A 137,885-nucleotide genomic window follows, 5' to 3' on the forward strand; every position below is an offset into this window, starting at 1 on the left:
AAACCGATTCAAACTCATAGCAACCAAGCCTCTATCACAGCTGAATAGTGCACCACACCAAAGCACAGAGATACAGATCCTGTATTCCTTTGAGTGAGATATATATGTTACGGCCAAGATCTAGGTTTAATCGACTAGACCTAGGAGCGGTAGTCGGTTGGTTATAAGTAGGTATAGCCTACTTATCTTCAGAGTTTATCCGTAACATATAATTATAGAATAGAATGGTATACAGTACTAGAGGGATATTCTCACAACACATCATAATTTCAAACAATGAAACCACTACTCTAGCAGTGCAGCTATCGTCTATATGGTGCTGTCACACCTTACAAAATATATTTTTGGTTTTGTATTGGTCCTCATTCTTTTATTACTTTGGAGTATTTTATCAATGGATGTTTGCTTACATATGTTTTTATCTATTATGATGAAAAGAAACTATATTTTGAAATAAAAATCTTCCATTTATTTATTATTGCATCAAGAAAACTCAGCATTAAACGTGAAAAAGTGTTTTTCAGTTGACGACCTCAGTGGCGCAGTGGTAAAGTTCTTGCCACTGAACCGAAAAGTCCCGGGTTCGATCCCCGGTCGGGTCATGACAGAAAATGAGCTTTTTCTGATTGGCCCGGGTCTTGGATGTTTATCTATATATGTATATGTTATAAAAATATAGTATCGTTGAGTTAGTATCCCATAACACAAGTCTCGAACTTACTTTGGGGCTAGCTCAATCTATATGATTTGTCCTAATATATTTATTTATTTATTTATATACGGGTTTTGATTTGAGCTATCTCTTAAAGTGCTGATAATTGGCTACTTCACTCTACTTACACGATTTTTCTTTCCCTACATGAATCTATCAAAATATTTAAATAATCCTGGTAATCTCGTTTGAGCCCCGGGCGTAAATCTGGCATTGTTAAAGATCGCAAACAGCTAAAGGTTTGGGTTGCCCGGGAATCGAACTGAAACCGCAAATTACCCGACCTGGAAGATTAATGCCTGTTGCCACATAACTAAGGAGCTTATAACCTAATGCAGATTTAGTTAATTCTTTTCTATAATAATCTGTCTCTAAGATGAGACAAAAGTCTCAAGAGAGACTCTTATCTCATCTGTATTCTTGTTTAAACTTCTATCTATGAAGAAGAAACCAGTAAACAATATTCTTATATTCTAGTGTCGTAATCTAGGGTCCACTTTCATACATTTCTCCTCCACTTTAAAAGGTTTTCGGTATCACGGACACACAGACACGGATACTATCTCTCATTGAATGCAATAAGATCTTTCTGATAACAATTAAAGCTTGAGTCAAAAATGTAATTTTTGTAACAAAACTTATTTAAAGACATGTTCACAATGAAATGGCGTTTTTCGGCTTAAAATTCCCGCATTTTTCGTCATAACATTTACAGGAAACATTTTAAGGATCCAGAAAAATTGTGAATCTATCAACAGGCTAAAATACTTAAATATTATTAATTAAAACATAACACAGCCGCAGGTCACAGTATTAATAAAGTGGAAATACTCTTAATAAATATAAAAAGATACGACTCCATTTGTTTCTATGTTACTAATCTCATTGTGGATGCTAAAAAGATGTTATCACCTACATACATATATCAACGTATTACATGTGTAGCAAAATTAACCTTGCCACTCACTCTCTGATGTGCTCTGAGTGTATTAATGGTCTCTTCTTCAGCCTTTGAGCGTAGCCGCGCGCCCAGGGCCCGCTTTCCTAATTTTTCGTCTCCACTTCGCACAGTTGTCAGGATCAATGGATCATTGGCAAGCATCTCATCATTGACGACATCAAGCCAGCATTTCTTAGATTTGCTACGCAAGACCGGCTGACATTAATCTCGCGACATGACAACAAAAACCCAAACGATAGAAAATTTTAAATCGCCATATATTTATTAAAAACTCCTAGGACAAATGTTAATTTTATTAAAGAAAAAATGTTTCTTCAGTTGGAAGTTTTTAGAATACTTAATTTTCATATCACTACTGTGATTCGAAGATAGAGCCGGTAGAACGATGTTCTAGCATAACGACAGCAAAAAATGTTATCGTGGATAGGGTCGGGAGGTTCCCACTATTGTGGTTGAGCTTTGCGATGTCGCGTCAACTCGTGAACGGGTGGTGCCGGGGAAACTGGTCAGCTTGATCTTTTATTAAAAGTTTTTTTTTATTTGGTTAATTATACATATATTATTATAATAATAATTATACATATATTATTATTATATTGGTTAATTATACATATATTATTATTATATTGATTATTTTCATCAACACTTGATCACAATCATAATATGTTTCAGTATACCTTTTGACCATGTACTTTATTGTGTACTTACATTGTTATATTACTGATAAAAAATTATACATAAATTTATATTTAAAAAATGGTAAGCCCTTCTGGCATAATAGGGACCAACACTGTTTGAATGAGTTTATTTCGGCATTACTTCTCAGCAGTGGTCGTTCCGAAATGATAGTAGTTTGTAGCTTTGGTAAACATCATTTAATTTAGAATATGACGTGAAAAAGTGCCTGTGAAGGCCTAATTTCTGAATAAATGATTTGATTTTAAATAAAAGCACTAAAATGTAACGCGACCTTAGCAATAAAGATAACAAAACATGATGAGGAACAAAAGCAGTATCTATTATGATCTTTAAAATCTCGCAGTAAAATCTTTCCTTTCATAAGTTTAATGGAAACATTGAAATATGAGTAGCATTTCACATTTTTTTTTTCAAAATGGACTTATGTGCGTTTGTTACAAGAATTTTATCCTCCATTACTTAGATCAGAGTCAAATTATTTTCTATAAATAAATCTTAATAGAAAATTTAACATTACCTTGTGTAGTGGCGCTGTGTAATATATTTAGTTTTTCTTCTTGTAAGGGAATCACAAAATAATTGCTTTTATAATAATAGATTTTATGTTGAATGAGAGTTTTTTCATGCTCTTTCACTAATGATAATAATTTAATTTGATATATGTTCGGGTAATCTTTAACCTGAAATGATTACAATATGGAAGACTTTTCGCCCCGTATCAGGATTAAACCAAATAAATATTATGTAAAAGGCACAATGAAGCCATTTTTGTATTAACATGAGGAAAATCTTTCACCACAGTAATGATACAGTAATTCTACACCGCTATCGCAAATCAAATCTGTAAGTTAATTATGCAAACATATTTAAAACACAACCGTAACTCTACGGAAATAAATCTGAAAGTCGTTTGAAGCATTTGAGAAAATTGCGAAAGTGTAAACAATTTCTTAATAAAACCACATATATAAGACCGAAGCGATTAAAAAAAGGGAAGAAAATGTTCTTCTTTGTGTTTTTTATATTGTCTTTATTTGGTATTTGTAAACATTTACTTCCCTTTTTTTTTTTCACATAAATTTTTTATCCTAATTTAATTAGGATAGGCAGAAACGAGTTCCGGCTGGGTCTGGAGGTGGCCCTTCAAAAATCCGAGGCGTTGTGCTTTCACGGCCCTCGAAGGGGGCCCCCGCCAGACTCCAGCTTGACGGTTGGCGGGGTTCAGATCGCCATCAAGCCGACGATGCGGTACCTAGGCCTCGTCCTTGATGGCAGATGGAATTTCGGCGCCCACTTTGCGGCGTTGGTGCCGCGCGTGATGGCGGCGGCTGGTGCGCTGATACGGCTCTTGCCAAATATCGGAGGTCCGGAGGCGTCCTGCAGACGCTTGTACATAGGGGTCGTGCGATCCATGGCCCTCTATGGTGCCCCCATCTGGGCAGAGGCCCTGAGTAACCAAAATATCGCTCTTCTGCGACGTCCGCAGAGGGTGATGGCAATCAGGGCCTCCAGAGGTTATCGCACGATCTCCTGTGAGGCAGCGTGCATGCTGGCCGGTAGTATTCCTTGGGACTTAGAAGCCAGGACCCTCGCGTCTCTGTTCAAATGGCGTGAGGAGGCACTAGCCCGGGGCCACCGGCCAGCACCTAGGGAGATTGCGGGGCGCCGCAACGAGCTGTGTCAGCGCAGCATTCAGGAGTGGAGCCACAGGCTGGAGCGGCCCTCTGCTGGGCGTAGAACCGTCGAGGCTATTCGTCCAGTTTTGGCCCATTGGTTGGCGAAGCAGCACGGTTCGCTTTCGTACCGCTTGACGCAGATGCTTTCAGGGCATGGTTGCTTCGGGGGGTATCTGTGTCGAATAGCGGGGCGTGAGCCGTCTGCCGTTTGCCACCATTGCGACGGATGTGCTGACGAGGACGCCCAGCACACTTTGGAGGACTGCCCAGCCTGGGACGAAGACCGCGCGCAGCTGCGCGCGGTTGTGGGGGACGACCTCTCCCTGCTGTCGGCTGTCGGCTGTCGTAAGACAGATGGCCGACAGCGAGACGTCGTGGACAGCGGTGCAGGCCTTTGCGGAGAGCGTAATGCTCCGCAAAGAGGCGGCGGAAAGGGAGAGGGAGGATACAACCGACCTCCCCATTCGCCGCCGGCGCACAGGACGCAGGAGGCGGGCATACGCCCTGCACCTGCTGCCCCCACAATAGGGCCGGTCGGGTGGCGGAAACGGGATTTCCCGTCGCCCGGCTTAACGGCCCCCGGGTAGAAAGGCGCGCCCATGCCAAGCGCGCCTTAACCCAAACGGGTTGAACTGAAGGCTGACGAGCCGTCCCGCTGGCCGCTCCGAGGAGAGCGGCCGAGCCGAGGCCGCCGTGGTAGCGGCCGCCGCGCCGGGACTGTGGAGCGAGAGTAGCACATGGACCCGGCACAAATGCGGTTGGCGTTGGCATCGTGTGGTTTTAGTGGGTTCAAGTCCCACACACCTGTCCGGCTTCCCGTGGCCGGATGGACGGGACGAGGATCTTTCCACACGTTAAAAAAAAAAAAAAAGGCAGAAACGAGTTAGGCATATATTTTTTGACAAAATAATATTTTGACATACTTGTTTTTGGCATACCTTTTCAATAAGCATAATAAATTATAGTTTAGGCTAATGTATTTTACCATTTTTTTTTTTTTAATTTTATGCAAATGCATAAAGCTATAATAGGGTAGCAGTGGGCCACCCATAAGCCGCCAATATGCTTAAATATTGTTATGCTTATGGTAGGTATGCGTAAAAAAATGTGCCCTAAACATTATGCCAAATTAATATTGTGCGTAACCATATTATTATGATAAGGAAAAGTGTGCCATGTTAAATTATAACATAAAATTGTATGCATGAAAATAGGGAACCGAAAATTTAGTCACGAAATCAAAAATTGAGGAATTCATCCTCATTCGGAGCCGTTCATGGGTACAACCAAGTACGGCTCATTTCATGTCATAGAAACTGAAACGGCGTAAAATACTTAAACTCTGTAGAACAAATGGAAGTAGGTAAGGTACATTACATAGATAGAGTTAGCCCCAAAGTAAGTTCAAGACTTGTGTTTTGGAATACTACAATACTAATCATAAATGCATTAAGTATATAAATATCCAATACCCTGAGTATTCAATCTGAAATATATATTTTTACATCTCGACTTGACCAGGAATCGAACCCGAACTGGTCACAGTTCACACAGGCCACAGACGTCTTTTAAAAAATATTGAAAGATTTGATTTACAGACGGAACAGGTGAAACTAAATAAAAGCTTTGTAAAAATGTCGAAGGTGAAAATCTAATCGTCTCATGTATTTTCCTCATCAACATTCTTTTAATAAGGCTTTTATTCAGTAAATCTGATTTAGTTAAAGTAATTGGCGAGATTCCTTTATTGAATTCCGATATTAATTGTTTCCTTCATTGGTATAAGAAGGCGAAAGGAAACGTATTGGTCCTTGTCAGATTTAATGATCCAAATGAGAATGTCGTTTCTGTTAATGTTGAGTCATAATCAGATATGAATGGTTTTGCGATAAGTTAGTAGTGTTTTTATCTCTCTTTCTTAACGTTTACCCGGTTACATCCTGAGTCGCTGAGCGTCGGAGCTCAGAGTTCACTTTTCTATTCCTTTGTCTTCAATTTGCATGGTCAGACCATTGGTATGCACAACATCCTTGACGATATTGATATCGTCAAGGATGATACACTTCTCGGGTTTTCCAGGTGTCCAAAATGTTTAATGCCTACTAAATACAATTTATGTATAAAATAATACCTATTAATACAAAGAAATACAAAATAGTGACAGACAGTAAATATGCTATTTACTGTCACTTTTACTGTCACTTTTACAGCTATTTAAAATGAAATTTTTCCCAGCATACCTCTGAAAGGAGAATTGAAATGAAACACATTAATAAGCCATTACGACTCGAACCAAAGATTAACTTTTATCTGGAAAGAGGTAAGTCTTGTTTTGTTTTTTGAAAACCGTACAGACCATCCATTTTACTGAAAACAGCGTATATACCTAGAATCTGTTTTTCTGTTTCATAAAAATTCCGTATTATAAAAATATAACTACCAATATATTAGTGTATTGAGTAAAAAAAAAACAAATATCTATGAAACTAAATATATTAAATTGATTTGTCAGAATTACTACCATTTGAAACGCTGAAATGACATACAAAAAAAATTGATAAAAATTTTGTGTCGATTCGGAAATAAACTGGCATAATTTGTCCTACATTTTAATGGGCTTCGCAGGCTGAATATAAATCACTTCCCATTTTACATGCACAAGGAAAAATGTCAAATAAAATTACGTGCTTCCAGACAATTTTTTTTACGGTAAAAACCATAATTAACACAAACATCGCAGATAGAGTTAGCTACATTTATATAATGCAATTTATTTATATTGTTTTGTTAGTCTATCTTGCTCTTTATTCCCGCTGCTGGGCAAAAGCTTTCCATGGTTTCTGAACTGCGTAAATTCCATTAAATAATAAATGCGTAATTTCTAGAATTCAATTCACATTACATTTTTTTATACCAATGAGCGAGCAAACAAGTTTCACTGGACCATTACTGAATCCAGAATTAAACATATGTTTAACCTTTTGATGATGTTTCCCTTTATTTTTAGAATTAAGCATTAATAAAGAAAATCATTTTCGTTGGATCATCACTCTGGGTCGTTTTTTTCACTCACCTAGGACGTCCGGTCTATGTACTACTAAATCGGAGTAAAACACCCACCCACCACAGTACCCACCACCCAGTATATAAATGGCAATATAAAACGAAATAAAACAATACTGCGACCCAAAAAACGGTGACGTAAGTACATTACCCGGTTTGTGTACTCATGAATACGAAATGGGTTTGACCGGGATATGGAAGAGAGTCGGATTTCACGCGCGTTTAACACAAAGAATAGTATTAATGTTACTGTAGACTTTCCATTATCTTCACTTGCATTATTCAGAGAGATATATAACCAACGCCAAACGCCTTAGAATAGGACCGGATGTCGTATGAGGCGATTAAAGGACATATAGCCCAGCCATTTGATCATGAACGTCATGCCGATTGCAAAATCACAGCCGAGTCTTCAAAATTTTAAAGTTATTTTTTTATACTGACTTGGGGGTTCGCGGCGCCACAACCTCTAACGTTATAAATCAGGAAAAATGAGTTAAAATAAATAACTTAAAATAAATAACTTAAAAAGCACGTGTGACATGTATAACAAATCCATTTAAATAGATGCTTGAGTATTTTCAAAAAACATAATTTCTTGCTTGTTGAGTACCTGCTACTCTCTAATGAAAATACTGTACATCGGCGTGAGACGTAAAGAGATGAATCAGGAATATGAGTTGATGAGAGAGAGAGAGAGAGAGAGAGAGAGAGAGAGAGAGAGAGAGAGAGAGAGAGAGAGATAAACAACACATGAAAAGCATAATAACCTTTTAAATGTAGAAATTGCTAACCGTGGTGACACGTGTCGGCTGCATTCGCGCACTGAGAGTTCAGTAACTTTTTCATTTTTTATAAATCATATTATATACAGTATTTAAATTTAATCCTTAATTTGTGCTGCAAGATATTTGACTCTTCATAATTTTAAAATCACACATAAATGGCAAGCATTCTATAGGTTATGTCTTGTCAAGAAATTTAATATGCAACACGATCTCACGAACATTTTTCACAGGTGAACATACCATAATCCGAATATTCTTATATATTGATGTAGGGAAACCCTAAAAATAAAAACTTTAGAACAAAAATAATGAATATTTCAATCCTAGCAACTCGATAAGGAAAACATCATGCGGAACTCCTTGGTACAATATTTTTTTCTTACAAAAGCTATAAGAGAACAATGGATTTTTTTTAACAATTTTCATTTTAACTCCATTATAAATTATGAAGAATAACGCCTTACAAGTTATAATGAACGGAACTTTGGTATTACTTGGGTAACTTTCTTTTTATTCTATTAGCGAGCCGTATATTAAAATGTATGATGAATTCATACATTAAAAAATTATATGTTCACAAATTTCTATCAGGATTGCTCGTGTTTTGGCAACATCTGGTATCGGAAATAAATGTCACGTCGTCGTTGTGATTTTATTAAAGTCAAATTGAAGGAATATGATCACGTCTGAAAGCGAACGTTTTTATTAATAATAACAGGCTGTTCACCGATGTCGGGGGATGGAATAGGTAAATTAATCTATATTTCCTTATTATCCATACTTATACTATACGCCACAACACATTTTTATACATTTCTTAGCGAAAATTTAAGTAAAAATATTTAACAGACACTACATTAATTAAATAATTTTATTAGAGAGTATTATATATAGGCTTTTGGCGGTGCGCCGTATCTGTCTCGAATCGGTAACTTCAAAGGTGAGGCGCGAACTTATTTTATTAATTAATATCATAGCCACCGCTGTTGCTACGATACGTTGTCTTTCATTTTGCATTTTGAAATGATCTAGATCATGGATCACGGATCATAAGAAGAGCCCTGTGTGCGGTTCGTTGTCGTTCGTGGTCATAGGCCGTGCGTAATAGATCCGCGGAATTACGCACCGTGGGAAGCCACCGTAACGCACTACTCGAGACAAGATGACGTTTATTGAAAAGTCAGCTTAAAAGCGTCGACTGTAGATATACTTTACATTGATGAGAGGTCACAGCGAGCATTCCGCTAATTTGTTATCAATGTGAAGTATGTCTACAGAACTTGTGCTTTAAGGTTCACTTTTCAATTAACGTCATCTTGCCGGGTGGTAGACACGTTCTTACTCATTTCGTTTCATTACTTTTCGGTTATTGTCAGTATTGTAACATTAGTTTCTACATCGAGGATAACCCTTGGATAATACTAGCGGTCCGTCTCGAATTATACACCTAAATCTTCTTCGGGAAAAAAGTCCTTGTAGTTTTTGAGTTTATTGCGAACAGACAGAGACAGATGCGGCAGCGAACTTTGTTTTATAATATATAAGGATTAACAATAAACTCAATTTAATGGCTGAACTTTTCAATTATATACTTTACAATATTCTCCTAGCCGGGACATTAAAATGATATCTATATTATACTTCTGTCATTAAATATCCTAATGGATGATGTATTTAGAGGGAAAGTTTTCAGATTTTAATATCAAGGTGTTCAAGGTTTCAAACTTTTGAAATTATTTGAACATACAATAATTGTATTGGAGTGGGTACATACTAGTATAATGCAATATTTGGATATTTTGCTTTTTAAACCGAAACTGCAATTTTAGATAATAATAAATAAATAAATAAATATATTGGGACAAATCACACAGATTGAGCTAGTCCCAAAGTAAGTTCGAGACTTGTGTTATGGGATACTAACTCAACGATACTATATTTTATAATAAATACATATATAAATAAACATCCAAGACCCGGGCCAATCAGAAAAAGATCGTTTTCCATCATGACCCGACCGGGGATCGAACCCGGGACCTCTCGGTTCAGTGGCAAGAACCTTACCACTGCGCCATCGAGGTTGTTAGATTGGATTAGTAATTCAAAATATATATACTTTATTAACTAATCGGACTTAGATACAATCAACTGAAAATAGCGGCCCAAAGCCGCGAGGGTTTCCGTATGCTTACCTCCAAACTTCAATTCGAAGATGGCGCCCTGTATTGATGATGATTAACTAATCCATTTTTCCACACCAATATTGTACAGAGAAAAGATTTGTCTTTGAATAAACTCAAAAACGACTAGACCGATTTTGATCAAATTTGGTACAGAGACAGACGGCAACACCAGATATGTCACACGCCTACTTTGTAACCTAGAGTGAAATACCACAGTACCCTGTAATTATAATACCCTTCAAACTGGAACACAAAAATTCACGTATGGCGGCAGAAATAAATAAAAATAAGGTAGGAAAATACAAACGACCTTTGTGTAAAACAAAGGTCGTTTGGATTTACCTACCTTAATAACTAACCAGAAATAAATTCTTTCTTAGTGGCATAATCTTGTATGTCCCTGATATGGTAACAAATAAGACCCGTGTCAAAAAACGTGTCACTTCGCTCCCAAAACTTTTATAGATAATAAACTGATCCCCACATATAAAGCAGATGAACACAGGGCAATAAATTCGCTATTTTATTTCCTTTTTTATGAATGCGATTAGTGGGACAGAATTAATGAAAATATAACTCACGGATCTCGAAATTTATCCAAAGAGATCTCTTTGAAAGGATTTACGGAAGGATTTGTTCGTAAAATGTATTTTGCGCCGTTCGACCGACCGGTGTAAAGCTAGCGATAATGATACGATTTTCATTTCGTAGAAATGCGACCAAGGTTTCTCAGCATTTAGTTTGTATTCGTTCAATATGATACACTAGCGGACTATCGTACTAGTAGATCGTCCCGGCTTCGCTCGGGTAAAACCATAACAATTATAAAATTAAACCTTCGTCAGGAATCACATCTATCTATTGGTGAAAATAATCAGTCAGGTACTTTTTGAGTTTATCGCGTTCATACAGACAGACGCGATAGGGGAAATCAGAAAAGAATATTATAAATTTTGAAATCAATTACAAATGTAAATATTCTTAGTGACACTCACAACAGTATGGAAATTAACTAAAAATTAATTTAACTGAAATTATAGTATAAATAAATCACATGACATTAACCAAAAAAAATCTAGACATAGAGAACAGTATTTACGCCAATATTCTGATCAATTTAAGCAGAAAACAATTTTAATATACATCTATATAAGTGCCTTTTATGTGTTCTATAAATAAATTACCATTATTTTTAAATTTAAAGTGAGATTTAAGCATTATTAAACTTGAACGCTTGTTATTCGCTACGCTACGTTTTCTAAATAAAATTCGAAATTGTCAACGTAGTTACATTACACGAAACGAACCTGCTATATTAAAATCTATTTTTATATACTTGCAAGTGTAAATTCATGTTAATTCAACTCAAGTACTCATCGGTCATCGAAAAGGTTTCATTCCACTAGACTTTAAACGCTGAATTTGCTATTAAATTTCGCGTTCAAATAACTTACCCCTTTAGTAAGTTTTTTTTATTAGTTTGTCTTAGTTTTTAGGGTTAAATATACGAAATATGAAACTGATTTTTCCACCTAACTTTTCAGTCTCAGCTTGTAAATATTTGCATGTTTACATAAATGCAACTGATATTAGCTAATTATATTTTTGTATATGTAAATACAATTACCATTATATAATTCATATTAAACGACACAACATGCCGAACCACGCATTTGTCGAAATATATTTTTTTATCACAATTTTATTTAGAACATATAATTAATCACTATAACTTCACGCCAAGTTTTTCCGTTAAATTGAAAGTTTCTCCATTAGTTAATATTGTTTCTATAATTAGGTATACTTCAATTAACATTCAGTATTTTTTTACTATTAGCTCATTCGACTCTTTGTTCGATCAAAACAAATACGAAATAAGATTTTAATAAAGATATTTTCAAAATGAATCAATTTAAAAAGAAACATCAAAGGTATGTTTGTGGTTTTTTATACATCAATAGATAATTTTTCGCTCTCTATCGCACTATCCGCGTTTGCCACTAGCGCAGAGGAGCTGGCCTTTTTTTTTTAAATACCTATTTCGCAAAAATCGAATCGCTAAAGCCTAGCGATTCGATTTTTGCGAAATAGATCTTAATTATTCTTCTGCTAATATGATTATCTTCATCTCATTATATACATAATTGCGTAACGTAAGCTTTCCTTTCGTCCTATTCTCAAGCCTAAATAAATATACACGATTTCTCAGAAGGTTGCTTCGATGGTAATTGTTGCTATCGGAATTAATATAATATTAATAGTTTCAATTAATATTAGTGTGATTGTTTGTATTGTACAAGCTAATCAAATCCAATCATATTCAGATAATTTATTAAGAAATTAGACCTTCCCAGGCAGTTTACACGTCAAATTTTATATAATATACAAAATACTGGCTTAAATGTTATTAATATTAGATATAGCTATATATTTTGTTATTATTTTATTTATCTAAATATAAAGTTAACCTTTTGTAGGACACTTTACGTCTACAGACATTAAAACAATTAAACTTCTTTTGTATCTCGTTTAGTGTTCGTGAAAGGGTTAAGAAAATGTAATTAGCTGCTAAGGAATTAGGTTTGTTTTAAATGTTAAAATGTTGTTATGTATGATTGTTATAATGTTAATTCAATTAACTTTAATCTTTTTGTCTTCTAATATGGGGGAGCAAAGGTCTAAACCTTTAATTATACTTTTGAATGTTTAATTAAAAGTGAGTTTCTCTTGTCTTTTCTTATCTCATCATTACGAAATTCTTATCACCCACCTTCTTGTTTTTTCAGACTTTAATTTTATGAAAAAGGAATTTGATATTAAAAAATTGAAATTAATCTCGTGAATAATGCAGCTATCTCGGGAAATTTCGGCATAGCTTGAATTTAGTTTTAAACAACGACTATACGTTTGCTCTCATTCTTTTATGCTAATATCCATGCCCGATTTTCATGTAATCGAAGTTAACTTCATAACTTTTCTCCAATTTTATTCGATGGTTTTAAGCAAATTTTACAAATTAAAAAAATCGATCGATGTGTTCGCTCAAAAGTTCGTAACGGCGATTTTTTGAGGTATTCCTCGAAACGCCACAGTTTTGAAGCGCTCCTAATGAAGCGCTCCTTTTTTATTCCCTCGAAGCGCTACTTTTAGTGGCGCCTCCGAAAACAATTAAAAATATTTCAATTTTATTCCACATTTAAAAACAGTGAAGAGTTTATATTCTTCACTATTTTTAAATGTGGGTGTTTATAAATGTGTTTACTTATATAACGTAATATTTTATATTGATGATTTTTAAAAACTCATTTGTGGATCTTCATCGTTGAAGTTGCTTAACCAAAAGTACGAAATTGACAGATAAGTACGAAAATGTGTATTCAAAAAGTAACATTTATTCAAAGAGGATGTTATTTATAAATAAAACGCTCAGATATAAATAATATGCATATATAATAATCATATTGAAGCAGGACTTACATAACAATTAAAAGATAACTGAATGTGGCGGTGGTGTAAATACTGTTTTATACATATGTATCATTTGAAATGATTAACTTTGTGAAACGTAATACAAATATGTAATACAAATGTAATGCAAATCATAGCAAAAACAGCCGGTAACAAGACGTCTTACGATATAAATCAAAAACGAATAAGTAAGTGAGAAGGCAAATTATATAACATAAGGTGACATCTAGCCTGTTTAGTCAACGGATCGATAAGACCCTAATCATAGGAGTGAATAAAATTTAAATATTTTTAATCGATATTCGAAGCGCTACTAAAAGGAATAAATAAGTTGCGCTTCATTAGGAGCGCTTCAAAACTGTGGCGCTTCGAGGAATTTTTATATTTTTAGGTATAGCACTGTTTTTGCAGAAACAGTGCTATATATACCTTCAGAAATAATTGTAGAAAACTGATGACGTGAACTGGGATTGCGTGGGAATTAGGCCTCAATTAAGTTAAACCATCCGTTACACAACTGTGATAGTCGCATCAAATTCCATCCAGTAGTTTTTGCGTGATGCGCGAGCGAATATACAGACGGACAAGAATTCTTTGAATAAAATGTCTTGGGTTCTATTAGTGCCGTAAAGGTCCCATAATTATTTTCTTAATATATATTCTTAATATATATATACTATGTAAAGTCATGGGCTATTTTTAGTTTTATATGTCTTCGACTTGCTAATTCTTTTGATCACTTATATCCCTCTACAAAGGAGCGTGGAAAATGTAAAATAAAGGAAACAATTTTCCTTTCCCTAGAAAATACAGTTGGTTATTCTTAGAACTGAGTTCCTTTGAGAGTTAATTCGGTTTGATCTACGTACAGATTATCTTGATTTGGCACATAAGCGATTAAATCATCCTGGTAAAGTACGAAATCCACAACTGTTTATGTGGCAACTGAGCTTCTACATGCCAAATCAATAAATCGAGGTGATTATTGGTATCAATTAGTATCTATAGAGCTACCAAAAATGATTCTGTCCAACTATCTATAAAGTTTGGAGAGCTTGAGACTATTTTTTGCCGTAGGTGGCATCGCAGGTAACAGCTAACACAATTACAATAGACCTACTAATATTATACTACCCTACTAATGTGAATATTTGTGAGGATGTATGTTTGCATGTGAGTATGTATATTTGTTACACTTTCACGCAAAATATATACTGGACGGTTTTTTACGAAATTCGCTACACGGGTAGAATATATCCTGGAATAACACGTAGGTTACTTTTTACCTCGAAAATCCCACGGGCGCAGCTAGTATGAGATAATTTTATCAAAGTTAATCAAAAAAACTTTCAGCGCGCCGTCCCAGAGGAGAATATTAACGTCAATATTTAAAGATTATTGCAAAAACTGTAGTCTCCATGGTTTCTACTATTTCTACAAGAGTTCTAACAGTGTGGTACATTTCGTGTGGAGCGTTATCATATTGGGTAGTGTTGTGCTGTGCGGATATCTGGATATGATGATTTTCCACAAATTCGTCAAAGAACCAACACTCACTGTGGTATATATTTTATAAATACGAATATTTTATCGAGTAAATTATCACACACGATTCTAAACAGCATTATTCGTCATATCTTCTTAAATACTTATCAAGCAACATGCTTTGTCGTCACAGAAAATTTGCTCGCTGACCTAGCAGCACTTCTACGCCGTAGAGTCTCTACGACGTCGAGCTTCTACGACGATTGTGCCTCGTCATATGAATGTTCGTCAATAATATTAAAAGTAAAGTAAGTAATAAGTAAAGTAAATAAATGCATCGTAGTTAATCGTCATTATCGATGGTTTCAGGTGGAGTCTACTCACTATCCTATGTCGGAGGTGCCTTTCCCAGCAGTCACAATATGTGACCCCGACGTGGTATACGGGCCCAGTACTGAAAATATTACGAAGATCTTGTGAGTTCCTATTGTTTTCTTTTTCTACCAGATTGGTTAGAATCAGTATTGTCAGCCTATTGATTGCATCTACCATACTGTATGGGTTGCACCGTCAACTTTGACGTTGACTTTAACTTGCGCATAAAAACGCAAGGTATGCGCCGCTGAAGATTTGTCTAAACGTCAGCGTGATATTGAGATGAGATTGTGAGAAACCGGAGAGGAAGACGTAGCAAGAAACGGGACAAAGCACGTACCGTGATCGGGACTGGACTTTTACCAGTCTTACCGAATATGCGATAAAATGATGGTATTTCAATATGTTTAGAAGTTAAAGTTGCGCGGGGGAAGCCGCGGACAAAAGATAGTCATGTCATATAATTCTTCGGAGAAATAAATCACAATTAACACCAAAATATAAAACTATATGATGGTATCCGACAATTTATATGTATACGCAAAAATTGCAGATCGTCTCGAGGGTACAACTCATCACAAATCAGCGACTTCTACCTGAGTTTCACAGCGATCAACGATATCGGATACAGCCCTCCGATGTACTTGAAAAAAATGCACGGAATGCTCGAAGGGCTGAATTTACCTCTTAATGCACTTTTGAATTTGGTAATTTGATATTTGTTAAATAAACTTTAATTTTCCAAGTCTATCTTTATCGATAGTGCTTTTGCAAACACTAGTATCAGATTCTTTCAAGTCATCTAAAGGCAACTAACATGAGTTTTACAACTATCCACCGCAACTATAGTGACAAGTAGGTAGTCCCACATATAGTAACCTAAATGATACGAGTGTACTGATTTCCTCTCGATATTTTCCTTCACCGAAAGCAACTCTCGACAACGAAACGAAACAACTAGAGAGAACTTATCTTTAAATTAATGTTAATAATGATATGATCTTGTATTGAATCAGTTACCTAACCAAATTCTATATAAGCACAAAAATATTTAAAAGGAAAAAGAAAGCTATCAGTAGAATAGTTATGATGTAATACTGCGTACTTGTCTCCGGACTTGTGACTGACTCAAATGAAAGAATTTCTCTGTTAGAGACCAGAACTTCGTTGTATTGCCTACACATTCTGACTAATGGGTTATAAAAAGAAGTTTTGTTTGCGTAAATTTGAAAAATACATGATGATTAAAAATACATGAACAACTACAGATTTATCCCATGCAGAGATCTCACAGTCAATCGGATAAACGTATCGTTAAAAGTTTTTTACGGAAAGTTAGAAAATGTTTTTTCTGCATATTATTACATTCAGAAAATAACTGCTGTTCAGCTTTCCTATAAAAACAACAAAAAGAAATATAAAGATACAGATTAAAATTTGACGACCTCGGTGGCGCAGTGGTAAAGTCTTGCCACTGAACCGCGAGGTCCCGGGTTCGATCCCCGGTCGGGTCATGATGGAAAATGATATTTTTCTGATCGGCCCGGATGCTGGATGTTTATGTATATATATATATATGTATATATAAATATATATATATTTGTTATAAAAATATAGTATCGTTGAGTTAGTATCCCATAACACAAGTCTCGAACTTACTTTGGGGCTATCTCAATCTGTGTTATTTGTCCTAATATATTTAATTATATTTATCATCATCAAATAAATCTGTCCAATTAATTCTCTCCATGCGCCTCCAGCACCACATTTCAAAAGCATTGTAAACGCATTCGATCCTTCTTTAGCAAAGTTCACAGCTCACTGCCATACAACGCAATACTCCAAACATATGTTTTAATGAGACGTTTTTTCAAGCCTGTTTTAATTTTCGAACTAAATAAATGTTTTTTGTCATTATAAGGTCTTTTCGCCATAGATGTTCTAGCTATTATATCTGATGTACACCTGGTGTCATTACTAATAATACCGCCTAGATATGTGAATTTATCAACTTGTTCTATTGTCTTATTGTCTAGTTTTATCTGTTGTATTGAACTACTATTTCTTGTTACATGCATAGTTTTAGTTTTCTTAATATTTGTTTCTAAACCTATTTCTTGAAATGCCTCATTCATTTCTTTAAGCATTCTTTCTAATTGTTCACTATTTTATCGTATCGTGTCCCACGCGACGGCTGCAATATCGTCTGCATATCTAATAAAATATTCTGTTTCCCCATTAAATTTTACTCCACCTTATTTATATTTAGATAAAATTAGTATCGTGTATGCACACTGTAATTAACTGCAACTCAGTGCAACATGGCAACATAAGACGACATCTGATAACATTCTTCAACTCTGTTTTAATTTTTGTTATCGGATGTTGCTGAGTACGTTGATCAACAACAACGTTTACAACAGTTACCAGACTGGCACAAGTCCAATAGAACCTATATCAGGAGCTAGTCTCTTCACAAAGACTACATTCTTTTTGCGATAGTTACGTACATTTAGTTTTAGTATTAGTGCTGAAATTGTGAAGAATATATTTTTAGCAACATTCACGTAACTACCTAACATGTAAGTATGTTTAGTCAAGCGTACCGTTTGCTATTAGGCTAAAGCTGAAAACCAGTGTGCCACATCACTGGCCTTCCACGCTGAGGTTTAGCCTTTATGCACTACTACAGCACATACAGGAGGATTTGACCTCCTGAATTTTAGATATAAGTTCGTGTAAACCTTGTTTAATATGTATGTATTTATTTCTGTTATGATTGTTTTAACTTTGTGTAAACATTTGTCAAATTTGTCGCCTGTATGTATCTATAACATTTGATCTAAGTACGTCTTTCAGCTGAAGAAGCCTTGTGACGTGATGCTGGTGAGCTGCACCTGGCGGTCCAAGGTTCACAACTGCTCCACTATGTTCAGAGAGGTTTTCATCTTGTCTAGCTACTGTTGCCAGTTCGACATGACACATTTCCAGTAAGTCAAGACACGTTTCACTACTTTCTGATAAATTATTATGGTTTAATCTGACATACTAATGGACAGTTGTGTAAAGAAAAGGCAGTATGCCGCTATATTATGCGGCCGACCACATTATTTTTAAATGAGGATTTGGTAAGGAATAAGAAGAAGTATCTGATAAATTAACTGCTAGATAATCTACCAGCTGATAGGCTAGCTAATCCAATCCCTTATACTCGTGAAATATTATTTTTAACGCAATCTGTTCGATATATTAATGTTTCATGTATCAGATACTTTATCAGTAAGCGCTAATACAAGCTCAAATCGCGACATTTTTTTTATATGACCATGCGTGCAAATCTACAATCCCATTGAAGTAATGGTGTGAGGCACAGCTAGTATATGCAAATGCAGTAAAATGTTAAAGAATAACAAAAAATATAATTTTTAAATTTTAACTTTGTGTACATTTAAAATTCGTAGTTAACAAGTCTTAAATAAGCGAATAAATTTAATGTACAATCAAATACAGAAATATGTTTAATTTTATTACTTTTTAAAACCACATTATTTTTATTTTATGCTCAAATGAAACTTTAAATCCTTGGATTTTACTGCATTTTATCTGCAATCACGCAAAGTGCCCGAAACGAATTCTAGTGGCTTCAATAAAGATTTTTAATTTATTTCATTTCTATTGTGACACTATTACATAGGAAAATTTTATTAATACATAGTTTTTTCTCAAGCGATATCGAAAATTTTAACATACAAGTAATTTCCGCATTCTCAGAATTTATCAAAATTAATCTTAATCAAAGAAGTAAGTACCCTATGTGTTAATCCAAGGTATCTTTAATAACGAATACCTCAAATTACGTAAATAATTAATACCTCAAATTACAATCTCAAAAATTGACCCAGCGGTTTAAGCATGAAGAAGTAACAAACATACAAACTTTCGCCTTTATTAGTGGGATAATATTGAAACTTTTTAAAAATTAACATCAACCATGTCCAACTACCCCATTGCAGGAGAAATGCTCAAAGCAATACCAACTTTATTTCTGGGATGTCGCCGAACGAAGCTCTGGAAGTGGTCGTCAACGGAAGAAAGTATTTACCCAATGGCACCACTGAGGAGGGTCATCTTTTGGTAAACATATTTCCATCACTGTCATTCTCGCGAGGTCTGGACTGGTCCTCTTTGTTATTGTTAATGCTTTTATTTTCTATCAGCTGTCAAGTTTTCTTCTCTCTTAGTCGCCTCGTACAATATCTAAAGAAAGTACACATCACATTGAAAATAAATCCCTATTATTTACCTGTAGTAAATTAAAGTAAATCGTATTGGTTGCAAAAAATAATACAATATTCGAACTAGACATAATATTTGAATATATGAGACGTTTAGTAGAAAGAGTTGAAATTATAATAATTGTTATTTAGGAATTATTCATATGTCTGGTTATCCAATGCATATTCTAGGATCTAAACATATATAATATATCTGTTTTGAAAGAACGACCCGCTAGTTTCAAGATAATTCCCAAAACACACAAATTTATAAAAACTAATTTAAATAAACAGTTCCAAACAAAAAATCTGACAAAATATTTACCGATGTATTTTTACGCCAAGCCTAAAACAACATTATAATGTATTTCAGAGCAGAATGTGATCGATCGTGACGCAGTGCAAATACAAATCATCCTTATCAACTGGGGTGTTTTTGTTGACACAGCATTGAATACCCTAACCTACTTTTTGCCCCGGGCTAAACTCTCAACCAGTAATCTTTAAAATCCTTTAACAAAAATTATAGGATAAAATAGTATCATTTCTCTGTTCTCGAATAAGCTATTGTAATCACTAGGGTTTTATTCAAGTCGCCCTAAAACATCTGACATGATATTAATCTAAAAAAATTTTAAAGGATTTTTAAAATCATTAATTTAATTTCGACTTGATAATCGAAAACCGTGTTTTCCTGAATTAATGACGGGTTATATATTATGTTTGAATCTCTAATGTATTAGTATTAGCATAGCATAGCATAGCATTTCTTGATTGTTTTGTTGATTTTACATTCTAAGTAGAAGAAGAAACTGGCACATTATATAGCTTTAGGCAGTAGTTTTATAAAGGGACAATAAGAGAGAAAAACTATAATTTTGTTTCTTTGATATAACTTTATTGTAAGATAAAGCACAACGAAATAAAAAATAAGTTTTCACACAGCCTTCTACACTTTAGTGTGTCATTCTTACTCATAATAATGTAAAATTTTACCGATATCTATTAGGTATCATATATTTCAGGTTTACGTCCTCGACGAGCAAGATACCATAACTTTCCTGGACCACTCCTTGACAATCACTCCGGCTACATTATTCGATATCAATGTTGATGTCTGGATGATCGATTCTTCGGAATACGTTAAAGCGTTGAATGTGAAGAGCAGGGGGTGTATTTTGAAAACGGTGAGAATAACTTTAGATGATTTCCCGTGAATGGTGTATCTTGAAGTCAACGAGGATATGACAATTGTGTAACAATGAAGGATACTGAAGAATGTGCGTAGTTGAGAAGATCAATCATCAAGCATTTAAAAACGTTGTTCTTGTCGGTGGAGCTGCCTCCATTTACCATCATCTGCCATTTTAACCTATACGACTTGACCACTACCCCTTCAACTGATCCATGAACGCTGTACATGGCTTACCTTTCCCTCTTCGAGCTATATAACAGTGTAGAAGAAAAAGTAATAAAATAGTTCCTAGTGTTACGTTGGTTTAGGTCTTGGGAAGCAACAAGGAAATCATTCTGATGAAAGATTTCCATCGGAGAAGTAGGATATATGTTCTTGGATTATTATTGCTCAGTTATCCATTCGAGGCAGTGATAATTCAATAGACGTTAAAAAATATGTACAAAACAAAAGAAATTGTTTTTAATACCACCGTGAATAAAAATAAAAATAATTTGAAATGTTTAATTTAATGATTTTTGTTTATTAATTGAAAACAGTGTACTCATTATAATATTAATTCAATTTTTTTTTTATATTTTAATTTTTGACTTCTTATATAGGTCGATTATTTATATTGGGTTCGTTTGGAACTTGTCCTTTTAGGAAATGACCCTTTTCAGAAGAATTACATAGTTTAAGCGGTTTTTTTTTTACTGCCAGGATCCCACTTACGGCACTGGCTTCTACCACGGCTGTATGGCTGCTACCGTTATGAAACATGTCAGCGAAATTTGTCGATGTATACCTTACAACTTTAAGTGTAAGTACTTCCTTTTTTTCATCACTTATCTCTCACTAGGTTTAAGAACTGGGATTTAAGGAAAAATCAATTTTTATATTAACGTTGCGCATTTTTGACGACTTACGCATTTTTGATCAGTGTGCGTAGTGCGACTTTGCAATTCACATCTCACCATCGAATCGATTCGCAGTGCGACGCAGCTAACCAGTCACAATGCTCCACTGTGACGCAGCGACAACCACACCGTAATGTGATTGGTTCGCTGTGCCTCACTTCGAAACGATTCAATAGTGAGAAGTGAAATGCATACCCGCACTTCGCCCTCAGGTCACGTGTCTTGTGATCTAATCTATCACAAAAAGTGCACAACGCCGCTAAAGAAGTTTTCACTTCAAAAATAAAAAAAATATTTTCTTTCAACACACTGGAAAACATTGGATAACATATACAATAATATTAAATTAATTTAAAAAAGTTATTTAAAAATGCCACCCCGAATCGTACCCAGCTCAAACGTGACTAGTTATTAGTAAATTTTATATTAGTACTATTAGTCGACTGACTATAATGCTTCCTACGTTTCCATGTTAAATAGCTATAAATTAAAATGTAAGTTCCGAACTCAACATGATAAAATGTGACTTGTTGAGGTCGTATTGTTGATATCTGTCCTGATGCGAACAAGTGAAGTTGATAATACCTAAGTAAAATATTAATTTTAAAGTTTTAGGTATTAACTGTATAACAAAGGTAAACCACAGAGTGCCATTATAAAGTTCATTAACTACGAATCTGTACAAATATCACAAAACAAACGTCTCTCAGGTGGAAATTAGTTGTTCGTCGTTTCTCAGAAGTTAATTAAATTGAGCAAATTGTGAAGTTAGTTACTCATTTACAGCAAATACTTAGGTAATAAAGCAAGGACTCTGAAGAGAAGTACTAGGTACATTTAGCTTTCTGACAAATTTGATATTTTTACTGGAAAAGGAAAGAAAAACAAAACAGAAAATCAAAATTAAATAGATAGCGAGCATAATGAAGGAAGGAAGGAAGGAAGGAGGGAAGGAAGGAAGGAAGGAAATAAGAAAGGAAGGAAGGAAGGAAATACGGAAGTAAGGAAGGAAGGAAGGAAGGAAGGAAGGAAGGAAGGAAGGAAGGAAGGAAGGAAGGAAAATCAATTTATTTGGTACACAGCTTCTAATAAAACACGTGTACGCACACGCGAAGATGTATTTGTGAGAGAGAGACATTTACAAACACTTTTTATATGAAATACCTGAAATAATAAGGCTTTAATGGATACAATTATGTATTTCAGGGAGCGACCTCAACGTCGACATCCGCAAACAATGCTCGTGGGAACGCCTCGCGTGTATTTACGAAACTACCGGTAAAAAAAAACTTGTATGACAATTAACTTTTTCTATAATATTTTTCAATCTCTTTTCAAAATCAAAATCAAATCATTTATTCAGAAATTAGGCCTTCACAGGCACTTTTTCACGTCATATTCTAAATTAAATGATGTTTACCAAAGCTACAACTAGCATTTCGGAACGACCACTACTGAGAAGAAATGCTGAATATCTTTTTAAGTACTAATTCTTATTTTAATGAAGTCTTTCAATTGACCTTACATGATATACCTAGAAATTTTTTCACATCTTTCACAATATGATTAAATAATATGTGTATATGGTACCTATATGTTTGTTTGTTTTTTTTTTTATTTTTGATATAACAGTCAATTATTCTTTCAAAGTTTTTATTATTAAAAATAAAATTCGACATCAGTCAAAATTCAAATTCAAACTCAAAATTCTTTATTCAATTTAGGATGATATACATCACTTATTGACGTCAAAAAATTACTTAAACTAAGTCTACTGTCGGCTTCCAAAGCGCAGGTGAAGAAGAAGCGGCGCAACAAACTTCACGGCAGCCTTCAGTGTTGGCAATTAACACACTCTAAAAGAAAGTACCTCGCGTACTCTCTGTGACTTGAAACACCTTTAAAAGAAAATTTCGTAACTTGTTTGGGTAGCTAATTTTGTCCTTGAATAAAATATAAAATTACTTTGCACAATATTGAGAAACTTGGACTCTGTACCAAGTTTTGTTTAACGGCAAAAGTATTTCACTGAAACCTTGTCTGAACTCTTAAGCTTAATGTCACTTCGGAGGAAGTAAAAAGATATGGTGGACTTAGGTAAGACTTGCACTTGAAGAATTTTAGTTTTAACTCGTCCAAAATGTATGAGATTTTGTGTTAAATCCTAGATAAAAGCCACGCCATGCTACTTTGTGCTCCGTCACGATGACGTTCGTGGACGGATCAACGGAGAACAACGTAGAAATTGTATGATGTTTCGACATACGTCTACATCGATATTTACAACCCTTTAGAGAGTTGAAAATATCGATAAGATTACTAGGATTACTAGAATCGATAAAATTACTACTTATTTTTTTTGTTTTAATGAACAATAAATATTTCCCTTTTTCACCCCCGACGTAAAAAGAGGGGTGTTATAATAAGTTTAAGGTGTTTGTCTGTGTATCTGTCTGTGGCATCGTAGCTCCCAAACGGATGAACCGATTTTTGTTTAGTTTTTTTTGTGTCATAATGTTATCTCGAGTGTTCCGAGTCATGTTTCAGTAAAATCGGTTCAGCCGTTCAAAAGTTGTAGCGAAATGAATATTGAAAGTCAGGGTTTTTTTTAATTTGTCTAACGATTTAAACTTGTTATTTACGATAGGATTAGGACAAATAATTGTAACTTTTTTGATTGCTTCATGAGAAATTTACTTATTAATTGTTTGTTAGATTATTCCAATTAGTTCTCAAACGCCTTTCAGATAGGGTGCTTGGCAACATGAAAGGTATAATAGCCGAAAGTGATTGTTACCAGCGCTGTGACTACGTGCAGTATGACACCGACGCTAAGTACATACGGCAGCAGAGAAGATTTCAGTGAGTTCTTCTTCATATTCATTTTCTTATATCCTCATGTGTTCCATCTAGCATTTTGGGTCTGTGCCGCGAAAAGTTAGGGCAGCATAAAAATATACTTTTGAAATCTAAAAATTCTGCTATGATTATATTGTTTTATGTCAACTCTTCTTGGGAATGTTATTGTTGCCAATCAATGATCAAGGTTTAGCAGACTCCGGGCTCTGACGCTCAACGGCTGAGGAAGCAACCAGGAAAAATCTAGGATGAGAAAGATAATGACCAAAATTATATGTTTTTAATTCGCCAATATTGAAGATATAGATTGGTCCTATTTTGGGGCGGGAACCACACATTTTTATTTATAACTGTCGATAAGCTATCCAAGATGCCAAAATCCTCATTCAAGCGAAGATACAAGGCACAGTTAGTATATTTAGGTTGGATATATAAAATAGAGGAAAGCTAGCTTTCTGTTTCTGACATACCTATTATCACCGTAAGAATATTACAATTCCACCTGCCACAATCACGTATCCTTGTCCGACCGTAATATTAACACAGTGTATTGCAGGCCTTAGTGCGAGAATGATTTTCACTTTACATTATCGAATCTTTTCTTAGTGAAACACATTCAACCAGTCACATTACGAAAACTGTCGTTGCGTCAGAATGCCACACTGTGATTGGTTAATTGTGTCTCGCTGCCAATATGGTCGATAGTGATTCTTATTAAATTGCAAGCTCGCACCAAGACCCATGAAATTATATGCCGCAGTGACCTATCAAATGGCTACTCGAAGATAAGCGTCCACTTCAATGACGACATATGTCTCAAGTACCGGCGCGAAGTGCTCTACACTTGGGACCAGGTGTTAGGTATTTATCATAGAACCTTTATTATCTTATACTTATACTGATACTGGATGACAGTGCATTATTATGATAAGAATGACCTGATGGTGCCACCCAAAAACGGCTCCAGACGTTGGAACACCTCAACGGTTAACTGTAACGGTTTCTTCCCACGCATTGAATGCAATAAAAGCTTGTATCAATAATGACATTTTTGAAAAAAATCTTGTTGTTCTATTTTTTTTAAGTTTTAAACTATCTCATTCTAACATTTATTAATACAGAAGTTATACCTAAATGTAAGTTTTTTAAGTTAACGGAACTTTATCATGAAAGATAAAGTTCGCTGCATGTAATTTACAAAATAATGAAGATTGATTAGAGTGAAAGCTATTGTGCCCAGTGACTTTCGCATTTATTATACATTTAGTTTCAATGATAAATGTCTAAAAGATTATAAGAGATACATTATTTTAATTTTACTTAGCCTTCATTTAACTTGCAATGTATGTATGTATGTTCGGGTGGAATATTGTAACTCAATTTTGAAGCAGATATCATCAACCGATTGCGCTGAAATTAAAAGCACATGTTTAGTTTGAATAACAATGCATTATTATGATAACCATGAGCTGGTACACCCAGGAAGTGCTCTGGACAAACTGACTGATGATTTTGTTGAAATTTAACATAATTAGAGATAAACAAAACCTTCAGAACAAGCGTAGCCTATCGCTAAAAAACGTGGACAAATTCGAGGGTAAACACTAGCACAGACGGATGTATAAAAGGTATGCTAGGTAGTACTAATCAAATCTGCATGTGTACTTACACATGCAGATTGATTTTCGCTTACTTAGTGTAAACACTCGAAATAGGTATGAAATTTACCTACTTATGTTAAGAAAAATAATATAAAACATATGGAATACGCTCACAGAACTTGTATCTTATTTTATCTTTTCAGCAAATTTGGGAGGGATTTTCGGTTTATGCCTTGGTGGTTCCGTGATAAGTCTGATAGAACTGGTGTGGTTCATATTCGACATATTGATCAACACAATAAACAACTATTTCAGAGGGAAAGGCGATGCGCGGTCCATAGTCTATCAGAACTCAATGATGATATCTACAATCGACAAATATAATGTTGGCAAACTTAAGTTCAGTAATTAATTAGTCGGGTAAATACCCACTAATTAATTACTTAAAGACAAAAATTACTCATTAAGTAATAACTTACTATTTCGAATTAAAATCGTAATAATATTTATTGTTTGAGATTTTACAACTAATTAAAACTAAGCTACTCCGTGAGCTAGCTAAGTTTACGGTGGACGTATCCCCGGTTCAGGAAAACGATTACGTCCACTGAAAAATAAGCTAAAACTACGTTGGGTCATACGGACCGGTTTGTACAAGTTCGACTTAACTGGGCTATTTTAAGTAGCTTAGCTAACATAGTTCGCATGCATGAAAAACAGGCTTAAATACGTATAGCTAAGCTAAACATAGCTGACGGTGGACGATAGTATATGCCCTATTACTAGAAAGTTGTTATGTAACTTTTATGTAAGAAATTGCTAGCTACAAAAATGTGTATGAAGAAAATATCTTAAACCTAATATTTAACTTGTATAGGTAAAAGCCGACTTATATTAAGCTTGAATTAAATGTTTCTATAAATACTTACAAAATTGTTTTATTGAATATGTCTTATCTATTAGGTAAATAAACCTTTTGTTAAACGAATATAATTTTTTTTTTAATAAAAAATAAATGAGCCAATTTTGATTACATCTGGCACAGAAATATACTAGGACGACAGGAATAAACACTTGCTATATATCGTATCTCGTCATCTATTATCGGAAGAAAATTTAATAAGAAGTTGCAGGCGAACCTAAGTTATCTAATAAAACCAAACCTTATACAAACAAAGGCTATAACAGGATACAATACCAAAGTTCGGCTCTTGACTTAGGTTCTGTGTGTTTTCGGTCATAATTGTCTTGGCTGTTTGAGTTCGTGTATCCCTGACTTTTGTTTCACAAATATCAATTCTGCTGGCGGTAACACGTATACGGACTCGCATCCTGGCGTGTTACCAGTTTTTTGGTTGTTCTTGATAAGACTCCTTCGTTTAAGACCTACATTTGTAAATGGTATCTTTGAAGTAAAGGCTGCGGTGAAGTTTGTTGCGCCTCTTCTACCACGCCTGCGCTTTGGAAGCCGGCGGAGGCTTAAGTAAAATTTTGACGTCAATAAATATAGTATCATACTAATTTGAATATAAAAATCATGAATTTGAATTCTCCCCCGTTTGAAACGATTTTTGTTTATATATATATTAATATTGTAAAAAAAATCATTACAGCTGGTAAAAGGATTCTTATAGGCATTGTGTAACCGTGAAATTTATATCTTACTTAATAGGATTATAAAAAGTAATTATATTAGCTACAGTATTAATTATTTTTAAGATAACAAAACAAACAAAGGTTAACGTAAAATTTATAAGTATTTCCTGTAATTTGATAATTTCTTAATTAATTTGACAACTAACATGTTACAGCCGACGTTGATTAACACTTCGTCCTAATTACCGCGGAAAGCCAAATTTAAACCGAATTTATCAACTGTTTATTCTGAAAATGAGGTAAACAAAATAACAGACGGTCAAACAAATTTTGGATACACATATTTGCACATAAACGACAAGAGCAGACAACTGTACGGTGATAAAATGTAATTTTATTGCGAAATACATCTAATGAATTATAAATTGAAACATTTAAACACAAATTAGAGTTCTACAGTCAGTTTTCACGTCAAGTTAAATTGTATTAGGATATTTATTTCGATGACAGTGCTGAGAAAAAATTACAAAAGACATTTCCATAACGTATTTTTATCTATATAGATGCTTGTATTTACTGTATTTACCTACATATATAGGTGTATGTAATTACCTCATTAGGAAATCCTAGTTTGTTTGCTGTCTAACTAATTAATGCCATACTCAATTACCACTGACACGCGAGGAAAAGCTGTAACCTGTGCTTCGTATCCTGTTTAGAGATTTCACTCGAAAATACTAGTAATTTCGGGTTCATTTCACAATGGATTAAAGCATACATTGAAATTGAACAAAATTGATTACAATATTTCCTGTTCATAATTTATATGCTTCTTTAAATTTTAATTATAAATATAAATCAATGAAAATCCGCAGATTGAGATTCAATCTGCAGATTTAGGCCCTTACGGATTTTCATGCGGTTTTCATAATTAGTAATTATAAGTATTAGTAAGTAAGTATTTCATAAATAGTAATAGTAATTATATTTCGTAAGGAATTATACTTAATTCCAGAAGGAGGCTTAAGTATGTGTAATTTATTATGTTTTTACCTTACAGTACCAATTGTACCAGTAGACAATTTCCAATTTCAATTCTCCCTGTTATCTTACAATGTCGTCTCCATTAAATTAACTCAAAATAGCATCAGAGTTTTCTGTTGACCCCATGACTACGCCTTAATCAAAGACGTGACGGCAAGTGTCAATATTTTATCAAATAAGGTACGAAATATACTATATTTAGGTATATGGCATCTGTGATGTTATTTGTGTTCAAGTTTGAACGAAATGTAAGTACTTTTAACACCGTATTCTTTACTGAAGTAAACCGATGAATTGCAATAAATTGCTCGACGCTGTCTCTCATTTGAGAGTTTTCCCGGTTTCTTCCAGCCATTGAGCGTCGGAGCCCAAAGTCCGCTTTCTTACTTTTCCGTTCCACTTCTCACCGTCGTCGGCAACCCTAGTTGTCAGACACATTATCGTCCTTGACAACAACTTGCGTTAGCCACTTCTGCCCCGCTCTGCCCTACAAGAGTTGGTTAAGTAAGTTTTTGTGATATGAATATATATAGATATTTTTCCTTTCATCAGCACTTAATCAAAATCATAATACGTTTCAGTATACCTTTTGACCATGTACTTTATTGTATACTTACATTGTTATATTACTGATAAAAAATTATACATAAATTTGTATTTAAAAAATGGTAAGTCCTTCTGGCATAACAGGGACCAACACTGTTTGAATAAGTTTCTTTCGGCATTTCTTCTCAGCAGTGGTCGTTCCGAAATGCTAGTAGTTTGTAGCTTAGGTAAACATCATTTAATTTAGAATATGACGTGAAAAAGTGCCTGTGAAGGCCTAATTTCTGAATAAATTATTTGATTTTGATTTTGATATAGCACCGGCGGTAGCCAAATTGTTTTTGTTCCTATCGAGACTGTTATTGCTGACACTAGTAAAAAAAAAACAGATTTATCTAGTCCGGTGTGGGCGTCGCTACCGTTGATTTATTTATTTGTTGACTCGGAATTTTTTATAACCGGTTCATGTATTGTAATGCACAGATTGTTGAATAACAATATTGTTTTTCTAAGAAATTATTGTAAGTTCCTATTTTATCTTACTAAATACTTTAAAAGGATACATGTCCTGTACCGTTGTATTTAGCTAAATAAGTATTAATTAATAATATTAATAGTGTGTATTATTATCTTATTGCCCAAACAAATAATAATTTGCATTGGTTAACAAAACTATTGGTTATTTATCTAATCGTGTTTTCATGCAAATTAATGGAAATTAGGAAAGTATTTCGTATCGTAGGACTAAATTATGATGTTAAACAAAAATGTAGTAATTATTAAGTAAGTAACCGAATGCGACCACAGTTACACTTTGGTGTCAACTTTGACTTGTGCGCCGCCGCCGTGGTTTAGATAAAATGGCCGACTTTGCGTTGTTCTGCACCGGTTAAAGTTAACGTCAAATTTGACTGGCGCAACGCAACCTTAAATATTATAATTCTGAACAAAATATAGAAATAGTATATAGAAGTTATTATTGTTTGTATATAGTGAGTTTCCTAAAAATAAAATGCAAAAAGGTACAAGGCAAGAACCATTTCCAAAGACTTGATGTAAAGGCAGGCTGGTGGTTATAAAATTACCGCCGAATCTTCAAATGTATTTTTAAGTTGACCTCGGGCTTCACAGCCCCGAATACAACCGGTACACGCGAGTGCAAACAACACAACTTACCACGACTTTATAGTCGTATTCCTCACGGCTGTTAGTCGTGGTCATTACGTGGAATGAAACACACACAACAACTTTCTTGGCATTATTAATGGAGTGGTTTGTCATTGCCTTCTGCATTTCACACACAAGTCAATAAGAATCAACCAGTGTGCAAGTTTCCTCACGATATTTTCCTTCACCGGAAGCAAGTGGTGGTCGATGAAAACTACTATACATGAGTATAAACAAACTCATGTGGCACGAGTAAGATTCGAACCTGGGACCTTTCGATCCACACGCGGGCGTCTTAGGCATTACACCACCACCGCTTCCGCACCACGACCTGCTCCGCAATATAACTTTCGAAAATAAAGGAATATATGTTACGGTCAAGTATATCACGTCGCATATAACAAATAGGCCCAAAGTTCACTGACCCGTAAAATACTATTACATTTAGCTATACAACCGGTAAGCGGGACAAACTATTTGCTCTGCTGAACAGGGTGAAATTGCTTAAATTTTTAGTTTCACGACTAACCCCTAACCCCATGCGTGATATTAATCTGTAATTAAAACAAAATGGAAACCCATAGCAAACTTCGAAACTAACTCCACTATTATTATTCAAATAACACTCCGATTGAATTCTAATGACTTAAAGCTCTTTCGTTAATAAAGGTTGTATCTATCCCGGGATATATATATGATGTTATAGGTACTAGGTTAACGACAAACACGACAAGACGCGGTACGATGTGTCAATCATTGTATTTTACAAAACGAAGTATCCATATCACGCCTTATCTGTCTGTGATAAACTTAAAAACTACCAGACGGATTTCATACAGTTTTAACTAATAGTGTGATTCCTGATCGATTCCTGTGTGAGCAAATCTGTGAAGGGCAGCTAGTTGTCTATTCTGTAATATGGCCTATGCTGTAATGACTGATACACGCACAGCGTGGCATTGCGTTGTGTAGCATTTGCCGCCCACCTAGGACGTTGGATAAGACAAGAAATAATCAAAACAATTTCGCTTAATTATTTCTAGTTACTGTGAAATGTTGAATAGAAGTTAAAATACACGCCGTAGATGTGGTTATTACATTTACCAAAAGTAAGTTTATATGTTTTCAATTTAAATAATAATATTGTAGAATATTTTGTAGTTATTTACTTCAAAATTTCTTTTATTAAATTGTATTTAACATAGTTGCAAAATATAGTTAGGTTTTTTAATCATTCATTAATAAAGTAAGCTCTGTTGGAACAGTTGGTTGAAAACAATATATATTCAGTTATTTTTATTGATATCTGATATTCATCTATTAAAATTTGAATCGGTGAAATAAATAACAGAATAAATTATTTCCCGAATAAACGAAATTTCAGACTCTGTATATTTATAAAACATTAACGTGCAATGACCGGGGTCCTAGTTAAGCTACAAATGCGACAAAACAATGCAAAGCGAGGCGTTCGTACGAAACACACAGCACAATGACATCAACACAATCGATTATGATTCGACGAAAAATCATGCCTTGTCACATTTGCTAAACAAGAACAAGCTAACTAAGCTAACGCAACGCAGCGTAATGCGGCAATATTAAATAAGTATAGTAGGTAAATGAGCATACAAAAACATTTTAAATTTAGATAATCCTGATTATCAGGACGCGTCCATAGGTTACTCACTTTTCAACAGGTGGTGAAAAGTACCTGTTTGGAAGCATAAAACTAAGTTTTGCAATACTCCAGGTAGCTATTTTAAGTATTGATATTAATGTAAGTCGTTATTTTAATCAGTTTGTACAAATATTAAAGCTAATCGCAGCTTGTGTTTGTCGCATATTATCACCGTCATATTTCTTACACGCATATCGTCGCACCGCGTTGTGCACTGTTTCGTCGCTTAGCTAGGACACTGAGTTAAAGCGGAGAACGTGACTTGAGCTGATCTAAGTTCCTTACTCTTTTCAGTTGGCTAAGCAGCGTTAACCTTTTAATGCCCAAAATGACAAAAACCAACAGACAGAAAGCGAAGGCGTACTTACGAATAATATTCAGAAATATCTCCACTATCAGTGGCACTGTACATTTCACTGAAATGAAGGAGAGAAAACTTGTAGTTTGGTGTATTCTCATGGCTGTTAATTCGTTTTTTATTGCCTGTTTTGTAGTGTTTGTGGGCCAGAAGTACTATGACGAAAAAATTGTCACCGAGGTAATGATTTTATACTACACTAGAGCTACATTCGCATTTGTATAAATTACATTTATATAATAGCGTACTAGGAAAATACCACAGTAGATTATGGACAGGATAAAGAATATTCTTAGATAGTTGTCTACAGGACAATGTTACCACAATAAAAAAAATAATAATGAAATACTTTTAGATTTGGCTGTGATCGGAATTTAGAACGATGTTTATTTAAAATTCTGGAATTGTAATAACGAACTTAAACCTTAAATTTAATTACTTTTCAAAATTATCGGCTCTATTAGTAATTTGGAATTAAATTAAATATTATTAAATAATATAGTTTTAAATTTATTTTCGTCAATCAGATAAATGCTAATTGCAAAGTCACCCAAGTGCCTTTTCCGTGTATTACGATCTGCAATTTCAACTTGGTTTCTGAGAGGGAAAGTCACAAAGTCCGAAACCTTCTGTAAGTATTTAATTTATTGTACAAATAAATAAATATATTAGGACAAATCACACAGATTGAGCTAGCCCCAAAGTAAGTTCGAGACTTGTGTTATGGGATACTAACTCTACGATACTTTTATAACAAATACATATATAGATAAACATCCAAGACCCGGGCCAATCAGAAAAAGATCATTTTCCATCATGACCCGACCGGGGATCGAACCCGGGACCTCTCGGTTCAGTGGCAAGAACTTTACCACAGCGCCACCGAGGTCGTCACAAAAATCGAATGTTAGCACTTAATAATATATAATTAACTTGTATCCTTTAACTCCCGACGGAAAAAGAAGGGTGTTATAAGTTTGACCGCTAAATGTGTGTATCTGTCGTCTGTCTATGTGTACGTGGAACCGTAGGTCATCAGCGAGTGAACCGATCTGGATGAGGTTTTTTTTATTTGATAGCTAATTTTTGTGCGCTTGTAATTAGATAATTATGTTTGATCAAAATCGGTTGAGGCGTTCAAAAGTTGAAATGCATATTGAAAGTCGGGAGATTTTTAAATTGTTCAAGATATGAACTTGTTTGAAATAAGGGCTTATGCTCATTTGTTCACTTTGGTGCGCGTTCCCATTGCTCAGTCGCGCTCCGTTGCGGCGACGCACCACGTTGTAGCTCCGTTGTGCTCCTTTGTTTTCTATAGGGTTTGACACTGCACGGGTACGTCGAAACTTAATAAAATTTCTACGTTCTTCTCCGTTGATCCGTCCACGGATGTCATCGTCACGGAGGACGACGCAGCGCAACTGAGCAATAGGGACGCCACCTTACGATAAAAAAGCATTCCTTTAATTTAAATTTTCTTACCTACATAACTTGCTTATATTATACTATTAAGAAAGAAGGTTACGTCTATACCTACTAATATTATAAATAGCGTTTATGAGTTTATGACTTTGTTTTTTTCTAATGGTGAAAGGATTTTAAAAATTCTTTCACCATGAGAAAGTTACATTATCCAAAAATGCTATAGGCTCAAGATTCCCACGGGACTGAAGCCCCGGGCAACATCTAGTGTTCATTATTTTTATCTATGATAATGTAAAAAGTAATATCAAATTTCATTTGGCATACTATAAATGGCTTAAAAATGTTTTAAATTATTTTTTTCACTTGTAATTTGTAATACAATCCGTGTATAAATAAATATATATGGACAAATCACACAGATTGAGTTAGCCCCAAAGTATGTTTGAGACTTGTGTTATGGGATACTAACTCAACGATACTATATTTTATATCAAATACATATATAGATAAACATCCAAGAACCGGGCCAATCAGAAAAATATCATTTTTCATCATGACCCGACCGGGGATCGAACCCGGACCTCTCGGTTCAGAGGCAAGCACTTTACCACTTCGCCACCGAGGTCGACATAAATCGTATATGTTTCAGAATGAACCATAGCGTAAGTGAAGCGGAAATAACCGAGTTTCTAACAAATCTACAACGGCTGAAAGTTTCAGGATTTAATGGAAACGTACCCCACTTCAAGAATATCACAGCTATATTGAAAGAACATTACTATGATATGGATATTTTAATGGAAGAGGTAACTATGCCACATGATTTAACTGTTGCAGCTGCTACTACTATACTAATCTTAGCCGTTTTTAAGAGCTTACTTTCTATATACTCATTGATTTATGTTTATATCGCGGTCTAAACTTTTCGTCATGTATACTGTAAATATTACAAGTTTATTTGTTAGACAAATTAAATAATTTACGATTTTCAATTTTTATTTCACTACGACTTTAAAACATAAACATAAGCTAAGAATACTCGGGATAAAATTATCTATGACACAAAAAAAAAAAAACTATACGAAAATCGGTTCATCAGTCTGGAAGCTACTATGCCACAGACAGACACGTTAAACTTATAACACCCCTCTTTTTGCGTCGGGGGTTAAAAAATGCGAACATATGTCTGTTTATTCCTTCATTTTCATTTAAAAATTGTTTGTCCAAGAAGAGTTATGACAGTTTTTGAAGTGAAAATTTCTTTAGCGTTGTGCACTTTTTGTGATGGGTAAAAAATTTTAAACTCACGTGACTGATCGAAAATTCGTAAGACGTCAAAAATGCACAATGTTAATATTCAAGTTTTCACTTCTGCCTGCACTCCCGGAGTGCAACCCGGTTTTTTTAATTCTCAGGTGCACCAAAAATGCGAGAATCTCCTTCTCTACTGCAGTTTCAACAGACGTAAACAGAAATGTGAGGACATCTTCAAAATGATCAAGACGTATGAAGGACATTGCTGCAGTTTCAACTACGTAGGTGTTGAAGAGGAAACTGAACAGTTAGTAAAATTTTGTTAAAAACCCCACGATGCAAAAAACACGACGAATTATTTGTTTGATATAACTTTGTTGCATAGGAAAACACAAAAAAAAAACAGATATGTTGGTGGTTAACAACAACACTGTATGTGTGCGTGTGTGATGTATTAGTAGGATGGTAAGAAATTTTGTGCGTAAGTCAGACCGCACTTGTCTGGTAAATTTTTTTATTTTATTGTAATAATACAGCATTTAACAAGTTAAAACTTATATTTTCAGGAATCAGCATTATTTATTTATTTAGATCCATAAAATATCCAACTTCTAGGCACAACACAATAAGAGATATTATTTTTATTTTGATTTTAAGCCCTCCTGGCATGATAGGGATCAACACTGTTCAAATGAGTTTCTTTCGGCATTTTTTCTCAGCAGTGGTCGTTCCGAAATGCTAGTAGTTTGTAGCTTTGGTAAACATAATTTAATTTAGAATATGATATGAAGAAGTGCCTGTGAAGGCCTAATTTCTGAATAAATTATTTGATTTGATTTTCAGAACTTTGCTCACACCAGACGAAAATATCGAATATTTTGACACGGGTGATGACACCTCGCAAGCTACGAAGCTGATAGCCACGTCGGAGTCTGGAAGGTAATGCGTTGCCCGTCCACGGATGTTAACGTGATGTACCACAACGGAGCGATGGGGCATGACTCTATCCCACGCATATAAATTTCCATCTAAAATCCTGACTAATATTATGAATGCGAAAGTAAGTTTGTTTGTTACCTCTTCACTCATTATCTACTAGATAGATTATTATGAAATTTGATACCCGAATAGAAAATAACCTGAAATAACTCATAGGGTACTTTTTATCCCGAAATTCCACGAGAGCCAAGCCCCGAGGCGCAGCTAGTATAAAATAAATCATCGAGATAACAGGAATGAATATTTTTATCGGCCATTGATTTCGAAATGATAGCTTAATGGACAGAAAATTACCAATACGTTAGAAGTTCAATTTATTACATTTTAAAGAGATAGACAACATTGTGATGTGTGGTTCCGCCCTAGAATAGGACCACTCCATGTCCTCCCGTGGATGAAGGGGTGTACATAGACTAGCCATAAGCGGCTGATAGGCAACAACAGAATTCCTAAGAAAGGGTGAATCTCCAAAACTTTTTGGTAATTCATAACACTGATCCCGTGCATCAGAGACTCCCCACCTCAGAACTTCAGAACCAATGTAATGTAACACTAACGATTAATGTTTTTCAGGACTTCTGGGCTGTATGTACTATTTAATGTTGAGCCTGACGACTATCCAAGTTGGTCATTGATGCCATTTTATGGAGGAAGGGTATTACGATGATAATTTAAAACAACTACTTTCACTCATCATCACCGTCAATCATCAATTAATTTAAGAACTTTGTTCTTGTTGTTGGAGCATTTTCCATCTCAATTTGTCCTCAGCCATCGATTTCACTTTACTTTTACTCATTAGATTCAAAATTATAAAACAGGCGACCTCGCAGTGGCGTGGCGCAGTGGTAAAGTGCTTGCCTCTGAACCGAAAGGTCCCGGGTTCGATCCCGGTCTTGATGGAAAATGACCTTTTTATGATTGACCCGGGTCTTGGATGTTTATCTATATATATATATATATATATATATATATATATATATATACGAGTATATATTTGTTATAAAATATTGTATCATTGAGTTATTATTCCATAACACAAGTTTCGATCTTACTTTGGGGCCCGCTCTACCTGCGTTATTTGTTATAATATATATATTATTTAAGAGAAATTTAGAATAAAAAACCCGCTTTCAAAACGATCCGATTCTTAGGGTCAACAAGGGTACTTGCTTTGAGCCCTTTAATTTCATACGCATAATGTAGTATTCGAAAAACAAATTGTTTTTCATCAAATCCAATGGCGTTGCACAGCCGTCATGTTTGTTTTTTTAATGTCACCTAACGTAACGATACTGCAATTGTGTAAATCTTTTCAGCAATTTTGGAGATCTGTGGTAAAAAAGAGTATTACACACATACTAGATACGCGCGAAAAACAAATATCCTTTTTTGCAGTCGGGCAATAATATCCCTTTACATATAACATTACATATTATACTTCTACATCGTATGTGACGTTCCATAAGAAATTGCACTTTATGTAAGGAAGTCGCTTAATATGTTTCACTACCTAATTTTTATTTTATACTAAGGGCCGGTACTGGCTTCGCTCGGGTAAATTATAATGCCATCAAAATCATGCTGTAAAAAAAAAAAACAAATGTCGCAGCTCAGTTTTTCTACCGTAAAAAATTGTGAGATCCATGTAATACCAAGTCGATTAATTTTTTTAGTCCCTAATTAAGGGACCTCAAATCTTACGTTATATTACGTAAGTTAGTATCATATCAATATTAAAAATCTGTTACGTTTTAAATAAATAGATCGACTTGGCCATAGCATGATTAGATAGTTTAGTATGTATCACACCATACAGCACTACGGGCCATCAATTTAGTTTCTCACCAAAGTCATTCCGATGTGCGATGATTTAGGTAAGTAAATTGAACGAAATTTGAAATATACAGTGTTTATACAATACCTATTTAGTTACTGAAAATTCAGGTTTCCTGTTTTGTCCACGACGAAGTTATTGGGGTTCGAAATTGGCCTGAATTGTTTCGAGAAAAGGACGGTACGGCCGTGCCGCTTTTTTTGCTCGACTTGGCGGGAGCACTGCTGTGCCCCCAGATAAATTATACAGCTAAACCTTTCTCAGGAATCACACTATATATTAAGGAAAACCGTACAAAAATCCGTCCGTTAGATTTTGAGTTTATTGCGTTCATACGACAGACAGCCGCGTCAGGGACTTCATTTTATAACATGAAAGCATGCGCATAACACATCGTAAAAGATTGCCTTTAGTAAAATAGATTTTTTCGTGCAATATCATACATATTTCTTAAATAGCATTCAAAAATTAAATCATTAATCGCGTCAAATTTAAAATTATATAGTATTTCTCAATAAACTACAAACTATTACTGGTATTTTGGCAACTACTTGAAAACTGAAAAGACTGCTAAAAAAGCGTCCACACATGGATTAGTATTGGATTAAAAAAGTGTAATAAATATTTTCCGTTAAACTGCTTATCAGTTTGGCAAAAACATATTTTTGTAATAGTAAGGAATTTTATGAATACATAAACAAAATGTAAATACTTAACATTATTTACGCTTACTGAAAATTGTCCAACCAAAATGTACCTACTACGCCTACACATAATAAAGTTTATAATGTTTGTATAAATTTATTGTGGGAAATATTTTTCTCTATTGTTCGATAGACATGTCTAAAGTTCAAACATATAGATTCTGATAAGGGTTGGTACGAAACTCTGTTACTACGTAATAGGGCCGTTGCTACGGTCGTAATAGGGCCCACCTGAGACGGTTTGGTTAGGTTTCCACCTCATTTAAAATGGATGGTCATTTATATTTTTTCAAACGAATTGAGAAATTCTGTAACGAGATATGATCTTTCTTTCTTTTCCGTTGTTATTATTGCTAAGCTAGTTGACTTTAAAAATAAATGCATAAAGTCATCTGACTAAAATTTAGGTAAGATTTCCTATTTATATCTCAACCACTACATAAAACAAAATCACCGTCCGCGACTATATGTTTCTAAGATTTTTCTTTTTGACCACGCAACGGATTTTAATGTGGGTTTCACTGTTATATTGACAGTTTGATTCCGAAGGTTTAGAGACCTCGTGCAAAGCCAGGCTGGGTCGCTAGTAGCTTATAATAATAACTAGCTGAACCCCGGGGCTTCGCTTCCATGGTAATTCGGGATAAAAATAAAACATGGGGTATATGTTTTCTTTCAGGTTACATTCTACCCGTGTACCAAATGTCAAACCAATCCGTCTAGTAGATTTCGCGTGAAAGAGTAACAAAACGTACATTCTCACAAACTTTCACACTTATAATATGAGTAGAATTAGCACCAACTCGGCCAGTGGTCCAGATTTTTATGGCCAAGTAACCACCTAAGCCACGAATTCTATTCACGCAATTGATGTACGCATCTTTTTAATATGATTTTTTAACTACTGAGTAAGCAAACAGATATGCGTCTCACCTCATGGATATTAGTCACTACCTTGAGGTCAATATATAAATCTGTGAATCATCAGGAGTATCACAGTTGTCGGCCCTGGGTGAATCTTTTCACGCCTTTAGAAGAACTTGTTGAAAATTCTAACGGTCTTCTATTCTTTCTATGCCGTGGTTCCAAAAGTCACATTTAGAATGTACTCTATTCACAATTACAGGTCCTCCTAAGTGACCCGAATGACTATCCTGAGACAACTGTGTTATATCAGTTCTTTTCTCCTGGAGACGCTTTGGATATGAAGGTCGTTCCACTGGTGTATCAAGCTGAAGATAACCTGGAAGGAGTCGACCCCTCCATTAGGTATATGACTTTTATCATCTATTATATATTTGTTTATTCTTTCTAGTCGATAGTGTTAATTTCTAACACTGGTGTCAGATTTTATCACCTCGTCTTTGCCACCACCAACCGCGTTTTGTTGAAGCGTTATTACTGATAAAAAATTATACATAAATTCATATTTAAAAAATGGTAAGCCCTTCTGGCATAATAGGGACCAACACTGTTTGAATGATTTCTTTCGGCATTTCTTCTCAGCAGTGGTCGTTCCGAAATGCTAGTAGTTTGTAGCTTTGATAAACATCATTTAATTTAGAATATGACGTGAAAAAGTGCCTGTGAAGGCCTAATTTCTGAATAAATGATTTGATTTTGATTTGATGGTGATGTAATGGTTAAGACGCCCGCCTGTGGATCGAAAGGTCCCAGGTTCGAATCCTACTCGTGCCACATGAGTTTGTATACCAATCTGACTCATGTATAGTAGTTTTCATCGACCATCACTTGCTTCCAGTGAAGGAAAACATCGTGAGGAAACCTGCGCACTGGTTGATTCTTATTAACTTGTGTGTGAAATGGAGAAGGCAATGGCAAACCACTCCATTAATAATGCCAAGAAAGTTGATGTGTGTGTTTCATTCCACGTAATAACCATGGCCCGCAGCCATGAGGAATACGACTATGATTGAAGAGACCGCGTTTTGTGACAAGTAGACGCATACACACTAGTGTGTAATTTAAACTGTCGACTTCACGATGTTTTCCTTCACCGGTTCATCACTGATGATCTATGAAAACTACTACTCATGACATGAGTCAGGTTGGTATATAAACTCATGTAGAATGAGTAGAGAGAGATTTGAACCTGGGACCTTTCGATCATAGGTGAACGATTTTAACCACTGGACCACCAACGCTTCAATTTATTTAGCTGTGTGCGCTAGTGTGCGTCAACACTAGCGCCTCCTCACATAGCAAAAAAACAAAAAATATTTTAACAGAACTGTTTAGTTAACTGTGACTACATTGCATTAGTCCAGTTATTTACTTTTTAACCCCCGACGCAAAAAGAGGGGTGTTATAAGTTTAACGTGTATGTCTGTGGCATCGTAGCTTCCAAATGGATGAACCGATTTTCGTTTAGTTTTTTGTGTCTTAGATAATATTATCCCGAGTGTTCTTAGCCATGTTTCATGAAAATCGGTTTATTCGTTCAAAAGTTGTAGCGAAATGAATATTGAAAGTCGGGGTTTTTTAATTTGTCTAACATCTAACAAATAAACTTGTTAAGTTTAAATAAAGTTTATATAAATATACAGGAATTGTTGGTACCCAAACGAAGTGGCGTTGGAACATACAGACAGATATAGCTACGAGACTTGCAACACCGAATGTAAAATGTCTACTTATTTACGATACTGTGGGTGTGTGCCTTATAAATATCCTAAAAGTGAGTACACGATCTATCAACCCAAAGTAATTCCTCTCTCTCGTCCTCGCTTGGTTGCATTAAGAGCTGTGACGCCTTAAAGAAAGGTGACATCGGTTTGGAACAAGTTTTTGTGAAATCTTGTATAGATTTAAATAAAGAAAGAATGCCTTTTGCCGTTAAGTCAACCTTTTACTATTATTAAAAAGAGGTAAGCGTTTGTGAGTTTGTATGTTTGAGGCGGGTAATCTCCGAAACTACTGGACCAATTTCAAAAATTCTTTCACCATTAGCAAGGTACATTATCCAAGATTGCTATTGTACTGTACATAGAAGATATTTAAAAAAATAATAGAAGCCAAAACATTTTTTTTAGAATTATGCTCTATCTGTCTGTCTTTCTGTTTATCTGTATGTGTAAAATTTACGAGATATAAGCTAGTAATCATTAAATATATTTTACTTTTAAATTCATTTCAGAAATTTTGACAAATTTCATAACCTAAAAGTTGCGGGGGCCTACTTTTTGTTCTCTTGAGAATTTAATTTTATTCATTAATTTAAATTCCTCCATAATTATGTAAATGTGTGACCCAAAGACGGATCTTTGTATCACAGATTTACATAATTATGTGTAATAATTGAAAATCAATTGTTTCAGTAGTTTCGGGGCCAAGTAATAGCACGAGTGATTTTATAAGGCTTCCGTTCCTTTCCTTTTGAGAAAGGTTTATATTCGTATGGCTTTGTGGAAAAACACTGTTTTCGAACAGTTTGCCAAATTTTCGCGATTTGATACATTGCTGGTTTTTATTACAATAAATAAAAGCACTTATACTAATTACGCAATATTCACGCGTTTGTGTCGGCATTTACACTGTCGCCGAACCCTGTCTGGGTTCGTAGCATTACATAACATATACCTATAGGTATACTTACCTTTGATGAAATACGTTGGGTCTAACATTCTATATTTTATATTACAGAAAAAGGAATGCGAATATGTGAGTTTGTCAACCTGGAGTGCTTGCAAAATGTCACAGGTAAGTATTTCCATAAGAATTTTCTATTTCTCATTGGACATCAAAAGGAAGTGATTAATATTACCTTGGAACAAAAATGAAAACTAACCGAGAAATATTTCTTTTAGTTTTGGCTTGGCAATTAACTTCGGGTTCCAACATTACGAAATGCCAATCTTTCTTTTCGAGTGTGTTATTAAAAATACTTGCGTCAGATTTTATTCAAGTCGCTTAAAGCTATCTGACATTACTTTTACTATACGTCTACTTATATATATACCAATAGATAGTTTTTACAAGAGTCTACGTTACAATAGAAGCCGCGGCTTTCCAGAAACACGTTTCAATACAATGCATAACTGTATTAATTATATATTTATGTTCCTGTGTCACCGCTTGATGATAAAGTATCTGAAGTACATGTAATGATTTGGTAGGCGAGTGAATGTTCGTTCAGATGAGTGTTCGTTCATCATAAACTCTCTTGATCTTATTGTATAACTTCTATCTAATTACATTGGTTAATTACACCGGCAAATATCGCCATGCAGATTTACCTAGCAGTTAGAACATCATTATTGTAATCTGACAGATAAGCCGATTTGTCAGGTTACAATATCATATGAACTTAGTGGTGAGATAAGCCTTATAATCTTTTTATCTACTCGTATACTATTATTATAAAGAGATAAGCGTTTGTGAGTTTGTATGTTTGAGGTGGGTAATCTCCCGAAACTACTGAACCGATTTCAAAAATTCTTTCGCCATTAGAAAGGTACATACCAAGGTTAGGGCAAGCCTATATTTTATCAAGCAAGGTTATATTTTATCTCAAAATTTCTACGGGAGCGAAGCCCCGGACAACATTTAGTACTAAATGTACGTATTATTGCAGTTAATATATCTAAGTTGGACCGCGTGTGCAATCCAGTGTGCAATATCGAATGCAATGATAAAAGATATTCTATAAGCACGAGCAGTGCTCCCTTCCTGCCAACAAAGGATATTGAATTGCCGTGAGTGATATAATAAACTATATTTATAAGCTGATATTGAATGGTTGTAATGGTTAAGACGCCCGCCTGTGAATACAAAGATCCCAGGTTCGAATCCTACTCGTGCCACATGTGTTTAGTTTTCATCTACTATATATATATCGGTTACGGTGAAGGAAAACATCGTGAGGAAATCTGCACACTGGTTGATTATCAACTTGTGTGTACAATGGAGAAGGCAATGCAAAATAGTCTATTAATTGTGCCAAGAAAGTGGTAATAACGATGATTTTTTGCAGGCCTGGTACGAACATGTCTCACGTGACGTCACTGCGCGTGTACTATTCGAAATCCTCATGCAACTGCTTCAAACTGAAACTTCTGATCGACACCAACTTTATTATCGGTAAGAAAAAAAATGTTTTATAAAGATAGTAATTATTCACACAGCCAATAGATAAAAAGCTTTGACATATGAAAGTTAATAACAGTATCCTAAAAGAACGTGAGGCAGTCAGCAGGTCGTAAAACCAGTCAAATCTTAAAGGGTTTGGAGCGTAAGATAAAAAGTACTTCTAGAGGCTTGTATCTCTATCATCTGTCTTGCTCTAATATATCGTCTTGCTTTAATATAGTAAAAACACACAAACAAATGCCGAACCTGATTTACTTTTTGTTCTCTTGTATTGGATTTAATTTTTAAATTACATGCATAATTTTTATTTTCAGCAACTTTTGGCGGAGTTTTTGGTTTGGGTTTCGGGGGATCCATATTGACTATCATAGAGTTGACAATTTTATTTCTATCCACTCTTTGCATTGTGTGTCGAGATTTTCTCTCTACGTATTGTAATAGATTGAGGAAAAGGGTACTCGTTTCGACAGTAAAGCCTTATATGTAGCCCAAGATTGTGTTACAATGCGAACGAAAATTCCTTTACCTTCGTATCTATATTTATTTTACCTTGGATTCTGTTTCTGAAAGGTATATTATATAGATGTATAATGGTAGTCATATGAATATAGTCGGGTTTTATTCCCAAAAGGTAATAGAAAATAATATATTTCATTGAGTTTAAAAAATATTTTCCTATGTTTACCCCTCTTCATACCGGCTCCATACGATCGGCAAATAGTTCGCCAAACTTGGCGGCTTGTCGACGCGATGGAACATTGTGTAGTTTGTATGTGAGCTTTCTTGTATTGCAAGAAAAACCGGCAATGCATCGACAAACATTGCTGGTTTTCATGTAATGTATCGAAATTCAAATTCAAAATTCAAATCATTTATTCAGAAATTAGACCTTCACAGGCACTTTTTCTCATCAATCTTTATATTTATAGTTATTTCTCACAAGCTACAAACTACTGGCATTTCGGAACGACCACTGCTGAGAAGAAATGCCGAAAGAAACTCATTTGAATAGTGTTGGTCCCTATCATGCCAGATCGGCTTACCATTATTGTTTCTTACAATGTTTTTTTTTCTTTCTAATAATATATAAAAGTACATAATGTACATAGTCAAAAGACATATATATAGACCTATTACACGCGTCGACATCTGTCTCAGTAAGTGTAGCCGGCATTAGAATTTCAGAGAAACCTCCCAACATATTACTGAGTTTTATTTAACTTAAACAAGCTTCTATAGATGGCGCCGGCAACTGTAAATGAAAATCCCTTCCGATGACGCAGTATGTTGTAGCTCCGTCGTGCTTCGTTGTTTTCTATAGGATTTGACAGTGACATGCATTGACGTACGTTAAACCATATACAATTTCTAGGTTTTTTCTTGTGTAATGGCTCCATCGTACGCCAAAACGATGATTTTGCCAACGTCAAGGTTGAGATTGACATGGAATATATTATGTTATAATCAATATTGAAACTTACAAAAAATATTTTACAAAAGACTTGGCTGTATGGGCTAGTACCCTTTGCCTCCTCAATGAAACGAGGGAATAAACAAAAAAAATCAATATTGAAACACGGTTCAGTGTGTAACATTCTGCGTTCATGCGTCGATGGATTGTCAACATGACGGAGGACGGCGCAGCGTGACTGAGGAATGGGAACACGCTCGTCATGCCCAATTGTATGAAGTTTCGATGTACGTAAACGTACGTCAATCTCAAAACTTATAGAAACCACGGCTCTTCCACGCGGTGCGTCGCCGCGACAGAGCACAACTGAGCTTCACTGAGCCGATATCCTCAAGAGAGTTTGTTTCTTTCTAGATTAATAATTAAATATTTCCGTTATTTTTTTCCCGTATAAAGTATTTCATCAAGTCAACCAATAAATGAAAGACATCATATAAAACAAATCTTTATTTACATATCACTGCGATTAAAAATAATACAACTTATTTAAAACGAATGCAGGAAATGCAAAGCGTGGAGCAAAAGCTATGCTTTAAAACCTATTTTATTTAATAGTCGTTATATATTACATACAAATAGACTAACTGTTACCCGCGATACTACCACTCTACCCACGGTAGACTATGTCTGACCTCCAAACTTCATCAAAATCGGCCCAGAGGTTTAACCGTAAATCGTTACAGATAGAAAGACAGATTTTCTCATTTACACTTAAGTATAGTACACGTTTCAAAACTTATTTTATAGTCATAGAAACACTTAATCATATTATAAATTATTTGTACTTCTATATTTTTACAAACTTCATAAAACTAATTTACTTAATTAAAATATAATTTTAGCTTTCTCATTAATTTTAATTTAGCTCGTAGCGTTTATATAATTATGACTTAGACATGTCCCTGTATTTGCGTAAATATTGATTTTATTACAACTAAATTGGTTAATTTCATATAAATAAGACATATTTGAAATGAAAACAATCTAATATTGACTTTTATTTATAAGTTTACTTTAACTAAAAAATATTTTGTTCATTTAAACGAACTATACCTATAATTGCAATTTCTTTTCAATAATTAACAATACAAAGTTTTGATAATGTTTTTGACTAGGTATTTAGTATTATATAGAAAGAGAGAAAAAACACTGTGTCTAACTATTTAGTATTATAGAGAAAGAGAGAAAAAACACTGTGTCTAACTGTCGCAAAGTCAATATAAAAAAGTAACACATTCCTAATGTTATAACACTATACGATTTTTGAAAATATTCAAAAAATCGTGCATTAATAATAATAATTTTGTTTTCGAAGAAAAAGGCATGGAATCGTAGATGATTCAGTTTTTTTACTTCTACTTGCCTATTTACTATCATTACAAAAATATTATACGTGTTCTGGTTTTATTTACATACTATGGGGTTTCTGCATTTCCTTCGATTATATTCTCCTTGGCACCTTTCGATTGAATGCTTTAGTTCACACCCTATCAAGGGCCATCCCTAATAGATGTTTCTTGCTCATTATTGAGTAAATTTTAATAACGTTATAATCGAATTTGAATCTCAATAATTCTATTTTTTTTATTGCGAAGTGAACGATAATTAGTAATAGATACATTTGCAAAATGTTGGTGGCATATATTTACTATAATAGAATCGACGTGGACCAAATTCTAGAGTTGACAATATTCTGGCTTCTGCCAATACAGTATAATTCTGCCTTTTCTAGCAGCTATTCGAAAGAAATAAAGCAACAAGAATTTCTGGGCAATTTAAAATCAAAATTCAGTATCAAAATTTCCACATTTCGATGGTTAATAGTAGTTTTTAGAATATAAATTAACAATTTAGACGTGAAAATTTACCTGTAAAAGTCTATTTGCCTATCGATTTACAAATACTGCGGCTTTGGCCTCTCCTTCCAACTGGTCTCCCTGAGCGAGGCCCCTCTCTGGACCCTCCCGTACTGAATGCTGGGGTTCTGGTTCCTGGTCAGATGGTTACTGCTCCGGAAGGTGACCGTGGTGCACGTGCGCATACTAGACGTGTTGGATTTTTGACGTAAACCTTGCATCTGTAAAATATTGATTGTTTAAATGGCTTTGTTTAACATTGGAAATTCCTAGTCTCTGTCTGTACATTTAGTATTTTTGACTGAAACGGATCGAGGGACACTTAAAAATAATAATAGAAAAAAAAATTATCTACCAGTCAAGTGGCAGACACGTTTTATTTTCTACATTCCCTATTGCTCAATCGAGCTCCGTTGCGACGTCGCAGCATATCATGACACCGTTGTTTTGTACAAATATTGACACTGTGTCTGTGTAATTTACGTCGAAACTTCATACAATTTCAGCGCTGTTCTGCGTTTTTCTGCATTGACTGTAGACGGACGTCGAAATGACATTGGCATTGCTCTATGGATTTATTTCTTTTTAAAAGCTTTCGAAAGATCAAACCATTGATATACGTTTAAAATATTTTTCATGGCAGTCCTGTTGACACCAATAAAATTTAAGGAGAAATGAAAAGTGGCTGTTGTATTGTTACACTTTTTTATATCTTATCATAACGGAGAGATAACACGCATCAATCGCCAAATTCACCATTATTACTTGATAGTAATAATTTGGCAATTGATGCGTGTTATCTGTCCGTTTACCTTGAGGTCCATTCAAAGTAACTTTGGCACACGAGTTTATTTATAAAAAAAACAGAACGATATATTTTCAGAGGGTTTCGGAATTTTGACAAATACGTCAACAAAATACTTAGTACTAAGTAATTTTGAATAATGGTAATAATGGTTAATCGATTTATTTTTAGATACATACAGTGTCATACAATCTCCAGGTCAGGATGGATAATGATCTTTTCAGATAAACTTGTGTCTTGGATACTTATCTATGTATACGAGAGCTAGTGTCACATAACACAAGTCTCAAACTTGTTTTAGTTTCAGCTTAATCTTAGCTGGGCTAGACACGTGTGCAGAAGGCAGCTACGTTGTGGAAACCAGAGGGTCGGCGGCTGAGAGGCAGACAGAATGAGGTACACTTCTTGGTAGAACGGCGGAAAACCGATTCAATAAATCGAATGTTATGGAAACAGAAAAGATAGGCTTTTGCCCAGCAGTGAGACACAAAATAGGCTTTATAAAAAACATTTCATTTACCACCGACTTTCGTGAAACCATCGACCCGTCTAAGCTAATGGCCTACGCTTAATTGTCTCTCGTTTAGTGCCCATGAAATAATTAATTCCAACGTTGAAGCAGACTAAAAATAAAAATGTATAACAAAGCGACAGCCCTAGTATATAAACTTACATGGAAATGAGTACTAGAGTGAATGTTACCCGGGTCTTGGCAGATCAGCTTGCGCAGTGAACGACGGAAATTGCGCGTCATCAGGCAGTACACGATCGGGTTTATGGCTGAGTTCGCATGCCCTGGAAGTAGACCAATCACAGCGTAAAGATCCATGTAATATATTTGCTGTTTCTCGCAGCTTTACCCGTAGTTGTCATACAAACTTTCACCACAATTTCTGGTCTCTTAGGGTCGGAATTTAAAAAAACCTACCAATTTTCTGCGAAATCCTACTAATATCTATAATACTAATATCATAAATGCGAATGTTTGTGAGGATATGTGTACGTTTGTTACTCTTTTACGCAAAATCTACTGTACAGATTATTATGAAAAATGTTACACGGATGGAATATAACCTAGAATAACACATACGGTACTTTTTATCCCGAGATTACCACAGGAGCGAAGCCCCGTAGCGCAGCTGGTATATTGTAAATGTTGGGAACTCTAGCAAAAAAATAGCACTTTACTTATTTACTGTTCCACCCAAACCTTCAATGAATTAAGGAAGGCAATTCTAATCAGTTTTTTATTTTCAGAATAAACTAAATGACTGTTAAACTGGATCTTTAAAATTTTTAATAAACTACTCAGCGTGCTGTAACTAAATAAAATTGATATATTTATTCCGATTTCACTGTGAGAAGTCACTTAAAGAATTACTTGACTTGCAAAGGACTTCCTTGTGCGTCTGTCAAGACTATTCTTAACTTGTCATTTAAATTATATTAAGACGTGTTTTGTTCAATTGTGCATAAGCAAACGAGATATCCTTCCATTCGTTCCACCTAAATATTAATCGAATTTAGATAACGATTTTTATAATCGTCGTTTAAAATTAGTTTAGAATGCATGCGTGCCATGCATATATAAATGTAAATGGTAAAATTGAAGCTGTAAAACGCAGCTCTAACGTATTTTTATCACAAAATGTCCAATACATTTATTGTAGAATCATTTCTAGCACTATATTCATTAAGGGTGGGTTGCACCATACAACTTTTACGTTAAATTTCACTTGAAGAACAACGCAAAGTACAAATTTAATCGGCAACGGTGGGGGCAAAGTTGACCGGTGCAACCAACTTCACGATCTTCCTTTATAATTTGTATTCTTTGTCATCGAAGCCTTTTTTTAGTAGCCCCCTCAGCCGCAAAGTATCGGAGCCAATGGTCCGGTTTTTACATTTATTTCTTTACCACGCACGGTCTTCGGCATTTTAATAGTCAAACTATTGGCTCGCAGATTTTCCTTGACTACATCAAACCAGCACTTTTCGGTTGGCCCTTTCTTCCAGAACCCCGTGAAAACAGTATGACGGCATAGCATGAATACACAATCTTCCTTTACATATCCTGAGTATATAATTATGTATGTCGACCACGGTAGCGCAGTGGTAAAGTGCTTGCCTCTGAAGCGAGAGGTCCCGGGTTCGATCCCTGATCGGGTCATGATGGAAAATGATCTTTTTCTGATTGGCCCGGGTTTTTGATGTTTATCTACCTATATATATATGTATATGTTATAGAATATATCTTTGAGTTAGTATCCCATAACACAAGTCTAGAACTGACGTTGGGGCTAGAAACAATCTGTGTGATTTGTCCTAATATATTTATTTATTAATGTACAAAAGTATACCAACCTAATAACAAAGTGTAGGGCAGCACAGAGAACACTGAGTCAGCCTTCACAGCATTCACATCGACCAGCAACTGCAAAATGTTGTATGGTAACCAGCACAGAGCAAACAGAACTGCCAGCAGCAGCAGGATCCAGGCTACTCGCTTCCTCTCGCGGACCAGGCGTAGGCGCTGGAAAGAGAAGATATAAACATTAAAGAGAGACAGAAAACGGTTATGATGTTAGCGGTGGAACACGACACTAGGCTTGATGAGCAAGGTAACTTTCAAAAGTAAATTTTTAACGTCATTTTTAGCTATTTTAAAGGCCCAACTCCTGTACGGCCTTCTTAATGGACGAATAAGAAGACTGAAGAGTTAGAAATATATTTTAGTAACACTATTGCAAATTCAGCGCTCAAACGCTAATAATAACTCAAAAGTAATTCGCGGAAGTGCTAGGTATAGCTATAAAGCGCAGATCCGATGGCTTTTGGAGTGAAGTGCTCTTGAATGTCTACGCAATACACAATATTTTATTGCGTAACATAAAGTTGAAACCATATTAAAAGAATATTAAAGGACCTCTTTGACATAACGACTAGGGTATAAAAATGTAATGCAGTCAAAGCACATTTCATCCCGATCGATATTGGTAAATAAAAGCATAATTAATAAGTTATGGCGGTAGGTAGTCATGTCATATACCTTTGGGCGAATCTGACTCATTGGTGTCGTCTACAATTAGCACACTTGATATGAATGAATGAACGAGTTATTGTTTTTTTATATACTTAAACTAAACTAGAATAATCATTAAAAATTACTCTGAAATTATAAGTAAAAAAGAAGTTCCAGCACGTCGCCGCGAGGAAGGGTTCCAAGAAGGCTGGCAGCTTTACCCCTCTGCACTGCGATGGCAATCCTCTGTGCAAGGAAACGGCACGCACTTGTATCGCAAAACTGTGATATAATACAAAAACTAAAAACTCTTCTAGATTTAATGTCGTTGTTTGATTCATAAACGAAAGTCCTCAAATACGTGTAAAAATTCCTGAATAAATAAATAAAATACTGGAATAAACTAACCCTAACTTAAAAAGGTCGAAGAGTATTAAATTTATTTACCTAAAAATTCTATTCTTAGAGCGAGCCGAATGAGAGAAGCTATGAATAAATGTATAAAATTTTGTTTTTATTATAGTATCGTTGTGGTAAAATAACACAAGCCAATATTGATATTCACTCTGTTGTTTAAATAGATGGTTCAGTGTTTATTTATTTATGTTTATTTAAAACAATTATTTAAATAGAAAAGGTAACATTTTGATCACTTTTTGGTAGAATATTAATAACGTTTCAAAGTTTGTGCATATCGACTGCGTACTTTTTTGGAATAATTTATTTATCGGAATGAATTACATGGATTTTGACGTCCGTCGACAGACAACGGACAACAATGCATTGTATGAAGTTTCGACGTATGTCAACACACGGCATTGTCAAAACTGTTATAGAAAACAACGGATTTACGACTGAGCAATGGGGCATGGATCTACAGTGTAACAAAATTTAAGCATTTAATGCGAAAATTACACTGGGCTAGGGCTGTGTCGGCGTAAAGTACAAAAGGTTTCATTTTACAGTAAAAACATGGCGCGATGATTAAAACTTTGCCTGAACTAAAGTAATTAATGTCAATAAATCATTTTTGTATGGAATATTGGCTGGCTGCGTGCGTCATTATCTATATTTCTATACTATTATTATAAAGAGGTAATCGTTTGTGAGATTGTATGTTTGAGGCGGGTAATCTCGGAAACTACCGAACCGATTTCAAAAATTGTTTCATCATTAGAAAGTTACATTATCCAAGATTGCTATAGGTTATATTTTATCATAAAATAAATTCCCACGAAAACGAAGCCCCGGGCAACATCTAGTTTAAAACAATCTTGCGTTAAAAACGCACAGCGACTAGGAAATACGTCATAATTATTTCTCATCTATTTGAGAGTAGATTAAATACCTATAACAATCGGGTAACAACATAAATATTTGTTAATGCCTTCGGTATACAATATACCTATCAGAATTCAGATTGAACAGAGATACCTTCACATTGAGGAAATAGTAAGGGATGATTCAGGAAAACGGATAAGGACACTCAAACCGATCCCTCCGCCTCCAAGTGGCCTCAATTTATGAATTAGGCAAATATTTACATTTGAATAAACATTTTTTTTACATAATCTACTAAAACCAACACGGGAATGCTAAGAAATGTATACTAATTTATTATACAAAACCACGCACATTTTGCTAACCAACATTTATCATTTGAAAAAGAATAGTTGGCTTCAGAGAAATCCGAAATATGGATGTCATTGTGATTGTTATTCGCGGCAAAACTGACGTTGTGACATCTACAATCGTCAAAAATAATCCATAAAACATAAGTTTACAAACGAATGATCATGTAATATTATCCCGGCTATATCGGAAGTTCGCCGTAACTTAAATAGTTTCAACATACTCGCACACGTACTATGCAATGTCCAGTCAACTGTTACCCTGCCCTATACAAGCCCATGTTCCGTTTGCCACGGCAATAACAGCGAATTTGTTATTAACTAGATTGATGTAATGTCGAATGTATGTTGAATTGCATTGGCGTGGTTGCATGGCGTCTATCTGAGTTCGCCAATAGCCATTGATCAGTTTGCCGAACTTGGCGAATTCGGCATACGTTGCTGGTTTTTCATTGCGGTTAATAAAAGCACTCATACAAACTACGCTATTTTCATGCACTTGCATCGGCATCTGTCCTAATTCGGCGATATTGAGCTGACATTAGAAAGGAACCTTATGAAAAATATTACGAACCTGTTGGCTGTTTGCGCTGCCTTCCGTCTGGTCGAAGGGCGGCAGCACTGAGCATAACCTCCTCCCCATTAGGGAGTAAGATATCACCACAATGCATCCTGGAATTAAACAGAAAACACTATAAATATTTTTACAACTAAACAATTCAAAGTAAATCAGAAGCGAGGAAGTACAGGGCGAAGTACATACGGGTTTGCATTGCACTTCTCACTATCGAGTCGATTCGAAGTGAGACACAGCGTACCAATCACATTGCGGTGTGTTTGTCTTGCGTCACTACGGCGTACTGTGATTAGTGAGAAATGTATTGGAACCCGTACTTTGCCCTTAGAGAAAAATACGCTTTACGATCAAATAAGTATGCCCACTGCTGGCAAAGACCTCCACCTCTTTCTGTGTTCTATATGTATCTGCTTTGACAATTTGCTGCCAACCCGTATTTTTTTCTAGTTTTACCTTGACCCCCTCCGAGAGACCAAGTTCCGAAAATCCTTATCCATAGTCCAACTTAAATTATCGATAATTTTTGATAGTATAAACTTAAACGTTGTTTTTTTGTATATTTATTTATGTTAAGGAAATTTATTTTAATATACGAATTTTTAATGTCTTTTCCATTATTATCCTGTCGCCATAATTACCAAAGATTGAAATATAGAGCACGCTTCTAGCAGTCATTCTTTGGGAATAAAGAAAAAGACTAAATTTTATATCGTCGTCGGCTGAATATTATTATTATTTATTATTTATTAGTATTTGATCTAAATATGTATATATGTGGTATGTGTAATGTACAATATGTATATGATAAAAGCATGTCTTAAAATAATGAGTTTTCTTGACTTGTAGAAATAGTTAATAAGATGCGCACACACAAAAACTTATTTGGAAAACAATATAAATTTATGTGCGCACAGTATATTGCCAATAAATTTTAATAAGTGTAAATCCTACTTCAAGGGAGAATACCGTAATCCAGATTTTCCTAATACTTTTTTCTTTGAAAAGATTCTTGTAAGATCCTGATCCGGCCACAGTTTCAATTTTATGGTCGGATTACGTGACATTTTTACTACGTCGTGTAACACAGCCAATGACGCTGGTAATACGATAAAAAACAGTATATCAATAACTTTTCTATCTGACAGGATTTGTTTTCATCATATTCTTTTCATAGAATGGTCAAACTGAATAAACCTAACATATTATAAAACGAAGTCCTCTCCCGCGTATAATATCCGCGTCTGATCGCGATAAACTAAAAAAAAAAATGCTGCACGGATTTTCACGCGGTTTTCACCAATAGATAGTGTGATTCCTGAGAAAGGCTTAGGTGTGTTCATTATGTTTCCACCCAAGCGAAGCCAGGACGGGCCGCTGGTATTTATTCTGGTACGTATACTTTCAAGATAAAATGTTTCGGTTTCCTCTAAGTAGTCAACTTTTTAGAATTTATTTTTGATTTTATTCTGGCTTGATACTGTTTTAAATTTCAAAATTTCTAAGTTAAATGATTGACGTATATTAATAAGGAAAACAAATATTTATGAATTTATATAAATGCATTTTTAAGATGAAACACATATTTTTATGTATTCAGTCAAGTCAATACTTAATTTATGGTAAAATATTAAAAAAGTACGTACATGGAAAAAAACCGCACGTACAATCACTAGCGCCTACCCAAATTTATTGCAAACTCACCGTTATTATCGAGCCATAGAGGTTCATGCAGGGTAACTTGATGTGCTGTTGACTGTACCTACGTATGTACGTACATAAACAAGTATACTATAACATTTTCTTCGGAGAAGACAGACATTCATCTTATTACATAAGAAAAGAATACAATGTTGAACTTTACCTGAAGACACACAACTTTTTAACGTAGAAGTTTCAACGAGTTCCAAACCCATTCCTTTTCCATTTAGATAGGTACATACGACTGCAAGACAAGTCATCCTAAATAGAATATACATGGCGGTAATTAAGACTAAATCGCAATGTTATATACCTCAAATATATATTGATATTACTGTTCAGTGTACAAGCAAACAATGCTGATTAAATCAAATTTTGTTAGGATGGGTTAAGCACCAGTAATTTTTTTACGTTTAACCTGCGCAGAGAAACGCAAAGTATGCCGTTTTATCTAAACTACGGCCGTGGTTAAAATTAACGTCAAAGTTGACTGGTTATACCGTGGGTAATACCCCGGGATGCAGCTAGTATAAAATAAATCTACCTGTCATAAAGCTGCCTTATTAAAACCATAATTATCAATACGATTCGACTCACACATCAAATTTCAACAGGATTGGAAAATTAAGCCTCCATAGTTAATGCAGTTAAGCCATACAAACTCACAGGTAATTAAATTATACTTGCTTCTGATTGAAGCTTGTATCAAGGGCTCTATGCCTTAATTGGATATAATATATAGGTAACTTGTTTAGTTTAAGAGGTAATTGGCGCTCCTATAGTGAAGTTAGGTTACGTACCTATATAACGTGATTTTCATCTAAGTAGCAGTTAATTAAATTCGTCAACAAAATAGTGTCACAAGTTAATTAATAAGGGTAAAGTTTTGTTGTCCAATTTAAATTGAGTTGACATTAAATAAAATTTAAAAAAAAAATCTTAAATACTCGATTTTACTAAATAAATGAGTCCCATTCTATACATTGTAATGTAATCGCCAATGCCGCCTATTAAATAGTACTATAGGTGATTTAAAAGTGACCTTAACAGACACTGTTTCACGTCTTAATCTAAATTAATTAAGTTCGTATGAAAACTACATAGCGAGCGATCCCGCGGGCAATAGTTAAACAGGTACTTGTGATCAACATTCTGCGATCTCAATAAATCCAATCAGCGTGTACGTGACACTTGTTTAATTGCACGACAAAACGAGGACCTGCGCTTGAGTAGATCTAACATTCCTTTTCATGTGTCATATACACATCAGTGATCTTAAATTGTCAGCGTTATTGGAATAAATGTGAAAGGACCTTTACATTTACATAAGACCACTAGACACACGTCGTCCCGGCTTCGCTCGGGTAAAAACATAATTAATTGTAGAGCTAAAAACCTTCCTCGGGAATCACACTATCTAAAGGTGAAAACCGCATCAATTTCCGCGCAGTATTTTTGAGTTTATCGCAAACAAACAGACAGACGCGGCAGAGGAGACTTTATTTTGGATTTAGTCGATGAAATTGTGAAATGGAATGAAGAAGGCAATGGCAAAGCCACATTGCCAAGAGAATCGTTGTGTGTGTTTTATTCCACTTATCAACCACGATTCTCAGCACATATACGGCTGATAGGAGGTACTTATTAAACACTATTATTCAGTGAATTCACTGATAATATATCAACATGGTCATCCTCATCATCAAATTAGCTTTTTTTATCAGATTATTGTTTATATTGAATAAAGATAGCGGTCTATGAAAGAGCATTGATTGTGTTAACTGTATATAGGTAACGTAACCAATGTACACAATTACGAAAAATTACGAAATGTGTAACGTATGGATAGGAAAATTATTCGTAGGAAAATATATCACAATTATCACTAGTTGGGCTGATAAGATAAATTGTGAGTAGGCTATCACTAGTATCATCTTCACTGATATTGAGGGTGGATTGCACCGTCAATTTTGATGTTAACTATAACGTGTGCAGAAAAACGCAAAGTAGGTACGAGACTTTGTCTAAATATCAGTAAAATCACCACGCGCCGGTTAAAATCACCGTCAAATTTGACGGTGCAACTCACCCGTAATGATTCACGCAAACTCCTGTTACAACATAATCAAAAATTGCAATAGTTCGAACGGTAATCCGATAAGGGTTAACGATTAACCGATTATTTGTATTCCAAAATGCAAAAGTTTGAACGCTTGTGAGGATGAGTGTGTCAGTTTTTCACTAAATCGCGCAAATTCTACTCGAGGAATTTTGATCAAAATTGACTTACCTGGCACAGCATAGACCAAGACGAAACTGAAGGCCCCAAAGAGTTCCTTCTTGATGGAGTCAGGCCAAGTTTCCGTGCAGAACTCAATGCTCCTCTGCATCCATACCACCTGAACACAATTAAAATTCAAAATTCTTTATTCAATATAGGATAATATACATCACTTATTGACGTCAAAAAAATTACTTAAACTAAGTCTACTGCCGACTTCCAAAGCGTAGGTAAAGAAGAAGCTGCGCAACAAACTTCACCGCGGCCCTTTCTCCAAAGATGTCAATTAACAAATGTAGGTCTTATACATATATTAAAAATGAAGAAGACGAATTCACAACATTATTTAAAAAATTCAAAATTTAAATAAAGAAATAAAAAATTTATAGTATTTTCAATAATATTATAGAAAATTGTCAAAAAAAAGTGAAAAAATGTATACTGATATAAAACCAAATGTACAAAACGTAAGTAAACATGTCTTAAATCAATTACATATGTTATGTGGATACTGCACCACGCCTGGGCCAAACATATACAAAGACAAAATAACAATTCGATTTTGATAAAATTATGGTCGCACTATCTAGATGCGATGGACAAAAATGATGAATGGAGTAGTAGAAAGGCCTTTTAACTATGTTTAACTATATAAAGTATTATATATAGTTGTTACTTGCTAATATTACGACCTCCGTGGCCTAATGGTTTTCATGCCCGAATGCTATCCCGGAGGTCACGGGTTTGACGTCTGCTCCGGTTAGGTTAAGGTAAAAAATGGTATTTTTCAGATTGATCTGAGCATACATTATAAATTTAAATTTAATTACATTATAATTATAACTCGATCTGTGTTATTTATCTCTGCATATTCATTTATTTGACGACCTCGGTGGCGCAGTGGTAAAGTTCTTGCCACTGAACCGAGAGGTCCCGGGTTCGATCCCCAGTCGGGTCATGATGGAAAATGATCTTTTTCTGATTGGCCCGGGTCTTGGATGTTTATCTATATATGTATATGTTATAAAATATAGTATCGTTGGGTTAGTATCCCATAACACAAGTCTCGAACTTACTTTGGGGCTAGCTCAATCTGTGTGATTTGTCCCAATATATTTATTTTATTTATTTATTTATTTATTTATTGAAGAAGTACAGATTTTTGAGTAAACATTTTTTTTACTAACTTTAACGAAAGTTTACGCGGCCGAAGCTGCGGGCAATGAACTGGTATTTACATAAATAGTTTTGAACACATAAATATATTTAGATATGGTTCTTTGATCTTTAAACATTCAATTACCAAGCATTTCGGTCGCAGTGGGCTTGATTCGGCTGCCGCCAAATTTCAATATAGGTGTATCTCAACTTCTGCTAATTTTGGTTAAAGTATGTACGTAGTAATTTCTTCTCATATTATAAAATGTCATCTTCCATTTTACAATATGTCACAAGCAAATAGCTAGTTAATCGTTAGATTGATTTTCAGACCTATCTGTTTGTTTGTTACCTCTCCACGCTCTGTCTACTCAACCAATATTCTTGAAATTTTGCATACATGTAGTTTGAAGTATGGAGAAGGACATAGGGTACCTATTATATACCTAGGGCAGAAGTTCACGCATAGCTTTTCATAATAAATGCCTTGTTATTTTTCAGAAGTTTTTAGTTTCGTTATACTAACTGCATCGCTAGGTTTTTGAAATGCAGATTTATGCAAATTTATGACACGAGTGAAGACTGAAATTAGGTTAAGACCATGAAAATAGAGCGTGGAATGACGGTGCTATATGTTACACCCTTTCATGAGCTAAAAGTTAAAATAATTTTTATTTTAACATTCATTCTGTTTTTCAATTTGTATGAGTAGATGAGAAAAATGAGAACGGAAAATTTAAATTAAAAATGTATTGAAACTTTTTGTTGCAGGCGACACGGGTATTAACTTTTTAATTTTATTTAATGTTGTCAAGGTCAACTTCAAACTTCAAAGAGACCAGTGCTTCAAAAATTGTAATTTGACGTTGGCAAATTCATCGTTTTGGCGAACGATGGAGCCATAAAACTTAAAAAAAAAAAACAATTTTAATTTTGGAAAAAACGTGGATTTAATAAGTACTTCGATGGCAAAAATACACTCGTCCCTAACACTACTATTAACAATATTGATTATTATAAAATAACAAAGACTAAACCTCACTACTGTGTTATTAATGTTTTTTTAATAGATAATCAATACTTACATCATATCAAACGCCTATACATTAAACATCCATGAGCAACATAATTACAGCAACTAAATAACGATCATATAAACCAAGTTTTAAAATTTTTTTGAACATTAATCACGTTTTGTGCACAGAATCCTAAACACTATGATCCCATGTTAGTTGCTATCCACTAGGCCCTAAAAAGACATTAATATTTTGATATTAACTCAACAAACTTTTAATAAAAACGAATTAGTAACACAAGATATATTTCTAAACGGCGCCAACCTCAATATCGGCATCGCGTTTGTACAAAACCACAGATTAGATTCAGATTCAGATTAATTTATTGCAATGTCACAAGTGGTAATGTTAGATGTTACACAGATAATAAGTAAGTACAGGTGACGCCCTGCGAGGGCGCAGCAAACATTGGGGCAGCTAGATGCCATTTACTTAAATAATTAACATTGTTTGTTAATTGTCATGCATTAAATAATTAAATTATTAAAAATGATTGAAATGATTAAAATTGAAGTCGATTAAAAATTATTACCAAAATATATATCTATATAGTATTATCTCTTAATGTAATACTGGTTTCTAGCTGTGTCCAGTCACTCTTAATTATAATAAACAGAAATAAACTTTCCAGCAAGATATTACATCCACATTTTGTACGCTGGGAATCGAACCTAAGGACTGCAGGTTCTCGGAGCCCACGGGGGTCCGCCCTCATCTTATACATACATCAATAAACTTTCACAACATACAAACAGTATTTAAGATAATAGATGATCGTACACATAAAATGTACTTTATTATTTAGTTCCCTGGTGTATATAAAGTTACACAGTTATGTAAAAGTAGGGTTTAGGTTGTCTGTGTCCCACTTCACTTGTCTTGTTCTACGTGAAACCTTTCTGGAATCTGATATCTAAATCCTTTAGACAGCTTACATACATCTAGTTAGATGTAGTCCCTATATAATCTAGTTAAACTGAGCTAGCTAGATACTGCAAGATGCTTAGATTGTGCATGTCCATCTCTTACCATCCGGGTTTTCGGGAAAATTCGAAAGGCTGTGAAGCTAGATCACTGAAGCGGTGGTGGTGTAATGGTTAAGCCTGTTTATCGAAAGTTTCGTATCTTACTCGTGCCATATGAGTTTGTATACCAATCTGACTCGTATACAGTGTTACTGGTATCAAACGCAAAACCTCCTAAAGACTATTTAGGTATGTACCCAATCGTAGAATATAAGTTGCTTATATTCTACGACTTTTCGTGATTCGTAGTTTTTTTTTTCATATAAAAAAATACAATCTACGATTGCGATTCTACACATCTTAACTCTATGTAATAGCCAAACAACACGATGCAGTACAGTACCGTTATGTAGCGGAATCGAACATAGATTTAACGTTTTATAGAAACGACATTAAAACTAAAAAAAAAGATTTTTTTTGTATCTATTACGTTTAGACAAATATCGTAGAACAAAACATGTTAGTCTCTATGTATCTTATGCGCCTTTGGAAGGTTATGCGTTAGATACCAGTAACCCTGTATAGAAGTTTTCATAAACTCTACTTGCTTGCGGTGAAGGAAAACATCTTGAGGAAACCTGCGCACTGGTGGACAGTTTTGTTCACTAGTCGTAAAAGTCATGTCAGATGCCTTTAGGCGACTTGAATAAAATCTGACACCAGTGTTAGCAATAACACACTTGATATGATTATGATTGAAAGAATAAATCTTACACCAATCCACTTTGGAAATATTATTGTTACCTATCAGCTACCAAGAATATGTGTTCCTTAGTTCCCTCGTGTGAAATCCACGAGAAAATTATGGAGTGATCCTATTAAGGGTGGAATCATACGCTACAGTCTACATTGCAAACTTTCAGTGAAGGAAAATGGCGTGAAAAAACTTGCACATTTGTAGACAGTTTAATTCACTAAAGTGTACGCGATGACTTGCCACAATATGGCGGTAGGTAGACATAAAAGTAATTTCAGATGCCATTGAGTATAATCCATGGATTTAGTAAGTACTTCTTACAACAGTACCTACTAATTCCATGGTAAAATCAAATACTAGTAGCAATAAAACACTATATTAGATGAATAAAAATGGTAAGCCCTTCTGGCATAATAGGGACCAACACTGTTTGAATGAGTTTCTTTCGGCATTTCTTCTCAGCAGTGGTCGTTCCGAAATGCTAGTAGTTTGTAGCTTTGGTAAACATGCTTGTAGCTTTGGTGAAAAAGTGCCTGTGAAAGCCTAATTTCTGAATAAATGATTTGATTTTGATTTAAGAAGTTTAGATTTAGATAGATAGATAGATAAATCATTTATTCGTACTACTGTTTCACACCAACATACAATAACAATCTTAAGAAAATTTTAAAGATTACAAATCTAACATGCAGTAAGTGTGCACAGGCGCACAAACAGGCTACAGCTCAGCTCAATGTTGCCCGGGGAGAGCAACCGCTGATTTTCAGCTGTCACCTCAGCGAGGATGCAAGCAAACATAATTCAATGATCAAATAGTGTAAATAGAAATCAATAATTAAAATTTAAAGGTGCTAATATTTGTACATAATACAAATGCAACAATTTAAATGATACAAAATATAAATCATGCAACAAACATACATACAAAATTATATAATTCAAATGCAATAATATTTAATGGAAAATATAAATTAATTAAGGAATTAACACAGCAAAAATAAAATAATTATTGTATAAATATTAATCAAGATCTATTATTAAACCAAAAAAATAGGGTTTGGTTATAAGTTTTGGGTAAACTTTTATCTACGCGGCAACAAAATTGTTAGAGAAATTCGTTTTCTGTATTTCAAGCAAATAAGTTTTGAATTTTTCCTTGAATGTGAGTTTAGTATTAAGAGACCTTATTGGTGGGGGAATATTGTTCCAACATTTTGTTGCCGCGTATTTAAAACTACCCTTAAATGCCTTAGTTTTATGTTTTTGTATTGCCAGAACAGGGCGATTCGATCTAGGATGACGTTGTGAGGTGAGCTTTAATTTACTAAATAAGTATTCAGGCTTCTCAAATTTCAAAATGCCAAAGAGTAGACTAGCCAGATGCAGTTGCCTTCGAGATTCCATGTTTAGCAAAGAAGATTTAACTAGAAAGGGTGTAATATGTGCACGCGGAGGGATATCGAAGCAAAAACGTAAACATGCATTTTGAACTCTCTGCACCAGCCTTTTAGTATTAGATAAAAGTCTCGGCCCATATACCAAATCGCCATAATTGAGTCTTGAGAGAATCAGAGACTCGCAAATATTTTGACGCGATGCTACGGACAAATAGTTACGAATCTTGTATACAAGGCTGAGCCGATAAAAGCAGTTTTTTACTAGACCTAAAAGATGAGCCTGGAACCTAAGCTGACCGTCAAAAATCACACCCAAATTTCTAGCCTCTTCAACCCTTTCAAGAACCTGATCATTAATCATGACAACGGGATTACTATCTTTCATTTGAATAATTTGTCTCTTTGTACCAATGAACAAGTACTTTGACTTATCCGGGTTTAAAACCAGACCATTTCGACGAGACCAATCCGCAATACTAGATAAATCTTCATTTAATTTCCGAACGGCAGTAGAAATATCACTGGGTGCTGCAGAAATATAAAGTTGCACATCGTCTGCATAGCAATGGAATTTACTGTTTTCAATAATTGTTGCCAGATCGGCACAGTAAATGATAAAAAGCAAAGGTCCCAGAATGGAGCCCTGCGGTACACCATGCTGAATTGATTTTAGCTCTGACATTGATAAGCTACTATCATATTTTCGAAGTTGTACAAATTGCGAGCGATCAGTAAGGTAACCTTCAAACCAAGCCAATGATTGAGCACATACTCCATAATAGGACAATTTTGCAAGCAAAAGACGTGTTCTCAGGCAGTCAAAAGCACGTGTCCAGTCCAAGAGCGAAAGAATAGAACCCTTACCCTTATCTTGCTCCTCCAGTAAGTTATCAACGACATCAATCAGAGCTGTTATTGTACCACGCCCCTTTCTAAACCCAGATTGCAATGATGGAAGGATGTTATTTTCTTCAACGTAGGATGTCAACTGATCAGATACTACTTTTTCTAAAAGTTTAGAGAGGAACGGCAATTTGCTTATTGCTCGAAGGTCTTTAAGCTCCTTGGGGTTACTAATTTTCGGTAAGGGGGTCACCATAGCCACCTTCCAGCAGCCTGGCACAACACCAGAGGTTATGGATTTATTGATTATCGCAGTAATAACATTTAATGTACAAGGTAGGGTCAATAAGATCATATCCTTTGTAATGCCATCATTACCAGCTGAGTTAGACTGAATTGAAAGAATATAATTTCCTATTTTATCACTACTTACAGTCTTTAAGATGAATGTCATATTAGAAAATTGTTTATTTTGAAAAGATGAGATTTCAGCCGTTGTATCAATACTGGCATTCGGTAGCTTGAGGAAAAAATCATTGATTTTATTGGGATCATCAAAATAGCTTGGAAGAGTGTGATCATTTTTAGCATTAGGAAGAACTTTACTATTAAGATTTCTCCAAAATTGTTTACTATCATGAATTTGATTATTGATCATAGTATTAATATACGCACGTTTTTCTCCAGCTATACACAATTCTACATGCTTTTTTAGGTCTTTATAATATTTTTTATCGGTGTCTGTTTTTGATTGACGATATTTTTCATGTGCCTGGTTACGTTCATTTATCATTCGTCTGCAAGTATCAGTAATCCAAGGTAAGGATCCAGGTTTAATGATTACTTTTTTTAATGGAGCATGCTTGTCAAAAAGTGTTGTAAGTATGCTATTAAAACTTTCAACCATCAGATCAACCGTAGGCAAATCCAAAACATTTGACCAATTCACTGACTCTAAATCTTGATTGAATTCTTTCAAGTCTATATCATTCAGTGGCCTGTAAGTAAAGTGTCTAGGAGAGGGCTTATGTTTCTTTAATGACAAGGTTACAGTTATCATCGAGTGGCCAAAACCCCCAGTAATATTGTTGACTGTAACATCGCGATATGGAGCGTTCGTGCAAACAACATCAATAAGTTTAGAAGAGTGCGAGGTAAAATGAGTAGGATCAGAAACTACCTGAGTCAATCCCATGTATTCTAAAAATGCATTAAATTTAATGGTACTACTGTCAGAAATTGCCAATAGGTCAATGTTGATATCTCCCAAGAAGACCACATAGTCATATCCAGAAAAGTGATTTAAGGAATCCGTAAGGGCATCAATGAATAAATCCTCGCTGACCCACTGTGGCCTATAAGCCGTACCAATCACTAACTTAAATCCGTTTATTCGCGTTGAAAGCCACAACTGTTCAATGTTGTCATTTGGACGCGGTAGATAGCGCACATTGATTTCTTGCTTAATATAGAACCCGAGCCCACCTCCACGTCCACCACGCATATGCTGTGGCCTTTGAGCGGCGTGAAACCTATACCCGGGCGCAACGGGTGCGCGTTCCAACTGATGATCGCTAAGCCACGTCTCATTTATTGCTACAATGTCGGCACTGTAGTGGTCCATCGCGACAAGAAAGTCATCATGGCCAGTATTCAATGAACCCGCATTAAAAAGACCTAACTTAAAGTATTTGAATTTAGGACCCATTATAAATTCCAAAAAAGAAACGGTGTGTACTAAATAAAAAAATCCGAGTTAGCGGGTCACTATATCTATCCAACATAACTAAATATACTAATCTATGTCTACGCTTAGTCTTCACAACAAAAGCAAGATAGCAAAATAAATTATTAAATTCATTAAAAACAGATACTAAAGCAATTTCAGCCAACAACAGAACCACAAAACTGCAGCAAATAAGTTTAAAAAATGAAAACAAAAAATACATGCCTACGTTGAAAATTACATAATAAATTAGCCAGACATTAATTGTGATTGTATTTATTAGAAAAAATAATGAATTATTATTAATGCGATTAAACTGAAAGAAATTATTAAATAATTGACAATACAGGCATTTTAGAATAAAATTATGACAAAAATAGGATAATATTATGTTAAAATAGAATAAAATTAAACTACTTAAATTGTGAGTTACAGTTAAAATAGCATGACGAATAACTTTACAAATTAGATGGACTAACGATTTCAGTAGGAAAAATTTTAACAAGGTCCTTTTCACCACGGATGCGATGTCGTGGAGATTCAAAGTTCGAGTCACGACGCGCGAAGATTTTTCCATCTTTTGTCCACACATACCGCCAACCTCGAGATTTGCCGAGTTCTCTTGCTCGGCTAAATAGAAAACGATTGGTCTTAGTCAGACGCTCATTAATATAGAAGCGGCGATGTGGTGCGGGTAGGCCTATGCCCTCAGTCGTAGCGCCCCGGCGGACGCGGGCTGAGCGTAGCAACTCGTCACGTAATGCGCGCCGCACGACTCGGACAACGATGGGACGGTGGCGTGTATTTTCAACCCCGGCCGCTTCTGCAGATCTGCCTACTCGTGTTGCGCTGACAATATCTTGAACTGTCATATTTACAGAGAGCTTGTCAGCTATAGCGGTAACTATATGTAATAAATTTTCACCCTTATCTTCAGGTATATTGGAGATTTCTAAATCATTCCCCAAAGAATCTTGATCACGGTCATTTAGTTCTGACTTCAGCTGTTCGATCGTTGCCAGCAATGACTTATCACTATTAGAATTTAATTCAGAAATTTGATTCTCCAGGCTATTCACACGTCCCTCCAACTGGTTACATCTGCGATCACTATCCTCCAGTTTTTCTGTGAGTTTAGCGATCATTGTAGTGAAAATCCCAAGCTGAACACGCATCGCTTTCATTTCCTCCCGCCATTGTCGCGCTTCCAGCAAGAATACTTGCATATCTGTCATATCCAATGTATCATTCAACGCGCTACTGTCATCTAGGTTCTGCGACAGGTTGCAGGCCGCCGCGCCTCTATTCAGATTAACTCCATCAGATACGCCGCGCACTGGAGTGTTGGTATTATCCGACTTAGGTTTTTTGCTAACACAGCATACGCATTGCCATGACAGTCGGTGTTCACCTGTGAGTGTGTTGTAAAACCTTTGTTGCGATACATTAGCGCAAATTAAATCATATTGCTTTCTGCATAGGAAACATATTAAAAATTCTTTATCTGTGATTAAATTTTGGCAACCAGCACACGTCCCGCAGTTACTAGCCATTATTAGACGAAGAGAGAGAAGAAGAAAAAAAAATTTGAAGAAAAAAAAATAATAATAATAATAATCGACTGCTCCTCGTCGGATTCGAATTTAATTATTAAGTAGTAGTTGAGACAGTTCCGGAGTAGTTGAGCGGAGTATAACGCACTATAGTCGATGAGTCACAGCATGATCGCGCACTGACACTGGTCGACGACAAATTACGAAGCAAAAATTGAAATTGTTATTTGATGAATATTTGTATATAATTCACTGTCAACACAAATACTAATCGGTAGATTGTGTACTAAGGATTCGTTTAGTAATAATTTTGCAACGAAGTAAGCACTTTAATAGCACCAAATATTTTTAACAACACGGAGATAATCGTTTACATATTGACGGTATCACAACGGATTAAAATGATTTTCCACTCACATGATAATTTCGGTTTATTTTTGATAATAATTGTAATAAATATTTGTAATAAGTATATATATTATGTACCTATATATAGGTATAGTGCGACAAATCTCGTTATCTAGAGAATATTTCGCTCCAATGGTGGTGCCCCCATCGAGTCGCGAACCGACTCACAAGTTACCACAATCAATTTCCTTACTATAGCGTAGTAAATATACGAAAATATTCTCTTGAAAATTCACTCGAGTAACCAGGCGTCATAGGTGAGCGGCAGAACGCTATGTGACGAAATGACGTGCAGTATCAATTCATGCGGCAACAAAATAGTTCTCAAATCATCGTAAATCATGATTACTTATATTAAGATTAACATAAGCAAGTCTTGATTGCAAAAGAGATAATACAGCACGACGTGGCGCGACTCAGCAAAATTCAACTTATGAAGTATGTATTTATTTATGTGTAGCCGCAAACGTAGTCGTCGCAATTTTACATACACGCATAGCGTCGCCCCGCTTTTCGTACAGCATTCTTCACGCTCGGCGAGGTCATGTTTATATTGAACTAAAGTTGGGATTTGAAGATTACGTACCTACAGTGTCTTCTGAAGATTGGACTTTGCAAACTTTATTCTGAAGTAAACCATTTGGGATTTGTGACTAACTTTGAATTATAAAATTTATAAGTTCTTTATATTTTCAATTTGTAAGTTACGATTGTTAATAATTTCTTCATCGACGTTGTATTGTTTTAAGATGGTGACATATATTGTTTTTTTTTATACATTTCAACAATAAAACATTAGATTAGTAGTTTCTTTTTTATTGTTTTTTAACGAATAATATAATGCAATACTCTTTATTGCACCAAAAGCGAAATGAACATAAAAAGAACCATACAAAAATAAAATACGTACGTACGTATAATAGTAACTCATATGTGCAATAACGGATTATTGTATAGATTTTACGTGAATGAATAAAAAAAACATCACACATCTTTACACATTCATGTTTTGATAACTTTTGTATTTAAAATATTTGTACGATCAAACAACAGTGAAACTATAAGATTACGTGCTTATACATATAATACACAGATTTGGAAAAAAATGCTCCAGAAAGCGAATTGGTCGAAGAAAACTTTCGCGCTTTAATCACTCTATATATATTTTATATTAACGGGATATAGCACGAACTCTTTTTATTTAATGTAAACGTCAGCAACACTAAAAAAGGTTAACATTAAAATAAAAAAGCTTCGTGCTGAGTCCCGATAATATAATATATGTAGTTATTGGTCGAAGATTTTTTTATCAATGCATGTGTAAAAGTGCTTATACAGATTCAACCTATACAAAATTTTCACCGTCGTTAATACGCAATTACTTTAGATGGGTTCCATTATGAAGTAATAAATTTTAGATAGACTGCACAGTGAGTATTTTATCAAGTTTCTTCAATGAGTAGATAATTTTGATAAGAAAAAATAGTGTTTTACAGTTATTTGAGTAGTGCTTAGAGTCACTTCAATATCTGAAACTAATATGTCTTTCTAAAAGTCATTTCCGTGCAAATATAACAATGCGAAAGTCTATCTGTTACGCTTTCAGGGTTAAGTCACTGGGCCGATTTTAATGAAATTTGGAATATAAACAGTTAGCGAGGTATATGAGACTGCAACAAATAAAATATATAAATAAAAATAGTTAATAGCAATCGCGGGTCCTAGCTGCGTGCATCAGCCTGTACATAAAAAAAAAAAACTAAACTAAATTATTTAATACTTACTTAGCTAGCAAATACTGGATAAAAAAAAATACTTTATCTATATTTTTTTTGTATTATCCATTATTAGAATATTAAAAAAAAATCCCAAAATCTATACGTAGATATTTTTAAACTATCAAAAGAAAATTGTACCGTAATTTGTTGAATTATTTCTACCTTGGGCCCGGGGCATTGAACTGTACGAAATGGCCCTTTTTATTAAAAGGGCCTTTTTATTACCTTGGTATTTATCCGTCAAATTTACTGTTTTATTTTGCTAATGACTTTATTATACTAAGTACCCGGGTCAGGTTTATCCGTGACGTCGCGTGTGGCCCTTAGAATAGGACCCCTCTATCCAAAGGAGAATCTTACGATGCGTAGAACAGCTGATAGACAACAGTAACATTCCTAAATAGTATTAATTATCGTCAGGATCGCGGCCGGTCGTAAAATCACAGGTGAATCTTTGAAATTCTAAGGTTTACTTTTTATTAAAAAGATATTAAAAAACCCCCGACTTTCAATATTCATTTCGCTACAACTTTTGAACGATTGAACTGATTATTATCAAACATATCCACCGCATAAAAATTAGCTATCGAATAAAAAAAACCGCATCCAAATCGGTTCACTCGTTGATGAGACATACACAGACAGACAGCAGACATACTTAGTGGTCAAAATCATAACACCCCTCTTTTTGTTTCGATTTTAGATATAGATTTCGTGCGATTTTAGATTTCGTGTTCTTAGCCATGTTTCATGAAAATCGGATCAACCGTTCAAAAGTTGTAGCTAAATGAATATTATTGACATTCGGGGTTTTTTAAATATATCTTTGTAACAAATAAACTTGTTAAATTGATTTATCATCTCCCGAGATTGCTATTAATTTGTGAGCCTTATTAATTTTCAAGAAAACATAATTATATTTTCACAAATAAAATAAAAGACTGGCTCGGTGCAATTAAAATAAAAACAAGACTACGAAGTAATTCCAATATATTTAATAAGTACTGTGTAAACATTATTACGTCTTATCTTTTTCTTAGAAAATTACTTTAAGGATTTCAATAGAACGCTGATTTGCATTATTCTATGCTCTTTTAGCTTGTGTATATTCAAATTCAAATTCAAATTCAAATCATTTATTCAGAAATTAGACCTTCACAGGCACTTTTTCTCGTCAATCTTTATATTTATAGTTATTTCTCACAAGCTACAAACTACTGGCATTTCGGAACGACCACTGCTGAGAAGAAATGCCGAATGAAACTCATTTGAACAGTGTTGGTCCTATAAATACAACCACCTAACATAAAGAATTGTCCACAGAAATCGTGATTATGATAAACCAGGTTGTATATATTATTGTATGACACACTGTTAACGAGATTGCATACGCCATTTTTTGTATGGTCGTTTGAACCAGCCTTAATATGAATGGCACGAACGCGCTCACGTATTCGGTCCACTCCGCCCTTTAATTTACATTTTTGAAAGCAGATTATTCAACATATTACAATTGGATTAGGTTCAGAATAAATCTGTTGTTTTAATGCTAATGTTGCATTTCAATAAATATTTATTTCGTCATTCGTTTGTTTCGTGTTCATAACACATAAACGTGAATTCAATCATGTACGTTACTTCGTTGAATCGAATTTATTTAATGTTTTATATTTTGGATATCATAAAGGTCATCGTTAATTTATTTGTAAAGTTGTTGATCGAGAGACTAGATACTGAAAATTAATCAAATATTCGGAATATAGTCCCTTAGAAGCTGTTTCTCATTTTACAAGATGTTATATACTATACACTGAAGCATAAGTTTCTTTTGGTATATCTCAGTTGAAATGAAAATTAATTAGTATTTCCTTTGCAGAAAATTTAACAGGCTTGACTGAATCTATTACATTTCGAATATTTCGATTGTGACTATACTTGGTAAACATTTGGATAAATACGTCAGGTTTCTGATATTTTATTTTAATATGAAAGGTTGCGATGCGAAAATATCCTCCTCCCGTACGCGCTGTTTTATTTCAATGTTCCCGTGATAGTGTAAATTAGCTTTTTGCAACCTTGCAAAGTGTCGTGTAATTTGATAATTAGGAGATTGGTAGAATTGACATTCTTCATTATTCTTTATTACATTGGTATTTGAACAGTCAAATCAGTTATTTTCGGCATTTCTTCTCAGCAGCTGTCGTTCCGAAATACCTTTAGCTTTGTATCTTTACCCTAAAATTTAAAATTTGACGTGAAAAAGTGCCTGCAAGTTCTAAATTCTTCAGAATTTGACGTCAAATTAGTACTTACTGAACCATTCTTACTCCTAGCAAGCACTGGCACCATCTCCCTCTCGACTGCCGCCACAAAAAGAAGAGGCACAAAGATGACCAGAGACAAGAACCACAGGAACGCGAGCAGTATGCACGCCCCTCGCCTCGACGGCATCCAAGGTTGCCGGAGAGACTGCGTGATGGCCAGGTAGCGGTCTACGGACATCGCTGTGATGGTGAACACGCTGGAGGCTACTGCTACTCCTACAAAAAACAATCTTCCTTTAGTTACAAGTTTTTCACAATAACCCCTTCCCCCAGACGATGGGTTTCAAGTGTTTTGAGAGAGTTTGTGTTATTATGATTTTACTCCCCATAGTGCTTAGGAAATTTTGACGATAACTTTAACCTAATGTTTTTTATTTCAACGACGACAGCGTCACGCAAATTTAATTTAATGTCAAAGACTCATGACAGCAACTCACCCTACATACGTTTCTGAAGAAATTTCTATTGATAATGGCAGCGCAATTTACAAAGCCTTTTTTAACCGGACTATATATTGCAAATTTGACGATAACTTTAACCTGCGCAGAAAAACACAAAGTATAAATTGTTGAGTGGATTATCTAATACGGGCTTATGGTCAAAGTTACAAAGCACTTACCCTTTCACCTCAATATAGCAAATTTATGGATGTAATCTCATAAATCAAATACAACAGTACATTGGTAAAGTTTGTCTGTATAAGTGTCTTCTATGGGCATGTGAGGGCTTGATATATTAATGACTAGCTGTTGCCCCCGGCTCGGCCCGGGTGAGATTCCCACGGGGAATATTTTTTCTGGGAAAAAGGACTGTGTCCTTATCCGTATTTCAAATTGCAATTTGCACATTGTGTGCAAAATTTCAAAAATATTGGCTGATTAGATAAAATGTGAAGAGATAACAAACAAAACAAACTTACAAACTTTAGCATTTATAGTATCAGTTAGGTTAATAAATCGTAAAATATTTTTGTGGTTTTTATAACTCAGTTACGGTTCGTATATTTATTTAATTAGCTGTATATATAAAGTCGTTAGGTGTCCCACTCAAAGACAAAACGAAAGCCTCCATTCTTTCATTAGGTCCGGTCCTGTGTTGTAGACATTGAGTTTTTACAGAATTCCAGGTCATCTCGCCATCTGATTTTTTGCTTACTTGGTCTTCGCCTGTTTGTCCATGAGCCATGTTAGTTGGTATGATGATCTCCACAATTCGCTTACTGTCACACATAATTTCACAAATAAGTTCGCTTTGTAACCAAACGTGACCTTTAAGACCCTAGACTCTGTCTACCCCGTGAGCAATAAAGACGTAATACTGATCATATAAAAATGATTATGATTGATACGAGGCATGTGGGCACTATATAAATATTAACTTTTTCCAACGTCTAATAGTCTTTCTACGTGATGTTTGCTTAGGTTACTATTTTGATAAAATGGACGTGGACAGAATAAAACTCTGATATCGCCTGAAGGTCTTCTGAATCTGTAAAGTCATGTAAACCATTTGGGATAAAATCTAAAAAAGGTAGGTAGGCTTCAACGCTTGACAGCTGTTGAGCGTCGGAGCCCAGGGTCCACTTTTCTACTATTTTGTTCGTTTAACGAAAAGTAAATAAAAATAAATAAATATATTAGGATAAATCACACAGATTGAGCTAGCCCCAAAGTAAGTTCGAGTCTTGTGTTATGGGATACTAACTCAACGATACTATATTTTATAACAAATACATATATAGATAAACATCCAAGACCCGGGCCAATCAGAAAAAGATCATTTTTCCATCATGACCCGACCGGGGATCGAACCCGCGGGACCTCTCGGTTCAGTGGCAAGAACCTTACCACTGCGCCACCGAGGTTGTCAATATGCAAGAGTTACGTCACAGTATCTAACAACAATATTACTTAGCTACTTATATCTAATATAATTAACCTGACAAAATATACGTCTTTATACGGACTTGTATTGTCAGTATTAACATTCGGGCAGCGTTATCGTAATCTACTTTGTACTCTAATTATATAATCACTTATGTTCAGCCTCGGTCTATTTCCGAACCAGTTCACCAATTGGCTTGAGCTGATCGACAACATGTCTGACGTCACGAAAGTTTCTGAACTGGCATGTAACGATACACGCTACGCTGCGTGAATGTTACATGCCAGAAATTTCAACTCTGTAGAATATCGATCGGAGATAGATCTAGAAAATGGACTTAATGATAATGAAGGGAACAATCGGAAGGGGGTCAAATTTAACTTCAATGATTTGAGTCATAGTAAGAAATAGCCTGAAACACTAACAGCAAATGAAATAAAGCTTGAAAAATATATGTTGTAGTGATAATAGTAAGTATAAATTTTCACTATAATATATCACGTTTTATTTTTCCTGTTATTGATCGCAACTACAATACTTACTTCGAGCACTGAAAATCCACGAACACAATACTCCAATAAATTTAGATAGGATGAGGTACATCAAAAAACTAGAGAACTTTTGTGTGACCTAATCAACACTAGCTTACCCTGAAGGAAGTTGACAGTCTTGCAAGTGACCTCCCCGAAGTACCACAGCAGCGTCACAGACTTGGCGATCTGCACCGGCATGCAGAACAGAGTCACCAGCAGATCTGCCACTGATAAATTGACCAGGAAGATGTTCGTCACACTGTAACAAAAAACACAGTATCACTAACGGAGTAAACAGAGTAAAGAGTTTTAAGAAGGCATGGTTTAGCTACATAATAGACTTACTGAAATGACATTATAATAGTAACAGATATTGGGAGAGAAACCTTATCTATGCATGTAATAAAACTATAAGTGGAATGTCTGTACATAAGAGATATTAAAGAAACATAATATATGGGAGGTCTTATTACTAATAGAAGCCAAAACAATTTTTGCCTGTCTGTATGTTTTTTCACGCATCACGCAAATACTACTGGAATGTGATACGGTTTTTATAGTTGTATGGGGGAAGGTCTAACTTAAAATCTGGTATAGTTTCATTACTATGCGAATATGTTGCTTAGTTTCCGAGATATCGATAATAATCAGTTATATGTATTAGTTTAGTATATTTCAAATACACCTACTCAAAATTGGACAGAGCAAAATTGGAGTGGATTCAAATTGCGAAGAGCACTTAAATTCTTTCAGCAGGAAGCGGCGCCGCGCCGTCGACATGTCACATGCATTTTCAACCAAATAACAAGCCGACATTTTGCGGTCGCAATGCCTAATATTCTGCATATTATTATATACTAGGTAAAAGCGCTCTTCGTCCATTTCATAACTTATGTATATAGTTACGGCTAAATCTAACAGTGGGATATAAAAGGCTACCAATAATTATGATAGAATATGATCCTTTTTCTGTGTATTTATTAAAATTAAATAAATTCATAAAAACATATTAAATTCAATATGTTTCATTTCATATGTTTTTCCTGAATAAAGGCCAGTGCTGTATATGTGGGTATTTCTTTTATCAACTCGTATGATTGAACCTAATTTCAAATTAACGTTTACTAAGATTGAAAATTCACTTTAACGTAGCCCATAAAAACGTTTAGTCGACATTTGACAGATTCTATTCTGGACATCATAGTTTAGTATCAAAAGATTCTGCATTTACAGATTTTGGAAAAAGTGAGAGAGCCCAAAACTCTCTCACTTTGTGGAAACAAAAATAAACCTGTTTATTGGTGACCACCGTATATTAATTATCGACATAATGAGTATCTAAATAAATATTCTTATGTATATAAACCGTCGCAAATTCGGTCCAAATTAACTTCAAATTAAACAGTTCACACGAACAGATGGTGTTGAATATTCGGCTAAACTCTGAAAGACTGTTCCAGCATTGCGCTTATAAAATTACTTATCTTCCAAAACGCCGGGGGACAATTCCGGATCAAACTTTCGAGTTATTTTTTCACACTTCGTTTTGTAAAGTTACCACAGTCTGTCAGAAGTTTACCACATTATTAAAAGATTTTAAAAGAGATCCCTTTTCAGGCTAAACTTAGTTTTCCTTGATTCCATTTCTTTGATTCAATTAAATTAAAAATGTTTAATATTTGTACATCTAATGAATAAATGGTAAGTTATCATCGCTGTTCAGAAATACCTAACTACCAATACCAAGGTTATAATGGAGCGTTGTTACTAATCTCCGGGGGAATTGGTCAGCTCGATCTTTTATTAAAAGTTTTTATTGTTTGGTTAATTATACATATATATATATATATAAGTATATATATTTTCCTTTCATCAGCACTTGATCACAATCATAATATGTTTCAGTATACCTTTTGACCATGTACTTTATTGTGTACTTACATGTTATATTACTGATAAAAAATTATACATAAATTTATATTTAAAAAATGGTAACCCCTTCTGGCATAATAGGGACCAACACTGTTTGAATGAGTTTCTTTCGGCATTTCTTCTCAGCAGTGGTCGTTCCGAAATGCTAGTAGTTTGTAGCTTTGGTAAACATCACTTAATTTAGATTATGACGTGAAAAAGTGCCTGTGAAGACCTAATTTCTGAATAAATTATTTGATTTTGATTTTGTTTCTCAGGTTAAACTCCATTTATAAAAATAACATTCCCGCGTAGCTTATGATCTAGTTCCCAGTGTATCTCCCAAGTGGCTCACTCCGACAAATGTGTTTTGCAAGGAGGGACGGAATGACGGCGTTTACATACATGCTCGTGTTATTTTGTGATTCATCCGGCTCGTATCGTGGGCAATAACTGTCACTATCACATGTGTGATAGTCGTGTTTGTAATAAACAAATATTGCTTGTAAACAAGGAAATACATCCTGTAATTTCTAATACTCTAATTGTTATTGTTTCAGAGAATCCTATGACAGACAGCATAGGCATATTAATAAGTACTAGTGATTAAAAAATCATCAGTTATTCTAAAATGGAACATAGAATTAAACATTTATAATTTTAATGAAGGGGTTTTGACCTTTGGGTATAAAGAGCTTTGATAATTCGTATAGAGAAATAAATAAGAGATTAAACTCCTGATTTCTCCCTCTCTCTCCATTGTCTCGTATAGCTCAAGTACATACTGATTATTTACGCTCCCTCAAAAACCCTCCTTAAACACGCACTCCAAATAAGAATCTTTGTACAGTCACTTACATTTCTTTCCCGACCCTGTCTCGTATTTGCGCAAGCAAAAGCAACATTTTATGTCGCCTAAAGACATACTGCCACTTGTGTGTTTAGGCCACTTGCAAACGTAGATTCTTCAAAATAAAAAATGATCTGAATACAGTATCGAATATATTATTTTCTGTCTGTTTTTAGGTTGACCTACGTTATATTGTTTACTTATTTACTGTAGTGCTTTACTGGAAGGTAAGTAAAACGAGTATAAAGTCCGTTAAAATATTACCAGGTTAAATGATAAATATTACGACTATTATTTTCTTTTTAAGTATGTTATTGTTGACACCAGTGTCAGATCTTATTCAAATCGCCTAAACGCATACAAACTAGTGAACTAAACTGTCAAGCAGCATACAAATTCCCTCACGATATTTTCCTTCACCGGAAGCAAGTGATGGTCTATTATGAAAATTACTATGCATTTCACACACCTTAGGTTTTTCGGAGCATTCCGTCATGCATGAATAATATGGTTTTAGTTCCCGGAGAAAGGAGCTCTGAGACCTGAAATACAGGTTATGCCCAGTTCTGGAATAGTTGCAAACATTTTAATTTTGTACTACACAAATGAACACCCTAATGTTGTTTTAAGTCTTTTGTTTAGTAAATAAGCAGAGATCGGCTACACAGATACGCAACTATCGTCTTAATTTGTTTATCAAACGCTACATGCGTTTGAAAGTTAACACCAACAAAATTTACATAATAATCTTAACTTTTTTCTCTGCAAGTTAAATGTAAATTTCTTTGAGAAAATAAAGTTATTTAACCACAACTTGGGTGGCAAATAAAGTTAAAATCAAATGAAATCGAATCATTTATTCAGAAATTAGGCCTTCACAGGCACTTTTTCACGTCATATTCTAAATTAAATGATGTTTACCAAAGCTACAAACTACTAACATTTCGGAACGACCAAATTTCGGAACGATCAAATTGGTAAACAAACTTATGTGGAACGAGTAGGATTCGAACCTGGGACCATTGTGACCATGTGAATTTGGGTCTTTTTGGTACAAATAAATGCATTTATCTATCTACCATTCAATCACGGATGGACGGTGTTAACCTCGACACGGCGTGAAGCGGTGGTTGCTTCACTGTACCACAATATTACAAGAGTGCGGTGCGCCTACATATGATTCTGGAGAAATACTTGTGATTTATGGACCCTCTCGAGCGGGTTAGTTTATTGGGGTTCAGCTATGTTACGCAGTTGATACGTCTATGTGATAAATTAGGTATATGCAACAGTTGTGCCTCCGATTTGGTCACATTCTATCTCATCTTATTGTTTATTAGTATTAAGAATCCTTTTTTGTGAAGAGAAAATAGAAAGTTATTTATCTTCGCATTTTTCCGGCTACATAAAAAAAATCCATGTAATATTGAACATTTAGCTATGACTTTAAGACCCGCCTGACATCAATCCCCTTTTATTTTTATTTACCACCTGTGGGGAAACCCATCATGATCACCTGGGAAAGGAGGCTCAGGTAGTGTCAGACTCCTACCGGCTAAAACCCCATCTAGCACAGACGGCGAGTGCGTGTACCCTCTAACATTATTAGAGCCTTTGTTTACATCTTGTGTTTGCTTGTATAAGTAATTTAACTTTAATTAGTCAAGATAATATGTGCTGAAACATGTATAAAATGTTATGTTTACATTTCCCTATATTGGGTTTATCTAGTGTATATTAATTATAATGCTTATATTATTACAGTGATATTCGGTACTGCAGCTCATCACAATCCCCATTAGGAATGTTATTATGCTTATCAGCTGTCAAGACTTTGTAGAAGTAGGAACGCGGAATTTGGACTCCGATGCTCGACAGCGAGACCACTCGTGACTCGAGAGATCTGCCAAGACTTATTGTCCCTTAGTCGCCAGTTACGACATGTGTTAATATGGAGTGGTCCTATTCTGGGGTGGACCACACGCCGTCACAGTATAACACAAATAAAGCCAACACAGGTACCCGCATCATATATTTTTAACGTTAACAGTCTACCAGTGTGCGAGATTTGTCCTCCCTCACTGGAAGCAAGTGGTGGTCTAGAAAAACAAACCCAATTTGCACGCGTAAAATTCGAACCTGGGACCTTTCGATCACAGGCTTTACAACTGGACCTCTCAACGATCTTTCATATTCAAACGCTCGCGGTAATAACCGGGAGCATTTGCGAGCAAAGTATTCTTAGCAATTAAGACGCTTAGAATCCACTCAAATAGACCTGTGAACCACTCTTGCACATCAGAGACGAACGAAAGCTTAAATGAGCTTAGTTTTATTAAATTATATTAATATAAATGACACTATTAAAACTGTTGTTAGTTACATAGTACTTGTAATTTATCTCGACCCTAAAATGTCGGCCTAATGTTCGTAGAAGACCCATGCGAAAATGTTAGGTATTTAGGGAACACATTGTCTCTGAATGTCTACTATTTTCCATGGCTATTTCGCTTGGACGTGAGAACGGCTAGAATTAATGTATAAATTTATTCTATTAGTATTGTCTGCTCCGCGCCCGCAAAAAAGTATTCTATGTCACTCTCTGGATCAACAACTGTCTCCCTCCTTCCTTACAGTTGTATTCCACATGGCTGAGGGAAACGAGTCTCTTGGCAATGATGGATGATAGTATACGATTGCCTTCTTCATTTCACAAACTAGGTGAGAAATTATCAACTAGAGTGCAGGTTTCCTCACGACGTTTTTTGCTTCACCGAAAGCAAGTGGTCTATGAACACTACTAAACACGAGTCAGATTGGTATACTCTATTCAAATTTATGTGTCACCAATCGGATTCGAACCTGGGACCTTTCATCACAGGCGGAAGATGTTTACCAGTGCACCACCACCGATTCAATCTACTTTCACACCAAGTACTCTACGGGTTTGCAAGCCATGTATTCCTTAGATATTATAAAAATAATTTTGTGTCTTTCTGTCTGTATGTGCTGCGGAGCGGAGCTAGTGTTACGTATAAACTCTAGAGGCTCGTCTACTCTATATCAAAACTTTTATCTCACGAAGTTCTCGTATGCGCAACTATTAAAATGGAAACATTTGTTTACCTTCAGCTATTCCGGAGTTACGAGCACGATATTACAAGTTTTATGATGAATATGAGGAATATCTTCAAACACAACCGGCTTTAATATTCGGAGCCAAAATATTTTTCTAAATATTTTCTTAAACCTTATATTAAATATGTATTTTTAAGGTTCCGTATCCTAAGGGTAAGGAAGTGTGAAAGTCGAAGCGCTATCTGTCTATCACGAGATTAACAAGATAATTAGACAGTAGTTTTAACAGATGACGTATGGACACACGCAAGGATTGGTTATTTTATTACATAGCCATTTTTGGCGATCTGCTTTGCCTGCGCGATAATCACAATACCTGTACACATCGTATATTGTCTCTCTTGTGTATGTGTGGATTAAATGTTTCCACGTCGTTCATCATTAAATCTGGAAGCCTACTAAAAAGTAATGTAGAAAATCCGTGGCATGAATATTTATCCTCATTGTGTTTATGTACACTCCATGTGTTCTTAGTAACTATACTAAGAACACATGGAGTTTACATGACATGTCCATAAAGATATGTTAGTAAATTCACACGTTTTATTATTTTTGCTACTTTGTTACACGTAACATTTTATGAAATCGTTAAATAAATCAATAAGGAAGTTTAATCCAAGAGACAAAAATGTATTGGGTACCGACTGCTTGAGTAGAGGTCTGCTTTTCAATAAGCAATTACTCACGTCACTATAAAATATATCTAAATTGCCATAAGTGTACCTGAAATATTTGAAGTTCCCTCGATTTCACCTGGATCCCATCTCCAGAACAAATACCTACGCGCCTTTCAATATTAAGTTACCTTATGACGACGAGATCTGAAGTTTTGAAGGATACTATAGATAGATTGATTCCCCGCCTATTCCCGATTCAACCTGTGTGCCTAGATTGTAGGTCGTTAAATCGTTTAATTCTATCGCCTGCGATTACACAAACACTTTTAATGAGGCAAAAGGTCGGCACGCGATCCTAAGTTATCTGCGGAATTAAAACCATTGATTTTGATACTGAGTATTGATTAACATAAATAATGGTTACTGCTATTATATTATATTATTATAGTTAATAAAATTTCAATTCCTCTCATCCTCGCGTGTTCCCAGGTTACATACGGAGCCATGACGATTCAGTTCAGGTTCAGGGTTCAGGGTTCGAATAAAAAGCATCTATTAAATTTTAAAGATTTGTCTACGCTTTTACAACCATCTATGGGATGATATTGTTGCCTATCAGATGTTAATGCATGTGTCTCTTAGTCGCCTACACGGGAGGATTTGGAATAGTCCTATTCTAGGGCGGGACCACAAGCCACCATAAACGATTAACTGACTGAATTAAAAAATGACAAACGGTATCTAAACTATTTAAATAATATTTTCCTTCTTTAAGCGTGTGTCAATAGCAAAACCGAATACACACACCACTGTCTACTATATATCCTGTCAGAATATATAATGTAATGTAACCTTAATGGCTTCATTAGAAGCTGTTAACAAAATGGTAATATTTCTTCACATAAACATACAGAAATACACACACAAACACATGTGTGTTTGTGTGTGTATTTGTGTATGTTTATGTGAATGATTATATGAAAGGTATACTATATGTATAGTCATCCACCCGTGAGATATTTGTCTTCTTTTTCCTTCAGATAAGTAAAACTCAATTTCCTGATATTGACGATTCCACCCAAAACGTGACAAATAAGAAATTGTAGTATTAGTGAAATATCGTCAAATGTCGCCGAGGATTATACACGTGCCTGATAACTAAGGGTGCCAGAGACTGTGCGAAATGGAAGAGAAACAAAGGAAAGCAGACCCTGGACTCCGACGTTCATGGCGGAGGAAGAAACCGTAATACAATCAAATAAGCGATAATGAAATATCTTCATAGCCTATACTCGTATATCGCCTTCATATTCTACGTTTTGGTTTCAGAATTCAAGTAAAAGTCGCTTCCCGCTATCTGTCTGTCAAGTAAAAGTCGCTTCCCGCTATATGTATGGTTATATCTTTAAAACTAGCTGAGGGATTTAGATGCGAGTTTTTTAAATAAATAGAGCGATTCAAGAGGAAGGTAAAACCTTCCGTGTACAATTTATACGAGCGAAGCCGAAACAGCCCACTAGTGTACACACACAACATAACAAAAACCCAATCGTAATGACCTTTGAGTTACAAAACCACTGGATTAATAGACTACAACTAAAACCATTAATCCTACGTTTGACGTCGTTTGAAGCAAACCTTATAAGACCGTCAAAGCCATTACAGTAGCTGCCTCATTACTGGTCGTTCTATGAATTATATAAAGAAATCTCGCAAAAACCTTATTACGCCTGCCAGTTGCCAAGGTGCACATCGTTCACACCGAAGCGAACGGCCTATAAAATAAAACTTTTCTAGTTAAGAAAAAAAGAAAAATATTTGCTAAATGAGTACTCTAGTACATACATACAAATTGGTGTTAATATAAAGCTTTAACCTACATGTTTCGCTGACTATTAGCATAAATACAAACCATTTATATATTCGGTGTCTAAGTATGTTATTTTGTTATTTGTTAACAAAGTGTAAACAGGAACACGAGAACATAAAACAGAGAAAATTCCCCGCAATAACACTGCCTCTCTCACCCTTCAAACCGTAACGCTGTTTGGTGACCAAAATAGATTGTACTAAAAGCATTTTATTTCAATACTAGCAGCCCGTCCCGGCTTCGCTCGGGTAAAACCATAATAAAACTTTCACATTAATCACCCTATAAAATTCATAATAATTGAAGTTCAGGATTCGAACCATCAACAGTAACAACGTGAATCCAATGGTGTTTACCGCTGAGCTGTCTACTCACTATCTTTAGTTGATGAAATTTTGAATAGGATTATTAGCTACCTGTTTCTTTTCACCCTCATTTAACTATCCTAAGGTCAAATTTTAAGAAATCCTGAAACACTGGTTTCATTATTTTAGTTGCATAGCATTTATGCCAATTTTCAAGTAGATCAGTAAAGATTTTCGTTATTTTTCATACAAACTTAACTTAAACCTATTTTTACACCTTTGGGGGTCAAATTTTGAAAATTCCTTTCTTATCTGAGCACTACGTAATACTAAAGCTACTGCCCAAATTTCGCGTTTATAGCTTGTATGGTTTAGGCTGGACGTTGATTAGTAAAAATAGCTTGTCAAATCTCATTTGTTGTTCTAGGTTAAACAAAACGTGACGTTATTACTAAAGCAATATAAGAAGTTTCTTAGTTTAGGTTATTGATACCCTTAATTTCAAGATAATTAATTCACAAACGCCACAAAAGTTAGGCTTATTCTGATTTGATCTAGGTTTCTTGATGGAATTATATTCTATTCGTTCGACTATTATTGGAGTGAGGTCAATTATATGAAACGCTATATCGCAAAGGCAAATTGCCTACAAGCATTCCCAGGAGGGGTACCTGTAATATAGATCATGTATGGAATCTATTTCAAGGACTAGTATCGTTCTAGATTTTACGATATGTATGCAAGAACATATATAAATAAATAAATAAATATATTAGGACAAATCACACAGATTGAGCTAGCCCCAAAGTAAGTTCGAGACTTGTGTTATGGGATACTAACTCAACGATACTATATTTTGTAACAAATACATATAGAGATAAACAACCAAGACCCGGGCCAATCAGAAAAAGATCACTTTCCATCATGACCCGACCGGGGATCGAACCCCGGACCTCTCGGTTCAGAGGCAAGCACTTTACCACTGCGCCACCGAGGCCGTCCACCATATATTATGTAAGAAAATAATGAACCCAAATGATAAAAAATATGTATGAAGCACTTTTTGGGTAACTAACGGCCGGAGACGTAGATAGCAAATAATGGAATAGATAGCGGAGTGACCTAAACAAATGTATGAAAGAACTGCTAGACTTTCCTTGGACCGACACGGGTGGAAGTATATGGGGGAAACTTTTTCTCAGTAGTGGGACACGGCATTAAAAAGTTAAAAAAGATTTTCGTAACTATTTCCCGCAAATTTCCCACGGGAACAGTAGATACGTTTTTCTGGAATAAAATGTGCTTTTTTGTCATTGTTTATTCGATTTTGAAAATGTTCAGTTAGATGAAAAAGCAATGTTTTATTAGATTTAAAACAAAAGAACTCGAACGGGAAATAGAAAGCATGTGTGCAACAAACCATTTAAAAGTACTTTTCTCATAAAGCGCACGTTACAATACATGTTTACTTTCAACCTTTCATCATATGTATTATTTTCACATAAATGTTTACTTCTATTTAGTCGTCATTGTTATCAACGATCAATATCATGTCGTTTATTAAAACAGATCCGAACACCGTCCAATTTTATAAAGCACTTTCGTTTCAAGTGAAAGTTGGAAGAAAACTCTTCGGTCAGAAGCTGAAAGTTTTTGATTGAATCTAAATATTAATGTTAAGGGGGTATGTTCACTGCGCACTGCGAGCAATCTGCTCAAACGTTTTTTATTTTATAAATTTTTTAAATATTATCAACAGTTACTAACATCGAAATGTGATAATTATGAAGTAGATAATAGGTATAGTAAGTAAATAATAGGACCAATTAAAAAAGAAACAAAAAATATATATGGAACTTCATAATGACAACACCTATACCAATTCTCCAGAATATATAACTGTACGTACATCTATTTATTATTAATACTTACTAATATTATAAATGCGAAAGTAAGTTTGTTTGTTATCTCTTTACGCTTCTTCTCTTTGCACACATGTATGTTCGAATCTTGAAATTTTGCACACATGTATGTTCGCATTTAACAGAATCCACAGTTTAGAACATTATTACTGAACTCTTGGCCCCGGCCCTTCAGGATCTGAGCTCTGACGCTTTAAAAATAAATTGAAGTGACAATACAAAATTAGATAAATTCAATATTTCCATGGTTCAGGATTCGATTCAGGCTTTCAATGTGAAGACCTTGATGCGGAGAAGAGAAAGAAAATGAAATAAATAAATGTTTTTTTTTTTACACTATTTGTATTATCTAATAAAAACTGTTACACACTAATCGTAGTCTCACTTACACCTGCGATAAATTATTGTTAACCTTGATTATATTCAAAAAATTGTCTAGATAAATAGTATATTTTTTCATTAAATATCAACGGGAGTATGAACCTTGTTTAATGTAGTTGAGGTTTCAACGACTTTACAGTCGTCCTTTCCAATACTTAGCTAAAAACTGTAATGAAATTTACCTCATGGACAAATCCTTGTTTCTAATCTTCTATATCGCAAATATATTGTCCAAAATGTGTTCTTATTTACAAATTAATTTTTTAGGATTTATATAAATAAAATTTGCTACGAACCCCAAATATCGACATTCGAGAGTGCGATCATAAATAAAACATTAAATACAGATTAGTTGGTAGCCCTGACGGGACGGGAAATAAACTTGGTCAGATTGCGTGCCGAATTCCAAATTATTGGCGACTAACGACCGCCAGGGTTGGCAAGTCCAAAAATTACTTTTTGTTACAAATTTTTACTGATTAACCTTAAAGACCAAAATGTTTATCAAGTCCAATGATAGGAGCAATACGCGATAATGACTGAAGTTTTATTTCGATTCTTAATTGGTAGGGAAATGTACGCGGACAAAGTCGCGGGCAAAACTAGTGTTTAATATTATAACGTCGATTCTTAGAACCAAGATTCAATAAGCGACAGACACATATTCCTAGTATCTGCGTCTAACCACAATCAGTGATGTGTACACAGAATTTATAATATCTTTATTCTAAGTATGTGTATGAAATATTTTTTCTCTTTGAAATTATATCTTTCTCGACAGTTTATTCACAAAGCCGAGTAACGGACAATTTTTGTGATTTTATTAAAGATTCATGTACCGGATATTGTGGTTATATTTCACGAAGCATGTTTCGAATTTGTTTCTGTGAATTTTTTCATGAAGTATCATGGGTATTTTCTTGTACTATTTTATATTTTCCAAAATGTTTGTATATCTAAACACGGAAGTCAGCGGTAGACTTCGGTAAAATTTCATGTTATCAAATATATCAGTCTAAATAGTTATTCTATTTTTTCCCTTTAACATTTCATCTTTCTCAAGTTAATAATTTTATCGAATTATTTTTTATTTCATGACCCATTGCTGTCTACACAATGCAAACTAGACATCCAAATAATAGCCTGCTCTCTGATAAATTAATGAACAACAGAACAAAGACAGTAAACAAATCCCAATTTGAAAATGGTTCATTAATTGGTCTGCTCTGACTCTGTAATTTGGTTAATTAAATTGGATTGAGAAGGGCTTTTGGACAATATTATATTCCTGAAATATAAGCATGGCTTTGTGCAGTTGTATCTACTTATTTTTTTACACAGGCTGGTTGTATACAAGGAAGCAATAATTATTTAACATAACTGTATGTATAGTGATATTTTGATAAATAGATCAATTGTAATTTTTAATAATCAAAACAAAGCTCAAATAAGAGATATTTAAGCAAACACTTATTAAAAGCGCATTTTGAAACAAATTGAACCGCCTACCTCCTACAATTTAGGGATTTTCAAGGCAAGAGTGAATGAGTAGGCATTATTAGAGCACGCGTGTAACATCTTAGACCTCATTTCTGCTTCCATCTGGACAGACAGAGACCAAACGCACTCATAATTCTAATAAAAATGAATAATAAAAAAATGTAGACGAGTTGAAAAATATTGAAGAGGTATATCTCGTCAACAAACAAGCACAGAACGAGTCGCTTCACCTTAAATTTCTATCAATTTTAGTTCTTAGATAACAAAGTTTCACTTAGGCAAAAATAATTCTTCATTATGTTGTATTTTCTTTAAAGTAATTGTCTGTATATATATTATAGGAGAAACATGTTACATCGAGACATTTCTTCTTTATTTGTATCTATTTAATGCGAGAAATTTCTAGTCAACTTGTATTAAACATTGTTTCGTGAAAATACGCATAAATACAATAAATCATTCATTCTTTTTGAGTGTTTGTGTTATAATTGCTATTGCTAACACTGGTGTCGGATTTCATACAAGTCGCCTAAAGGTATCTGACATGACTTTACGACTACTTATACCAACCAGTTCAATAAATAAAATAGTCATTATTTCATTCCTTTAGGATAGGATAACTAAGGCCTAACCTAAGGAAACAAAATAATAAGACAAAATATATCCTCTCGAAACATATAGTTTCGTTTCTTAACGATAGTTTCGTTTCTTCATTGGAAGAAATTCCTTCATGAGATGAGTCCGCTATTGTATTATATCTTCTTTATGTATATTTACTTCATGTGTTCTTTGTGCAATAAAAATATTACAAAACATATGCCCTTCTTATAGTAAGAAAAGGCATTGCCTTAATTATTGGTTCTCACTAGTTCGAGACCAAACAAAACACAAACTTGCAAGGTGTATATGTCGCAGTAAAATATTTAACTGGATTGTCTGTGGTCTAGACTAAATGGCCTCAAATTGACGAGAGCGTATAAAACAGTCGAGCACTTGAACAAGAACACTTGAAAAAAATAGAATTTGAAATACATGAATACCCGCAGCATTCGGGTTTCGCTCCAGTAGGAATATCGGGATAAAAAGTACCTTATGTGTTATTCCAGGTTATATTCTACCCGTGTGCCAAATTTCATAACAATACGTCCAGTAGATTTTATGTGAAAGAGAAACAAACATACACATATATCCTCATAAACTTTCGCTTTAATAATATTCGTCACTTAAATTATGTAAATTCGACATATACAAAATGTTTGTAAACCATTGAAATACATTATTCTCGGTGGTGCAAACTTGATATTCGTTGTTGTGTATACGATCATGGGAGAAAACTAAATTGAAATACGCGGAGTTATAAGCTTTTTAGACGCGGGAAGGCACGAGTTTCGATATGAATTTTTTTTTCAGATATAAAACGTTATCTTATACGTTCAAAACAGTTTTTCGGTAAAATTTTGTGCCAAATTATTTGCGATCGATACAAACTTCGCTCACGAAAATATTGTTATGTACTTTATATTTATTTGTAATTTTACAAATGTATAAAATAAGCGATCTGATTTGGCTTGACTTTCTAACAAACATCCATACTCGCATACAACATCGAATTAAAATTTGTAATTATTTATTCCCCTTGGGATGCTATGTAGTGCAAAACAAGACGTTAAAATATATAAGGGTGAGTTGCACCAATCAATTTTGACGTTGACTTTAATCTGCGCGCTACCAACGTTTAGACAAAGTCTACTTTGCGTTTTGCTGCGCAGGTTAAAGTTAACGTCAAAGTTGACTGGTGCAACTCACTCTAAGTCCATTGCCGAATTCGAAAGCGCAGGTGATGAAGAAGAGGCGCAACAAACTTCAACGCAGCCTTTCTCCAAGGATACAAGGATGTGTGTCTTATCGCTCGCATCCGAATTTTCGCATTTATCATGTTACCGAAAGTGAACTCGATTTCTGTGATTTCGACAACCGTTGTCTGATTGAGGTCAATGTGTTTAGTTAGCCTGATTCGGATACGACGCAAATATTGGCTGGCTTGTGGACTTGGTGACTTTACGTTAGTTGTAGTATTTGTTAACGTGGGTACAGTCAACAGCACATCAACCCACTCATAACCGTTGCAAAGTCGCCGCTGATATAGCGGCATAAAGTTCTACGCAGGGTGTACTTGACGCGGCGATTCATTGAAACTATCAAAGTTTACGGTCTAAATTGACGAATACGACTGAAAATCACGTCGTGAGTAGCTTTCGGTGCCCCTTTAACAACCCACACTTGGGTATTCTGCACCCTTATATCCGTCACTCATCTGAATTGTACCATAGCCATTGAGCGTCAGAGCCCAGGGTCTGATATTCTACTTGATTTCTTCGCAGTTCACACTTCGGAATGCCAAGTTGTGTACTGCAGCCTTCACTATAAACCCGTCCCTACTCTGATTTATACTCATTTCATACTTCAGAAGTATGGTAGTAGTAAATCGCTTATTTTGTTATTTATCTAGCTCAGTCATCCCAAAGAGGGTCTTGGCCTCCTAAATGAAACAATATTTTGACGTTTAATGTAACCGGCGCGCCGTTGATAATTGTGGAGTTTGTGATGTTGGCGTACTTTTCGATTTTCTACGCACGTTAAAGTCAAAGTTGACGAGGCAAGAGTGCCTTCGATCTTCTGTTCCTGCTTTACGTTCGCAAATTGCAGCCCCCAGTCCTCGCATATTTAGAGCTATAAAACTATCTCATATCAAATATCACCTATTTGTAATAAACAGAAAAACGAGTTATTTGTTCATATGTCACAGGCTTTTAATCAAACTCAGTTTTGAAATGCAAATCCAAACGTGGCAGGCATCTGGCATTTGAGCCGCTTGTGAGCCCTTTTTGTGCACGAGTGTATTAAAATTTCAATGGTGTTTCGTAGGTTATTTGATTGTATTATTATTTGCATTGTTGTGATCTTATTTGAAGGGCGAGCATGAGAGGAGCAGTATTTGTGACGAAGTAAATAAATTACGTACATGTTTTCTTTGGAAAATGCGAAAAATATTAATTGAATCCAGACAAATAAATATTTATTTCAGTGCATAAAACACAGAACAGAGCAAACATTTTGATCAAGCAGTAATTCCCAATTTAAGGACTTCCCAACTAATGGTTACCAGTAAAGAAAGGTTTCTTTAACTGTTTTGTGTTGTCTGCAGCCTAATTGGTTTCATTCACCTAACCTAACAAATTGACTTACTGTAATCTAACCAATAAATAACAAACTTAATTGTCAAAAGTGGACAAGCCTAAAAACAATATTTATAATTTTAAAATTTTTGTTATATTCTCGCTTAGTTCGTTCTCGCACAGTCGCAATCAATGGTAAGAATAAAACTATTTTAAAACCATGGGTTAAAAGTGTTTCTAAAACTGGAACGAACGTGTGAAAGGCACTAATCCGCCCACGATCCACTCGAATGGACTGCTGCCTAGTTCGAAAGGGAATCGATTAAAACCCTTACTGACCTTTTGTACGTCCTACGTTTTGCGAGAATATTATTAATGAACTTGAAGATTAGATTGTAAAATTTCTATTTTACTGCATAGTCGATAGAAAAATAAATTTTAATAAATATAATCAAGTATAAGTAATGAAATATGTAAATATTTTTTTTTAATAAACAAAAAATACTTGTTTATGTTTCAACAATAGTTTTAGTACTTTACGCTTAGTATATATATGTATATACTACTTTCTATCTCTTTTCCATCTGTCATTGACGTCAGGTGGTTGGTAAATTACAGCCAAATCTTTAATTTTTAATTGATGTTTTTTTTTTAAGTTGAGTGCGTGCTTTGGGATATCAGCATATCCCGAAGCACTGATTTGGCTGTAATTTACCAGCCACCTGACATCAATACTTTTAGGGAATGCTCTTGTGACTAAATATCAAGGCTTTCAATCCATTGTTTCCGTAAAAGAATATAACTCTGTGTCCCAAAAACCCATATGAAACCAAAAGGTACGCTGACAATTCACAAATTGCTTGTGTGTATGGCTGCCAAGAAAGTTTAAGCCAGATGCAACGAGCCATTTTTATACTATTACGTTGACTAGATGTAGGTAACCTGGGATTCGGAATGTTTTAAATGCCAGCTTTGGTAAGATAAGTTTGTTTGTTTGTTTGTAATCACTTTATTGCACAAAAATAAGTACATGATTCAAAATCGATACAAAAAAGATACATGTACAACGGCGGACTTATCCCATGTAGGGATCGTTTACAGTCAACCGGTCAATAAGTACATATTGATGATTAAAATAGTAAAGACTAAATGTTGCCCGAGGATTTGCTCCCGTGGGAATTTTGAGATAAAATATAGTCTATAGCAATCTTGGATAACGTACCTTTCTAATGGTGTAATAATTTTTGAAATCGGTTCGGTAGTTTTGGAGATTACCCGCCTCAAACATACAAACGCTCTTTATAATAATAGACACAGATTAGAAACTATGAAATTTCGTAAGTAAAGGTTTAAATAGATAAAGATAAAAAGTCTGCAAAACAGTAATGTAAGTGTACATAACGATATACCTTTAGATAGACTCGCACTTGACCTGGTTTTTTACCATCAAAACCCGGCGAATAAATTAACTTATCAAAACAACTGATTTGCAATTCTAATCGATATTTTGTAGGAAGCAATAAGAGAAACAACACGAGTAAAGGGAAAAAAGGGGCCTTTACTAGGGTATATACTTTTTGTGTATATTTCAATGAGATAAAAAGTAATATTTGCTAAAAACATGAGCATATAAATACTAATTGGTGTAAAAATAAAAAGCTTAAGATTGTTGTGCACCAGTCGTTTGACGTTAACTTTAACCGTCGCAGTAAAACGCAAAATTGTTAGGTGGAGGATAATTTCAGGGTAGGTTGGAGTAGATATAGGCATAGGCAAAGGCAGTTGTATAATAGTCTAATTGATAAGTAAAATACAGACCCTGTGAACAATAAAAAAATACATAAACTATAGCACTAAATCACTGTAAAATTTAGAACACTTTTCCGAAACATATTAAAACACTTACCCTTCAAGGGTCTATAAATAATTTAAGATATTTTATTATATATATTTTTTATTATTATTACAGCGTACGTGTGGTACGTGCCGATATCGTTATGGTAATGAATGAGTCAAAATGTTATTTTAAAATATCAAGTGGAACAATAATTTAAAATTTTGAATTTAGAATGAAAGAAATAAAAATCATGCCAGCGCGCACGCGATATGACTAAAGAGGTCATAATGCGTGGCGTTACAAAATAAGCCATTTTGTCTAAACGTCGGCGGCGCGCAGGTTAAATTCAACGTCAAAATTGACTAGTGCAAGCAGATTTATCGAGTTGAAGTAATATTGTATTATACACACATATGGTTGGATAAAATGTACTTGTGTAAATACTTATAAGCGACTACTTATGTAACTATTTACGAGGGTAGAATCACGTATTTTCGGTGAAAACTATTTTTTTATCCACATATTTACCGAAGTCCATTCGCTGGGTACGCTTCACCGATTAATATTTCCGATTTCTTTGAGTTCACGCGTGAATATTTACTAAAGAGCCAATCAGTAATCGGCGAAGCATACTTTTTCTTAATCAGCGAAAATATATTTGAAATATACGATTTATCTTGATCAATGGTGGTGTAGCTAGATGACCATAAGACCTAGTGCGCTAAAATCGGGGGCCCCATTCAAAATTAGTGCCCAAAAACGATATTATAGCTAAATATGACATTAAAAGCGAGAAATTCAGAGACGGTGAGAAAGAGAGACTATCTGTCTCTCTATTAAGCTTTCACGGCTAAACTGCTGGATCGATTTCGATGAAAATTGGAATATAGTTAATGAACTGAGACCAAGTACAGGTTAAACAGCTAGTGGGATTAAATTTATTCAACGACAATAAAAATGTTTATAGTAGGTGACATCGTATTTTCAATCTTCTATATGTCAATCATATGTCGGTCTCAATAGACATGATATTTTTTATCGTAAGGAAATATGGAATGCAAATAAATTCACATTTTCTGATATTTAGATGAAATTAATGGTATTTAGATATTAAATAACAACTTGGGAGACACATCTATCAAAGAAAGCTATTTATATATATATTTTGTTATATATATGTATAGACATATGTAGATTAATTTTTTTATATAACAATGCATTATTAAGCAGATGACATATATCAAAAAATCGCCAAAACCTAAACATTGCTGCTTTATTAAAAGTGTTTACAAGAATATATCTAATCTCTATGTACTCAATATACTTTGTTTATAAATTTGTTGAATAAAAATTCCACTAATCGACCTGCATATACCAGCTAGAAGTGAATTCAGATACCATAAATAAGCATATTCTATTTATATTTTTGTTTACACAAAACTGTTACTCAGTCGCTATATACTTCTAATATATTTTTTCAAATTTCTTAGTACAGACCTATAAAATACAAATATTGTAAAGTATAAAAAATAAAGATTAACATTTTACCTATTTACTATAGAAATCAGAACCTACTTTATGATTGGAATCAAACCGCAGCGAATCAGAGCTCCCTTGAAGTATAAATATTTAATCACTCAATTAAAATTGAAGTGAAACCAGTTATCCCTTTGCTATTGGACAAATAATTAATGGCGGGTCCTGGAGCAAACGTCAATTGCCATATGAATTTAGATACGTACGAGTTTTTTTTATGATGTTTGAGTTTGTTTTTATAATTTCATAATTTTTGAAAATGGATTTCCAATCAAGATTTTGAATCTTTGTATAATGATCCAGCTGCATTGTTACAGTCTCTGAATTATCATAGTGATCCTAAATGTATCCATTTTACCTTGAATGTATATTATATGTTTATAAATTAGTTTAGTTTTACCATCTAGGCAACATAATTACTACTTAACTTTACTTACTAATTTACCATGTCGTTAGGATCTTGTGAAATTCCAAAAAACTGCTGTTGATATTGTATTTTATTTTTATATTAATTGGGACACATGACAGAGTTCGTAGCTGTAGATTTTCTTTTTTTTTTAGAACAACAACCTTATACAAAAATAAAAAATAAATAAAAAACTTGTGTTGCCAGCAACAGTCGTATTTTATTTTTCTTTATTATGTTGGGTACGTGTATGTAGCTACAGTCAATGTTTATTGTATAAGTAATATATCAATCGTAGTAATATATCATTCTTCACTGTTAATATACACACACACCGTGCGCACACTGATTCAGGTCTCATCTGAAAATCAGTGTATCGCCCCTCTGGGTGATATGTGTACTGAGATGGGCCTTTTTGTATTGCTGCAACACAATACACTTGCTTTTCAATTGGGCTTTGTGAATACTGTGTTTTATTTTGTGTTTTTAGTCTGGTTGTGTATTGTGTTGTTGTTTTACAAATAAATGTTTTATCTATCTATATCTATCTTAATTATTAAAATTCGAAATAAATGGTTGATTATACATATTTTTTACATTTATCTGACCCTTGTCAACTACCTTACTAGCTATAAGTATAATATATATACGAATAAATATTACCCTATGCTAATAATATGATCGTAGGTATATTTAGATGTTTGTCAATCACGTCTAAAGTATATAAAAATTCGAATCCTATATGGATTAACATATAGAATAATTTTTGTACCGATACTTCTACAGGAGCGGCACACAGGCCGAGGAAAACTTATATAAAAAGCGTATTGCGATCTCCATTAAAATTTCGCCGTCATCATGAGGCGATTGTGGAACTGAACTGATAGAAGTGTGCCTGCATGAACTTGAGTAATAATAATAATTAGGTTGTCTTTGGAGCAACAGAAAATTTTCTGTTTCTGCCAAGAAAGATATATCTCCTAACGAGTTACGTTAGAATTAACTATTTCTGCTTCGTTTTCAATTACAATGATATAGTTATAGCATGCAACTACAATGTATAAAGGCAAAGTTATTACTAGTTCATCATAATCATAGACAGCCATCTTTGTTCTACTATTGGGAATAGGCTCTTAATGAACGTCATCCTTCTCGGCCTTGTGTCGTACGAAACCAGTTTTGACCCCCAATTTTTCTTAGCATGAAGTTCGGGAACCGCGACCTAAACAATGTGCGTAGTGCGACTTTACTATTTACATCTCACTATCGAGTCGATTCGCAGTGAGACCAATCACCGTGCGCCATTGTGACGCAGCGACAACCACACCGCAATGTGATTGGTTCGCTGCGTCTCACTTCGAATCGACTCGATAGTGAGAAGTGAAATGCAAACCCGTACTTCGCACTCAGATTATTTCGGGGCGAATGTACACTGAAATGCTGATCGAGTGAACGGCACAATGGATTTCAGAATTTCATGTTAGCAGTGATATTCGAGCTTCGTTTTACTGAGAATTATATAAACAATGACACAAATTTGATATTGTTTGTATCGGCGTAATATATTTAAAAAAAAAAACGTAAAAAGCTAACAATAGCTGGAGATATTATTAACTATCGACTATACTTTAAACATGCAATGAAAGAGAGAGAAATTACAGTTTTACAGTACATTAACAGTGCTCTGTGTAATGCTGGAATATTTTTAAACATAATAAATAAATAAAAATAGATCTATGGTTCAGAAGCTGAGGTTTAATTGAATCTAAAAATACTGACAGATACCGAACTCGGCTTCCAAGCGCTGAATGAATTTCCATGATTTTGAAGACTTTGCATCAAAAGCGCGAGGGCCCTTGTGTCTCTATGTTTCGCACAATAGGCAAATCGGATTTGTGTTTTTGAAGTCACGACTGTAATGTAAATTTAGGTTTTCTTTATCATTCATTTATTTTTCTTAACCCAAAGTAACTTCCTCACCATTTGCACAGTATAAATATCAAGGCGTATTAAAAAATAATTTGCGTGGTTTGACGGAATTATTCATATTGCCAGGGAAGTGTTTGCATGTAATGACACCGACAAAATGTGATTATTATTATTACTTTTTCTTTTTTTATTTTACCTTGTAATTTATATGCCGAAAGGTAGTATATATCAGTTCTGTATAATTATTTTAATATGTGTTTTACCCACAATTGAATTTTATTGATTGATAATTATATATTCGTAAGTTTAAAACAGGAAAGCAAAACTAAAAGTCGAATTTCGTTATTACTCGCTAGTGATATATTCCATATGAGAACGATTTCATATGGATCATATACTATACCTTTCGGTATAAGTTTTCTAAATAAAAGTGAAAACTGCATCAAAATCCGTTGCATGTTTTGAAGAAAGTTTAGAAACAGAGGCGTAGCGTAACTTTGTTTCATAGTGATGATAAATAACAGCATTCTATCATAAGTTAATCATATCTTGTCAAACCTGAATATCTGTAAAAAAACATAAAACTTTTGTAGAACTTTAAATAAAGGTTATTTTTCTTACAGACAATCAGTTGATTCAGTATCAAAAGACCAAACCAGTATGGAAATAATAAAGATAGTATGTCTATCGGGATCTGAACTCTAGACCTCCAACAACACTAAAACAAATAGTCCTTTGTCCCTAAATGACTCGTAAAAATATCGTAAAATGAAAAACGAAATCCAAGAACGGTGAATGCACTCGAATATTAAAATTCAAGTTTGTTTCAGTAGGGCTTATCTCTGACTAGTCTAGTAGAATTTTGAATTTAATGTTGTCATTTACGAATGGTGCTTTAACCAACCTTTTAGTTCAGAATTTTTAAAAAGAACATAAATTGTTACATGAATAAATGAAGCAGAATACATTTTAGGGTGGGTTGCACCGTCAACTTTAGCGTTAACTTTAACGTGCGCATAAAAACGCAATGTACGCTATTTTGTCCAAACGTCAGCGCCGCGCAGTTTAAAACTCACCCTAAGAGACAATATTTTATAGAGCATTTTCGTTTACACGTATCTTTGTTTCCTCTCCTCTCGGCTTTCACGTTTGTTTTAATAGTAGTGTTCACGTAGCTAGTATAGTGCTCTTACTATTGTAAACTTACTTTCAAACGTAAGAAATTACATTAAACTAGAGGCCCGCCCGCTTCGCTCGTTTCAAAACATAATATTATACGCCTAAAACTTTTTTAAGAGTCACACTATTTATTGGTGAAAATCGGATGAAAATCTGTGCAATTTTTGAGTATATCGCGAACAGACAAACATACGCGGCAGGGGACCTTGTTTAAAACATGTAAGGAAGGATAAGGATGTTAGAAATACACCACGTCACATTTTAAAATAAACTTTCTTGTATATACAACCACACTATGGAATAAGCTTCTTGTGGAAGATTTCCCATTGAAACCTTCAAGAATGATTCTAATGAAACGCTTCTATGACACCCGAGTGTTTCGTTTATTCCTGGATAGCGGTAATCACTTACCATCTGGTAACTTGCTCGTTTGCCACCATTTACCATAAAAGAAATAACAAAAAATATTCTTCCCTTTTCAGTTGTGAAAGATTGCAGATGCTTTTGCTTTATTAAGTATTACTGTAAGAGTATTAATGCCTGTAGCATTGACAAATACTAAATTATTTAAAATTTGATGTGAAAATCTGCCTGTTAATGTAAAAGAGAGAGGTAACAAACAAATTTACTTTCGAATTTACAATACTAGTTAGGATCATGGTTATAAATGTATAAAGTGTATAAAAATAGTGCTCGTTAGCTAGTTCAGTATGAACGTAATCTTAACATTTTGAACAATATACATCATTAACAGAATGTTATATACAAGACGTCGATACCAATATCCTGAAGCATAAACGTGCCGTAATTGACAGCTGGGATTAATTACATTGATGACGTCATAACATAATAACGAAGTCTCGGAGCTTATTTTGTCTCTTCATATTAACGTAAAACGCCTGAAGATAACTTTAATGATGTCTATTAAATGAGGAGGTCTCTTATTACTTATACGTATCATTAACAAAGACGATCATACGAATTTTGAGTAATATCCTATGTCTATCGAATTCCTAGATACCACAAATAGTATTGCTAACCTAACTACTACTTCTAAAGATTCCAGTGCATTATCGTCACCTCTCTAAAGATTCCAGTACAGTGTCGTCACCTCTCTAAAGATTCCAGTGCAGTATCGTCATCTCTCTAAAGATTCCAGTGCAGTATCGTCATCTCTCTAAAGATTCCAGTGCAGTATCGTCATCTCTCTAAAGATTCCAGTGCAGTATCGTCACCTCTCTAAAGATTCCAGTGCAGTATCGTCACCTCTCTAAAGATTCCAGTTCAGTATCGTCACCTCTCTAAAGATTCCAGTGCAGTATCGTCACCTCTCTAAAGATTCCAGTGCAGTATCGTCACCTCTCTAAAGATTCCAGTGCAGTATCGTCACCTCTCTAAAGATTCCAGTGCAGTATCGTCACCTCTCTAAAGATTCCAGTGCAGTATCGTCACCTCTCTAAAGATTCCAGTGCAGTATCGCCACCTCTCTAAAGATTCCAGTGCGGTATCGTCACCTCTCTAAAGATTCCAGTGCGGTATCGTCACCTCTCTAAAGATTCCAGTGCAGTATCGTCACCTCTCTAAAGATTCCAGTGCAGTATCGTCACCTCTCTAAAGATTCCAGTGCAGTATCGTCACCTCTCTAAAGATTCCAGTGCAGTATCGTCACCTCTCTAAAGATTCCAGTGCAGTATCGTCACCTCTCTAAATTCTCACCTCTGTTATGGATTGGGAATGTCTGTCTGCCTGTCATATTTTCACAGTTAAGGTCGGCCGATTGTAATAAAATTTGGAAAGGATAAATAAAGGATATCGCGGATAAAGCTGCGGTCGGTCAATAGAATATAAAACAAAGGCATGAGAACAAATCGATTTCTATTCACAAAACCCAAGATTTATTACTTCTTACTGACCTTTATAACATAGATTTAGATAAAAAAATAATACAAAAGCTTGTATATTTTACATATTTACATATCCTAGCTTTATTGTTAACCCTTTGTTTTTCCGAGGCTATGTCCAATTTTCCAATATAATTGAATCCGACTTATAGCGAGCGAATTTGGAAAAGCAATATTTTCATTGAAGAGAATCAAAAGAATGAAATATACCTACTTCCGATATTACGCGTTTTTCGACTCATGTTAATATGATACATTGAGATTACAATAGATATTCTGACGTCCGCTTCATACATTAATTTACATTACACTTTATATATTTATAGACATTTTAAATTAGGTGCGGCTTTGAAAAGATCCACGAAGCCAAGCTATGTTGTGATAAAGTGAATTGACAGCTCGGCCTTCAAATTTATTTTCTGTTGTATGAAAAATGATTTATTACTCATGTATATAAGATTTTGTTTATAATTTTTAAGGTACCAAAAATTTTTTTGCAAAGAAATAATTTAACAAAAGCAATGAATAAAAGAGAACAAAACAATTAAAATAATTTCCCAGCCACTGCCGAAGTAATTGCAAGGCAAGCACCATCCATTACACAAACAAAGTGGAACATTTCCCTCAACAAATAAATGCAACATGATGAATGGACCTAGAGGATTATACCGGCGGTCGCGCAATCAGATGGAACATGGAGAAAAAGTAGGGTTAAACTTAGAGTAAGTATAGAGCTTGCATTGTGTATGAACTACTTCCTAACAAATAATATAAATGCGAAAGTAAATTTGTTTGTTTGTTAACACTTCTACGCAATATCTACTCAACCAATCTTCTTGAAATTTTGCATACATGTAGTTTGAAGTATGAAAAAGGACATGGGGCAACTTTCATCCGGGAAAATTAACGCGGGCAAAGCCGCGGGCTAAAACTAGCTAGACTATATTTTGCACTACTTTACTATGCAGAGCCGGTAAAATTTAAATCAGAGTCAGTGCCCGAATATTTGATTATCTACACTCAAGTTGAACTGAGAAAAATTTATTTAGTCACTTTTACTCAACATTAGTATAGATGAATTAATAAATTAATTGCTTATGTCACTACAAATGAAATACAAAAAACTAAATATATATACCAGCTGTTTCTCTTCCTGCGCATAAAGTAAAAGAACTGAAGATTCTCCACATCGGCGATTAGCTTAGAACATATCACTACTGAATATTAATCCTCCAAAAATTCTCTTTATTCTGTCTACCCCGTATGGGATAAGATGTGGTACTGTATGTATGCACACTTGCTAAATACATTCATTAATATTTATCAGGCCGTTCCTGTTACATAGCGAGCGTTCTAACATACTGAAATGAAGATAGCCACACTGACAAAGTGAGAGGAACAAAGAATATCACGAACAATAAAATAAGACTTAATATAATTTCTAAAGGAGGCTTTCAATAACATTGTAATGAATTTTCGTTTGTAATTCGGCAATATTATTCTCATAAACGAAGCTTAAGTGAATCCTGTAAACCGTCAAATGCCAAATAATATTTATAAACGTGAATCGGTCGCTAATTCGGCAAAAGAATATTTAAATCTGTTTTTATACTTTACTAGATGTTGCCCAGGGCTTCGCTCGCGTGTGAATTTTGAGAAAAAATGTACCCTATAGCAATCTTGGATAATGTACCTTCATAATGGTGAAATAATTTTTGAAATCGGTTCGGTAGTTTCGGAGATTACCCGCCTCAAACATACAAACTCACAAACGCACGCAATTATTTATAAAAAATACGCAACGCCATTTACTTTTTAAAGCACCTTCATTTGACTATCAGACTTTTTGACCAAATCTTACGGGAATCACGTAAATCCTTACATATTATAAAACAAAGTCTTTTGCCGCGTACCTCTGTCTGCCTGTCGGTTCGCGATAAACTCAAAAACTACTGCACGGACTTTCATGCAGTTTTCACCAAGAGATAGTGTGGATTTTTAGGAAGGTTTAGGTGTATTTTCATTATATATTATATTAATAAAATATATTATCATATATTGGTAAAATGTTTTTACCCAAGCGAAGCCGGGACGGGCCGCTAGTTCGGAATACAAAGTATTTTACGAATTAATCCAAAGTATTAAGTACCTCAATACCAATTTTCGTTAAAATTAACCCAGCCGTTAGAGCATGAAAAAGCAACAAACACACTCATAAATTTTCGCCTTCACAATTTTAATTGGATTCTCAGTCTCAATTTCACTAGTCAACTTTGAGGATTGAATAAAATGTCAAACTTCACGTTTTTGTGCGCAGGTTAAAGTTATCGTAAACGTTGACTGGTGCAACTCACCCTATGCAAATGAAATATATCATAAAAGTGTCAAGAAACTTCAGTCTTCTATTGTGTCTTCGATACTCTACAGCGAGATCGATTACTTGAAGAGTTTCTACCCTGATATCTAATAGGTGGTTTAAAATAAATTGTGATTTTAGTCTAGCAAAATCTGACAGAATTTACATAGAAGGTGTTGGTAAGTAAGGTCTTGCAATTTACAATATTTGCGTGGAGATGACATTTGACAACGAGATTAAGTAAAATGATGTCTCCTAAACTTGAGTTACCTCAATGGCTATTAGGTCAGTCCGAGATAATAATTTATAGTTCAATGGAAAAATATTACATTGTATATAGGTATATAGTGTATGTAATACAAATGCTTTTATTGGATTTCGTTGAAGACAGCTCTCCTATAGATTCCGAACAGTTTCACTGTGTGTTGATTTGCTCAAGTGATTTAGTTTGCTGCAGGAAAGATAAACGTTCAAATTCAACAAGAAACTTAAGTTACTTATAGTAAGTAAGTCGCATAAGACGTTACACTTGCACATTTTTATTATAGACAAGCTTTTAGGGACACACGAGAATAATATTTTTTAGAAACGAAAAGTACCCTATGTACTTCAAACACAAAGCTATTTGCGAGTACCTACATGTACGCAAAATTTCATAAATATTGATCGAAAATGTAAAGCGTGAAGAGGTAACAAATAAAGAAACAGTATCCATATTGTACCTTTAAATTAATAAGAACTCGTGGAACGTAAATGTTTGGTTGCTTAGCTACGAGTGTTTTATACTCACCTTCTCATATACTGAAATTTGATGACAATAAAAATCAACAGCGTGTTGGCTGAAAGGGAGGCAGTCAGTACCACCACGTACAAAGCTATGATGGCCACATCAGGTTTATGGAAGAAGTCAACCGACGAGTACACCGCAGTTTCGTTCCACGGCACACTCGGCAGGGACCCGTTGAAGTGGAGAGGCATTTTTGATGTGTTCATGTTAATTTGAAAGTCATTTTTGATCGTGTTTTGTCACCGCACACTTTTTTATCTGTGAACAAAAAGAATCTGGCTGTAAATCTGCTTTGGTTAAAATGTCAGAAGTAAAATAAAAACAATTAATGAATATAAATTGGGATAAGTCCACTTTAGTGTTTTTGTTTATGTATTTCTCTGCTGGTAATAAATAAAAAAAAACTATTTGTAACTTTTTATTATGCCATTCCGTTCAACTTCGAAAGTAGAAGCATTTTATCATGCACAAAATTGTAATTTAACTCTATGACCGACCCACTTAGCTAAATGTACTTTACGTACGCATAATGTGAGCTAAGGGCTTGCCTTTTAGTGAAATTGTGTATGTATCCATTTTAACCACACACGAACAATGTATTTAGTTTAAGTAAAACAAAATGTATTTTTTTACTGCTGCAATAGGATAGAGAACATTTGAACTTGAATGGTGGAACATCAGTAAATCTGGCTGTGATATACAGTTACGTGCCACAGCATGCGACTATAAAGAAGATTGTTATTTATATTCTAATAATGACGACGTTATTAATGCTAAGAAAACTATAGTGCTACATGAATTGAATTTAGAGTTCATTAAAACAGACCAAGGCCAGTCAGACAATATAGCTATTAAGAAAGACGTTGAAGTTATCTCTGAATGTGTTTGGCAATACAAATAAGACGTTTACTCGACGCTAGTAGTACTGTGTAGGTCGCGCTTGTTTGTCATTCAGGCTGACAAGATAAGGGTGCATAAATTATAAATATCATAGACTATGAAATGAGGATATTATATTTGAATCCCCGTGGTGGGATAGCTAACCATTTATGCGTTGATCCTGCACAACTAGTTACCAAAGTAGAAGAATGCAAATTGTTTTCTTGATTAACATTTAATGAACTTGATTATTTATTGAAAGAAAAAAATATGTCATAGCTACAAAATCCCGTATATACGAGTATGATAAATTTAAATTGATTCCGATTTAAAAACTAGCAATATTCCGAATAAATATTTTAGAATAAAATAAAGTTATGTTGCTTTGTGTTCAAGAAAAAATTTTAGTATTTTTTATTGAACTGATTTGAGAGTTATTATAATATTTCACAATCCACCTTGGAATAGCACAAACTTTGGAAGTATAATAGCAAACCTGTCTTTTGTGTAAGCTTCAAAATATTTCCAAATATAATTAAGTTGTTTGTGTAAAGTTGGCTATTCGTAATGAAACTTTCTGTTCTCAGCCCTGTCAAAAGCAAGACGCGTGTTTTGGTAATGTTTAAGTCATGTTATGATACATTGCGATATTTTTTTCTAGATTGTATAAATAAAAATCTCTTTTTTAAATTAAAGTAACGTAAAGACACCCGAGATGGCGGTCAACTTTATTTTCTAGCGTTTTCTTCTATCTGCATACATTTATTTTTATTTTGTTATAAAATTGTGACATTTAAATATTTAAAAAAAAATAGCTTGACGGTCTGATTTCTGACTAAATCTTTCGACTTTGTGTATATTAATTAAATTATAATTAAAAGCTTGTATTGAAATATCACATCACACATATGTACAGTAGGTAAGTTGACGATTGCCAAAAACCAAGAAGAAAAAGTAGGAATGCTGATCCTCCGCTCCGCGACTGAGGAAGAAATCGGAAATATATTTAGATGAAAACTAACAAAAATAGATTCGTAATATTTTTTAGAAAATAGCCACATCTCCCTCGCTCTGTTCCGATTCAAGATCATGACGTGAGGCGATCGTGTGTCATTGTGATATTTGCTGAAGAACACATTCTCTCCATTTTATTACAAGTCATTAACATTTAGGATATAATGAAGACGTGTGTCTCAAATGGTTTTAAAGTACTAATATGTTTCTGTGTTTTAAGTTATATTAGTAGTATATTCATCTTTAACTAGACAGAACTCAATCGAACAGTCTAGTTAATCTGAAATAGTAGTAGTTTTTAGCTTGTATACAAATCTTGTAAACAAATCTATAAAAACAATTGACGACATCGGTGGCGCAGTGGTAAAATGCTGGCCTCTAAACCGAGAGGTCCCGAGTTCGATCCCCAGACCTGATTGGCCCGGGTCTTGGATGTTTATCTACATATGTATATGACATAAAATGTAGTATCCTTGAGTTAGTATCCCATAACAAAATTCTCGAACTTACTTTGGGGCTTGCTCAATCCGTGAGATTTTTCCTAATATATTTATTATTTATTTAAATGAATAAATGTTAAAAAGTGGCCTTTTTTCTCTTTGTTTCTATTCGTCTTGTCCCGCCGGTTGACTGGAAGAGATCCCTCTAAGACCGCCGTTGCTAGCGCTTTTTTCTGTTTCTTGTGTCTTTGTGGTTCCTTATCCAATAAAAACGTTATTACCAATGAACAATATTCTTAAAAAGCTATACGACAAAATTTTGGTGAAAAGTTGTAGAAAAACAAAATACTTTAAAAATCACAAATAATCAATACTAGTTATCCGTCCCGGCTCCGCTCGAGTAAAATCATGATTAACCTTAACTGTCTTCAGAAATTACACTATTTAACTGCACTAGTGAAAACCATACTAGAATATGTCCGGTTAGATTTTGAGTTTATTACGTTCATATAGACAGACGCGACAGAGGGGCGTGTAATAGGTATGTAAGGAAACTTAAAAAAATAGATTGCTAACACACAAATTTTTGCTATAATTAACAAAAATAAAACAATTTTAAACTAAATAATTGCTTCCTGTCGGAAAATGTTTACTTTTTTTAAATACGCACATTTTTGTCTCGTGTTTACGTTATAAATCTGTATTTGAAATTAGGTAAATTTTTATATGAAATATTAGCAGCTGTTCGCTAAAACATTTTCCTCTATGGTGTAAACTTGACTTTGAAGCTAAGAAATTCAAAGCGAATGTTTTTTACGTCGTAAACCAAACACGTAAACAGATGTAAATAAATTTGTAGGACGCGTGAAGCGAGAGTGAAATAAATTAAAACTGTTGAATACCGAATTTTCATTTTCGAATTTATATTTTAATGTTATAGCAGTAAATCATGAAGCGGTGCTGGTGTAATGGTTACCTAAGACCGCCTGTGAATCTAAAGGTCCCAGGTTCGAATTCTACTCATGCCATGTGAGTTTGTATATTGATTTTATTCATGTAAACAAGTAGTTTTTATCGATCACTACGTGCTTCCGGTGAAAAAAATCGTTATGGGATACTAACTCAACGATAGTATATTTTATAACAAATACATATATAGATAAACATCCAAGACCCGGGCCAATCAGAAAAAGATCATTTTCCATCATGACCCGACCGAGGATCGAACCCGGGACCTCTCGGTCCAAAGGCAAGCCACCACCACTGCGCCACCGAGGTCGTCAAAATATTAGTGACGCCACCGATTCAGTAGTATCTGTGTCGTCATGCAGATCCTGCAGCGTGCAAGGAGGTAGCACACGCAGGGCAAGACAGCATGTGTACCTTGGTTTGGGGAGAGGCACCACACAGGCAAGCAGTTTAAACTAAAAAAAATAAATAAAATTTAATCCACTATTCATTTAAGATGTCTCTTGTCATTTAATAATTTCATTTAAGTCTACTATCACATTTTTAAACGCCTGCTGTGATTTACTAGAAAGAAAATTATGATACTTATAATAACTTAAATGAAACTAAATAATAAATGTAAATAAATGAGGGATACATTAGAATATTTTCTTCGAATCGGGTCGTCTATGGCGCATCTATACAGCATGAACTCTATCTAGTCTATGGATATTAGCAAAATAAATATTATCAATCATGGTCGTTCAATTCGGGATATTCGGTTTCAAGATTGTTAACCTAATTTCAAATTGAAAAAAAAGCATTGATCTAAAAGTTCTGTATGACCACACAGAGAGGCGTTTTGTATTATTTTTCATTATCGGATGCTAACTTGTGTTAGATTTTATTCAAGTTGTTTAACGTCTACATGACGAAACCGGTGCAAATGTGCCGAACAATTAATTAAGTTATTGTTTATCTCTCTCTTATTACTTATCTTATCTCTTGTTTATGTACTTACACACTAGTGAACAAAATTGTTCACCAAGACGACACACGAGTCAGATTCGAACCTGGGAACTTTCGATCACAGGCCGATGATCTTAACCACTGGACCACCACGGCTTCAAACGCGTACAAAATAGATAAATAATCTCAGTATGTATATTAAAATAGACATAATTATTCGAATGTAGACCTTATTGCCTATAATAATATAACACTTTTAAACAAATTAACAACTAATTGAAATGTGGCAATTCATTTCTGTTTTACTTTAGAGACAGGTATGAATGACAGACAGTGTTCAAAACACTCTATTCGCTAAAGTTATTGGTTTTGAATTGCAAATAAATTTATGAACGAAATTGTATTTCTGAAACTGTTTGATTTTAACACGTAGCAAATTTTATCTGCCTGTATTGTTCTCGCATCAAACGAATGTTCTGGGCTTCTAAAACAATACCCAGGCTGAGTCCCCTTAACTAACCTTTGAATTTAAATGAAGATATCTTAATCTACGGGAATGAGGTATGCCATTTAGCGCAACAATTCACGTGGCAAAAATCCCAACTTTTATTCTATTTTTTGACGATTTTAAATAGTTTCTTTAAAAAGCTAATTTTATGGACATTTCATCAACCTAGTCTTTACTATTTTATTATAAATAATGTGTATATTATAATTCATGTTTGTCCACTTAGGTTTAATGTAAGAGTTGTATTTGTCAATTGACGTGTTTGGGGAAAAGGCTGCGGTGAAGTTCTTGTGTTGTATTGCGCCGCTTCTTCATCCTCTGAGCTGTGAAAGTCGCCATCCTTCATTTCAACCTCGACGACCTCGGTGGCGAAGTACTTTTAACCTAGAGGTCCCGGATTCGATCCCCGGTCGGGTCATGGAAATCAATTTCATTGATGCTATTCGAATTGGTGTCACTCAAATTGGTGCGCTGAACGGTATGTCTCTAGAATTCACAGGACGTTTCGAAAGATCCTTGAACACGGTTGTAGACATCGATAAAACAATTTTGAAAGGGTTCAGCATTTATTTTAACACTCACTCAACCTGCGACCAAATTGGTAAGCCAAATAACTTATAAAAATATTAATTTTAAATGTAATACAAATCACCAGCCAACCGAATTCGAGTGGTCAAGAGGGTTCCGTTCGTCTCTACGAATTTATTACCAAAATTATATTTAATGCAAATGAAATTCGCTATTCTGCTTCCCGAGAATTTTGTTCCTATTAAAATTTCAATTTGAATCTTTTTTCAGAAGAGAAACTTGCGAGGGCAAAACCGTGAATATTATATAGAATGTAATATAATATATGCGAAGGTAAGTTTGTTACCTCTTATCGCTTTATCTACTGAACTAATCTCCTTGAAAATTTGCATAAGTATACAAACAGTTAGGAGTACGAAGGACAAGCTACCTTTCATCCCGGAATAGTGGTTCGGATAGGTACCTAACAATAAAGTTTTCAATTAAAATACTTAATTAAATTAATTGTCTTTATTTGATACGTCACAGCCCGTCTCAGTAAATGAAGGATATTTGTTATGTCAAACCCACTTCAACTGTCAACTTTACGTCAAAATCGTATCGCAATAGTTTTTCAATTATAGCGTGTAAACAAGAACAGCAACTGATAATATGTTATATTGAGAATATTCCATTGTCATCCCTTATCATATTCATAAAATTTCAGGTCACTTTGAAATTGAGAGTTGGGTCAAAAGCAACTTAATTATTCCAGCGTTTGTAATGGAAAATTTGATTAGAAATATACACCTATGTCAAAGGTAATTAGTCGGTACTGTGACAAAAGATTCTAAGCCACAAAGTAGGCAACGCGCGTGTGTCCAAAGGCTGCGCTTTCCGTCAAGTGAGCCGCAAGCCTGTCTGCCATTTGGGTATTATTGAAAAAAACTTCTAAAAAAATGAAAAACATGACGAGTTTTTAGTGTTAGATGCGTGTTCTTCTCTTAAGGCACTCACTGCACCTAATTTTTCTGTCAACAGTTAACTTTATTAATTATAAAAGATCCATATTTACAATAGAAAAATCATGGATCCGCTGGTACCGAAATTTTGGAGCATTGGAAGTTTGTCCCATTTAGGATATATTGTGACCTGTACAGTGACGCAAATAGACTGTACCTCCGCGTGGATTATACACAAGGAATATAACACAAATTTTTAGAACACCCCTAAGGAGCACCTTCGACCACAAAAAATCAGTATTCGCGAACAGTGTTCGGAACGCGGCTATGCTGCAAAAACCCTAGGTACCCTTGTACCTAGTACTCGAAGATTCTTTTTCTTTTTTCGTTTCTTGGTAAAAAACAAATGTCATTGACTTAACGCCCACGTGTACGATACGTCGCTCTCTAGTATCAGATGAACAACCAGTGAACTGTCAACTGAAATGGCAATCGTATATCAACAGGGTACTGCAGATGAGGCACACACAGAGTCCCAGCCGAATGAATAAGAATTTGTATGGATTCATGAGAAAAGCCAGCCTAAAATGGCCGAAAGCAAAACTGCACTACTTGAATTCAAATTGTAATCGTCTGTTTCGATTGCTTTTCGACTGGAAATAGCGTCCCTAACAGAAAGTTTTCCTTTGTACCCAAAATCTAATTAAAACAGTACACAAGAGATTTCAATTCAGAACATTGAACATTGAACAATTTTCTTCTGTAGCACACAGAACGGTAATGAATAGGACATTTTCGCATTTATTACGTGCGTCCCCTCATAAACTATTTTTGTAAATTTCTTGAGTTCTAAGCAGCTTTTCAATAATTTCGATACTGCATGGAGTGTCTCTTCGTAATTTTAATTATTCTCGTAAAAATAAAAGTTTTGGCCGCAACGTGTGCTCGCATAATTACTTGAAATTTAAACTTTAGTTCGCTTTGCCGGCATAATTTATGCATGTTGTGACGTGCCAAGTGTACCATAAGTCATTATCAAAGGTCCATCCTTCCTTGACTCATGCGTCGAGTACACAGTACACAAGTCTCGAAACTATTTTGGGGCTAACTCAATATGTGTGTATATCCTATATTCCATTTACATAATAAAAGTGATACTGGTGTATGTCTGTACGGTATAGTGTTTATAGAAGTCAAAATGCACTTATACGTTCTTACTGCCTGTCGCAAATCACGTAAAATCCACGGAAGGGATTTTGCACATAGACGAATTGTGACTAAAACGACGGAGCGCAACTGAGTAATGGGGCATGGCTCTAAGTGATATAAATAATAAATATATTAGGACAAATCACACAGATTGAGCTAGCCCCAAAGTAAGTTCGTGACTGGTGTTATGGGATACTAACTGAACGATACAATATTTTATAACAAATACATATATAGATAAACATCCAAGACCCGGGCCAATCAGAAAGAGATCATTTTCCATCATGACCCCGACCGGGGATCGAACCCGGGACCTCTCAGTTCAGAGGCAAGCACTTTACCGCTGCGCCACCGAGGTCGTCAAAATAAAAATTTGAAATTTATTTGTTTGTGCGAGCGCGAACTATATAGGTAAATATAAACATTTATTTGTAAATATACACAGCTACTCAAAATATAGGTATGTAGATTATCTAAAACTATTTCAATGTCGTAAATATTATGAAATTCTCAACTTTATTTCGACAATAATATTATATTGATATCATAAGTAAGAAAATCAACGGACAGAAATGCATTGGATAGTTATAATTACGTAATTATTGAACATGCTTGTTGGTTTAACAAAGACTATACACAGACACAGTTTAAAATCAATATTGTACTTGCAGTTTAGATATACAAGTCCATGACTAACAAGATAATACAATTATTGCGAATACTATAGAATGCAATCGCCACAAATTGAAAAATCGAATTGACATCTTTGACGTTGCAAAGGACGACGAACTCTTTCAAATGTCTAATTGAATAAACTAAAATTATAACCTTACAAAGTCTTATGCCGTATCTTACTGCCTGTCCGCGATAAATTCAGATACTACTACACGGATTTTCATGTGATTTTCACCAATAGCTAGTGTGATTTCTGAGGAAAGCTTGGTGGTGAACTTTATTATGTTTTAACCGAGCGACATAAGATTATTCCAGCATCTTATGAAGGGTTTCTTAAAATTCCAATTTATATTTTATGTTGGTAATGCAATAGCATACAAAATAGTATATTTAAGATACTTTGTTGTATGTATATCTGTTGAATCAAATCATATGAAGATAGGCTGAATAGATACAATATGATTACACTTGAGAAGCGTCGTGATCTAAATGACTTGTTATTTTTTGTCAAATAAATTATTACCAAGATAGATTGTTCACATCTATTGAGTCAAATTAAGTTTAAAGTTCATTGTCATTAACCCCGAAAAGTAGTCAAAATGCGTACTAGGTAAGTACTATGTAAAGAAGAAAAAAATCTCCTCCTCTACGTAGGACAAAGATGGGTCGCCATTCACCGTTTCCACGTCTATGCAAGCTCTTTAATAATAACAGTAACAAAATTGAGTTTACAGATAGTCTACGGAAAATTCGCTACGGAAAAATTGTTTTATTTAAATGCCTTGTTGTTGTTCATATAAGTATTTGTCGGAGTCAATGTTTTGATTATTTTATTAATGCATGCTGTGTTTGTCTGTAATAAGACTGTCCAATTAGTTTAAACTTTATTATAAAGTCATTTTATAAATGTATTGTTGTAACAGTTGTAGACAAACCATATAAATAAAATAAAAAATAAAACATATTGATATGGCATGTGTGTATGTGTATGCGTATGTGTGTGTGTGTGTATGTCATACAATAAAATATCGCAAATGTACAAAATATAATAAATACAATTGTTCTATAATAGCGAAACTCGGCGAGCGCTCGTGAATGACGTACATTTTAGTTTTTTGTCTTCGCAAATACGAAATACAATTTCCACGCACAATTTATAGTGTAAATGCCACCTTATTTTCCAGACAGTCTTAGACCCTTTTTTCTATTTGACCGGACACGAGAAATATTAAGTACTTCCAAATATATTTCACGTGCTGTTTTTCAATATCAATTTCCCTTATATTTAATACCGAAAACAAAAAAATACAGTATTACAGCATATACTGCGCTAGACAAATTTATGTTATTAGAACTTATTATAGTTTACTATTAAACAGTTGCCACAATGTACTAACATGTTTATTTAGTAGACAATTTAAAAAAAACTTTCAATGTTAATTTCGCTACAACTTTTGAACACCTGAATTGATTTTCATCATATATAAATATCTAAGAAATACCGCATAAAAATTAGCTATCAAATAAAAAAAACCGCATCCGTATCGATTCATCCGTCGATGAGCTACAGAGTACAGAGCCACGTACAGACAGATAGACACACTTACCGGTCAAACTTATAACACCCCTCTTTTTGCATCAGGGGTTAAAAAGAAAACTGATCTGTAACTACTAATTGTCTATAACAGAAAATTGTAATACTGAAAAATCAAGTATAGCGTAATGAGCACGAAATAAATCAAATCGATTCTGCTAAAATTCGTAAGATACAATTTTCTTATTTGAACTGAAGTTCCACAAACTTTCACATAAAAGAAAAATGAAGTAGGTACATAACTGTTTTATTAAATGCCTAATTTATAAACTTAAAATGTTTATCCTTCCGAATTTTCATGTTGTATATATTTTTGCGAATTTCTTCTCTTTGAGTACAAAATCTAATGTCTATTTTACGACTTTCGTTTATTGGCCAATAAACTATTATATTACATAGATAACCTCCTAAATATTTTGTGTCTAATAGTTTTATGGGACAAAATAATTTATAGTGTTAGATTAGAAGCAGTTGTATTCAATGAGTCCGGTAGATTTACAAATCCATAAATAATATTTATGTGTTTAACCGACAATCGTTCTTGTGGCCTTTATTTATATCGTGGCCCGAATTTTGTGAAGGAACTTTAATTAAATTCTCAATTAACATTACGGTAAGTTTTCAACGTGGCCCGACTTTATGATGATTATATATTATAATATTCATATATATTTTTGTTTTGTTACACAAGTGTAGTACTTTCTTGGTTGATAGTAGTTCAGTGGGTAAGGAAACAAAACACATATCAGAAACTATTAATTTATTTATATCTACTAATGTCAGTAAATCGTATTTGTAATCTGAAAAATATAATATTAAGTTAAGGTACGTTAGTGGTCGATAATAAGATTTTTGAACACTCCCGCATTAAAAGACTGTATTAACAATGATGTAAACCGGACAGTAAAACCATTACGATTGCAAAAAAATGAAACTTTGTTAACTAAGTTTTAGTATAGAATTAAATTAATTTATGACTATATATATTTATGTATAAATGAAATAAATGCATGAAGTATTTATTTCATTTATATATCAAAAGGCTATATTATAATATGTTATTATCGTAATTCTAGGCATTTCACAAGTAAGTTAAATGATATCAGGGTGGGCCGTAGTTACATCCTTAGTTACAAGTTAACAACAAAAGGCTTTTTTTACGGGCCAAGATATAAAAGTAAAAAAAAAATTCGTTTCGTTTGTGTTGCACTTTATTGACGTAGTTTAGGGGATTTGTTGTCATTAACAGATTTACAATGTAGTAACTTTTTAAAGATTTCACGTTGTTACAGCTGAAATAGACGTCTGTTTAGATTTGGCACGTTTTTCCTAAAACATTAAATGTTCTGGTAATTAATGTAACTGGAACACGTGTTATTTTTTCTAAGATGTTTAAATGTATATCACAGATATTTGCTAAAAATAATTCGTATTTAAATAATACCCATTAAAACTGTTTCAACACGTTTTTTTTTATTCAAAATTTATTAAAATTATAAAATATGTAAATTTAATAGCTCACCTTATTTTTCCATTTTACTGAAACAAACTTGCAAAACATAAATCCACACTTTTAATCACACATCTTATGAAACACTCAAATTCATTAATTTTTAATATTCTTGTAATAAAAATATACGTGTACATTCACAACACATGCAACAAAGAGGATTCGTAAAAGTTTTCGCGAAGGCTCGCGACGTGCGTAAGCTTCGACGTTCTGATGCGACTGAAGCCTCCTGAATAAAACTCATGAAATTACAGTATCGCCATACGAGAAAGGATTGAAATAAAACATTATCTATATGTAAAGTATACGAAAAGCATTTCAATGTGTCAGCTGCTTCTTCTCCCGCGTGGATTGTAAAAGTCAATCAAGGGAAAGGACTATAAACTGGAGTTTCTTCTCATAGTCAATGGACTAGCGACCTATAGTTCGCCATATATCTAAAGGTTGCTTTCTACTTTTAGTTTCCCAGCTCGATACTGTTCGAGTGAAGATGTGTGTGTATTATGTATCAAAGTTGGCAATAGATATTATTGTTTTAACATGAATAAGAAATACCTATATTAAAGAATGGTAACAACAATTTGAAACTTTCAAGATATTTCGAAATTTGTTGTTCATGTTACTCGATACCCCACGGAATTAAATATCCTAGTCGATCTGTACGTATCACATCTGAGCATTGGCCGTTGAGCGTCGAAGCCCAGGATCCGCTTTCCTACATTTCTTCATCCCTAGCTAACAGCCCATTGGCATCATACATGACGGCATTTGAATTAATTTTTATTTTTTTTATTGCACCTTAATGTTTATTTTTGCCAACATTTAAAAATATCAAAGTTCCGTGTAATTAATAATTTTGACTTTGCCAGTTGTCACATTCACTTTTGTAGCATACCCGCCTTTATTTCGCGAAACGACGATTCCCTCAATAATAAGCTATTTTTCATACGGCCGCCCTTTTCTGATTCCATTAATATTTGCATCAAGTATAGTAATCCTTAAAGGGCCCTGCCGTTTGTGGGTAGAATTGCTTTTGATTTGCGTCCAATTTCGATGCTCTCTGATCTGAGAAGTTTTTACTCAAAATCAAGGTAAAATTGAATATTGGATTTTGAAAAATTTTCCCTCTCTCACTATTATCAGAGAGTGCTCCCGGTCCATTTGGAATATAAGCACTTACTTAAATCTGATTTTTTTCCGCAGTGGTTTTACACCTTATTGATATAGCTCAGTTATCAAGCCTCCAGTTGCAATAGTTGCCTTTTATTTTAACCCCTGACGACAAACGGAGGGTTACAAATTTAACGTGTCTATATATCTGTATGTCTGTCCGTGGCATCGTAACAGGCAAACAGCTGAACCGAAATTGAACTAGTTTCAGTTTTTATTTGAAACATAATTTAATTGAGCGTGTTCTTGGCTGTGTTTGACAAAGCAAAATGTCAAAATATGTGTTCTTTTCTAGTAGATGAGAGGGTGTGAGCAACATGGGAGTCGAGGATTTCTTAAATTTTAAATATAGTTCATTCATTTATTATATTTTTGCATGTTTATACTTATTCTTACTATGTAATAAATGTTTATTTTGTTTGCCTGAATGTTTCCATATATTCGTTTATCGTTAATATACTATCCGAAGGTTGTTTCCGACATAAAATTGGAATCAATGTCCGTGGGCCGACTAATCCCGAGCAATCGGTTGGTGATCGATTACGTATTTATGACTATGGACCCAGATTGTTCATAAACCCAACGAGCTAGGTTACAGCTTATTGAGAAAGATAACATATAGAGAGATTATTACTTAATTTATGAAGCATTCAAATGAACTAACAAAGTAGAAATAATAACCAATAATTTTTACAAGTTTTAGTTTAACTTGCAATGTATGTTAGAATGTATTTTCGGCAGATATCTTCAACCGATGGATCTGAAATTTTGTATTGATTTTTTTTGCCACGCGTTAAATGAATATCTTTCTAACGACAACAAAAAATATTTTTTTGGAAAAAATCTTAATTATATCTGTCTAAATCTTAATAATCCCTCCGGAACGATCATCAGTGACTACAGGTCCGTTCCGGCATTGTACTCGTTGAACCATTATTAAATTTTACTCCAGAAGGTTTCTTATGCCTCTGTGCCAAATTTCATCTAAATCGGTTATGTAGTTTTTAAGTTTATTCAATACAAATCTTTTCTTTTTATAATATTAATTTGAATTTATTGATACCGATATTATTACTGGTGAATTGAATAGCTAGTCAAACAGTACATCGGGAATGATATTTTTTGACGACCTCCGTGGCCTAATGGTCACCATGCCGGACTGCTACACTGGAGGTCCCGGGTTCGATCCCCGGTCAGGTCAACGTGGAAAATGATCTTTTTCTGATTGGCCCGGGTCTAGGATGTTTATCTATATATGTATTTGTTATAAAATATAGTATCGATGAGTTAGTATCCCATAACACAAGTCTCGAACTTACTTTGGGGCTAACTCAATCTGTGTGATTTGTCTTTATATATATTTAATTATTTATATTTGTTTTAATTGAGAAAACAGTTTTATCTCATCTTATTTCCATCATAACAACAACCAAGAGGATCCTTGAATTATTTTAATTATATATATTGAACCCTAAATTAATATCCCGATTTACTTAAACATAACTTTGAATGTGTATATAGGGAAACAAGTCTGTGATATTAAATTATTCTATGACAGAATCGATTTTGTAACAAAGCTGGCATGAGATTCGACGTTGCGATTTTTGAACTAAATTCGAGACATTGATTCATTACCTTTTCTTTCTAATGAGGATGATGAATCAGTGGCTCGAATTAAGTTGCTTTTGCTTTCTAATAAAGGTGAAATCCAGAAAAAAAAAATGTTTGCCTTTTAACACAATTTCGCAAATCAAATTTCAAAATGTCACAGAACAAAAATACGATCTAAATTGGATGGCACAATGTTCAAATTAAGAATTACTTCATTGAAATGAGCTTTTATTAAAATCCAAACTGGGTTCTATACGATGAATTAAATGAATTCAATTTTACAGGACGATTTAAAGGAAAAATATTTCTTTATTTCATAACTTTTATCTGTGTTTGGGAATCGATTTCAAAGAAGTTCAGCTGCATATGCTAAGTTCAAATTGAATAATTTCTTTTTAAATAAATTTGTTATACATGCTTTTAAACTTATTTTGGGAAATAATAATTAAATGAAAAACCTATGGAGCGGGAATTCATTTCCCTCTCGATTCCAGAATTTTTTCAATCAGTCCATTTAAATAGATGCTTGAGTAAGACGTAAAGATATGAATTAATTCAGTCGAACTGGCGTAGTCTCGATAGCTCAGTAGCTAAGAGCACTATCCTGAATAATTTCTACCGCCAATCTGACACGTATATATTAACATAGTTAAAGTAAACCACACACATAAAGTATCTTTAGCTGCGTGCCCGGGGCATCGCTCTTATGTGAGTCTTGGGATGAAAAAATATTCTATATGTTTCCTGGTTATATTCTACCCGTGTACGAAATTTTATAACAATCCGTCTAAACGATTTTGATCTAGTAGATTTCTGATTTTACAAGCGGCTTGATGTTACCTTCTAACCTGATTATTGTTGCTTATCAGCCAAAGCCTATGTGATCCTTAGTCACCTCGTACGATATCCTCGTACGATATCCACGTTATTAAGTGGTCCTATTCTTGGCTCTAATCCTCGAACCCTTACTCTTTTAGTCATAGTCATTTTGCCCTAAAACTCATAGTTGTTTTTTTACATATTGGTAATGGCTTTACGACCGGCTGGCTGTTTCTCTGTTTATCCCTTTTTCTACAGCTGTTATAACAACTAAACGTTTTGATTTGAAAGAAAAAAACGACTTTGTAATAAAAACTCGTAGTTGTTGACGCTACGCTTTGGAAGCCGCAGTAGACTTAGTTTAAGTAATTTTTTGACGTCAATAAGTGATGTATATCATCCTAAATTGAATAAAGAATTTTGAATTTGAATTTACTTACTAAGTATGACCTAAAACATGCTACTGAAGTTTCTTCTACTGAAGTTTAACAGACGCATGCGTACGAGGTTCGCATGCGTACTAATTATTATTTTTTCCTTTAATAAATTTCTTACAACTACATTTGAAAAAAAAATGTTCAAGGAAACTAAACTGAGAGGACAATACGCGGTAGCCACGTTTTATTGGATTTCAGAAATAATGATTCTATGCCAGTGAAGTAGGAGTTAAAGTTCTTACATACTTTAATGAGAGCCGAAAAATAATGTATTACGTAAGTCATAAAGGTGTCCGAAACTCGGGAAAACACTGGACACAACACGTTGCTTGTAATGTATGTAGATGATATTCTATTCTTGAGCTATATCTTGCAATGAATTCCTATCAAATTTTACAATTCAACCCGAGACGATCGATCTGGTGGTGGTATAGGGTCTCGATAATAACGATCGTAGATTTTATGCCAAAATTTCATGCGGTGCCTTCGCTCTTCCTGTGGTCCAAGTAAAACAAGCGATTGTCCAATAGACATGAGAGGATATCCTTCAGCGTTGGCTGGTGGCCAAGTTGGTAATGTTGAACCAAGAGGCACGGGTGCACTGAAAACGTTTAAACAATATTTATGACGCACGTCCGATTAACTAGCCGACTGGCAAAAAGTAGCGCAGAATATAAAAGAGAGGAATTTTAGTATCGAAAGCCAAGATCCTCTTTGGTACGCTGAGCGAGCGTAGTAAATAAGGGTCAGGTTCACAAGTCAATTATGACGTTAATTTTAACTTGCGACGAAACATGATATACGCCATTTTGTCTAAACAACGACAGCGCACAGGTTAGGCGTATTTGACTGATGTAACGAATCTTAAGACTTTTGAAATGACAGAAAAATTAGCTTAAAGAAAAAATAAAAGCAAATAATAATATTTTTTAACTCACCCTTCGCAGATGAAATTTAACCAAAGTTCCATCACATTTTTTCTTACTACCTTAATTATGTTAGGCTCTGTTCTATTATCTGTCGCTCCAAGATTTTCCGTTTCATAAAGAAGCGCTCCTTGAGCTTGTATATCTAAGTTCATGTGGAACTGTTCATTATCACCATCTTCATTAACGAATGTAAATTCATACAAGTATATTTGATCGTTACCAGCCTCTGCTTGAAGCTTGACTGATCTATAAGCACTATATGCAAAATATACATCAGTAAAATAATCAAAAAATGCTTTTACAGAGTTTTTATTATAATTTAGGAGTTCTTTCCCAAAATAAAATTCTTTTGCAGTAGCTGAAACTGATTCTTTTTCTATTTCGTTCTGAAATTTTAAGTCAATGGGTAAAAATTGAAAAAAATCCTCGTTAATTTTTGAGTTCCAATATTCAAACTGTTCTTTTTTTTTCATCCATTTCATATTTGTAAATCCATATAATATAGGAATGTTAGCTGCACTGCCCATATTTGATAGGTCGTAAGGCGAGTATAAAAGAAAAGGTTCTTCTCCTAAATCCCGTTCAATGCAAGGTACGAATTGCATATTTTCTTCTACGTCCAAATTTTCTTTTGATAATCCTTGTATAGAAAGAGTTTTATAGAAATTTTCTAAAGCATAGATATTTGCATTGTGAAAATTGAATTTTTTAGCATATTTTTTAGCAACTTCAATTGGATCAGCTTGTATTGAATAAATAGACAAATTAGGGCCATTTTCAGGTATAGCTCTTTTAAATAAATCCTTTGCAGTTGGCGAAAGAAGCAACAGTTGTACTGCTGAAGGACCTGCACTGTATTCTGATACAGTGACTTCACTTGGATTTCCACCAAAAGCGGCTATATTATTTTTGACCCATCTAAGAAGAGCTACTATATCTTTCATTCCTGCATTGCCTGGTACGTCTCTTGTTCCTAAACATAGAAAACCATATACACCAAGTCTATAATTAAAATTTACTACAATAACTCTCTTTGTATTAACTAATTTATTTAATGTTAACATATTGCCATAACCCATCTGATAACCACCACCATGAATATCTACCAAGACTGGTAATTTTTTCTCATTCGTATTTGGAACGTAGATGTTAGCAACAAGGCAGTCTTCACGAATATTATGTTTGGAAAATTCAGATCCTTTAAACATTTGGTTTTGAGGACACATTACATGAGCGTTTGTAGCTTCAAATATTTTGTCCCATACAGGGGCAGAGAGTGGAGCCTGTAAACAGAATTTAAACACTATTTTAAGAAACAAAACAAGAACCATTAAATGACATAGTAAACATTGTTGCACCAACCTTAAATTTATTAGGTCCTCTAGGCGCGGTCGCATAAGGAATACCGTTAAAGACAAAAATATCGTATTCTTTATCTTTGTACCCGCGGACTTTTCCACTTGCAATGGTCACAATGCGAGAATTATTTTCGTGAGCTCTCGCCAGAACAAACAACCAGCAAAATACAATCGCAAACATGGCACTAGCAGATATAAGAGACAGGTATCAGATTACGCGAGCAACCCAATATCAGATTTATCTCCGTCTCTGCCATCTAGATATAAAAGCAGGAAGTTTTGGTTTGACGTGTCTTCCAAACAACAATTGTCAGTGAAATAATGTAGATTACGAGTTTGTTTGAAAAACAACGTGAACATGAATAATTTCAGGAATGTCTCAACAATTTTGAGTTGAAAACTTCTTAAGCGGGGTTGTGCACCTTTAGTGATGGGTAAAAAAATTTTAAACTCGCGTCAGGACATGTGAACAGAGGGCGAAGTACGGGTGAGACGAAGGTCGAAGTGAGACGCAACGAATCAACGACATTGCAGTGTGGTTGTCGTTGCGTCACAATGGCGTGATGTGATTGGTTCGCTGCGTCTCATTTCGAATCGATTCAATGGTGAGAAGTGAAATGCGAACCCGCACTTCGTTAAAAATGCCAATGCCAATGATAACAAGGATGTTCCTTACATATGAAAATAGCGTTTTGTTGTACTGGCCACTTTAATCACAAATTTCTCCTCTTTGGTTAGGAATTCCAAATTCAAATTTATACAGCATGAATGCTGTATAAATTTGTTTTTTTCTTCTGATTTTTCTGTTTACAAAATAGAAAACTTGAAATATCCCGTTATTTACAAGTACGAGTTCCACCGTGGCACCAGTGCTGTGGAAACGGCTCGAAGGGTTAATGATGTATGTCACGTGCATGTAAAACACAGTGCGTTTTTGGTTCCAACGTTTTCGTTCTGGAAATTTCGACCTGCAGAACAAGCGGCCGTCCACGGGTGGACGGTCGGAGACCCTAGTTGATAATGAGGAATTGAAGGCTATTGTGGAAGCGGATCCACCGCAACCATGTCCGAGTTAGCTTCAGGCTTCGATGTTAGTGATAATACTATTTTAATCCACTTGAAGCTAATTGGGAAGATTAAGAAACTTGAAAGGTTCACGAATTGAGTGAAGCAAACCGGCAAACATGTGTCGACTGCTGTGAATAATGAAAAATTTTTAAATCAAATCATTACCTGTGATGAAAAGTGGATTCTCTACGATAATCGGAAACGCTCATCGCAATGGTTGGACCCTGGCCAGCCAGCCAAATCCTGCCCCAAGCGAAAATTCACCCAAAAAAGTTACTAGTAAGCGTTTGGTGGACTAGTGCCGGTGTCGTTCACTAAATTTTTCTCAAATAAGGCCAGACGATTACGGCAGACATCTATTGTCAGCAATTGCAAACTATGATAAGAAAGCTAGCTGCTTAACAACCGAGGCTGGTCAATCGCTCCACGCCACTTCTGCTTCACGACAACGCTAGACCACACACTGCACAACATACGGCTACCAAATTAGAGGAGCTTCAATTGGAATGTCTAAGACATCTACCGTACTCCCCGGACCTTGCTCCAACAGATGACAATTTTTTTTTTTTTAATTTGGATAACTTCTTCCAAGGGAAAAAATTCAACCGATAGGGCAGTCCAAACCGCCTTCAAAGATTTTATTGATTCCCGTCCGAATGTCTACGCCATCAACATTTAGAAAATTGAAAAATCGGGTGTTGGCCAAATAATTTTAGTTCTCTTCCCATATATTAAAAATTATTCTAACAACAAGTATATCCATACATTGAATACATGTTTATATAACCTCACTTGGGATTTAAAAAAGATTTATATTTTAGATTTAAATAAATATATTAATAACTGCTTTTACAACAATGGTACTGTGTACCTGCCCCATAGACATAAGTCGACTATTGCTAAACTTTTAGCATACAATATTTATAGACCCGTTATATCAAATATAACGAAGTCACCAGATATTAGTACTAGTACTAATAATTTAGTTTTAAACTAGGTAATAAGACAGAGGTGAAACCTTCTTTTATAAACCTTGTTCATCAAAATATACAGGGTTTCACCAGCAAATATAATGAAATTTGTTTATTCTTGGAACATAGAGAGGTTGATATTTTTTGTGTTACAGAACATTTTTTTAAAAATGAAATTAAATTAGCTTTTCCAAATAAATATATAGTAGGAAGTACATTCCTAAGACAAAGTTCTGAACACGGAGGGTCCTTAATTTTAATTAACAGAAATTATAAGCATAAAGAAAGGAAAGACATAGTACGGTTGTCAGTTGAATGCAAAATAGAACTTTCCTGTGTAGAGTTGGATAAATACATTATTATTTGTGCTTACAGACCTCCTACAGCCTGTTATGAAACTCTTTTAGATGTTTTAGAGGAAGCCCTCAGGCGAGTTATCTCCAGCAATAAGCACATAGTTTTATGTGGTGATTTTAATATAGACATTTTGATTTCATGTTCTGAAAGCAATGGCTTTAAAAATTTGCTCGATTCATTTAATTTAAAGCACACATTCTTTGAACCCACTAGGATAACCTCGACCTCAGCCAAATGTATAGATAATATTTTCTGTGATTGTACTGTTTCTGAAGGAAAGCTGTTCGCCTGTCTGGGGTCTGACCACCTGGGCCAACAAGTGTCACTTATTCGTAACGAAGAGTCTAACCTTATCTCCGCTCCTGTAATCCGTAGGCCGTTAACTAAGTACCGCAAAATGCGTTTTCGCGAAACCATAAATAAGAAATTGCCTGAATTAGATTTAACTAAAAATCCTAATGAACATTATAATAAGATTTTTAATACAGTGGAAACAGAATTCAAAAAAACTTTTCCTCTTAAGACCTTTAATAATAAAGTGAAACTTAAATTTTGCGATTGGGCTACAAATGGTATTTATATTAGCAGAAACAAGTTGTATGAACTTTATGGTCAAAAACAGTATAATTTTAATGCGGAATTTATATCATATGTTAAACGTTACTCTAAAACTTTTAAAAAGGTATGTTCAACAGCAAAATCTTTATATTTAACTTATAAAATAAAAAATTCTAATGACAAAATCAAAACAGCTTGGTCAATCATTAATAAAGAAACCGGCAAGTTTAACCCACGCGAAAACAATATTTCTTTAAAAATTGGTGATAAAACCATTAATTCAAATGACGAAGTGGCCAACGAATTCAATAACTTCTTTGCCAATATTTCTAAAAATATTACGGGCTCCCTTTCGTCTTGTCCCAGTGCTGCAGATGATTTATTAAAAAGAAATGCCTCAGATCCTAAATCTACCTTCCGATTTAGACATATTTCTCCTGAAGAATTATTATCTGCTTACAAAGCACTCAACATGAAAAATACAGAGGATCTGTGGGGTATATCTGTCTCAGTGCTTAGCACTATTATTGATCTGATTGCTCCCCACTTAACTATTATATTCAATAATTTCATCTCAGATGGAGTTTTCCCTGACCTCATGAAAATCAGCAAAATTATACCTCTTTTCAAACAGGGCGCTAAAAACGATCCCACTAATTACAGACTCATTTCTATTCTACCTGCATTAAGTAAAATTTTTGAAAAGCTAATTTTAACTCAATTAGTTTCTTATTTTAACATAAACAAAATATTACACAATAGTCAATTCGGTTTCACTAAAGGTCGTTCCACTACTGATGCAGCAGCCACTCTAGTTGGAATTATCAATGATGCTTGGGAAGCCGGACAGGATGTTATAGGTGTATTTTGTGACCTTTCAAAAGCTTTTGACTGTGTCGACCACAACATACTGAAAAATAAGCTTAAATTCTATGGTGTCACTGGAGCGGCCCTTGGTGTACTATCTTCTTACTTAGACAATAGAACTCAGAAAGTAGAAATTAATAGAGCAGCCTCTAACAGCGCTCCTGTGCACATGGGCGTGCCTCAAGGCTCCATTATTGGTCCTTTTCTATTTCTAGTTTATATAAATGATCTTCCTTGTCTTGCCCAACAATTGTGTGATGTAATTTTATTTGCTGACGACACGTCACTACTGTTTAAAGTTGATAGAAAATATAGATGAAAAAGATAGAAAAAGTAGAAATTATAACAATGTAAGCAACATTATGTCACTTGTGCTTGAATGGTTTACAACTAATAATCTGGCTTTAAACACAGACAAGACCAAGTGTATTAAGTTCTCTCTTTCAAACGCACCCCAACTTGATATTCCTTTAGTAGTTAATGGTAAAGTATTAGAATGGGTACACAGTGCCAAGTTCTTGGGCATTACTGTGGATAGTAAGTTTAAGTGGGATAAACATATTGAAATCACGGCCAAAAAACTTAGTTCGGCAGCTTTTGCAGTGAGAAGGATCAGACAGTATACAAACATCGAAACAGCTAGGCTCGTGTATTACAGCTACTTTCATAGCATAATGTCCTACGGATTATTGTTATGGGGTAATGCAGCTGACATAGGAAAAATTTTTGTTTTACAGAAACGAGCAATTCGTTTTATTTATGGGCTTAAGCCACGGGATTCCTTGCGAGAATTATTCAAATCGATAAATATTATGACTGTTGCATCTCAGTACATCTTCGACGTACTTATTTTTGTTAAATCTAACTTACACCTGTATAAAACATTGAGCGATGTTAACAGTGTAGTCACTCGTAATAGGCATAAACTTTGTATGAACAGATTCCGACTTAAAAAGGTTAGGCGGTCTTTCGTGGGTCAAAGTGTTAAATTGTTCAATAAACTCCCTGTAGAGGCTATTAACTTGCCAATGCCAAAATTTAAATCATATATTAAAAATGCTTTAATGGCTAATGCTTATTACACGATTAGCGACTATTTAAATGATAAAAAACCTTGGACCCTTCCTAAAACTTCCACCTCTCACACTTGATTTTAATTTTTTTTTATTATTATTTATATATTTTCTTGACATGTTTATTACATATATTTTGACATTTATTGTAAAACATATACGTGATTTGTGATCTCCAAGTGTCTGAAAGTAACATAGGTATCTATTATGTTAGATTATGGAGATCGAGTATGTCATGCACATTCAAATGGTCAAACCGGTAGCGGCATCGTGGATCGGGTCGGGAGGTTCCCTCTATTGTGGTTGAGCTTCGCGATGGCTGACTCACGCGTCAACTCGTGAACGGGTGCTGCCGGGGGAACTGGTCAGCTCGATCTTTTATTAAAAGTTTTTTTTTTTTTTTGTTTGGTTAATTATACATATATATATAAGTATATATATATTTTCCTTTCATCAGCACTTGATCACAATCATAATATGTTTCAGTATACCTTTTGACCATGTACTTTATTATGTACTTAATGTTATATTACTGATAAAAAATTATACATAAATTTATATATAAAAAATGGTAAGCCCTTCTGGCATAATAGGGACCAACACTATTTGAATGAGTTTCTTTCGGCATTTCTTCTCAGCAGTGGTCGTTCCGAAATGCTAGTATTTTGTAGCTTTGGTAAACATCATTTAATTTAGATTATGACGTGAAAAAGTGCCTGTGAAGGCCTAATTTCTGAATAAATGATTTGATTTTGATTGATTTTGATTTGAATGGTTGTTTTAGTAAAGGGGTCAATGAACTACCTATGAGATAACAAAAGTGCATAGATAATAATGGTTCTTACTTTGATTAAATAAATATATTATATTAAAAAATATTCGACTTTTTGTTCCCCCTATACCAAACGCCAATTTCATATGTAAGGACCTATATTATATAAAAAATAAAATATTGTAATTATTTTTAGATGCTAGATGAAATCACTACAAAATTGCTTAAGCATTATGCTAAACATGATATGAAATGGTCAGAAGGAACGTTTATGATGAAAACAGAAGATCTGGGTGATTCATTTGATCTGATCTTGTTTCCAGAGAGAGAACCCGTCTCGTTTAGAGCGTTCATTAAAGATAACAAAGGTCAGACTCCCTTCCTTTTTTATCCCGAAATTCCCACGGGAGTGTAGCCACAGGGCGCACAGCTAGTACTTACATATATAATATTTATTTTTGCGTAAAACTAATATTTCAATTTCGAACAATGTTATTCATGAAGTCAGCATTCTGGCGCTATGAGGTCGTTGGTGTTTAAAAATAACAGATTGAGCTAGCCCCGAAGTAAGTTTGAGACTTGTGTTATGGGATACTAAATCAACGATACTATATTGTATAACTATACATACTTTATACGTGTAGCCCAAAAGGGCTCATAACGCACGGAACGTGTTAAGTAATTAAAAGTTATTTATTCATTTTTACAGAAACTATACCAGAACAATCACTGCCAACGTTTGAATTTGTATTAAAACAAGCCCTCGGCAAGTATTTGGTGATAGCTAATTGCGACCAAAACTCGACTATGCTGGCGGGAAGAACAACAGTTACCATAAAAAATACAGATTCTGATAGTGACGAAGAATTTGTGGCACGAGACGCTGGTAGTGGCGAAGAATTTGTGGCACGAGACGGGACTATGGGTTGGTAAAAACTGCACTAATGACCGAAATGAGGATCTTTAGACGCCGTTAATAGATATAAATTCGAAAGCATGTCTTTGTTTCGTAATCACTGAGGCAAAAACTTCATTATTTTCCATGTAACTAAGCTTTCTGTTTACCAAATGGCTCCTGGAAAAAAATTATGTACTGCCGTAGTAGAAAACTACAATTTTCCATGTCAATATAGTTAATTGGAAAATCCTAGTAATTTCAATTAAATATACTAAATTAACGATTTTTAAGTACATGTTTTGTTGTATTAGCGACCCGCACGCTTCGCACGGGTGTTTTACTATGCATATCACATATATATGTATAAACCTTCCTCTGGAATCATTCTATCTATTTAAAAAACCTGCAAATCAAAATCCGTTCCGTAGTATTGAAAATCTAAGCATACATAAGGATAGACAGCGGGAAACGACTTTGTTTTATACTATATAATGGGGCAAATCATTATATATAGTATAAAACAAAGTCGTTTCTATTAGTCACATAAAGAACTCAAGAAACCAAACTCACGTGGCATGAGTGGGATTCGAACCGAGAACCTTTCGGTTCACCGGCGGCGGTATAACCACTGCTTCAAAAAATAGATGCGATTTGTTGTCTTGATACCTACTTGCTTATTTATTTTCACTAGTACTTACCTAGTTCCATGATGAAACAGCTCATATTTTTCGCAATGAAAAACACAAATAAAAATATGTTTCAAACGTACCTATTTCGTAACAGCACTCAGGAGGGCACCCTCTTCTCAGATATATCGATTGAAAGTGAGAATAAACAATATAAAAAATGTCCGTAACTACAAGATTGTTTGTTTGATTGTTTGTTGATAGTGGTGGACCACTATCTGTGGGACGATGATGAATACACAGAGCAAAATAACCCTAAATAAATACTTACAAAACCTAAAGATGTGAAGGTATAGATTTGGAAATGAGAAATATTTTTCAAGCTTTTTGTCAATCAGTGTTACTATTATTGTACTTGTTGGAAGTTGGCAAGACTGACTTTTTGACATCAAAAAATTATGAATTTCAATGTTAAAATAACGACTTTTGTTTGAAAGTTCAAAGATAAATCAAAATTCTACAAGCCACTCGAGGTTTTTTCAATTTCATAAGCCACAGCAAGTGACTTATGAAATTGAAAAAAAAACATTCAACCATATAGCTACTACAACAGACAGAAAAGGATAAAAAAGGACAATAAAATAAATACTTATCTGATAATTTTTAAGTCTATCACAACTTTATTACGACGGGCCATCACTATGTCATCAGACATTTTGTTTTAATTTCAATATGGTACAATTTCAATAGCCCGTTGTGTTGATTAAAAGACAACATTTATCAGGTATGTTGACGTCGGGATAATAATTTTATATTGTATTTAAAAAATAGCCATTGTCAATATTCCATAAACATTTTTCGTGCTGACACGATTCTAGTCGAAACTAAAGTATTATAATTAGGATGATAGGCAGTTGTGGAATGGAAGTCGCTTGAATAAATCTTGCAATATACATACCAATGCGAAAATTTGGTATGATTTTTTCATCTATAAATATAACCTAACGTAGGTATTATGTACGACCTCGAGTCATTTACTATTTCTATTGCAAATCTCATCAAAATCAACCCATATAATTATTTAACCGTGAAAGACTAATAGACAGACTTTCGCATTTTTATGTATTATCATTTCATTTATTAAAACTTTATAACACTATGATATATTTGTATTGACACCACAACAACATACAACACTACAACTACTTAGGAATCTAGATATTGACTATATCTAAAAGTTATGAGCGGACGCGGCTAAATGCGGGCGAATCCGCAGGCAATAGCTAGTATGCAATAAAGTTATATAAAACAAACAAACCATACTTATAGTAGACTTGAAGAGAGATTTGCGTGGTTAGTCTTAAACGTGCCTCGCTACGCATTCTATCACTTCAGTTCATTTCCTGAAATGTCTCCGCTTTCTGATAGACTTGAGTTTGTTTTTGGCAGTATTAGTTTAGATAGATGAGGGTTTCAAATAATATAATTTTGTATTCTCAATGACTACATTGCTATTTCAATGTAAAAGGTAGAGTTTTTTTTTTTCAGGACTAGTATAGTCAAAGCTATTATTTTGTAATAGACTAGCTGATGCCGGCGACTTCGCTCGCGTGGCCGAACAATTTTTGGTAAGGTGTCGAAATTGTTAGAAAAATTTAACTGTACACACAAAGCGTAACGATACCTATACAGAAGATCCTCATCAGACATCACAAATATTCAGTGCATATAAATTGTACTCTGTGAAGGCCTAATTTCTGAATATAATAATAATAATAATATAATTTATTTCGGAAAAGATTCCATAGAAAAATGATTGTGTATAAATGATTTGATTTTGCTTTGATTTGAATATTGGCCTGCGCTGAGAATAGAACTCAAAACCTCCAAACAGCGGTTTGTTGACCACTTGGCCCCGTGATCGTCGCCAAAAACCCTTTTTTTTTTACATAAAAGATTATATTTTGTGTTAGCCGCATTTGAAAATAAACGTAATTCATTATAACTTAATGTATTCACAATCCATTAGTTAAATAGGTCCCTTGAGGCTTTATTTGACAATCGATATACATAGCTATCGGAAAAAGTTCTTGGACTGTTACACACGAATACGTGTCTCAAATAAAAAACACAGTTCGGGCAAATTTTATTATCTATAATCACAATGATTTGTCTACGGTTTAGGTTACGGTTCCGCCTGTATATATGCTTGTGGCCATCGGACCCGCGCCGCGGTAGAAGCTTATTGCCGTTATTGTATGTACCGTTAGTGTGTAATCAATATAGTTCTCATTTAAGTTTCATAAACTGCACTTTCAATATCAACTTGATTATGCTATAATTCAGGTTATGTAAATGTACTTTTCATTATTTTAGTTTCAATATCCCACGTAACGATCTGTTGTAATTTATTATTGTGTTCTAACGACGAAGCCCTAAGGAGTTAATGCAATTAATAGTCAACACCTTAATTGACAGGAATAATTGGTTCTAGAGACGTTTATTAATATGTGATTACAATAATTATATATTCAACTGAGTTATAAAAAGCTGTAGTGTAAATTATATATAGGTAGGTACCTTTTCAAATTATTATTTTTTATAAGACAAAACTATATTTTTTATTAAACAATATAAACTGACATAGATTTTTCATAACTTCCAAATAAAACTATTATCCATTTTTGACTCGGTTTTCATTACGAGTCGTGATTTTATTATAGGAGTTCGTACCCAAAGGGTGAAACGGGACTCTATTAATAAATCTCCACTGTCCGTCCGTCTAGCATCATGACCATCTCCTGAGATGGATATAACTATCACGTATCATTAACAGCAAAAATATCAATCTTTTCATTACTCAAATAAAGTTCATTGTATAAACGACACATACAGACAATTGGATTATAGAAAGAGGTATTATTTTTGTAGGTGGCCAATACGAAAACCTTACGACGATTGTGAGTAAGATGTCTTGTATTCAATTTAAGCAGAACAACACAATAGAATGTTCATAGATGATGTATTTCAGTGCCGCTATAACAAAAAATATTAATAACAGAATTAAAAAATGAGAGCTCCCATAGTCCTATACAACTAACATAAATTTATAGATTAGAATTTTTTTTTTACCTCCCCAAGAGGTAAAATGTATAATAAATAAAACATTTTTATAATATAAATATGAATATGGATATACCTACATTTTCAGCAAATAAATACTACTTGATTCAATTTCTTTGTCCGTTTTTACATAATGGTTCGGAACCGTGCTACGTGCGGGAGTCCGACGCGCGCTTTTTTTATTTACTAACATAAATTCTCAAACTAAACATGACGGCTTGCCTTTTCCGTAGTCTAGTTAAGTCGTTTTAAAAGTAGAAACATTCAGAAAGCTGGACGCCCGCGATGCAATCAGCACGTTAAAACTTCCAACACAGTTTTCAAAACAAGTTTTCTTCATTATTTGCACACCAGTTTTAATGAGTTGTCTTAATTGAGTCTGGTCTGTTTACTTCGAAATAAGAAATAAATAATTCTGTAAGAAAATAGTAAAAAAAATCTTGCTATGTTTTTTATTTTACAACAGTATTTAAGATAGAAAGAGATAGAAAGACCTGAGAAGCAGAACCTTGTTCATTAATGAAATGAAATATACGAGCTTAAATTGAATACAAGACATCTTACTCACAATCGTCGTAAGGTTTTCGTATTGGCCACCTACAAAAATAATACCTCTTTCTATAATCCAATTGTCCATATGTGTCGTTTACACAATGAACTTTGTTTGAGTAATGAAAAGATCGATATTTTTGCTGTTACTGAGACAAATGTTTTTAAAAATAAAATCAAATGTATCCTCCACCTGAGCTTTGATATATATTTTTTTTTATCCTATTTTAGTTTTAAATTTTACAATGGTTTTAATTATAAACAGGAAACTATGTGTTCATATGTTGTGTGTACACGCTTTCAAGTCACAGTCTGGCTCATAACTTTTGTTATATATCTGTTTACATTGATTGTAACCTGTTGTGTATACCTTAATAAATAAATAAATAAAAATAGAACTAACACAATATTTTTTTTATACCGACCAACGAAATTATATTTGTTGTTGTTTGGAACTTAGCTTCAGTTAGCACGGCATAGCACAGCTTCAAAATCCGAAAATTCATCCATACTTTCGCATTTATAATGGGAACTTAATATACACCACATTATGTTTATTGTTTGTTTTCCCTGATACCTGTGAATTTATTTGCATTTTATGAAAAGTATGTTCAACAAAACAAATAAAAGTTTGTGATTTGTTAATACGTATGGAAATGTATGGAGATTACCTATCTGCGAAGTTTATTGTACAAATCTTAACATACGGATTTTGTGGTGGAGATTATTTTCCCAATTTTTTTTTAATAACTTCAAAATGTTTTCCACATATTTGTTTTCTAGATGGACTTTCATATAGTCAATTTGTTATTTTCATGGAGTCGAAACTCTTTTTCTTCTAATCTTCTTCTTCTTCTAATAAAAAATATATTATTTTTTATTCTTCTCAGCTTTATTAATTAGGAAAATTTGTTGGAATCGTCTATGGTGGATTTCAGAAGAAAAATATTTTAATCAAGTACAATTCAAAGGTATTTGTGGCGTCACGCGGCTCGACCGCGTGACGCATTTGCGGCAATTCTCATGTCCGTGACATAAGAGACAAACTCCTGGAGTGCAGCCTGCGCGGGTACGGCCACGTCTTGCGTAAACCAGCAAATTACTTAGGAAGCCGATCCCGCCTGGCCGTCACAGATAGGCTCAAGAACTGCTGGCTTCATATCGTCAAGGATAAGTGTTAATGATCTAACAACTAGAGATGCCAACAACCGTGCGAAACGAGACGAAAATGTAGGAGAGCGGACCCTGGGCTCCGACGGTCAACGGCTGAGGAAGAACCGGAAAAAGGCTTAAGTAAGAAAGAGAGAGAGAGTTAAATGGTAATTGATTTACGATATACTTGTCTACAAAACTACACAAGTACAGTTATAGACTGTGAAAAATACATTTTCCTGAATCATCGCATGACATGGATTAGACTATATTGAAAAATTATCGCTTATGCATAAAAGAGTTTATATTCGTGGATTTTGTAAAGTTTAACGGATTTCTGAGTCACGCTTAGTTTGATATTGATGGATGATTTGAATAACATAATAAATCAATCATTTAAAAAAACTAGAATAGTCAATCTACATACATATATCCTCCCGTGGTTATCGTTAGAGGCGAATAAGGGACATATAACCCTGGCAGCTGATAGACAATAATAGCATGCTAAAGTAGGCTTGACGTCAGCCAGGCGACTCCCTCGACGATCCCTGGGCTCCGCGCAGATACGTTGCTAAATTGAGGGATAAATGCTTATACCGATGAATAATATTAAATTTATTTTATATCGTGTGTTTTGACACGAATTAGATTTTTTGTCTGGAGTCTAGACAGACACAGCGTGGCGTCAACATCGTAGTAACGATAAAAAAGAATTTTTCCTGAAAACAACTTTTAATAAATTAGATAAAAATCTTAATCTTTTTAGGCATTGTATAAATCTATTGGCATATGCCCGCGTATTCGCCCGCGTGAATTTCCCACAGGCACAGGACACAAGACAGTTACTTCTGGATGATAAATTTATGTCTTCATCCATCTTCAATCTACATTGTATGGAATTTCATTACATAATCACAAAGAGAAGATGATTGAGTACAAGAGGTACAAACAAACAAACAAACTTACTTTAGTTAGGATTAGGTTTTATTTGAGCTTTATTTTGTCTACTTTCTATAATTTTTATGCCGCGATGGTCTGAGAGCGAAATTTTAAGGTAGGTGTAAAAGATCCTCAAACTGTTTGTGTTACTGCTAAATGAAAAAGTATTAGTAATGTTATCAACCAAATGTTTCTACTACAAAAAATTATCAAGGTAACAATAAAATGTAATGATGTAAATATTTATCAATTAGTTATTAATGCAATTTTAACATCCATAATTGAATGGCTTGATAGTAATAATTTAAAGATAAATCTTGACAAAACCAATATAATGCATTTTAGTCAAAGACCGCTTGATACGGAAAATTATAAAATACAATATCAAGGCCATGTGTTGAAAGAAGTTGATTCAACAAAATTTCCAGGGCTAACTATAGATTCTAAATTAAACTGGAAACCCCATATCGATGGTCTTAGTAAATGACTTAGTAGTTCGGCGTTTGTACTATTTGTACTAAAGAACGCGTGTATAAAATTAATAATGAGCCATTCGGATCCACTGAACACATTATACCTATGTAAAAACTTTTTCATATAAATAAATTAATAATACTCGACTGACTATAATGGTTTTGACGATCCCAGAAAATGTGAAAAACTCGTGAAAAGCCACTTCGACATAGATGGGTTTACGCCTGGACGTTAATTAGACGTAAACATTGTTATAGGGCATAAACCTTTATGCCCAGGTAACCATACTAAAGAATTGTTTATGCCTGGGCGTAAACAGGGTATAACCTTTTACGCCCGGCGTAAACCATCCCTGCTCTGACCGCAAAGTTGAAGCATTTGCACGCTGCGTCAGCGAGTTTTGGAGCCGGCTTGAATTATTAATGAATTTGCTGTAACCTTAATTAATATTAGAATCTCATCGGGTCAAACTTCAAACATATATATTCAAAAATCGCAATTTCTCGCATAACCTTTTTATAATGCCCGGGCGAAGTGGAAAATGATAGTAATAACACAAATATGATCTCAAGAGACCGCGAGCTCCACTGGGAATATGCTCAGAAGAGAGCCAGATCTCGAAAATTATTAATAACTACTATTTATTTTTAACGACGATAGCCAGAACAATAAGTACTTATAACAATTTATGAAAGGAAGTAAAACAAATGTGAAGAACTGGCGCCAATACAGCGGCGCGCCATATAATAATATATGATGAGCTAAGGATAAGAAGGGAGCTTAGTATGGTGTTTTATATTTTTAAATTACTTCGTGGAATAATTAATAATATGGAAATGCTTAAAATAGTGCAGTTCTGCGTTCCTAACACTACCACTAACTAACTACGTGGAGCTTCGAAGGCAGCCGTGCCTATTGGTGGTCCCTCACGGGAGGACCAACTTGGTGAACAGGTCTCCGCTGGCGCGCGCCATACGCACTCGCGTATTTGATCGCGGACAGGATAAACATCTTCCAGTGTACTCTGTGTGAATTTACAAAGGTTGCAGTTAGGGTAATAAGTTATAGTGCAAATAATTGAATTATATTTAATATTGCTTTTTCTGTTGCATTGGGTTTAAACCTGAATATAATTGGGTTTAATAATAAATAAAATAAATTGCACGAATGCAAAGTCCGGGAGCGCAACTAGTAACCGTAAGATTACAATATTACATAATTTCGATAGTTTACTAACCGCTTAATTCACCTAGTTATTCAATGTGTGAAATACAGATTAGTTAATGTGATCAAATGGTATGCTATTGTGAAGCGAACCATTGTTATACCGGCTATAATTATCGCTGAACCTCAGACCAATGTCGACGCGAATCAACGTACATTACGTAGTTTAAACGTGAGCTTTCAATTGCAGCAAGAAAAACCAGCAATGTGTTACCGATACATAAGTCGTTCCCTGCATTAATTTATACTGTGGGCTGGCGGCAAAGCGTATGCTTTTACTTATACTGTGACACGCGCAATTAACGCGCCTTATTTGGTAATGTTCGCGGTCCTCGATCGTGATTGGCGCTCGCAGTCGCTATAGTCCGTGGATAGGCATCACACGTTCCCGCTTCCCGCGCCCGCTCTCAAGTCAGTCTGTGTCGTCGTTCGTCTTGTAACAGTCGTGTGTGCTAAGATAAATGTTCCGTGATTGTAAAGTGTTAAGGCTCCTCATTGTACGATAATAAACGCTGTTGTACCTACCTAAGTCCACAAATCTTTCATTTCTAACACAATGTACATCCGAAACCGTAAAGATTATATAACTATTTGCCGATAGTGAACAGTCACACGTCAAGTTAGCCTGAGAGTAAAAGGAAAGGTTTATTTTCATTAAATAAATTGGGCAACGTGAAATGCGAAATGATCGTTCGCAGCATGATTTTAATTTCCTTCCGAGTGATTGTTTAACTTAGCACCATTACTCATATACGAATAGAATGAACCAGATAAGCTGTTTTAAATTACCTAAACTTTATGTGTACGAAAATAATTCCTCAGCCATTAAACTTTTCACAAACATTAAATGGCCGAAAATCGTGAAAGGTGAAGAAGAAAACACAAAATTCACTTAACCGAAGCCAAAAGCATACGTATAAACAAAAATGTTGATTATTCTGTTAACAGACTACACGTGTAAGTAAAATTCATTTCAACCATTTCAGACGATCGAAATCAATTATCGCACGAGTGCACTCGTCACCCGAGACCTTTGTTAATTTATTTACATCTCCAAAGTTCGCGATACCTACTCGTGTAGACAACTAAAAGTAATCGATTAATTTGTAAATTTCCCGATGTAATTAGATCTGTTTTAATTTGGAGACAGATTTTATACAATTTTGTCCTGTAATTGGCATAATAACTTGTGAAAGAGAATAACGGTCGTGAAGATTTTAATTGTCTAATCAATAAAGATTTAAGTATTCATGGTATAAAATTACAATTACACTTAGCAAAAGAATAGATGCGCGGAGACAATTGTTACGTGGTTGCTGCTATCTATTAGAAAAAACGCATCAAAATCCGTTGCGTAATTTTAAAGATCAAAGGACACACAGCGACTTTGTTTTCGAGTTGTCCCGAGGAGCACAGAAGTTTTTGATTTTATTTATGAACAAAACAAATGAAAAACCATTAGTAAAACTGTTGAGTAAAGGCTTTTTAGTATATTAATTGAGAATAATTGTATCGAATGGAAAAGCAATTTTAATTCTACCAAAGACTCTATAAACGGTTCCAAAAAATGCTCAATTAAAAAAGCATTCACTCGATAATATCATGATAAAAAATATTCTTTTACTCATTATTTAATATTTAGCATAAACCATCGTTCACATCAAAATCGCAAACCGTGTAATTGAAATTAAATTCAGGACAAATTCTATCCCCTACGGAGTTAATCCTCGTACCGTTCGTTTTGATACTCAAACATTTAAAGTATTTTTAATCTTTAATACTTTGTAAATTACCGTTATTTTAGACTAAAATTGTTGAAGTTTTATTAGTCTAGTAGCGGTGGTGGTGTAATGGTTAAGACCCCCGTCTGAGGATCGAAAGGTCCCAGGTTCGAATCCTACTCGTGCCACATGAGTTTGTATACCAATCTGAATCATGTATAGTAATTTTCATAGATCACCACTTGCTTCCAGTGAAGGAAAAACATCGTGAGGCAGGTTGCACACTTGTTGATTATTAACTTGTGTGTGAAATGGAGAAGGCAATGGCAAACCACTCCATTAATAATGCCTAGAAAGTTGTTACGTGTGTTTCTTCCATATAATGACCACGACCCTCAGTGATGAGCAATACGACTATGCAGAAGGATTATTCTATACTAATATTAATAAATGTAGTATTGGATGAGATTATAGTATGTAATCCATCAAGTCATTTATTTCGGACCAAAAATACATCCAATAATGTTAAGAAAGAGAACTTATTAAATAACTAGCTTCGCCCCGGGGCTTCGCTGCCGTGGGAATTTCGGGATAAAAGGTACCCTATGCGTTATTCCAGGTTATATTCTACCTGTGTACCAAATTTCATAACAATCCGGCCAGTAGATTTTGCGTGAAAGAGTAACAAACATACACATACACACATATTCCTCACAAACTTACGCATTTATAATATTAAGAGGATTAGTAAGATCTCAGAACATTACAAAGGAGCTCTTCTTAGGGTTTACCTGTAATAATTGGATTTCTTTGTAAGTGGCAACGTGTGAGGGACGAAAAGGCATTATGTAATTAACAAAAGTTCCGAAGACGTGACTCACGTGGATTAAAATGCGTTCGAAACTTGTACTTTCTCATACTCGTATGTTTTCGGTTTCATTTCAAGACGGAGATTTTGAATAATCAGTAAATGTCTTTCAATTTCTTTAAGATCTTTAGTTTTCCTTTTGTATATAGAATAGGTGCTAGTTTTTTTTATATACTATATTTTATGTACTACATTTTATATACTACATTTGTGTTTAGGTGTTAAAGTCAATGTGTATCTGGAGAAACTATCTTTTACTGCGGTTTCAATTTCTTCAAATTACCAAGTTTGTTAACTTTGTAACAAACTTTGGTAAACTGAGCTGACTAATGGTGTACGTGTTTCTTTCATAACAAGAAGTCTTAAGCTCCAGTCTCGAGGGAAATATCAGAATGTAACTTGTATATACCTTCTTCATAGTCGTATTCCTCATGGCTGAGGGTCGTGGTCATTACGTGAAATAAAACACACACAACAACTTTCTTGGCTTTCTTAATGGAGTGGTTTCCCATTGCCTTCTCCATTTCACACACATAATAAGAATTAACCAGTGTGCAGGTTTCCTCACGATGTTGTCCTTCACCGGAAGCAAGTGGTGGTCGATGAAAACTACTATAATATGAGTCAGATTTAATACAAGTAGGATTCGAAGAACCTGGGACCTTTCGATCCACAGGCGGCCGTCTTAACCATTACACCACCACCGCTTCCTTCGTATATATATACCTAAATAGATATTATCATTTTAGTTTTGTCAAAATCTTGAACACAAAAATATACCTGCACCCATAGGTATATGAATTTCGTTTCATTTTAGTATAAATAGTATATATCCTTATCTTTTATCTTCCTTAAATTTTATAAATGGATGGAGAAGACCAAAGAAAGGGACACCCATGTGTCCCTTTCTTTGGAAGTCTCCCCACTTGCTTTCCATAAAGCAAGTGGGGAGACTTTTGCCCAGCAGTGGGACATGCTATAGCTAATAAGAAAAAACATATTATTATAAAAAAATCCTCTGCCGCGTCTATTGTCCGTCCGCGATAAACTCAGAAATGACTGCACGGATTTTAAACGCGGTTTTCACCAATAAATAGTGTGATTATTGAGGAAGGTTTAGGTATATCATTTATTAAGTTTTTATTATATTATTTACAGTTGAATCCCAACGAATACTTATTATAAAATGCGAAAGTAAGTTTGTTTTTTTGTTACCAATTCACGTTCTATGTACTCAACCAATTTTCTTGACATTTTATATACATGTAATTTCAAGTATGGAGAAGGACATAGGGTACTTTCATCCTGGAAATATAACGCGGGCGAAGCCGCGGGCAAAAGCTAGTATAATATAAAAGTCCAACCTCAGCCGGCCCTTAACTTCGGAAAGAAGAAACAACGAAGATAAAAGTTGGATATTACTTCCTAATTAAAGTTAAACGACCGTGAGTCGAGCTTAAAAATAGTTGAAAGCCAACGGAGAAGTTATCGAGCTTTAGTTTCTGTTAGCTTGAGCTTTCTACACATGCGATCACATTTTACACTTATATTCATAGTCTGGACTCAAAAATAATACATAAAGATAACTTTTATTACTTACCAGCTACGCCCCGTGGCTACACTCCCGTGGGAATTTCGGGATTAAAAGTATGTGTTATTCCAGGTTACATTCTACCCGTGTACCAAATTTCATAACAATCCGTCCAGTACATTTTGCATGAAAGAGTAACAAAAAGACACATCCTCACAAACTTTCGCATTTATAATGTTAGTTCCAACATTCTAAACTCATCATCAGCCTACC

At 34.5% G+C, this 137,885-nt stretch overlaps 4 protein-coding genes across 5 annotated transcripts; 2 read left to right on the forward strand and 2 right to left on the reverse strand.

The window, feature by feature from the left end:
* Positions 1-15,408: 15,408 nt before the first annotated feature.
* Positions 15,409-27,123, forward strand: LOC128670935 (uncharacterized). The gene is made up of 10 exons (XM_053746964.2): positions 15,409-15,511; positions 15,964-16,117; positions 18,270-18,400; positions 19,424-19,544; positions 20,710-20,871; positions 21,582-21,681; positions 22,985-23,056; positions 24,526-24,640; positions 25,398-25,498; positions 26,442-27,123. Exons 1-10 carry the CDS (start codon positions 15,426-15,428, stop codon positions 26,648-26,650), a joined length of 1,251 nt encoding a protein of 416 aa, XP_053602939.1. The 5' UTR covers positions 15,409-15,425; the 3' UTR covers positions 26,651-27,123.
* Positions 27,124-34,705: 7,582 nt separating this feature from the next.
* Positions 34,706-44,551, forward strand: LOC128670885 (pickpocket protein 28-like). Its single transcript, XM_053746901.1, has 10 exons — positions 34,706-34,861; positions 35,471-35,616; positions 36,153-36,248; positions 36,882-36,963; positions 39,976-40,118; positions 41,417-41,547; positions 42,513-42,569; positions 43,444-43,564; positions 43,843-43,949; positions 44,273-44,551. The coding sequence occupies exons 1-10, from the start codon at positions 34,706-34,708 to the stop codon at positions 44,443-44,445; spliced, it is 1,212 nt and encodes a 403-aa protein (XP_053602876.1). The 3' UTR covers positions 44,446-44,551.
* A 1,342-nt stretch (positions 44,552-45,893) lies between these two features.
* Positions 45,894-112,718, reverse strand: LOC128670934 (neuropeptide FF receptor 1-like). Of its 2 annotated transcripts, none has more exons than XM_053746962.1 (9): positions 112,530-112,718; positions 101,306-101,560; positions 73,818-73,960; positions 71,274-71,500; positions 57,309-57,417; positions 53,318-53,415; positions 50,455-50,623; positions 48,764-48,885; positions 45,894-47,506 (listed from the first exon to the last, which is right to left on the reverse strand). In XM_053746962.1, the coding sequence occupies exons 2-9, from the start codon at positions 101,506-101,508 to the stop codon at positions 47,324-47,326; spliced, it is 1,254 nt and encodes a 417-aa protein (XP_053602937.1). In that variant the 5' UTR covers positions 101,509-101,560; positions 112,530-112,718; the 3' UTR covers positions 45,894-47,323. The 2 variants fall into 2 exon arrangements, with proteins under 2 accessions (XP_053602937.1, XP_053602938.1); XM_053746963.1 differs by having other exon boundaries at positions 47,325-47,506; positions 48,793-48,885.
* Positions 112,719-117,729: 5,011 nt separating this feature from the next.
* LOC135309732 (putative inactive carboxylesterase 4) lies at positions 117,730-119,022 on the reverse strand. The gene is made up of 3 exons (XM_064436026.1): positions 118,846-119,022; positions 117,780-118,766; positions 117,730-117,738 (listed from the first exon to the last, which is right to left on the reverse strand). The coding sequence occupies exons 1-3, from the start codon at positions 119,020-119,022 to the stop codon at positions 117,730-117,732; spliced, it is 1,173 nt and encodes a 390-aa protein (XP_064292096.1).
* Positions 119,023-137,885: the final 18,863 nt, after the last annotated feature.

The sequence above is a fragment of the Plodia interpunctella genome, chromosome 6 (genome assembly GCF_027563975.2).
Source record: "Plodia interpunctella isolate USDA-ARS_2022_Savannah chromosome 6, ilPloInte3.2, whole genome shotgun sequence".
In the NCBI taxonomy this organism is placed as follows: Eukaryota; Metazoa; Arthropoda; class Insecta; order Lepidoptera; family Pyralidae; genus Plodia; species Plodia interpunctella.

What these genes read in the sequence shown, in the direction of transcription:
- LOC128670885 (XM_053746901.1), top strand. Translation starts at nt 34,706, where the DNA reads ATGAACCATAGCGTAAGTGAAGCGGAAATAACCGAGTTTCTAACAAAT. An exon ending in TGGATATTTTAATGGAAGAG is followed by an intron (nt 34,862 to 35,470) that starts GTAACTATGCCA and finishes TTTAATTCTCAG; the next exon opens with GTGCACCAAAAATGCGAGAA. An exon ending in GTTGAAGAGGAAACTGAACA is followed by an intron (nt 35,617 to 36,152) that starts GTTAGTAAAATT and finishes TTTGATTTTCAG; the next exon opens with AACTTTGCTCACACCAGACG.
- LOC135309732 (XM_064436026.1), bottom strand. Translation starts at nt 119,022, where the DNA reads ATGTTTGCGATTGTATTTTGCTGGTTGTTTGTTCTGGCGAGAGCTCAC. An exon ending in GAGGACCTAATAAATTTAAG is followed by an intron (nt 118,767 to 118,845) that starts GTTGGTGCAACA and finishes TTCTGTTTACAG; the next exon opens with GCTCCACTCTCTGCCCCTGT.
- LOC128670935 (XM_053746964.2), top strand. Translation starts at nt 15,426, where the DNA reads ATGTCGGAGGTGCCTTTCCCAGCAGTCACAATATGTGACCCCGACGTG. An exon ending in TTCGACATGACACATTTCCA is followed by an intron (nt 18,401 to 19,423) that starts GTAAGTCAAGAC and finishes ACCCCATTGCAG; the next exon opens with GAGAAATGCTCAAAGCAATA. An exon ending in CACTTGGGACCAGGTGTTAG is followed by an intron (nt 25,499 to 26,441) that starts GTATTTATCATA and finishes TTATCTTTTCAG; the next exon opens with CAAATTTGGGAGGGATTTTC.
- LOC128670934 (XM_053746962.1), bottom strand. Translation starts at nt 101,508, where the DNA reads ATGAACACATCAAAAATGCCTCTCCACTTCAACGGGTCCCTGCCGAGT. An exon ending in CTTGGTCTATGCTGTGCCAG is followed by an intron (nt 53,416 to 57,308) that starts GTAAGTCAATTT and finishes GTTTAATTCCAG; the next exon opens with GATGCATTGTGGTGATATCT. An exon ending in GCAGCGCAAACAGCCAACAG is followed by an intron (nt 50,624 to 53,317) that starts GTTCGTAATATT and finishes TTCTCTTTCCAG; the next exon opens with CGCCTACGCCTGGTCCGCGA.